Below are 144,179 nucleotides of genomic sequence, written 5' to 3'. Positions count from 1 at the left end.
CTCTACATAATGTTAATATACGTTATATATTATATGTAATATTCTTTATAAAAAGATAATAATGTGCGTGACCATTAACGATACGTTACTTCCGATAGGCTTTACCAATACCCGACCGAAATGTCATAAGCAATACAATACTTTCAGATTTGATTAAACATGACCGCATTATGTTTTAGATAAAAAAAATACTACCAAAGCGGATTGGAAAGTATGTCATGTATGTAAAGGGTGTGATAGCTTGCTTTACTGCACAGGCTAATCTGGGACGACACTTTACGCACATTCATTTAACCCCCTTTTCACAGAACAAGGCTCATATTATCCTTGAACGCATATTTTATTTCAAGACGATGTACGATAAGTTCATATAATCAATAACTTTCGAACTACGTAATACTTAATGATTGATGATAACCCATTAGCTATAACTCACGCAAAGATGCGTTAAATTAATTTGTTTGCAAACTTGTTCATTTATTTGGTGTTAAATTGAAAATACAAAACAGGTGTTCTGATCAACGGGAAAGAAGAAAAAAACACGTGTTCTGATCAACGAGAAGGAAAATCTATAAATAAAAAAACAATATCGATCCATGGAAGAATATTAAACAATCAAATATATTTCACATACGTGACAACTATTAAAGTATCGCTCTACACTCTACTACATACCTAAGCAAGCACAAACAAATTAAAATATTCACTCAAAATACAGTTTCACACTAAATATGTTAAACAAAAGTATTCATAACGTTTGAAAAAAGAGTTATACGGGTAATTCTGTGAAATATTAAAAAGAACGTCGGTGTTCTGCATTTTAGTTTACTGCGTGAATCACATCATTTCGGCAAATATCTAAAATAAACACACTTTAAGTGATATTTTACTGCACAAACTTGAGATAAACTTTATTATTCGATGCGGTCCGTCATATTTGCCAATAGATAAATTGCCAAACGTGAGACACACCGCATGAGCAGTGTTCTGAGAAAACTGGGCATAATGCATGTGCGTAAAGTGTCGTCCCAGACGCACAGGCTAATCAGGCAGGGAAGAAACTTTCCGCCTTAACTGGATTTTTGTGTAGAAGAGACTTCCTTTAAACGAAATATATCATAAAAGCGGAAAGAGTCGTCCCTGATTAGCCTGTGCGGACTGCACAGGCTAATCAGGGACGACATTTTACGTACATCCATATAACCCCCTTTTCACAGAACACGGCCCACATATGTCCTATAGAAGACGAACGCGAACTGAGGACGGTTAGTGTGAAAGCATTGGGGATTGTGTCCGCTTTTATGGATTTCCAAACCCAACACTTAACACAGAGCTAATCAATTAAATAGCACATTAACCCATTCATGCCTAGCGTCCTAAAAAAAGGACATTGCAAACAGCGTAGACCCAGATGAGACGCCGCATGATGCGGCGTCTCATCTGGGTCTGCGCTGTTTGCTTAAAGGAATTTCAGTAAGTAATATTCTAAATATAGAAAAAAAATATACTTGACATCCCTAATTTTGAAAATAAATCGATCCAATTTAGAAGGATGGGAGAGTCCACTGGGCATAAATGAGTTAACACATTTGGCATCACCAAAAAAGTAACAAGAAGCATGCATCATTCTTCAGATGAAGGACATGTGTGGTGTGTTATGTTTCGACGTTCAGTGTTATTTGGAGAAACGAACCTGTAAATTTCGTATGAAACATATACGATGAAAAGATGGTTACCGTAGCTGATTGCGTGTCCAGCACTCAGCTACCATCTTGTTACTCGACGATTTTAAGTCCAGTCAGCCCAGTTCATATTTTAACATTCAAGTTTATTACGTTTTTAAGTCCGCAATTTGTTATATTTATAAAAAGTTATCGCAATTTATCGCAAGACGATGCTTACAAATAACATCTGATTATTAAAATAGATACTTTGAGATCAATGATTTGTTATTGATATACCGGAGCACCAAACATAACATTGTCACACCGCGTCCTACTTATAACTCGATTGCTAGCCTTTTATCATTCAAATGTGGTACTTCAAATACAGCATATATTACGAAAACACTTGTAACTCGAAAAGAAACCATGTTTTTAAAGATGTTGAAACTATTATCAAACAAGTAAATACCTAAATATATTCCTTCAAATAAAATTGCAAAAGTATTGTAATGTTGAAACCATAGAAACGTTATGGCAAACATACACCTGTGAAACTTTGTGACTTTCGTAAGCCTTTGAGATCTTAAATAAACACGATCAATAATCGTGTGACGTCTTTAAAACAAAAACAAAAGAAAACACTTAGTCATATAGCCGATTAACATTAGTGTGGTATTTCTATACCACTATTAGGCGTGGTTATGCATTGTTCCATATATTTCATGTTAAGTTTTTTAATATCGTGTCCAACTTGTAATGATGCGGCATCTCATCTGGGTCTGCGCTGTTTGCTTAAAGGAATTTCAGTAAGTAATATTCTAAATATAGAAAAAAAATATACTAGACATCCCTAATTTTGAAAATAAATCGATCCAATTTAGAAGGATGGGAGAGTCCACTGGGCATAAATGAGTTAACACATTTGGCATCACCAAAAAAGTAACAAGAAGCATGCATCATTCTTCAGATGAAGGACATGTGTGGTGTGTTATGTTTCGACGTTCAGTGTTATTTGGAGAAACGAACCTGTAAATTTCGTATGAAACATATACGATGAAAAGATGGTTACCGTAGCTGATTGCGTGTCCAGCACTCAGCTACCATCTTGTTACTCGACGATTTTAAGTCCAGTCAGCCCAGTTCATATTTCAACATTCAAGTTTATTACGTTTTTAAGTCCGCAATTTGTTATATTTATAAAAAGTTATCGCAATTTATCGCAAGACGATGCTTACAAATAACATCTGATTATTAAAATAGATACTTTGAGATCAATGATTTGTTATTGATATACCGGAGCACCAAACGTAACATTGTCACACCGCGTCCTACTTATAACTCGATTGCTAGCCTTTTATCATTCAAATGTGGTACTTCAAATACAGCATATATTACGAAAACACTTGTAACTCGAAAAGAAACCATGTTTTTAAAGATGTTGAAACTATTATCAAACAAGTAAATACCTAAATATATTCCTTCAAATAAAATTGCAAAAGTATTGTAATGTTGAAACCATAGAAACGTTATGGTAAACATACACCTGTGAAACTTTGGGACTTTCGTAAGCCTTTGAGATCTTAAATAAACACGATCAATAATCGTGTGACGTCTTTAAAACAAAAACAAAAGAAAACACTTAGTCATATAGCCGATTAACATTAGTGTGGTATTTCTATACCACTATTAGGCGTGGTTATGCATTGTTCCATATATTTCATGTTAAGTTTTTTAATATCGTGTCCAACTTGTAATAAACTTGTATGTAAAAAACAGGAGCGACATCATCAGTTGAAGCTATTTAGTGTTGCATACTGTTTATAAAATAACTAAACTCCGAAAGATAAAAACAAATAATAAATCAGTAGTTTTATTACAGCATAAACCTTGACAGCCGCAGAAGATGGGCATCATCATTTCCCAATAGTGAATTTAAAAATACATAGTATAGAAATATTCAATTTCAGAGTTTTAAATATTTTGTATAATAGCTTTCCTTATACAATAAAATAAGTCTTTATCGTAATATACATTAATGAGACACTAGAAAAGGTAATACAACATTTTTTTCCATCAAGAAGTTCATTACTGTTCCTAGCAAACGTGTTTTTCACTTTTCTCGTTTACGTAAGTTTGCATTTCACTTACTTCTTATCATAAGCAAACACATTTGTATAATTTATTGTGTTTTTTAAGATATATAAAATTTGATTTTTAATTACGTTGAAGATAAAACATTAAAGTGCGCCATTTATACAATTTCTACGTCATCAGATTTCAAGCCGAGCCCGGGATTGTATTAAAACATAAATTAATAAATTTTACAGTTATATTCACATGGTAATGGGCTGGAATATTTTCGTTCTTCTTTGCAGCACTTATGGACAAGATATTTATTTTGCACAAATGGACTTTCGCAACCAAGATATGTACCTTGGCCTTTGAGAACTATTTATTGCGACTTTTTTTTCGAATTAGCTCGTAAATTTATGCTCCATATCAGACAATTCCGTTATTACGTCATTAAGGTCATACCCACCTCGTAATTCACATTCTATTTCGATATTATTCTTAGAATACTTGCGGTAAATACTTAATTTGGTATTTAACCCATTTATGCCTAGCGTCTAGAAAAAACGGCCTTGGCAAACAGCGTACACCCAGATGAGACGCCGCATGATGCGGCGTCTCATCAGGGTCTGCGCTGTTTGCTTAAAGGAATTTCTGTAAGAAATATTCTACGTATAGAAATAAATACACTAGACATCCCTAATTTTGGAAATAAATTGATCCAATTAAGAATGATGGGAGAGTCCACTAGGCTTAAATGGGTTATCAATTACTTCCAATCACTGAAATTTGTATGCTTCTTATCATGTGACCCTTTATTACCGTTCATATTTTCAAATACGTCTTCGTTATTGTGTTTCTTCTTTGATAATTTGTAACACAATAAACATATTTCAAATTGGCAATATTTGACTTTTTAGAAACAATTTCGCGCATTTTTTTTCTGTGCATATATAAGTATATACGATATAAATTCAACAAAATAACTATTGCTCATGGTCCGATCATTCGCACTGTCCAAGTAAGATGCAGCTAGGTCTGTGTAAGTGGCATCAACTCGATGTATGTGGTCCTGCTATATAAGTGATTATGATAATTAAATAATCACTCAACTTCCCAGTGAACAAACATATAAATAAGTACGGATAAAATGCACTACAAAAGAACGTCACCTTCTTGCAACTGACAGATTAATCGCAATGTCGACGTAGTATGCAGTCTTAACCGTTTTGTTTTGTTTGTTGTAAATGGAATCAGCTTGATTGATGTGGTCATTCTTTGTAAGTGATTATGATAATTAAATAATCGCTCAACTTGAAAGTGAACATTATAAATAGATCGCATTTAGCCAGTATTGTCAGTCACTGAGAATATCCCATACTGGTATGAACACTTTTGGTATTTGTTATTATTATTCAATAACAATTTGAGTCGTGTTCTGAGAAAACTGGGCTTATTGCATGTGAAGTGCTAATCTGGGAAGACACTTTACGCACATTCATTATGCCCAGTTTTCTCAGAACGCGACTCATTTGATAACAATAACATTGTGAAATGATATTATATAGATCGTATATCCGATTGAAATTATTTATAACTAACGAATTGTAGGATGTTTAAGACTGTTGAGGATTCATAGAATAGTTTGTTTAATTTGACCACGGCTTTTAGTCTTTAATTAAGTTGATCAAAGCATTTTTTTCATCCTGATGAAGTCTATATGAGTTGCGTTCTGAGAAAACAGGGCTAAATGCATGTGCGTAAAGAGTCGTCCCAGATTAGCCTGTGCAGTTCGCACAGGCTAATCAGGGACGACACTTTCCGCTTTTATGACATTTTTCGTTTCAATGAAGTCTCTTCTAAGCAAAAATCCAATTAAGGCGGAAAGTGTAGTCCCTGATTAGCCTGTGCTGACTGCACAGGCTAATCTGGGACGACACTTTGCGCACATGCATTAAGCCCAGTTTTCTCAGAATACGACTGATAAAGACAGCTTAAAATCATTCAACGCATTTAAAACAATGACTTGTTGGCTCTATTTTCATTTTTTTTTTGTTCAAAATGCTCATATGATCAAAATATAGTGTAAGGAACAGTTTGGCTGTAATGTTCCTAAATTGGTTATACATGAAGAAAGAATATTAAGTCTCAAATGTAAGGACTTTGTAATATCGGTATTTTGCTAGTGTTTTGTTTGCTCGCATATCTGCAACATTAATTCTAACTCGTATATTCTTTCAAAGCTTTTGTTGCGAACGTTTCCTATGTATTGGTCACAAGTAATGGTTCATTTTAGAAATGTTTGATGTACCTCTTGTTTTCAAGATTAGGCAATAATTTACCGACGATAGCAAACCTTTCCCCATAATATTTTTGAAAGTTTTTTGTTGTGGTAGCGAACGAATAATTTACATATGACTAAGCATAAACGTTTGTCATCAAAATGTTTAAGTTAGATTCAATTGCTGATATTTAAAATGACCAAAATATAAAACATTTTTATTATTATGTTTTATTATTCTAATAATCGTAAGATTTTATAGCATTTTTTGTAGAAAGCATAAGGAATCCTCCAGCATTTTTTGTGATAACTGTGCTAATTCTTATATATTCGACATTAGCAATACAAATGGTTATGTATTCACCAAATAAAACAGCTTAGATGTGTCTGTTTAAAACGATCGTATTGTAACGTCTTATAGAAGAGTCAATACATATTTTTGATATATTTCTAATTACATCGAAAGCAATTGGTTAATAGAGACAAGCTTAAGTCCATTTTCTTTAGTAGAAACAGTACTTGACATAAAAAATACATTACAAACGAAGGCATTGTTTGTTTAGTTTTTTTATAATACTTTTAGCAAACACAATGAAAGCTGCTATCCTCTTGGCCTTGTTCGTTGGCGTGGTCGTCGCCTATCCAGGTATGTTTCAATTATAATAAGTAAAACTAGCATGATCTTTAAAGATTTCCGTGTTGGAATGCTTACATGGAGTTAACTGTTTTAGTGTCGAATCTAATTAATCTCGGTTATGGAATAGGTAGACACGGCGGTGGATACGGTGGTGGTTTCGGTGGCGGAATGTACGGACTCGGAGGCTCTTATGGCGGTGGATTCGATGGTGGTCTAGGTGGCGGACTTTACGGAGGCTCTTATGGCGGTGGATTCGGTGGTGGTCTCGGTGGCGGACATTACGGAGGCGCTTATGGCGGTGGATTCGGTGGTGGTCTAGGTGGCGGACATTACGGTCTCGGAGGCTCTTACGGCTCTTATGGCGGTGGATACGGAATTGGTGGTCTAGGTGGCGGATATGGCAGACACTATGGTGGAGGTTATGGTGGAGGCTATGGTGGAGGCTATGGTGGAGGCTATGGCCATGGGTAAGTATTCTCCTCTCGTTCGATGAAAGTGATAGACAACCGTTCATATTAAATTAGCAATGTATTTCAATAAATAAAACACCCGACATTCGTATTTCGTACGCTTTAAAAGCTGTGGCATGAATCACACGCTGCGTTGTTTTATTTTCAAGGCACGGAGGACACTACTAAACCGCATGGCTACTAAACGTCGTCAGTTTGGTAAGTAGCTTGAATGTATTATAAGTGTACAACTGTTGCTATCTAAATTCTTATTATGACGCCTCCTGTTTGTGTGAATGCTTGTACGATTTCACCACAATTTATTATATTGCAATTTCCTGTTTCAGAAAACCGAAGACACCAAATGATTCTACTTCGTTGCAGTTAACACTGTTAAAAGAATCAAATAAATATATTGAATCCCATATTGATGTGTTCTTTTTTAATTATAGCATTATAAGTCGTTACTTTATCATTATGTATCGAATTATCGGAATGATAAATCATGCATTTATATAGGGATAATACACATTTTCGAGGGCATGATCATCTGCGGGCGCTCGAAAAATCCGTTCCTGCCCGAGTGCGCAGCACGTGGGCAGGAACGGATTTTGAGAGCGCCCGCAGATGATCATGTCCAAGAAAATGTGTATTTTTTGCTTTTATTGCATAAACAACTCACACATACCAAAAATGAATTAAAATAAGATTGAAAATAATATGTCTTGTTCATTCGACATCGACAAAATAATTCGATTATTTTATATGACGTCATACATTTCAAGGTTGTGTTTTACATGTACCTCACTCGGTCATCATCAGAAATGACGAGGCAGTTTTTGATTTAAAATGTGTTAAAACAGTGGATTAATGCAAATTTTAAAAGCAGCCGCGCAAAGTAAGAAACGAGGAATTATTTTGGAATTTAGTGGTCGTGACGGATAAATATATCGTCAGAATAAGTCATTGCTGTTTTCATAGATATTTCTTTCGTACAGGTCTATCTTATTTCGTTCCAACTAAATTTTCTAGAAATTTATACTGCCAACATATTGTCACTGAAGTATTTCAAGCATACAGCAGGAACGTTGAAGGTACATAAACACTTACATTTACAGCATAGTGTTTTGAAAGTGTTGAGTAAATAACCTTAACTTCATTGACGTTGACAATAAAATAAAGCTGTCGTCAAAGAGAGTGCAGATGGTATAATTTGAAAAATGGATTGAAATATTCATTGCCTTTATCCCTGCATGCATGAGGAAACTGGTGCTTATTCAGTTCCCCATTTATGCTTGGAAAGTCGTCGAAGGCTGGAGTTATTAACAAAGTTCATAATAACTTCATTGAATTCACTAAGAAGAACTAAAAAAAGACTAAGGAAAGTAACTGCGCGTGGACCAGTTTATGGATATGAAAAACACATAACAGGGCTTGAACGGCACGTGAATCGCCTTGTTAATGCACGATTTCTCCTGTTCAAGCCCTCCTTTTGCACCCCGCCAGAGGGCATTATATATAGAGTTTATGCAAAAATACATGGTCTGCACCAATCGTTTTAACCTATATCCGATTGGTGCGATTTATATTCAGCATTAGTATATGTATTTTTTTCAATTAACGAGAGTCATTAGAAAACAAAATGTTTTATTTAACATCCATTGATTGTTGTCCTTCTTTGTTGAAATACACAATGGAGAAAATATCACATGACAACATCATCCGCAAAGACGTCGTTGTTATATGAGTCTCGTTCTGAGAAAACTGGGCTTAATGCATGTGCGTAAAATGTCATCCGAGATTAGCCTGTGTAGTCCGCACAGGCTAATCAGCGACGACACTTTCCGCCATTACTGGATTTTCGTGTAGAATAGACTTCTTGTAAACAAAAAATACCATAAAAGCGGAAAAAGTCGTCCCTGATTAGCCTGTGCAGGCTTATCTGGGATGACACTTTACGCACATGCATTATGCCCAGTTTTCTCATAACACGACTCATATTATACCCTTCCACGACGCAAAAGCATTAGCCGCTACGACGTCGTAGCGGTAGACAGGTTGATCGGGGATTACCAAGGCGCGTATGTAACAAATACTCCTACTAAGAAATCATCTGCGTGTATTAAGGTCCGCTTTTTGGTATAATGAATAAAAAATTGAAAGGCTATACATCATTTTGTTAAAACTAAAAAATAGTTTTACCTTCGAATTCTCAATGATTGAGAGAATTTCCTCGCGTGTAAAAAATGCTTATTTTCCGCCCACCACAAAATGTGCTTTTATTGTCGGTTCATTTACTTGTCGTTGCATTGTCTCAAATGACAATTGCATGTTTACATGCTTCTCTGTGAATAACTAAATCCTTCTGAATATTACACAATAACATACAAAAACGTTCACAAAAACATTGAATCTTTGTTGCCAGTTTTTATTACCTTTAACAGGAACATTTTCTATTCTATTTGGAGTAAGTGTTACCGCTGCATACACTTATTGCATACAATCTTGGCTACAAATCCTTCTTAGACAGCTACCTCGAACCCAACAACACTTTTCTGTACGTTTTTTATATTAGAGACGGTCAAGCAGCGCAAAGGGTCTTCGATTGCCCGCAACTTACCCGTTTCCAGATTTGTACGCAAAAACGACTACGTAACAACTAAAGTATTGTTGTGACAATTCAATTAAATCAATGAAGAACAAATAACATTTGACTCGAATTGATATTCAGCTACTATAAGTAGTTGTAAAACACAACGACAAAATATGTATGCTATGACATGAAACAAAAACACGTATTATCTGATTTGATACCTACATAATATCTTTCATATTACTGACATTCAGTTTCAACGAGAAGCAAAACATTGTGCTTTATTATTGGCAAAACGTGTCTATATAACGTAAAACTCACATGAAAAGAACAACATAATTTACTAATTCTCACCAAAAATAATATACACGCCCAGTTTATGAGTAATAACATCGATAATTAAAATATGCCTATTCCTAAAAAACGTATTAGTAATCCAATCAAGAATGACTACTCGCTCAATCAAAGGACAATCTGGTGAAATAGCTTCTGCAGCGTGACGCACATATCAAATACTTAAGTTACGCCAAGGACCCATTGGTTATGACGTCAAATGAAAACCCGTAGACAGATATCATGACAATGGAATACACTATATATTATTCGTTTACTTCATGTGTGTTGCTTATTTGGATTTTTCGCCGAATTCAACAGTATTTTAGTTGCATCGCATCGGCCAGTTGAACTACTCTTATGTTTCCTAAGTAAGCTTGTTTACCAGGACTACGTGCACAAACCATTTACGGACAACTGTCCGACTTCAATCAGACAATAAACGGACAACTGCCCGACTTCAATCAGACCATAAACGGACAACTGCCCGACTTCAATCAGACCATAAACGGACAACTGCCCGACTTCAATCAGACCATAAACGGACAACTGCCCGACTTCAATCAGACCATAAACGGACAACTGCCGGACTTCAATCAGACCATAAACGGACAACTGCCCGACTTCAATCAGACCATAAACGGACAACTGCCCGACTTCTGTCAGACCATAAACGGACAACTGCCCGACTTCAATCAGACCATAAACGGACAACTGCCCGACTGCAATCAGACCATAAACGGACAACTGCCCGACTGCAATCAGACCATATACGGACAACTGCCCGACTGCAATCAGAGGTATGGGGATAATTGCGGTAAAACGAAGCCCATGACCAATCTCTACACAAATGGCGATCATTGGATGTGTTGCCCAGTGCTTTGCTTTTCAAAGATCATCCTTTACTTTATTGATTGGGTGATTGCGTGTAATCATATAACGAGTGTCTTCGGTTTAAGTGCTCTTTACATCGCGTTAAGATAATAAGATATATTAACATGAACATTAACGTGTGTAATGCCTGTTAGCATTAACCATGATATTAGCTGATTAACTACATTAAATGCATTGAACGTAAGTCAAGAAGTTGAATGTCAAATCTTGCCTAAATTAAGAATTTGTTTTATAAATTTTAATATCCGTAAATATATTTGCTGTAAATTGTTTATAGAATGTCAACCATTGTGATCTTACTCATATGTACTTAAGTGGTTGTTGTGAACATTTAAATTGCTTAGATAATGATTTTGCGAACCCATTCAAATATTTAATTTAGCATAGATGTACACTGTGCTGGCATTCACTGCGTTTGAATTTATTTCTGTATATTATATTGACCTACGATAGGGTTAAAACCTCCATGAAATATGATATCGGTAATTATTTAATTAGCTTAATTTAAATGTCTTTTTGATATTTATTTCCGATTTTAACGCTGTTGATTAACGTTGTTTGGTTAACAGTGACAGTTGTCAATTTATTCAATGATTTTAAAATTTAATAGTGATTATAAACAATTAAGGGTTAGTCAAATTTTCAAGGCACGTCAAGATGTATTCAAATTGTCATAATTAGCTTCAAATGCACCTCGAATATTATTTCTTACTCAAGCGGTATCGTTAAAGAGATTTTACCTATGAATTATTTTAATATACTCACTCACATATCAGGTCGTTAAATCATATACAATGGCGAAATAGTTCTGCAAATTTATATCAGTTTAAAAATATTTTTTTATTTCGTCGCATACACATGTAATCAATACAATGAAAACCAATACACTACTTGTGACAAAATATGCAGGAGAAATATATATATATAAATATTGCTTAACATTGAGACTGCAACGTACAATTCGGCAGAATTTTTTAAAAGCTTGAGGCTACTGCTATTTATCTCTTCTATCAGTAAGAAGTGATGCTGATATGGTGTACACAACTAAACGTGTAACTTCAATTAAAAAAATACAAACAGTATAGCACATACGAAGGTATTAGTATATAATATAGGGATGGGAAAAAAGATATAAGTTTTAATACAAAAAGCAATAGACTAGTGTAGATTGCAAGTTCACATTTGTCAGCATTAATTTAGAGTATGCGATTCTGCAAATTAGTTGATCATAAATATAAGTCGTTTCATGAAATTACAAACGATAAAACTATCCACACAATTAAACATCTCGTCACGAAACCCCTCGGATATATCATAGTGATGTTTATCTCACCTTTTCTATCCTACACGGCATATTTTGATGCTGCTATACAAGTTTGTTCAGTAAAGATTAAAGGGGCCTTTTCACAGATTTTGTTATGTATTCAAGTTTGTCATTAAATGCTTTATATTAATAAAATTCAACTTTGGAAATAAAAATCTCCAGTAAAAAAACAAACACAAGAATACAATAAAAAAAGTAACCCTCAACTGGGCTCGAACCACTGACCCCTGGAGTCTTGTGGTAAAAACTAATCCGCCCAGATCACTCGGCCATCCGTGCTCATGCTATGAGTGGCTGTATTTTTTAGTTTATATAAGCAATCCTTGTAGTTTCACAAAATATAACGAAAACAACAGAACTTTCCAAATTATTCAATCGTTTCGCGTTTCAACGCTGTATGATTTTCAGGATTTTATATCGTCAAAAGAAAATAATAATGGATATTTTAGAGCATGGTAAATGTTCAGTATTACTATTTCCTCACAAATATCAAATTAAAACCAAAAATGTGCGAATCTGAAATAACTTTTTTTTTTATTTTGTCAATTTACCAAAACGTGAAAATGCCCTTTTAATATTGCGGAAATAGTAATGATAAGACGACCGATAAATAACGCTGTAGTACTTTAGTAGTGTATTGCATTTGTCTGAGACGAATATCGTTAAGATATTTTTTTATTTATAATTTTGACGTTCCAAATAGTTCAACTCCATTGTAATAAAGGCGAAGAGATAATAGTATGAAAGTGTCTTGTGTACATATAGGATCTTGCATGAGTGGTCGTTTTGTATTGAATATATTAAACAAGTCATCTAAATAAAGATAAAAACGAGGCTTGTCGAGTTTTTATCTTTATTTATATGACGAGTTTAATGAATTTAATACAACATAACCACGAATTTAAGATTCTATTTATAACATGACCAACACATTTTCTTTTTATTTTATGCTCTTTTCACCGTTTATTCACATTGTAAAAGAGTTTAACTGAATAAATTCGCTGGAATAATGACGTCATTTCGTCAAAAAAGTGACGTCATTTCACAGTTATATAACCAGTGTAATAAATCCCGTGTAATAAACAAAATTGAGCATTACGTTATTTCACTCCTGGAGTGTAGGTCATGTTATAATCGAATTTATCCGACGTGTTCAAGAAAGGTTTACCAGTTAAAAGTGAGGCTGAGCATGATTCAGCATGTATACCCGAAAATATTATATATTTAAGTATATAAAATCTTCTTTTGACACATCTTTTACTTACTAGCTTTAAAAAGTCAAACCTGTGCTGGCGGTGGAGTCACCAAATTGTTTGTATGGATCAAAATCACCATGTTTATTTTAGATAAGTTATTTTTAAAAATCTGCGTCCATTTTCTTTCAAAAAGAAAAGAAAAGTCATTTACAGTCTTTTCCGTCTAATCCGTCAATTGTTGAACAAAATACTAAATAAAAAAGATCGCGTTATCCGAGTTCATCCCACATTTTTATGAAAACTAGAATGCATCCCCGCTGTTATCATTTGAGCCATATATTCCAACACTGTTCTAACATTTAATTATACAAAGCCATATTAAACACACATATACGCTATAATGGAAAATGAATGCGCTTCAAAATACCAAGACTTTGAATTAAAAGATGCAAGAAAATGATTACGTCAGCAGGCACGTGCGATAAGTATAGCAATTTGTTTTGCATTGCGAAACTAATGGAAACGCTGTACTGATAACATACGGCTATTATTTGTATACGGTACATTAATGTAAAATCTAAACATTCAATTCATGTATATATTTACATTTGAGAATACATGTATTAATATGTCGATACATTTGAAAGAGTTAAATCGTTTTCAAATCTCCAATCAAAATCGTCTTTATCGCACAGATCTCATTAATAATGAACAATACATGCATGACATCGCAATTAATGGCTTGAGGCACACAAGACAAGGGATTGAATTTGACAACAGATGCAAATGGAAACATACGTGACAAGGTATATAAACCGATAAGGACACAAACACACATATACAACATTGAGCTAACATGATAATATCCTTCATAGTCCCTCCCTTCTTGAAAATTTCTGCAAACATTTAAAGTTACAGTCGACCAAAATGAAAAATATTCGAGTCCCGGCTAAAAATTAAAATATATAGAGAATACAATTTTCTTTAAAAATAGAATAGGAAAATCGACTTACACGGAAAATCCCAAAGTTATTTTAAGCAAGCATTGTTTTATTATTTTAATCGTGCCGAGCTTAATAATTACAAAAAGATCAGTAACTACCCTGTTTTTCTGTTTATCATACCTCTACGTGACCGATTTTTAAGAAATAATGAAAAAAAAACGCTAAACAATTGCAGCTTTAGCGTGAAAGAACCGGGAAAGAACATGCATTGTGTCGTATGAGGTGTTAATAATGACGTCACGAGTACGCGCACTTAATATTTGTAAATAATGTTTTTTTGCTTTTTGAGTTGCTTTATTTGTTAAAAATATATTACATCTTGGTATCAAATTGTTTGTTTTGTTGAATCTGATTAGATTTTACTAAAAATGATTACTTTATAGTTGATTCCGAGTAATATGACCATTCTCCGCCGCGCGTGACAGCTATATTTCATCACTGCCGAAATAGAGGAAAATTTATTCCACAGTGGTTTATTTCGACAATGCACGTCTGATGATGGGATAAAAATTATACGCATATACACTGTGCCACTACGTCTTATAAAAAAGTAACTTATAATGCAATTTACCTCCCACTTTCCATAAGCTTAATAAATGAAAATAAAAATAATAAATTGAATACAAGAAATGTTTATTGTTCATCGACACTTTAAACATATGAACCAGATGCATGAACAAAACATTTGAAATGAACATGGTTACAATATAATATTAATGATGAATTACCAATTGAAATATTCATTTAATCGCACAGACAAGTGCAACACATTAGGGTGTCTGTTTTGATGCACTTCACATATAGAAAGATTAACATGTAGAAAGTGGGGGATGGGCCAAATATGTCGTTCCAATAGGCGAATGAAAATTTAATATTTGTAAAACATCATCATCATCATTCCCTTGACCGCTTTGGTCGTTGGGGTGGAAATACAGGACGACGATACAAAAATCCTCCTCCAGTCAGGTCTGTGTTCCGTTGAGAGAAATATATCCATGGAAATTTACCTTGCATAAGCTCATTTGCTTGTGTTTTTATTGTTCACAAGATGTATTTTATAGTTGCTCTGTTTGTAGTTCTTTTGTATGAAGAATGTATTGTGTACATTTTTGTGTATGTGTAGATATCTGTCCAGTAGGAATCACTGTACGTATTTTTATCATAATTTAAAGGCATGTGCTACTAATTTTATATTATAAAACTTTCTTAAACCAAATGGCTAGTGATCTGAACAATGTCTCTTAAAACTGCAGAGGATTAACTGGGAAATTTAAGAGGCTAAAGTTTTTTTTTTATTACTTCAAAGAATTAAATGCGAATATAAATTTCTGCAGGACACATATTTTACTCCTGATATGTACAGTACCATTCAGAATGGGAGTCTGGATGTTTTTTAAACAATTGTTCATCTTATTCTAGGGGAACACGTTTTTTCACATCTAATAGCATTGACTATAAAATACACAAGTCTGTTACTGATTCGAATGGTAATTTTATTGCCCTTGGCATTTCTGTTAATGGATATCGCTTTACAATGCTTACTTTATATGGGCCAAATACTGACTCACCTTCCTTTTTTAAAGATATCTTTGAAGTTATTGATAGACTTGAAAATGAGGCTTTTATTATATGTGGTGATTTTAACTTAGTTATAGATCATGTATTAGATTACTTTAATTATAAAAAGATAAATAAACCTAAGGCTCGAAATACAAATTTACAATTTATAAAATGCTACAATCTTGTAGACACCTTTCGACAACAAAACCAGTCAAAAAATATTTACTTGGCGTAGAACAAATCCCATACAACAGGCTATGCTGGATCTATTTTTAATCACCACAGATTTCTTGCAACACTTTAAATGAACTAAAATTGAACCAAGTCTTCAATATAATCACTCTATTATTATTTGACACTTAACCTTTGGCAATTTTTCACATAAACCAGGTCTTTGGAAACATAATAACTCTCTGCTGTCAGACATTGTTAATGTATAGGAAATCTGAAAAGAAGATGATATTTAGCTTCAATATGCTCTACCCATTTACAACTATCAAAATAAAAAGTAAAATCCTGAGAGTGAATTACAGTCTCCAATTAGTGATCAGCATTTTTTTTAGAAACTCTGCTAATGGAATTAAGGGGCAAATCTACTTCATATATGTTTTATATAACAAATATATCAAATAATAACAGCCCAAGCAGTTCTGGTTTCAATGCAGATTTTTATAGAATGTTCTGGAAAAGAATTGGTTTCTTTGTCGTCAGATCCTTAAATGAAGCTTTTAATCGTGGAAATCTATCTATTACACAAACTCAAGGTATCATAACCTGTATTCCGAAGGGTGATAAATCTAAATTGTTTATACAAAATTGGCGCCCAATTACGCTCGACTGGTCATTGTCGGCTCGGGTACTACTTGCATGTACACCGGGTACTCTTAAGTATACTTACGTGTACCCCGGGTATGGTAAATATACTAATACGTACCCGGGAATTTTAACACTAAATCGGTCGTTGTCGGCTTTTTTTTAAATTAATTATGTTCACGTTTATGTCAATTTTCTGTTAAATGTCCTCCCTATTATTGAAACTCATACTCAAAAAGCATGTTGATGCAGTTTTGTGTAAATAAAAGTTTGTTTAAGATAAACAATATCGTTTTACGGTAATCGGTAGCGCGTTTTACGACATTTAATTTTGAGCGGGAATACAACTCGGGTGCAGTCTAATATCGACCCGGTACGTTTAAGTATATTTACCGTATCCTGGGTACATGTAAGTATACTTAAGAGTACCCGGGGTACATGTAAGTAGTACCTGAGCCGACAATGACCAATCGAGCCCCAATTACTCTAGTATATACTGTTTATAAAATTGCGTCTGGAGAAATAGCTTACAGTTTTTAAGTATTTACGGAAAAGTTAATTTTTTGTGTTTAAATAATAAAATATAAATTTGTTTTGCTAAATAAATCACAGGTCTTATTATACAGAGAAAATATAATAGTAAGGAAACAATAAGTTCTGATCGCGCTATTTGGTGTAAGTACTTCAGGAACACTTCAGTAACAAGTGTATTGATTATACAAGTTGGTAATTCATTCATAAGTGTCAATTCACAATTCAATGATCTGCAGCTGACAATGTGATCCTGTTAAAGTGTTCAAAAGTGTCACAGTTCTTACCTTGCCAAACATTAATGTTTTAGAGACAATCGAATATAAATTTCCACTTTTTGTTTCGGTGTAAATTAAAAATTTTACTACAAGTTGTCAACTTCATGCATCCAATCATCGTACTATGTTGTCAGTATACCCTTGAAATTTCTTTCGGTAAAGTCACTTCAAACACAATGGCTTTTTTAAATTCACTGCATACATTTTCTGGGAAATAGTACTAAACGCCGTGGTTTATGCATGCACATGCTACCAAGCATAGTTGTTGTTGTGCACAGGGATATAGGAATCTCCAATTTATTAGGTATAATGGAAATATTTCTTAGTTTCTTAATATTTGGACACAACAAACAGAAAACAAAGATTAATTATGGTCGATGCGTTGGACAATGTCCCGATATGAATTGACCTTATCGCAAAGTCCCGATATGAATTGACCTTATCACAATGTCCCGACATGAATTGACCTTATCGCAATGTCCCGATATGAATTGACCTTATCGCAATGTCCCGATATGAATTGACCTTATCAGTGGCTTTGATGTATTAGTATGTTAATTGTTTAAGCCAATGAATTTATGGCGACACGAATAACGATTGGCATTTTGCCTCTTAAGGTTTAATGCACCAATTTATTAATTATCATTTTGCGTTTGATTGTGTTGTGTATGGTCCACAAACTTTTGCTTTAATATAAGCAAATATTGTACTTTCAAACAAGCTACCTTTCTTTTGTTAAATCCTAACAGGCATACACGACAATCTTGCGTACTTGGAAACGTAACATCAAGTGATGCACCAGAACAACAATGAAACATTTATATTGACAGCACATTATTGATGTATCATTAATATCTTACATCTGAATGACTTAAGATTAAGCCGATGAAGTAACCTACGTTCATTAAAGCTGAATTTACTTAATAAAAATATTTTGTGAAATGGCCACAATACTCTGCCAATTGTTTACAATATGTTTAACTTGTTATAAACGTATTTGACATTAGTTGCCTGCGTGTGGATGTAATTTTGGGCGAACTTGATATACTTCCAGTGCAAGTTAGGATTAACACAAACAAGCTATGGTATTCCAATAGAAATATATCTTGGAAACACAGTGTATATAACCTAGGCGTAGATGATGTCTTAATAACAACTCAATGTTTTACACAACGCTATGAACTTATGAAACGGTGTATGCGTTTATGACTTCAATGCTGCTTTCTATCTGTTCCTTTTGTGTTGTCTTAAAAATCTAATGTTATATTTGGCCAAAAAGATATTCTATAGTTATATTTAAAGTGGCCAAACACGTGCTTCTCTAAACAAACAACGATCTTCAAGGTAAAGCCGTTGCAAACAATAGCGATTCGATACGTTTTGCAGATGTGCGAAGTATATTCGGAAATGAATATTATATAAGAAGACACGATGATCCGATTTAATGCAATGTTTAATTAGATATCGTTAAAACCCGTTTTGTTTGCACAAGTATTGTCCAATGCTTCCACAACTCTTGTCTCTGTCTGAGGAAAAACTATACGCATTGTTGCCATGAATACAAAGAATATTTATTTTTACTTTAAGTCAGAAAGTATTATTGCATTTAAATATTATCCATGTTAAGACCTAGTAATTGTCAAGTTATTAGATGCTTCAATGCGGGGAATCAAACAATCTACTAGTAAGAAATGTTTTTGATGAGCCACTGTGCTCATGCCCGTTTTTAAGCATAGTTTAATACATAGAAAATAATTGTACATCCTCATTTTTTAAAGGGTTGTTCATGTATCATCAAGATAATGTTGAAATTTGTGGGGAAGGGAGGTGACCCTCAATTACCAAATGTTATTTGGATTTTACGGTTATCTCTCTTCCATCATCTGTTCTGCACTTCCAATATAGTAATGTTCGTCTAATGTCCTAAGAATGTTAATGAATATTGAGTCTCTCATATTTCTTTTAAAAGAATTTTCATGCTTGTTTTATTGAATGTATATGTAAATATTATGTAGATTCTACCATGAAGAGTGAGACTGAAATAAACTATTAAACCTCTGTATGTTTAGAAACTCCGGTTTGTAAACTGAAAACGACATGTATCCTACGCTGTACCAGTGAGTAATGCAATAGAATTCCTACTTGCGTGAAATACACATTCTGGATATTTACAGGGTTTGGATAGTCTTTGTATCTAATGTGTTTAATAAAAAAGCTTACCCTAACCGATTGTTGCCGTTTTCTGCCCCACTAAGTACATAAATTGCAATCAGCGCTCTTGCTTTGTTGATTAAAATATATAATAATTCACGTATAGAAAATAACAGAAGAACTAACATAAGGATTTTTAAATAATGCATATGTTAATGGTGGGCAGCTTAACAATTTATATTTTATACATGTGTTCGCTTTTCACCTTGCTGGTGAATTTAAACATAAATGTATGTGAAATGTTTTTGCGAGGTCAATCACAACCAAATCAACAAAGCTCGTGCTATAACTAACAAACGCATTCATGCAAAACCAGTAGTCACGTCATTGAACGGTCAATTGACGTTCATGAAGTTGATACACAATAATATATACGAGAGCTTACACATCATTTTTTGTCAAGTGAATTCGTTTACAAAAATGACTATTACGTAAAACAAGTAATCTTAAACAAATCTATGATTTATTTGCGATTACAACGAAGTTTATTAGTAAGAGTGTTACTATTGCTGAATTACCCGCAAACCGATAATATACTTAATGAGATTTTTTAATATTTTCGCCTAAGCAAGTTTGATCTCCACCTTCCCCTTTACATGATGCAGGATCACGTGACTTTGTGATGTTTCGAATTAAACGTAAATGGATGTTATCACACCGATAAGTGGTGCTGTTGTTTTTTTTCGAATAACTTTTTAAAACATAGTGAATTAAAGACCGACTTTATGCTGCTTATGGTAATGTGAAATACGTCAGAATTACTTTATTTAATAAGGCCGCGTTCTAGTTCAACAATTCCTTGTGTACTGCACGGTTATGCTTCACGCAACGTGAAATGTTGTCACCGATTCTAGACGTTTTAAAGGATTTATTATTATTACTCAAGACATCGACACAAACTGCTAGAAAAACTGTCTTTTATGCGCTAAAGAGTTTTGCAAATGTATTTCAATAACTTGAGATAACTGAAAACAAAAGTTATTAACAAAGGGTATACATTCTGTCGAGCCCGTGTGTAGACCCCTGTAAACCCCGTTGATTCTGCGCCCTGATTACTAATCATTCACGCTTATGGCAGATAATAGGTTGGGAGAGCTGCATGATTCAACATTTGTTGGAATCTCCAAACTCCTAAATGGGAGAAATATCCACAAAAGGTACGGGTATTACAAATAGTGACAGAGGAATTGTTACGCAAGGTCATCACTAAGAATAATTTTCAGACATTTGATGATCTAGCAATGTATTTTAACAGCATAGCTTGTGCCCGTCGTACGTCTAAATTGTTGGTTGATTGTTTGTTTTGGCATGATTTGTTATAATATTATATGTTCGAGCAGAACGAGGAGGTGTTTTGCCGCTGCACTTGGCATCACTTCAGTTCATGTTACCATACCTCTTACTGCTGCACACCCAAACTATTGGGAGATACGGCCTCTATTATCCAAGGTCCATGTGAAACATGCATAAAAGCGCAAAAGGCAAGTTCTTAAAGGAGCCCATACACCAAGCACGTTCTTAGACTGTTCGATCACGTTCTGAAGAAAATGCAGAACGGGATGTTAACTTGCTTGAACGTGTTGTTTTGGTCAGAAAAAAATCTACAATATGATTGAATGACGTTCATACACAGTTCGCGCTACGTGCAGCTCGCTCCTATCCCGTTGCCAGTCTGTCTTTATCCAGTTCAAATCGGGTCTATTTTCCCATTGTCCCCGTTGGTATACCGTTTCCAGTCAGACCGAGCCCGTCCTCAGCCAGTTCGATCACGTTCGTACGCAGTTCTTCTTTATTCGTTGTGCAGTTGTAACTCGTTCAAAGGCAGGTCTTACTCCGTCCTACTACGTTCTTAGTACGCAAAGGATGTAGTTGCAGCCCCGTTCTGCACGGCGATTAAAAATCGACTACGTTCCTGCCAGTTCTCATTTATGTTTCACGCTTTGAGTAGATCAGACGTACAGTTGTAATGCCTCCAACAAATAATTCCGCCAAATTGGCAGTGCGACTAAAGGCTGTCGCAATTAAAAAAATACACAAATCAATATCTCAACTGAAAAACCTCAAGAAAATGCAGAAGGTATTGAAAATCCTGAATCTGCCAAAACTAAAAATAAAAAGGAGCGCGCTGTGTCTCCGGTAGCTTCAGATAAAGGACCTACGGCTATTCTTCTCTTTGGTTTTAACCAAGTTCTCACCCAATAAGTTCTGTGTCGTCTCCGCCTTCTATCTCGGCCCAACAAAACATTATATTGCTGCTCTGCTTCTAACATAAATTGCACGAAGGCAACATTTAAAATTTGAGAAAACTATATCTCTATTTATATGCACATTGTCTGAACGTATTGTATTTACGGTTTGAACGTTGTAGCAACTGCATCGAACGAGTACAACGTACTTTGAACCTTCTGCTAACTCCTTAAAACGAGTAAAAACGCACTAAGCACTTACTGAGAACTAATAGAACGTGTTGCAAACGTTGTAAGAACTTATCTTTTAGTTTATATTTATTTACACGAAACAAGATCGTACTTGAGACGTAGTGCGGACGGGATCGGTCTGTCTGAGAACGGATTAGATGGACTAAAACGGACTCGATCGGTGTGGCATCGTACAGGTAATTTCGGTCCGATCGCACTACGTTTTTGCAGGTTCATAACCCGATGAGCTCCGTTCCCATCTTAACAATGGACAATTCCCGGGGGGTAACTTCCTATATACGGGTATAAAGAAGTGAGCCAAAAGTATGGGGTGTGTTTTTCGACTAAAATTATAGATATGGGTATGATTTTGAGCATCTAGGTATAGATATGGGTATTGAAATCAGACATTTGCTTGTATATAAATGCATATAGATTTGAAAGTATCAGTATCAAAATGGGTATGATAAATTTCATTATTGTATATAAATGGGTATCAAAAAGTAAATTTCGCCCAGCTTTATCCGCAATCACATAACCTGTAAATATACAGGTGTAACTTGGAACATTACAGGGGTGACAATAGAACCTATTGCGTCCAGTTATGGTACACGAAAGTCTGTCCGCAAGAGGAAGGGCAATATTTTACGAATCGGTGTAGCAATAATAGCCACATTATAAAAGTACAAAGCTACATGATATATTTAATGTGTTTTGAAAATCATAATATGCTAATGAGGACAGAGTTGACCTTTGAAAATTAAACAATTATTGTGTTTTATGACTACAATATACAGACATATTTTCGGCAAAGTTGTATAATACATATATAAAATTTACAAATAAACATATAATAACAAATTCAAAAAGTATACTGTATTGATATGATAGAGATTAAAATTCTAGTATGAATGTGTCCACTTTATCAAATTCTAGTATAGAAAACGGTCAAGTTTATGAAATTTGTTGTATTGAAATTGGTCCACTTTCTAAATGGTATCGTATAAAAATGGGTCTGCTTTTTCAAAAATCTTGTATCAAAATGGGTCTACTTCATCAGAGTTCCGGTATAAAAATGGGTCACATTTCGGAAGTCTTAGTGGGACACCCTTACCCTTAAATTTGGGAAGTTACCCCCCCCCCTCCCGGGGGGACAAACATGGCCGCTGTTTATTATTAGTATTGTCAGGAAAGTAACTGGTTATTTATTATAACATATACGAAGCAACTCCGTAAGATTGGCAGTTGCTCCGGAAAAAGTCGGGGTTTATGTACCCTACGAATCACTCCGAATGACGTCATCAAAGTTATGACGTGTACGGAGCTCTCTAGAATAGGAGTTTACGGTCTTAACTGAGCGACGTTTCGGCGATGTTCGTAGCGCACGGAACATGTCGAAGCGTATAGTTTGAAGTAAACATGCATATTTAAAGATAATCTATTCATAACAATTATTTATATAACAATAATAAACCAACATAAACTCCGACATCTAGCTCGTTAGAGTGAAAACAGCAGAATAAAATTTTAACATCCATTATACTCCAAAAGATTGATGGAACGCCCATGACGACAATTGACCAGTCGCCAACTCCGCCCACATTTTGTCGATCAGCCAATCAGATATCGATTTTTCACACACCCCTCAGCAACGCTTATCTGGCCGCCATTTGGTCCGACAAACAAAGCGTGTTGTACATATGGAATGGACGTAATTTTTAAGAGTTTACACAGATTTTATATCAAATGCATGATCATTACTGTTCGATCATTATTCAAAATTGTAGGTGCTATACATACTTTATAGAAGGTTATTATTTTATCTTTATTTCTTGAACATATGAACGAGTAATGAGAAAACAACACACAATAAATAGTTTAACCACACCAGGTGTGTGTTCTATAAAACGTGTTATACCGTTTGATGCACAATATTATTAAGCAGTTTGGGCAACATAATAATTGCCACACGTGCTTATTAATCTCAGCGTAATTGTCGATGATTAATAAATAACAGTATGTTGCGTGGATCTCAGAATGAAGGAACATTTAGGCACTGTTAGGTACTGTACACAAGAAAAGAAAACTATTTAATTACTTAAATGATTTCCAATTATATATTTATTTTCTGTGGATCATAAACAAGGGAAATCATTATAAATTTTTAACTTAAATATTGTTTTAACTAAAGTAAAAACAACACAAAGGTGATTTCAACGCGGCTTAAATTAGCCAGCTTAAAGCGACTTCAAGTGTAAAATGTACGGCTTATAATACAACAACAACATTTCTAATACAACATATATTGGTACGGGGAGAAATGTGAACATTGCAATTAACATATAAGGGCCATCTTGTTATAAATAAGCAAATGCATAATATGCTAAATGTATTCAATTCGAATGTTCGTGAACAGCACCGTAATACCAACATTTCATTTTTTGATAGTGAAATGTAACAGGTTCGCATTAAACATACATGAAATAAAATGCATATTAGACTATCTGTTAATGAAACCACGAAATTAGACCTGTATTAAATTATGGTTACAATCAAAATTTAATTTATATCCAAATAAAAAAATCGGTGTCTTTTTAAAAATAACACAATAAAACAAAGATCTAAACATTTTTAATAAACAAAAAACCCATCATGATATGGATATGTCATTTGCATTTAATAAAAATATTTTCAAAATTATATATGAATAGCCACCGGGTTCACTGTCAGACGGTTGAATACAAGTTCAAAATCAATATGAAATAAATGCTCATTTTTACAACGGATTTTTCATCACCTCCCTATATAATATGTATAAGAAACATTTCTGATAGTCAGTCTGCCGTTAACTCATTTATTTTGATTACGCCATTTCTCTCTGAAGTTTTTATGATTGTATTAACGTTTAACAAAGCAGTTTAGGTTAGTGTGCGGCTTTAATAATTCATTTTATAGAAAAGAGCATAATACATCATTACAAATATAGAATTTCCCTCACGTAATCCGCTATAATTGCGATCTGCTTGTCGGAGTTTTCTAATCACTAGACCACGTGACTATGTGGGCGGAGCGATCGATAATTTGGCGACTGGTCAATTCGATTCGTCTCCGAGTTAGTTACTATTTTTAGAACGAGGTAACCCTGACATGTAGGTTGTTTAGCAATTATAATGACAATTAATCATGCGTAGTAGCATTTCATGACGAAAACTTTCTAACAATATAATAAGAAATATCTTTTAATAGATATTCGGTGAACATGCTGACTTTGAAATAAAGTTTGAAATTTATGTTTCTAAATAATTAAATTGAAAAACAAAAGTTAAACAATTGTGTGTTTTTTTACTTGTTAGTCGCATATTCACCGCAAGAAATGTGTGTTACTAAAGGCAAACCACAGATTAGTGTTATTAGATACAAATTATACTACGGGAGTTCACATCATATGTGTCCTCGCATGGCTTATTATGAGTTTATTTCTCCACCATCGAAATATATCGTGGAGTAAACAAGTAACACGGATTTCCTAATATTAACCAATGGTACGATCGACTAGTCTAGATTCACACCAACTCCGCGGCATTGGCTGTATGCGGGGAAAACAAAACACCTATCAAGGGTACAAAACAAGCTGACACATTTATTTTAAATTAGGCAATACCAGATTACAACAAATGTGCAACCACGTTTTTATTCAGGTTTCCACAACGAAGAAGAATTTACCAGTTGCAATAAAGTTTATGCGCTGACTTGCATTTCAAGAGCTTAATACGTTATGAACTATTGCCACACCTTATCTACGCGAACTTGACGTTAAATATAAATGTGATGGAAAGCTTTTGGGAATTTGTACGTCAATGCATATCTCGCTCCAAAGATCTTACGCATGAATTTCAATTAATTGCATTATTCAGCGTATTTAAACACCACATCCATCATCTTACTGCATTGTTTACGCCATAACCAATGCGCAATCATCACCACTAATCAGTCACAATTATCATTTTTAAATACACGTTTGTTTTGTTTAACTTGATATATATATATATATATATATATATATATATATATATATATATATATATATATATATATATATATATATATATATATATATATATATATATATAAATATATATATATATACGTATATATAGGCTGTATAACATTTACTAGTTTGTTTCTGTCATGATAACCATGGCCAGAATATGTTATTTATGTTTTGTCTTAACTCTTGTCAACATATCAGCTAATAAAATCAACACTGTAAGACTTCACATGGACTTCACAGATTGTTCCGACTTGCTCCGACAAGGGTTTACTGCTAATGGTGTTTACACCATCTACCCATCGACTCTCTGGCGACCACTTCAAGTTTACTGCGATCAAACGACGGCTGGGGGTGGCTGGACTGTGATTCAACGGAGACAAGACGGTTCAGAAAACTTCACCAGGCCCGCGATCGATTATGCCTATGGATTCGGGACCCTGAGCGATGAATTCTGGCTGGGGAATGAGTTCATACATCGACTTACTTCAACAGTACCCAATGAGCTGAGAATAGAGTTGCAGGATTTTGAAAACGACTATCGCGAGGCTCAGTACGGACGCTTCGTTGTGGGACCAGAATCCGATCTGTATAGATCAACGATTTCATTCTTCAGAGGGAACGTAACAGATTCTTTGATTTCTGAGCTCAACAACAAGCAGTTTTCCACTGTCGATAACGGTCCATCACGAACCTGTGCAAAGGATTACAAAGGCGGTTTCTGGTACGGCACGTGTCATAATGTGAACATTAACGGGTTATATCTTAAAGGGAAACACGGAACATACGCTGACGGTGTTATCTGGAAGGATTTTAAGGGATATCATTACTCACTCAAATTCACCGAGATGAAAATCAGACCTCATTAAACTTTCTACAAGAGTTAAACACATGCCACAACCCAAGACAATGGTCTGAACATTTGTTATTAAAGTTATAAATATCTTATTAAATGTTTAATTATTCGGGAAGTGTTTTGTTTGTATGGCTTCACTGGAAAAATAATAAAATAATAAAATAATGTTAAAGAGTAGCACTGGCATAATTCGTGTTGAAAATAGCGGCATAAATCGACATATACAAATTCATATATATATTGATTAGATTAATGATGTTAATTTATTATCAGAATGTTATATTCGTTGACCTAAATGTTTTACTCATATTTGATTCATACATAAAAAGCGACACTTTCTATAAAAAGCTATTTTCATGCTGCAGTTGACCGGTTGAGGAGTAGTTAATCACGTGCGGTTTCTCTCCTTCCATGTGTTGTCATGCTGTTTATTTGTGTTTAAATAATAAAATATAAATTTGTTTTGCTAAATAAATCATAGGTCTTGTTATACAGAGAAAATATAATAGTAAGGAAACAATAAGTTCTGATCGCGCTATTTGGTGTAAGTACTTCAGGAACACTTCAGTAACAAGTGTATTGATTGTACAAGTTGGTAATTCATTCATAAGTGTCAATTCACAATTCAATGATCTGCAGCTGACTATGTGATCCTGTTAAAGTGTTCAAAAGTGTCACAGTTGTTACTCTGCCAAACATTAATGTTTCAGAGACAATCGAATATAAATTTCCACTTTTTGTTTCGGTGTAAATTAAAATTTTTACTACAAGTTGTCATTTTCATGCATCCAATCATCGTACTATGTTGTCAATGTACACCCTTGAAATTTATTTCGGTAAAGTCACTTCAAACACAATGGCTTATGTTAAATTCATTGCATTAATTTTCTGGGAAATAATTCTAAACGCTGTGGTTTATGCATGCACATGCTACTATGCATAGTTTTTGTTATGCACAGGGATATAGGAATCTCCAATTTATTAGGTATAATGGAAATAGTTCTTAGTTTCTTAATTTTTTGACACAACAAACAGAAAACTAAGATTAATTACGGTCTATGCATTTGAAAGTCCCGATATAAATTGACCTTATCGCAAAGTCCCGATATGAATTGACCTTATCGATGGCTTTGTTGACAAAGTCCCGATACGAATTGACCTTATCGATGGCTTCGTTGACAAAGTCCCGATACAAATTGACCTTATCGATGGCTTTGTTGACAATGTCCGGATATGAATTGACCTTATCGATGGCTTTGTTGACAATGTCCGGATATGAATTGACCTTATCGATGGCTTTGTTGACAATGTCCGGATATAAATTGACCTTATCGATGGCTTTGTTGACAATGTCCGGATATGAATTGACCTAATCGATGGCTTTGTTGACAATGTCCGGATATGAATTGACCTTATCGATGGCTTAGTTAACAAAGTCCCGAGTTGAATTGACCTTATCGATGGCTTTGTTGACAATGTCCCGATATGAATTGACCTTATCGATGGCTTTGATGTATTAGTATGTTAATTGTTTAAGCCAATGTGTTAATGGCGACACAATAACGAATGGCACATTGCCTCTTAAGGTTTAGTGCACCAATTTATAAGTGGTCATTTTGCGTTTTGATTGTGATGTGTATTTGTTACCCAACCAGAAATAATGAATTAGTCTATAATAAACTTTAAACTTTCAAAAATATTCACTCCATATGTCTGTCCGATGTTCATCCGTTCATCTGCCTGACCGTCGACAGAAAAAAGAAATAATTCGTGCACGAATTATTTAATTAATTAATGCACGAGTTAATTAATTAATTAATGCACGAATTATATAATTAATGAACGGATTAATTAATTAATGCACGAATTGATTAATAATTGCACGAATTAATTAATTAATTAATTAATCTTGTCTGAAAACAAATCACATTATCTTTCATTTCAAATATTTTCTTCTCTAAATATTTCATTTTTGTCGACGGTCAGACAGCTGGACGGATGAACAGCTGACAGACATATGGAGTGAATATTTTGGAATGAGTACAACAAGTTTCATGAAAACATCATGTTCACAGTCGGAGTTTTTGCAAGTTTAACTTATGCCTAATTTACTACCTATGACCTGAAAGTTTACATAATAAAATATCATCCACTTATCGTGATTTTTTTATTAATTAATAAGATTTTGTATATCATTGAACACGCAATAAACTGTCTTTCACTATATATATTTGATTTAGAGACTATGAACAGATTCACCGTGATATAAAAATCATTATTTATTTTACAAATAGATGAATGTGTATAATAATCATAAATATAAACAGTTTTTGTGATGTATTTAAATGTCATCGCAGGCTTTGGAAGTGTATTTAACAAAGGACTCATTAGACATTAACTGACAAAATTGTTACGTATCTAACGATAAGACATCAGGTTCAATATTCATAACATTATCAAACATATTTTAGCGAATTCTGTCATACCAGTTGCTGTGCATTAACACATGTTCTTTATTCATTTGCTATGTAATCGAGGCAGTGAAATCAAGTCCGTTAATGTTCGGATAGTCCCTCATATGTCTGATTCTATTCTAAGAGGTGCAACCCCGCATCTTAATTAAGCCAGTTCACTTCTTCTCACCATCGACACACTATATCATTTAAGATAGGATTCAGTCTCAAAACTAGTTTTAAATGTCTTTTAAGTTCTTAATTTATTCCGTCCGCCTATCGCGCGTTAAAGCCAACAGATTATTTGGCACAGTAAATTTAAGTATTAATATGAAGCATAATGTATCTATGCCAATGAGAATATATATGGTGGTTACGAGGTAGAACGCTGTCTTTTTGCGCTTTAAAACATAAAAAATAATAATGTTTGTCGAATTTGACGTATACGTCTAGAAATCCTACTTCCGGTTTTAAAAGCGGTACCGTTTGAAAAATAATAAACTACTTGCTAACTAGGCTATACATTAAATTTGTCTATGCCAATTAGACTATATTTGGTGGTAACAATGTAGAAATCCGTCTTTTTGCGCTTTAAAACTTAATAATCACGTTTGTCGAAATGGACGTAAACGTATAGAAATCCTACTTTCGGGTTTAAAAGCGGTTCCGTTTGAAAAATAATAAATAACTTGCTAACTATGCTATAGATTTAATGACAATTTTGCACTCTTTCAAATTGCATCTATATGTATTGATTAACATGTATTTCATTTCAAGGTCAGAGGCTTTAACGCATGTTTTCCAGTTGTTTTTATATTGTTCAAAAAGTAAAGTCACTACTTGATCGCTTATTCGTTTGCATGTAGAGTTTGGTATTACATTGTCAGTATATATTTCCTCGATGTTGTTTGATGACAATACATTGTCTATGTCTATGTATATATTTTCAAACGTTTTACGGTTACGATACGACCATATGAAAACTCGTTTGTTCAGTCGCGTGCTGTCCATGTTCACACAGCGGAAATGGTGTCCCATTATGCACTTCTACTTACGGACGATCGGAAGTTCCGAGCCCATACCGCCATTGACAGCCGCATTCGGTGTGTACCAGCCGACGCCAATGACGTATCGTCATGTGCGGTGCTGTACATCGTTGACGCAGAAGATTTGCTTGGCTCCCCATATAGCGGCGCAATAGTTGATGATCCGTCATACTTTTGAATCGTAGAGCTTGCTGGTGACATCAACCGGCATCCCTCCGAACACTTTATCTTTGGAGATGAGTAACCCCAGGGCACGTTTTGCTGAGTTAGCTACACATTTAGCTGTAATATATAAAGTATAAATGTTCTGCCAGTACGAGTCATAGACACATGTAATGGTCTGTAAATTCAATACTTGACTCACAACAAATGAAGACGGAGTTTGAGCATTCTGCGTTTGGACAGCGGAAGTGCATTATTGTAGTTTTCGCTGTATAATTGTCATGAAATTTCCCTTACACAATTTACTTTCGATGTCTAATAGTGTTTTTAAATATCTTTTTCGCTTTCAGCAATAAGAAAGAGGTCATCGGCATAGAAGAGATGGCTGATCAGGTAGTTGTCGATATCTATTCCAACGTAACTGGCGTTAAAGCTGTGACTCAAGTCATTTATGGACAAGTTAAAGGGAAGGCGTAGAGAGCAAACACCCTTGTTTCAGACCAGATTCTATACAGAAAGTGTCAATTATGTAGCGATTCACTTTAACAAAGTATTGCACATTCGAATCCAGGGAGCAATTAAAAAATCAACTTAATGATAACGGAATGTCATTTCAGCAGAAATAATCTTTGTACAAGTAACTGCTAAGGAAACACGCCCTATGGTATGCCGCTTGCTACAGCATATTTCTAGTCACGCAATCAACATATTTTAGTTTTTTGCAAACAAAGCGAGCGTAATATATCATAATATATTTCATCGACCTGATTATCAATACAATTGGGATCGCATCGGTCGTTCTTCAAATAAAAATAAAACGCCGACATAAACTAATGATATATACCCTACTTCCTTGATTGCTTTCGGGTTAATTGTGGTTTAAGGTGAGAACAATACTATATATAGGATCGCACGGGCAGTTCAAAACGCGTTGGCAAAACACGAGATGTATGTACTTTATCTTGTATAAGAAAATACATTATGAGTTGCGTTTTGAGAACACATGGCAGAATGCATGTGCGTAAAGTGTCGTCCCAGATTAGCCTCAGCAGTCCGCACAGGCTAATCAGTCCGCACAGGCTAATCAGGGACGACACTTTCCGCCTGAGTTGGATTTTTACTAAGAAGAGACTTCATTTAAACGAAAAATGTCATACAAGCGGAAAGTGTCATCCCTGATTAGCCTGTGCGGCCTGCACAGGCTTATCTGAGATGACACTTTTCGCGCATGCATTATGCCCCGTTTTCTCAGAACACGACTCCTTATATATTTTGTTTAATCACATGTTGTTAGTACTTTCTTTTTTTATAAACAGGTAAAGTCGTTTTACCTTTAGAGATGAGTATAAAATTTAGCATTTATCATTGTAATGCGTACTTTATTTATAAACTTTACATTACATGGACAATATATATGTATAATACATTATTCATAATTAACGATAAATTCGTTTATTATGTATATTGTGTTCGCTTTAAAATAAATTCTGTATTGTGTTGCATATTTAATGGTTCGGAAATCTTTTCGTTCAACAGGTTCTTGGTCAAGTATTTAAACTAGCCACTTAAACTTAAGATATTAGTATTTGTTAATGCAACATGTTACAGTTTGTTGAAAGATTGTTAATCTTACAAAAACGACTTCTTTGGCATTCTGACGTTTCAATAATAGAAAATATGTCATTCGCATTACTGATTCAAAAACCGCACAAAACATCATCAAAGAAATGGTTATTTGCCGATTGACAATGAAAAAGATGTTTAATGTTTTTTTAAGAATTTACTTTGCGATTGCAATTAAAATTACATTTTCAAAATATGTTTTAGTGATTCGTGACCTTAATAGTTGCTCCAAAATATGTTTTCTTATTTTCTGATCAATGTTGAAAACACAACTTTGTACTTTATTGACAGCAATTCAACCATGAACGCAAATCTGCTCGTATCACTGCTGATCGCAGCTGTTGAAGCTCATCCTTGTGGCGCGGGTCCCGGCTATGGATATGGAAGCAGCTATGGCGGAGATTATGGCGGTGACTATGGCGGTGACTATGGCGGGGATTATGGTGGACTAGGAAGCTGTGGCGGAGGTTGAGGTGGACTTGGAGGAGGTTATGGTGGCGGAAAATGAGGCTATGGCGGAGATTGGGGTGGACTAGGAGGAGGAGGTTATGGCGGCGGAGTTTGGGGTGGACTAGGAAACTATGGCGGACGTTGGGGTGGATATGGCGGAGGATTTGGCGGGTAAAAAGAATTTAACTGTTTTATATGTTGTTTATACTAACGCTAGATTCGTTTATTTGTGTTAATAACTTGAAATTAATTTCTTTTTAAATATAACATACGCGTTTGCAGATACATCAAATGGCGCCCGAACTACAAAAAGTGGCGCCCGAACTACAAAAAGTGGCGTCCGCAGTACAAAAAGTGGCCGCGATTCATTAAATGGCGCCCGAACTTCAAGAAATGGCGCCCACAAAAAATGTATTAACACGTATGTGCACAATGGTATGCTTCCAATACATTTTAGACTATAATTTGCTGATTATATTTAAACTTAACGCACATGCTTGCTATGTTTTTGATATATAAAACCGAATATATCATGTCCCATTCTATAAAGCGCCTGAATATAAGTATTGTGTATAACCCCGTTATTTTTATTTTTACTATTTATTTTCATAGTCAACATGTTCTGTCTGTGCTTTTCAGAATTTGAGTCATAACTAACAACGACTGCTTCAACGGACTGTGGACAACGATGCATGTACCCGTTCTTTCTGTTCTTGACTTTATACTAGATTATGAAAATAAACAAACTTTTTGTATTCTATTTTCGTGTGGCTTATACTGTACAGGCAAATGGTAAACCGGTTTTAACATCAGGCAATTTTCTAGTGTTACAAATTGAACTCTTGATTTTTTTTCGATTGTTTATATTATATCAATACATGAAACGTGCTTTACTTTACCAATACATGTATATGAGCAGTTCAATGTGAAAATAGGGTTTATTGCATGTCGGTCAAACGTCGTTCCAGATTAGCCTATACAGTCCGCAAAGGCTAATCAGGGACGACACTTTCCGCCTTAATTAGATTTTTGCAAAAAATACTTTCTGTAAAATACCATACAAGTAGAAAGTGTAGTGCCTGATTAACCTGTGCAGTCCGAACAGACTTTTCTGGGACGACACTTTACGCAAATGCATTAAACCATCTTTTCACAGAGCACGCCTAATATATATAGGATCTGGCACAAGTTATCATATCATACCATATTTTATTAAACGAGTTCAGTTATTGTGTTACTAAGCGAGCCTTTGGCGAGCTTACCAACGAATTTCCTGGACGATGCTTTTAGATGAGAAAATGAAATAAATATTTACGCAAACATAATGTTAAATCCCGAATGTTGTTTACATTTCGTGACGTCATTTGACGTTGCAACGTCATTTCAGCAAAATAACAAAATGCGATTGGTCAATAAACGAAAACTAAGCCAATGAAAACGCTTAAAATGTTGTATTACACATGTGTAATAAAAAAATATGTAATGGTTATATTACATGGGAAACAGGGTATGGCATGTGATAAATATATTCCTTATATAAAGGTGCCTGACATTATTGCTTATAACACGTCAACGTGGTTTATATCTGTCATTGGTTTTAGGCAGGTAATATAACTTTTTTTTGGTAAAATAGAATCAGATTTTACTAAGCAAGCAATTTGCTACCAATAAGTAATATATAGTGCAAGCACAAAAAGCAACACAGATATCAAACAAAAACATATTCAACAAATAGTGCTTATAACGTCATGATAAACAGGTCGAACGTAGTACAACATATTTATTCCATTATATTTCAGTATTTCTTTTAAAAATGGGAACGCAGAGGTGTGATAAATGGAACAAGACTATTGCCAAGCAATATATGCCCCTCCCGGCTCCACCATTGTCAGAAATTCCACTATTGTCAGAATTAAAATATATATATATATATTTGTTTCCATAGCAACCAGAATTTTTGACGTAGGAACAAAATGAAACGACGTGCATAATGTCCATATTGTCATCTATCCATGTTTCAAGTTTCATGAGAAAATATTAAGAAATTTCAAAGTTATGGCAGGATCAAGAAAACTACCATTTTCAGCAGTATTTCTAGTCTATTTGTTGCCATAGAAAACAAAATTTTTGACGTAGGAACAAAATGAAATAACGTGCATGATGTCCATATTACCATCGTTCCATGTTTCAAGTTTCATGAAAAAATATGTAGAACTTTAAAAGTTATCGCAGGATCCAGAAAAGTGTGACAGACAGACAGACAGACTCACAGACGCACTGAGCGAAAACCATAAGTCCATTCCGGTGAACCCGGTAGGGGACAAAAACAGATTACGGCCCTTTCGTGTTTTAATACATCATGCTCGGCTCATACAGTGAGTAGTGTATTTTAAAGTTCATAAAAGCAATCCTCGTAGTGTCACAAACTATAAGGACAACAACAGAACTCTCCAAATTATTCAACCGTCGTAATGTTGACCACACAACACTGAATGTCATGTTTTTGTCAACTCGTGTCGTGTGTTTGAAAGTTTTAATTAATTCTGCATTATTTAATTATTTTATTTCAATAAAATTATTTCAATAAAATAATGTTTCGTTTTGCGGTCCATTTAATGTAATTTTAATTCAGTTATAGAATGTGAAATGTTAAATACATTCTCTACAATTATGGGCCATGTGCAGTTTTGGCTCTTCTCGCTCAATAAAATTAATTAAAACCTACATAATTGCAATAAATCTGTTTGTGCAATATTGAGGCAACGTTCAATAAATATTGAAAAGTATGGTTGTATCTATTAAACATAAACCCAAATTGTGATTCATGTTATTTGATGAGCTTCTCTTAACACTAGCATAATCATGCGAGAATAAAATGTATCACATATCTTATGTCATTAGTGAATAGTATCACAAGTCACCGTGATTTAATTTGTCCTACTTGTGTTGTTTTATTACAAATATATATAAGTATTTAATCGAAAAATATTGTGTGACCTCATTCATTCGTCTACATAATTAATTAACTTAAATTGGGCTGTTTTCAACAAATGTTGCTTTTATTGATGTCAGATATCACTTTAAAGTTGTTAAATCAAACGTGATATATAAAGTGGTTTTGTTAGCTCTACTGGCCGAAGGCCGGAAGAGCTTGTGACATGGCGTGGTTTCCGTCGTCCGTGCGTGCGTTTGACTTTTTCTTGTTTACGCGACAAAGTCCACAGTTTTCATCCGATTCTTTTCAAACTTGTTCAGTGTCTTTATATTAATGAGGACTCGAAACCCTATTGAAAATGGGTTACATCAGAGTAAAAAGTCCAGAATTATCTCCCCTTGAATTTGAGAAAATTGTGAAATAAGGCTTGTTTACGCGATAAAGTCCACAGTTTTCATCCGATTCTTTTCAAACTTGTTCAGTGTCTTTATATTGATGAGGACTCGAACTCTATTGAAAATGGATTACATCAGAGTAAAAAGTCCAGAATTATCTTCCCTTGAATTTGAGAAAATTGTGAAATAAGGCTTGCTTACGCAAAAAGTCCACAGTTTTCATACAATTATTTCCCAACTTGCACAGTGTTTTTATCTGAATGATGACTCAAACCCTATAGAAAATGAGCAATATCGGAGTTATAAGTCCAGAATTATTCCCCTTGAATTTGAGAAAAAAATGAAAATTCACTTTTTAATGTGATAAAGTCCATAATTTTCATCCAATTCTTGGCAAACTTGCACAGTGTCTTTGTATCAATGAGGACTCAAACTCTTTTTAGAGGGGCTGTTTTCGGAGAAAACCCGAGATATTGTCATAGCCTGCTCGCCGTCCGCCGTCCGGCATCTTGCTAAAACCTTTACATTGGCTCTTAGTGCTTTCACCTACAACTTTGAAACTTCATATGTAGATGCACCTTGATGAGTTCTACACGCCACACCCATTTTGGGTCACTAGGTCAAAGGTCAAGGTCACTGTGACCTCTAAAAAAAATTCTGACAAGCTTTCGCAGCCGAGCGTGGCATCCGTTATGCGGTGCTCTTGTTTAAAAAGAGCAATATTGAAGCAATAAGTCCACAATGACTTCCCCTTGAATATGAGAAAATTTTGAATTCCCGCTTGTTTACGCAATTAATTCCACAGTTTTCATCCAATTTTTTTCCAAATTTGCACAGTATCTTTATATCAATGAGGACTTACTTAAACCCTATTGAATATGAGCAGTATCAGAGAAATAAGTACACAATAATCTCCCATTGAATTTGAGAAAATTCTCCTTGTTTGCGCGATTAAGTACACAGTTTCCATCTTATTCTTTCCAAACTTGCACAGTGTTTATGGCAGTAGAGCGATTCAGGCCCTCGTGGGCCTCTTGTTTTTTAAAGCCTCTATCAATTTTGTCTTTCTGTTTCAAACGTGTTCGCCCTTACGCTGGTGTAAAATGACGGACTTCATTACGAAGAAAATGTTGTTAATTGGAAGAACGCAATTTATTATAACGAAGCGTACTTAGTTAGCATAAAAGATTGCAGTATATCGTTCGTGTTGAGCCTTGTCAACATATTGCACCTTTTGTTACGTTATATTGCACACACACACGCACGCACGCACGCACGCACGCACGCACGCACACGCACACACACACACACGCACACACACACACACACACACACACACACCACACACACACAAATTAATAGCTCTATTTAAAGGGTCTGTCAACCACGACGACGAAGAAAGAAAAGTTCTAAAATACCGTATTTTTTACAATTTTCAGTTTATATTGATTGAAATATTACGACTGGTATATTACATTACTTGAAAAAAGTCACTATTTTCAGTATATTTGGTAATAAAATTTCGCGATGTGAAATCGAAATTACATCGCGAAAATAGGTGACATAACGCTATACACACTATAAATAACGAAATTTGATTGATCATTTTATATATAATATATAAAAAATTTACTACGCATGCACAATTTGCATTCCTGTGTCTTTCTGTTTCAAACGTGTTCGCCCTTACGCTGGTGTAAAATGACGGACTTCATTACGAAGAAAATGTTGTTAATTGGAAGAACGCAATTTATTATAACGAAGCGTACTTAGTTAGCATAAAAGATTGCAGTATATCGTTCGTGTTGAGCCTTGTCAACATATTGCACCTTTTGTTACGTTATATTGCACACACACACGCACGCACGCACGCACACACACACTCACACACACGCACACACACACACACACACACACACACACACCACACACACACAAATTAATAGCTCTATTTAAAGGGTCTGTCAACCACGACGACGAAGAAAGAAAAGTTCTAAAATACCGTATTTTTTACAATTTTCAGTTTATATTGATTGAAATATTACGACTGGTATATTACATTACTTGAAAAAAGTCACTATTTTCAGTATATTTGGTAATAAAATTTCGCGATGTGAAATCGAAATTACATCGCGAAAATAGGTGACATAACGCTATACACACTATAAATAACGAAATTTGATTGATCATTTTATATATAATATATAAACAATTCACTACTCATGCACAATTTGCATTCCTGTGTTTACCACGTGACGATGATGATCAATCTACTGGCGTTATTTATAGTTAACTCGTAGTTACCTGGTAGACATACCTTGTACAATTTATTACCGAATATACTGAAAATATGAAAACTTAACCACTTTTTTCAAGTAATGTAATATACCAGTCGTGATATTTCAATCAATATAAACTAATGATTGTAAACAAATACGGTATTTTACAACTTTTCTTTTCTTCTTCGTCGTGGTTGACAGTCCCTTTAAGTCTTCTATGTCCTTACAGCATGTCATTCCAAATAGGCATTTCTACGGCGAGTAGCGATGGGCAGATCATAAGTACTGACCTTGTATGGTCTCAATAGTCGCCTTGGTGATCGTGTAGATGTTTAAACCTATCATACCTCTGTCAAAGTTGAAATTGTTCATAAATGCTTATACGGACTTTAAATTTGTCATTTGTGTGCCCACTCCATCCTCAGACCCCCCATTTGTGTGCCCACTCCATCCTCTGAACCCCCCCATTTGTGTGCCCACTCCATCATCTGAAACTCCCCCACAGTTGTGTGCCCACTCCATCCTCTGAAACTCCCCCACAGTTGTGTGCCCACTCCATCCTCTGAACCCCCCCCCCCACATTTGTGTGCCCACTCCATCCTCTGAACCCCCCCCCCCCCATTTGTGTGCCCACTCCATCCTCTGAACCCCCCCCCCCCATTTGTGTGCCCACTCGATCCTCTGACCCCCCCATTTGTGTGCCCACTAGATCCTCTGAACCCCCCATTTGTGTGCCCACTCGATCATCTGACCCCCCATCTGTGTGCCCACTAGATCCTCTGACCCCCCCATTTGTGTGCCCACTCGATCCTCTGACCCCCCCCCCCCCATTTGTGTGCCCACTAGATCCTCTGAACCCCCCATTTGTGTGCCCACTCGATCCTCTGACCCCCCCCCCCCATTTGTGTGCCCACTCGATCCTCTGACCCCCCCCCATTTGTGTGCCCACTCGATCCTCTGACCCCCCCATTTGTGTACCCACTAGATCCTCTGAACCCCCCCCCATTTGTGTGCCCACTCCATCCTTTGACCCCCCCATTTGTGTGCCCACTCCATCCTCTGACCCCCCCCATTTGTGTGCCCACTCCATCCTCTGACCCCCCTCCCATTTGTGTGCCCACTTCATCCTCTGAACCCCCCCCCCCCACATTTGTGTGCCCGCTCCATCCTCTGACCCCCCCCCCCCCATTTGTGTGCTCACTCCATCCTCTGAACCCCCCCCCATCTGTGTGCCCACTCCACCCTCTGAACCCCCCCCCCCATTTGTGTGCCCACTCTATCCTCTGAATCCCCCCCCCATTTGTGTGCCCACCCCATCCTCTCAACCCCCCCACCCCCGATTTGTGTGCCCACTCCATCCTCTGAACCCCCCATTTGTGTACCCACTCCATCCTCTGAACCCCCCCCCCCATTTGTGTGCCCACTCCATCCTCTGAAACCCCCCCCCCCCATTTGTGTGCCCACTCCATCCTCTGAACCCCCCCCCCCCCATGTGTGTGCCCACTCCATCCTCTGAACCCCCCTCCCATTTGTATGCCCACTCCATCCTCTGAACACCCCCGCCCCATTTGTGTGCCCACTCCATCCTCTGAACCCCCCATTTGTGTGCCCACTCCATCCTCTGAACTTCCCCCCGCCCCCCCCCCACGAGAACACATAACTATGTAACAATATAACACTTTAATATATTAATTACTATAATCATCATTTTATTGTGCATAACAGAATCTCATTTTGCAATCAAAAAAACATATTTTGATATACATACATCATAAACCAAGCACATATTTTATAATTGTACATGAACGAATCACATTTTTTAACAAAAAAAGATATAAATGTTTATAACTCAAGTACATGTTCAATCAACATGACAGATGATCGAAACAATACAAACATCAAGTTTATGTTCATAACAGAATGTTTGCAGCACATAAACAGTAACATAATATACAAGGACTAACATATTCAACGTTCTGTAAGTATCCTAAACAACATACATGTACATGTTTAACAGAATTTCACCATTTGAATTGACTCCATGCCAGCCCAAATTTAGAAAGCAAACTGTTTGATTGCTGGGCTGTCAATAGGAAAAAATCATTTAATTGTCCAGGTTTTCAATTTGTGTGGAATTTATGAGAGCTCTTTTTATTAGGTTTTGCTTGCTAAATACTTCTCGCAGTCAGCTGTGGCCACACAAGCTTCCAGCAATTTTCATGCTTATTCAGAATGGCCTGTTTATGTGTCATAGTTTCTTATGGCAAAATTGCCTGTGTCATAGTTTCTTATGGCAAAATTGCCTCAGTTGTAATGTTGTTTACTGACTTATTTTCACTCAAAACACTGGCCCTGCAGAATTTTGAAAAAGGTTTTACATCCAGTTTTGATCCCTCATGACCAAAAGAGGTAAAATAATTAAAAAGTGTGTTTATTTCATGTTCAAGCTCATTTTCCTTAATTTGAGGGCTAAACAAATATGTCAAGGCAGTCAAAATGGAAGAATCATTATTTTAAGGGAATCTCTTCTTTAGACTTTTAGGCATGTCTTCAACAAATTTTACACAAATATTCCTGGCTTCCTGTCTTGAATTTGCCCCATCCTGAATTGTATGCCCTGGATATGTGAATGTGCAAATGCAGCCATCATCAATTTGTGGCTAAGATGGAATTGAGTCACATAAATTGCAATATTATCACCAGATTTGCCATCCTTAATTCTGTAAAAAAGTCAATGGTGGCTGTTAGAAGTGGGTGAATTTCTGAAAAGTTAAGATCTTGATTGTGAAAGGATTTTGAAAGTTATGCTAATTGTGCCAAATAGTCAGCAAAAAATGAGATACATAAATTAAATTGTGTGTTGTTATTCGTTTTTGAAGTGAAAGTGCTTTGCCAGCCATTTCTTTTACAAAAAAATACGTCAAACTTTTAAAGTTAGCAATAATGGCATCAACTGACACTTCAAAACTAACCACGCACAATGAAACATGATCTTGAATGTTTTTGTGCCTCTATTAAGAATCATCTGAATTTGAGAAAGTGTAGCCGTGTTCTTTTGTGAATTTTGAAAGAGTTTATAACACACATTCTGAATTTCTTGATATTTTAGCAAATATGGAATAGTATCAGCCTTCCAAGCACAACTTAAAGCCATATGAAGTGTTATGCAGAGTGTAACCAAAAACAAATGTTTCAGATGGCTGAAATAAACTGAAATTACACAAACATAAGTTACAAATAGGATATAATATTAAAAGGGAAATGACAAAACATGAAAAAAGGGGAAAATGTCACATGTTGAGTATTTAAAAAACTACAGTTTTCATCATAGCAAAATCTATTTTTGACTTGTGTTTGTGCTATTTTCAACAATAACCAAAGATAATAGGTGTGTTATTTAACTTATTTATTGCTTATTTTTGTTTTAAGTTACATTATTAGGACTTACCGTTTTTGTAACTATAACATCTCTTCTGCCAACATTTAATTTTGCAAAAAACAAATACATAGAATCGACCAAAAATATATATTTTCATATAGACTGAACTTGACATTACAATTGGGGAAAAGGTGACATGGTCCTTCAGATGGGAACATTTTAAGACAAAAGGGGCAGTACATATTTGTTGATAAGCCTCATCATATGTGCATATTATCTGTTTTTATAAAGCATTCATAAAATGATGTTCTTAACATGCTTACTAGTGTTACCCTCAAACTTGGTTAGCTGGAAAAAAACTTGGAACATACAAGTATACGAAAATGCTTCTATCTTAGTCACATTTTCCCCAAATTAAGTCAATTTTATAGAAAATTAAGCTAACTGGTATATAAAGAGAGGAATTTTAAACTCATAAATATAAACCTTTACAGCAAGGAAATTGTGCAGATTTTTTTCCGCCGTAAATAAGCTTAACAAAAATCGGTCTTCACACCGTCCTAAAAACAATTAAACAAGAGTTCCGCGGTCAGAGACATATGCCCCCAAAACAGTGCTTTGAACTAGTGACCCCAATTTCAATAGGGGTCATCTACTGTCCAAGGCCTATGCACATGTAAAGTATCAAGCCAATCGATTAAACTATTGGAAAAAAATTTCACACTTAGTGTGACAGTGACCTTGACCTTAAACATAATGACCCCTATTTCTGTAGATGTCATCTACTGTCCAAGGCCAATGCACATGTGAAGTATCAAGCCAATTTGTCAATTTGTTGATGAGTTATTGATTGGAAACAAACTGGTCTACCGACAGACAGACAAGACAGACAGACAGACAGACTGACATCCAGCAAAACAATATACACCCTCTTCTTTACAGGGGGGGGGGGGGCATTAACAAACTTTGGTAGTTGGTAATAACTCATTTACCAGTCTCAATTATTTTGAAACACAAAATGATTAGTTGCAATAAATGAATTAGGCCTGTAAAGAAGCCTTAAGTAAACTAAGCATGCTAATTAAAATGTGGTAAACCCAAACAAATTATATTGTGTAAATTTCATACTGAATTTGTGGACATTTGCCAATGTGAATGTTTGAGAAAGTTTATTGCACATGTAATTTGGAATAAATAGACTCCATCCGTCATAAATGGTCAGGCAGATGACAAATCGCAGTCATAACATCCATTGTTTGCATCACCTTTGGATTGTCTTTAGTTGATCTTGAATTTCTTCTAGACTTGACACACTGTTATTTGAAAGAAATTAAAATTCTATTCCATGATTAACTGTTAATGACTCAAAACACTACTTGTATTACAAATTTTGATTAGCATAGCATCATAAAAATATAGTAAACAGGTACTTAATTGAATCGGAAGCAAATGCATATGTTTACAATAATAATTTAGCATGTTCAACTACAGGACAACTTTTTCAACTTGAGGTCACAAAAGGATGACAAAATTGTTGAGGTATCAACGAGATGAGTAATAGAAGTTATTACTAAATGTACAAGATAATGTAAGTAGTTAAAAGACATGACTAAACAAGAAATGTGTCTACACAACATGAATACCCCCAACTCCAACTTTGTCACAAAAGCATAACCATGTTAGTGACCCTGTGACCTAGTTTTTTGCCCGGCATGGCCCATGTTCAAACTTGGCCTAGAAATCATCTAGATTCAATCTGACAAAGTTTGGTGAAGATCGGATAAAAACTGCTAGAATTGTAGAGCGGATACCATGCTCAAAATGTAAAATGCACTAAGTGACCCTGTGACCTAGTTTTTGGCCCGGCATGGCCCATGTTCGAACATGGCCTAGAGATCATCTAAATAAAACTTCTGACCAAGTTTGGTCAAGATCTGATAACAACTACTTGAATTAGAGAAAGGACACCATGCTGAATGTTTAAACCGCACTAAGTGACCCTCTGGCCTAGTTTTTGACCCGGAATGGCCCATGTTGGAACTTGGCCTGAACATCATCTAGATACAACTTTTTGTCAAGTTTGGTGAAGATTGGATGAAAACTTCTTAAATTAGAGAGCGGACACCATGCTGAATGTTTAAAACGCACTACGTGACCTCGTGAACTAGTTTTTGACCTTGCCTGACCCATCTTGAACTTGGCCTAGACATCATCTAGATACAACTTCTGACCAAGTTTGGTGAAGATCAGATGAGAAATACTTGAATTAGAGAGCGGACATAAAAAGTGTGACGGACAGACAGACAGACTGACCGATCGACGGACAGTGCAAAAACTATATGCCTCCTGTTGGGGGCATAAAAACTTTGAATGTTCTGCAATAGTGATACCTTGTTCTTAAAATAATAAACATTCAATATAGCTGTTTACTGTTTAAATTTGTATACCAAATTTTAAGATAATACATAAAATAATATTGCAGAGGATAGAAATTTTGCTATTTAAGCTAATAATAGCCTTCTAAATTACATGTGTTGAAAAAACAAACCCTCAGTCTGTTGGCATCTATGTTATGGTGCAAATGATTTTCCTGAGCAAAGCTATCACTAGAAGAATTTACGAATTTGATTTTGCTAAGACTATAAGATTTGTTTGAGTTAACAAAGGTATAGAAGATATTTGTTGGATTGGGATGAATAACGATTTTAATTCACGAGTGATCATAGAAAATTATATTTTTACGAGTGACGCAGCCAGAAGTAAAATATATTTTTTCTATGAACACGAGTGAATTAAAATCGATATTCTACTAAATCTAACATATTTTTTCTTTTTATTTTATGCTTACAAATTATTATTTTTGTATTTTTTGCCATTCCGTTCACTATAATTCCCTGTTGGGTCCATCAAAATGTTATTGCAAATATGTTCAATGGAAGCTTATCAGTATGTATTTATAAACATTAAATGCAGAGTAATCGCCCTTGAAAACATTGGGGGAGGGGGTCACAATGGGAAATAAAAGATATATAAAAATAGTTCAGGTCAAACAATGAAAATTATCAATAATTTTCACTGTAATTTTTCACTGTTTGAAACACTTTTAATTCACTGTTTATATTTCTCTATAAACCATTGGAAAGCATAAAATAAATATTAATTAATGATGCATGATTTAAAGATGTTATACTGTAAATTATTTTCAAAAAATTTAGGTACTAAGTTGTATTTTTTGCACCACAATGGTGAACTTACCTTCTTTCAATTGCTGATTGTCTGAAAAGAACAAGAACAGGTTTCATCAAGACATATACCCCATCTATAATCATTTTTTTATTTTGTTTGTATTGTCATTTATTGTTTTTGCAATTTGCTACAATCCTAAAATAATAAAAGACAATTTATCACTTGCAGGTGTTGATAAAAATTACTCCTCAGATAATGTTTTTTGGAGTTTCATTCATTGTTCCAGCTAGGCCTAAATTGAAGCGCGCCCCGCCCTGCCCTCATGAAGCTCCGCTCTGCCCTACCGAAGCCCCGCCCTGCCCTTTATTTAGAATTTTTATTTTTTATTTTTTTTGTAAAGACATATTATAATTTATAAATCTCATAACATTTTAATTAATGTATTCCTCATTGTAGACATTTTATTTGCATGGTTTAATAATAATGGAAATAATATGTTCTAACCATTATAGATAACATAAAAATAAATATTCAACAGGGAGCATTACTGATACAACCACGCGCTCGAAAGTGCCCTTTTGAAAAAATTCTGCGCATTGAAAGTGCCCTTTTTACAAAATAGCCCCCTTTTCAAATCCGAGCTGGAGCACTGTCATTATTTATAAAACATTCATCAAATAATCTGATTGATCCTTACTAATTAAAAACACATGAGGAGTATATATCAATGGACAAATATGTATAACCAGGCCTTGACATTATTTTGTTTGAACTGGTGACCTTCCTCAACAATCTTGGTGCTAGACAAAACCTGTATGAAATGGAATAACATCAAAATTGAAAGAATATAAAATACTAATTCTCAGTAGAAGAATGTTCACGATGTACATAGATCATAAATTGAAATTGTATTCAGTCAGACTGATTTTGACCTCCTCACAAAACTGAACTAACATTTGTATCTTTAATACAAAATAAGTTCTTTACAATGGATTTAGTCCAAAACGATGACCACTTATGTACCAAGTTGGAATATTCATGTCAGAAAGCATGACTTCAGCATTTTATTACTTTGGACAATTAAAATTATATATGCACAACTTTATAGCATAAGAGACTATGCATGTAAGTTTGTATGTAAACTATGAGGAAGTACATTGTTCGACATGTTTGTGTCTGCACAAACAGACATCCAAGGTGAATCCAGCACTAGCATACCCCCTCTATTGCAGGAGTTAAAGGGGTGTATATTAAACATGCAACAAATGGAAGCTTAAAATTCACTGGGATTTATTTGGACTTGATATTCATTTGTTATGAATAATACAGCATCCCTTAAATACTATTAAAATAATATAATATACAGTCATAAATCCTTCTCTTTACGTGTGTTTTATATACACATAAATCCTTGAAATTTAAATTTATTAAGCGCATACACATATAAGTCATTCATAATAATTTATAATTCAGTTTATTTATCATATACTTGCCAAAGCAAGTAAATAAAAACTTGACTGCCATTATAATTTTCTTAAATAAAACATACTACAAACAAGCAAATTCTATTATTTGAGATATGGTGCAAATCCCTTGATATACAGTATAATCATTAAGAGTAGGGTAATAATGCATAGGTAATAATTAAGTGTAGGGTAATTGTTCTCGTGAAATGCAATTCTCCTCATTGAAATCTACACACCCATGAAGTTTGATGTTCAAATCTTGTAGATATTTGTGAGATATAGCCTTACATCATACACAACAACAAAGGGCAATAGCACTAAGTTAAGAAAGTGCAGGGTTATGGTTCTTGTGCATGGCACTTCTTTCCATTGATTTCTACACATCCATGAAGTTTCATGTTGACATGTTGTAGCATATCTTGAGATATAGTCCTGAGAAATTCCATCATATAAATACAGTACATCAAAGGGATGTAACTCTTATTTAAGAAAGTGAACGTTAATGGTTATTACACATGACACTTCTCCTCATTAATATTAAGAAGAGCTGGAGGCAATCAACCAACACGCAGTGACTGATCATCACTGTGGGCCCACGGCTATCAGAATGTTCATGGAATTAAAAGGGCCGAAACATTCTAAGACGGCGGCATCCATGCTGATGATGTTTGTAGAGGAGCAGCCTACAACCAAGCACAGATTGGTTAGACTGTATTCAATCAAATACATCCATGAAGTTTCATGTTGAAATCTTGCATAGTATCTGAGATTTTACCCTGAAAAAATGCATCATATAAAAAACAAAGTGCAATAACTTTTATTAAAGAAAGTGTAGGGTTATGGTTCTTGTGCAGGGCACTTCTCATTGATATCTATACACCTATGAAGTTTCATGTTGATATCTAATACATGTATAAAGTTTCTGAGATATAGCCCAAAATGTTATGTGACAGACAGATGGACGGACTGACAGACTGACAGGGAAGCCCAATTCTATATCCCTCAACCTTTAGCGCAGGATTAAAGTCAGGGATTTTAATTGGATCAGAATCACGCCTTTTGATGCAAGCATATTGTGTTTTATATTGTTTTCTACTATAAATGTTTATAAGTCATGAGGTCAAACCTTAGAAAAAGCTTCATTCTCCTATGAAACATGATCAGAATGTACATTCACGAGATAGAATTCAGGTTCTGTGCTTCCAGAAGCTAGGTCACAATCATTTTGAAGCACTTATTGGTTTTTATAAACAGTCCCCATTATAAAACTAAAACCTTACTTTTTAATGTACCTTTGTCAGAAAAAACAAAACAGCTATCAAGCAGCTCAATACTTTGACCCTTCACATGTTTACCATCTACTGAAATCCCTACATGCTCTTTTGAAAGAAGCTTCTTAAGCAATCAGAATATCATTTTAAGTTCTAACATAACAGCCAATACATGTCCAATTTAGCAACATTCGGAAATATTGCCATTTTGTATGAAAAAGAAAAACATGCAAATTTGTAAAAATGATAAAAACATTGTTCAAGCTGTACGTGCACTTTTTTTGGTTTATTTAAACTAAAACTTAAGGTTAAAAAATTTAAAGCATGAATATTATACCTTTAAAGATACTTACTGGAACTCAAACTGTGCTTTTATCAAACCCATCTTCATAAGAGTCTGCAAAATAATAACAACAACAAAACATCATTCTCATTATAAAAAGAGGGCCATGAATGAGGTCGCCGTGGAGTAGTGGATATGGTGTCCGCCTCGGACACAGGTTCGAACCCCACTGGGAGCATTCCTTCCATCTCCCCAAAGCCACCAAGCACTGGTTGTAGCCCCAGGAAACGAACTCGAGAGTTTCAATAAGCCAATGGCTTTCTATGTACGTAATCCAGTTAAAATAAATAGATTTGAACAAAGTACTCACCCAAGATCAAATACACAAAATGTTAAAGACTTGAACTGGAAATATTAACCCTACTTGACAAAAAGCCAAACATGGCATTCAAAAGGACTGCATTATAAAGATAAACATTCTAACACATTTTGGTCAAGACTGAGTCATCAATAAGCCAAGGCCTCTAGAGTGGTAAACAAGTTCTTAAAAGAGTTGACCTGGTGATATAGCTTTTTTATGCACCTGACCCAAATTCACACTTCGCCTAGCTATTGTCACAATTAATATTCTGACCAAGTTTTTTTTTGTGAGCAAAGCTCACAAATAATGCAGACGCAATTTTGAAAAGTAGTATGGATCAGTATGTGCTTAGCTACAGCAGGAACCGTAACCCGTGACTGCCTGTGTGGATAACTCCGGTAAACTTTAGCAGACGATAATGTTAAAAGCGTCTGCTTTAATCACCGCATCTACCTGTTCTCACTGGTACAGTACATAGTGTATTTAACAACTTGTAGTAAGGCAACGTTGGCCAGTCTAGTGTTTATCATTGAAATCTGTACATATAGGCTGCTTTAAGGGAAAACGGGGCTTAATGCATGTCAAATAAGATTAGCCTGTGCACACTGATTAGCTGTATCAATGATTTGAAAAAAAAACAAAAAAACATCTCGACCTAAGTTTCAAGACACACTTTTATAAATTTGAATGGATTGTGATCATTTCAAACTTGCAATATAAAAAGCTATGACATAATTTTGAAAACTGAGTTGCGTCTAAGATTATACAACAGCGAACAAATTCAGTGCCTTCAGCACTTTGATTTATCAAGGTGAAGACAAAAAATGTTGCTACGTGACAGTGGTAAGATTTGAAAAAAAAATTGGCCTGATGACCTAGCTTCTGGGGGCACAGAAAACAAATTCTATCTTGTGTACATTCTGATCAAGTTTGATCAGAGAGAAAAGCTTTTTCTAATATTTGACCTGGTGACCTTGTTTTTGCGTATACAATACACCAGATTTTAACACGACCTAGATTTGGTTCAAATAAACATTCAAAGACAGCTTCACTAAGATTGGATTAAAAAGCTGGCCTCTAGAATTGTAACAAGCTAAAAATTTAGATGCACATCACATTCACACACGCCAGTTCACACAATGCCTCATGCCAGACTAGATGCACATCACATTCCCACACGCCAGTTCACACGATGCCTCATGCCAGACTTTGGATGATTACAATAGCTCACCTTGAGAACTTGCGATTATACAGCTAAACAAATCTATCAATCTAAATGCTCTTTTTTTAAATCGTCTTTTTAAAATGTCACTTGCACTGTAATCGTGCAGTTTGACACACAATGTTACTAACCTCAGAGGAGTTCTGTATGTAGTGTTCTTGAGAACAAAAATTCCTGGCTGCTTGGCCCAGCATCTAAAACAATTCAGATACATAATTAAAACATGACAACCATAATTACTCTATATTTTCTTACACTTAAAAACAATTAATGCTTTTCATGTCCAAAAATTTAGAATTTAGATACAAGATATATTTTAAAGAATGAAGAGACAAAAAATGCAGGTGTTTGAAAATTTAGAGACAGTATACAAAGTACTGAATTGACGATCGTACATGGGTGTGCTGTATAATGATTTTAATGTCAAATTTTTTCAACAAATAATACAAATGTATCACTTTCTTGTGAAATACTAAGTCGTATAATATAAAATACTTTTTTATATATATGTTTCACTTTAAGCTGTTGAGTGAAACCATTGGCTAAAACCTGTATACCTAGAATATCACCCAGGCTCTATCATATTAATCTGGTTGTAAAACCCTATTAACAGAGTGTCCCTAGATAAGCGCAACAGGGCAACATTCCGGTAAAATATATTTTTTTTTTTGGATCAACATTTATTTTATCTCCCATCCAGCTTTACAAGTCAGGGAATAATCTAAAATTAACTATCTATGGGTCACTGAACTTGCAGATTTTAGACCAATGAGTCCCAGGCCAAAATTAATTAGTCCACCTTGAATAAGGGTCCCAAATATCGAAAGATTCCAAGTAGTGAAGAAAATATGTCTAAATCACACTAGCTCAATAACTAAACTTGCATTAAACTTTTTATAATCTCAAAAACTTGTTGAAACCAAAAAAAACAAATTCAGGGTTATAACTATCTTGTTTGCCTTCACATAGGCTATAACATTATCTGTTACATGAATGTAACCTGTTACAACATTTCAACTTGATTCAAATCGATGATAATATTATTGTTTACATCCGAATTGCGAGCTTGATAATATTATTGTTTACGTCCGAATTGCGAGCCGTTGACCTACCGTTATTAAAGTTTAGATTTGTTTGTTTTGGATTTCGCTTCAACACCTTATTTCAGAGGCATTTTTTCTGTATTATTTATGACTAAGTTACACAAAGTTAAAGCAGCTTTTCATCCGGGGACTCTAGAAAATATCATAACACATTCTATTTAAAAGGTTGATTCTAATTGGTTCGTATTATACAGCAGCGGCTCGACTAGAGCCAATCAAAAGACTTGTTGGAGTCTTCAAGCCTCATTCGGTTAAACTCAGCGTTCATTGCTACACTTTTGACTCGTACACAAGATGGTTCGTACTAATCGGTATTCGCGTATGCATTAACGGATACAGTTCAGCAATGCGTCCGAGTGGACGCACATATTTCAAAACGATGCGTCTATTTCGATATTTGTGCATCATAGACGCGGGACGCACATGTAGATTATTCCCTGCAAGTTACACTTTATTTAATTCAATATATAAAACACTTTATTTCGCATTTTTGAAGCATTTCTTAGCAAAACAGCAACAACACTAATAACCAAATTTTGGTCAAAACACTGCAATTTTCCCAATCCAAAGGGACCCTGACCCATTTCCAAAACAGTGAAAAAAACACTGCTTTAGTTGGGTAAATAGATACATGTTACTGACAGATGATTGTAAATCTGCTCTCTAAATATTCGGCAACATCACTTTGATCTTTAAAGATACTCCTGGATACCGAGGGTGCAAATGTTCTTGCTTAAATGCTGAAAATATGTGAGATCTTTGGAAAGACAGCTTTTTTCGCGCAATTGCAGGGTCTTGAAATAGACACTGGCGTAATGACCTACTTAACATTTGGCAAAATCTTCAATTTACAAGAAACTTAAATACATGATATGGCTTATGACTAGTGATAAAATAATTTACATGGATGATTTCCCATATTGATATACACCTCTTAAAATAAGATTTCTTGTTTACCCTTCATGTTTAGTTCTGATGAGCTTCTGAATTTGCCATAAGCACAGACCGTAAGCTGATAGGTTTGGCAGTCGGACATGTTTGTTAATGCATGTTTTTAGGATTGTCTTTTCTTCTACCATCAAGTGTTTATAGCTTTTTTATTGAAAGTCTTGTGATGTTTTGTACACAATAATTTCCATATATATATTACAAAACATGGTAATAAAATATCTAAGCTTTTGCCCGTAAATTAGGTAGCACCTATTATCACATTAAAACCAATTTCATTAAAAGGAAAACTTTTTAGAGCTGTTTTCGTCTTATTATTCGACCGAAAAACGTAACAAAATATATATATTTCACTTGAATTTGATTGTGTGTAACCTACAATAAAAATTTCAAGACACAAACATTTCATGACGTATACGATTCATGTCTCAAAGTTGTTCGGTAACTTACCTCTGGCGATTTGGAAGATCTTACAACATGCCTTATAAGTGAGCCCATATCGTTTACACTGGCAGAAACCTTGTCATTTAATTTTAGTTTAGTCTCTTGATTCCAACTAGAAGAATACATGGTCGTTTTGGTTAGCTATTACCAATCTGGTTAAACCAGTTAATAGAAGTTAAAAGGCTATTTAATATTTTCTGATAAAACACATTTTAAATTAACTAACGTTTAATCAAGGTATGTGTGATTGTTTGCTTTGAAAAAGAAGCAACATTACAGTAACTGTAACATCGAAAAAGTAAATAATCGAATATTTATCGGGCACATACCGACTCCAACAACTAAAACTATTTGTGTCTTCACCGTGTAAATAAAAGATTTATCAATCGCTTGTGAAATATTGCTTAAAAGAGGTACACAAATAAAATATCAATATGTTTTACTTAAATTTCATAAAATCCGAATTTTTGCTTATCTCAAACACGATAAAAATCGTGACAATGTAGGAACGTACGTGCACATCACAAGTAATGAAGTTGGCGTACATATCGGATAATTTTACTTCGGATACTACATTCACCTTCCTGACGCGAGCTGATTGTGCTTAGGGTTGTTTAGTGATAAATGTTTCCAAACAATCGCACAACATTATTATAGTAGTTGAACACGTGGTTTACAGTATTATGTCTGAAATTGGTGTCACTCTAGTTCTATGTGATTGCTTTGAGCTTCCATGAGTACACGAGTACATCATCCAGAGAGTTCATTCCATCTTTTTGAATTGCAAAAGTTCCCACTCAAATTTGGGCCACATCAATCATGATGTCTGATACTTAAAATGAGTGAAAATTAAATGCTCAAAACAAATCGAATTTAACCTCTGAATATTGTATATTCAGAGCATTTTTAATCCGATATAAAAGCTTCTTGCGAATGTGGATTTAAACCATTGGAAAAATTGATGTTGAATCATAAACATTTATGTTGGTTTGTAGGTAAAATAATCATGTTTCAAATATATGCTCTCATATGTAATAAAGAAAATGAATGTACAAATAAGAAATATGAAACCAAAATAATACTAAGTGGTAACCTAACAGAAGATATAATTAAAAAAAAAAATTGCTGTAAAGAAACTATACTCAATTGTAGCCAACTTATTTCATAATGCAAAATATGCAAAAAGTTACCTCTGAGAAAATAATCTGTGGAGGTCTTTTATTTTGCTATGAAATGTGAATGCTAGTATTACCATAATATTACCATAATATACTTTTCATTGTGTTTACAGACAGGACTTTCAGCATTCACATTTATTTTGAACACAAACTATTTCAATAAATAACTGTACTGCACATTATTTAAAATGTGTTCACTGAGCTATATTTTGTTATTGACTAAACATATCAACTTGTACAGTGTCCGACAAATTTCTTATTTTTCAGGTAGCCCACTGGGCTACCAATAAAAATATTTGGTAGCCCATAAAATTTTCCTACAAAATGATAAGTGGCAGGTTTTCATCTTTATTTTATTTCTTCATTTACATATACTTAATATGTATACATACATATACATTAAATAGCAAGTAGTCTGATGTACACAGTCAATATCGTAAATTAATGTTACAGTACAGGCACCGTGTACTTAAATGTAAATGTACCAAAGAAAATCATATACTACATGCAGATATTACATGTATGTGCACATGTATGTGTACTTAAATTCGGACAGCACGTTAAGTCGTAAACATAAATAAAGCGTTAAGATGATCAATACGATTGACTCGTATGGTGTTAATCAATGCAATTGCCCTTTTTAACAACAAATACTGAGTTTCTAGAAATCAAGAGTATTAAATCATTTATTTACTTGTGTCCGACTTTAAGTACTGTCCGAATTTACGTATTGCATCCGTATGTTACGACACTTGTGTGCAGTCAGTATACAATACAATAATGAAGGAACTGATACAGCGTAACGGTAACGATACAGCGTGTTTACATGATATTTTATTAAGAGAAAATGTCAATGCCAAATAATTCGCAAGATACCCCGGTACTTTAGTTGAAATTCACAATGAAACTTTTAATGGAAATTAAATGATCTCAATGTTGTACCCGCTACAAAAATTTTATTTACAAATAAATACACCCACGCCAATTTTCGCGCGCTTTTTATCGGGACAAAGAAATTCATTTCTTAAATGTAGAATTTTGTAACCTAAAATAGCTGTTCATAACGCGTGCAAACCGTGGCAGGTTATTTACGCATGTTGCAATACAAAGGTCCTGATTGGGAGCTTATTTCATCATATCTTTAAATAGAACCATATGCCGAAATTCATTTGACACTATCTAATATTCATTTTCGGTTTCGTTACCGTTTTGAAGAATCCGCTATTGTTTTGATTTATTTAATGTTTGGCGTCCTTTGATATTTAACGACATCAAAAACGTTGTCGCTATTACTCATTGTTGCGGTTAACAAAGAATTCCAAACTGCGAAATGATGTTGCATCATGTGCGCCAACTATCCAACTGGCTCTCATTATATTATTAGCAGACGACAAATGTTGATTCTGATTGGATGATTAAAATACACTGTTACTGTTTAAGACATTACCGCAAGTGATCGGTGACTGATAAGATAATTGATTGCACTTTGTTATCGGATGATAAGCAATACACAGTGTACAAACACATGGTCAGCATGTTTATTCTACGTATGTCTGTCAATAAACCGGGCTACCGCTCTTATAGATTTATAGTAGCCCGGCGGGCGTCAGCTGGAAAATTTCAGTAGCCCGATGAAAAATTTTGGTAGCCCCCGGGCTCCGGGCAATGGATTTGTTGGACACTGTTGTAATACCATAATTTTTGTAGGTAAAAAGTTAGTAAGGACGGCATTATCATGGCAGAGGAACTAGATGAAACTCTCTGCAAACAGATTTCTGGACTTGTGCAGATCCTGACAACATCTGGAAAGCCAGCACTTAATCAAGAGGTCATGAAAAAGTTCAAGAAACTTTGCAGGTAGCCAAAGAAGTCAATTAGTTTTGTGTTGCTGTGTCTGTTCAATATGAAACCTTTATACTGCCTAGACCTTATGTTTACAAAAATCATGAGCTAATTATTGATCACTCCAAGCGTTTTTTGCTTGTGTCAGATATCAATATCATAATCTTTCATTCCATGAATAATTTCATACCATCTTTTATTGAACAACTTAATGAAATTTCTTGATGATTTTTTTAAAAAACATTTCCATAAAACGTCAGTTGTGTTGTTACATGCATTTATGATGGATGTCATTTCATATTGGCAACTACTTTTCAACTAAGTAATGTCATACAAATTTGTCAGTTAAAGACTTTTGGCATGTGCATGCAGCTACATGTAACAAAAACATGCAAAATGTTATATTACTTGCCTGTTATATATGCAAGATAAGCACATTTATTAATTTCAGGAATTCTGATGGCTATGTGAAATATGCATTTGACATCATGATGAAGCAACTGCATATAAAGCATTCTGAGGTTCGTCTGTCCGTCTGTCAGATGATTGATGAGCTGTTTAGCCGTTCCCACGTCTTCAGAGAGTTGTTGCTGGAAAATATTCACACTTACTTCGAATTATCCACAGGTACTTGTTAATATAGACCTTTTTATACACCCTATAAAAAAATAGGATATATGAGAACACTTTCATCACACAGGCAGGCATTCAGTTCCCAGCACAATTTTGTCAGGCATTCATATAAAAAAGTTTATATATGAGCATAATGAAATCTGATGACAATGTTTATAAACCTAATATCTCTGGCAAAGTTGAATGACCAGATTTTAAAATAAATTTCAACAAAGGACACCATTGGGAAAATAATTTGTCGTCTGTAACACCAGTCCCAAAACATCAAAGGTAAAGCACACACTTAAAGGTCAATTTTGAAATTTTTCCATTAAACTGTAACTTTGTCTTTCATGATGCCAGAGGTCAAATGTCAAATTTGAATTGGCCATAAAACAATTCCACACTCCATACTTCATCGTTCATTATGCAACTTTAAAATAATGTTCCATAATTGTTCACCATATTGAGAACGTGTAACAGACACCATTCAAACTTCCTGCATGCAGTGTTCCTGTTTATAAGAAATTTCGCATTTCCTATGTCATCATATGTGAAAAATTGCCAAGGTTATGTTACTTTTTCACCTCACAAATTGTATATCGCATGCAGCATGGAAGGATAGTGTCATTTATTAAAAAGAAAATGTTTTTAGTTTGGTTTAATGCAAATTAATTCAGTGATGATCCTTTCATATATTGATTTCAGGGCTAGACAAATCTCTGCCTCTTCCTCCACCAAAACAGGTTGCCAAGGTGATGAAAGAAAATGTTCTCAGGAACTTCTACCTATGGTTCGAGAAGTATGGGCCGGCATACAAGAAGCTTGCCCTTGGATATGATTTTATGAAAACATGCAAAAAGGTTCATTTTTTGTTTGCTTTAGTTATTTGAAAAATTTTGCTGCACTGAAAAATGCAACAGGTGGGCGTGGGGTCAAAGGTTGACATCCATTGTAAGAATTGGTTGGAAAGCAAAGTGTGTTCATTTTAAGTGACATTGTTATGCTGTTTGCTCTTAATAAACTTATATTCACTCATCCAATCAGCTTATATTCCATGTGGTACATTTATATATTGTTTTTTTAAGATAATTGTATGTTTATTATGTTCTGTCACTGTGTGTTGGTATTTAAAAAGGTATATTAATAATGAAAAAGGGAATTAAAAGGTTGGATATAAAAACAAAAAGGGGTTTGGGCACAAATTTTAAACTGATGGGGCATTAAATGGAAATTTGGCCCCAATTATATTCCGCTGTAGCTTAATCCCTTTTATTGTGTAGTTTTCTAAGTATACTGTGTATTTATCAACATTCCTACAGCAATGTTTATGTTTTATATGTATTATACGATATAAATGTTGTATAAGGAGCTAAGTTTGTGCAGCTCACCTGATAAAGCATAGGTGTATATGAATTTTTTGGGACATGCCATGGGTGCATAAATTTAACCCTTTGCATGCTGGGAAATTGTCGTCTGCTAAAATGTTGTCTGCTGAATTTCTAAAATAAGCATTTTCTTCATTTTTTTTTTCAAAGAATACTATCAGAATTGCAAACAGTTAGGATCCTGATGAGACGCCATGTTCTGTGGCGTCTCATCTGGATCCAAACTGTTTGCAAAGACCTTCAAAATTCGATTCCAGCACTGAAAGAGTTAAGATTCAAATGCAGATACTTAAACAGGATTAAAAATGAGCTGTTTTACTGCAGTTTGGATTTTAATGATAAAGTGTCATTATTCAAAGCTATTGTTTTAATGTGCTGCTACTAGATCAAATTAGATGGTAATCTTTAACAAGTCAATAACATGATTAAATTTGAGAAAAGCTCAATATTGCCCAGGATGCTTATCATCGATTGATATAAGGTTTTTCTAATACATACCTGTGATAAAATTTAGGAGCAAAACTTGGTCATTACCATGCTGTGCTTGATGTGTATGAATTAATGTTGAGTTGCTGTTTGAAATTGAGAGACACTGAATACTGCAACAGTGATTTATTAGCACAAATGATAAACAAAAATTTATTGAGAAATATGTTTGCAAAGAATTTGAAGTCACTTTAATATTTGTGTAGATAAAAACAATAATAAATAGACAGAAACAATATAAAAGTGTATTTACACTTTAAATAAAAACTAAATAAATTGCAAACTTGTTGGTTGCTAAAAAATTGAAACATGCAGTATTCATTTTACTCCTCAAAATGTCAAATTTATGAGCGTTTTGATTTTGTGAGGACATTCCTTATCAAGGCTGTCATACAGAATTTAAAATAAGCATTTTGAAATGGATAAAAGTTGCTAAAGAATGATTATTTTTTTTAATCAAACAAAGCGTTTGTCCTGCAGGTTGATTTTGATGGTATATCAGCCACTGTACAGCGAGAACGCGAACTACAGGCTGATACAGACAGGAAAATGGAGGCCATAAGATGTGAAAAACTCCAGAATGCTGCCAAACAGTGGCAGGGTATGTGGTGGGATTTGTTACATGTAGCATTGGGCTTGCATTAACACAATTTTGGGAGTCTGCTTTATTGGAGTTTTTTTCATAACAAAATCCAGGTAAGGCCAAGAGTGTTTAAGCACATGCATTAACCCTTTCAGTGCGGGAACCGAATTTTAAAGGCCTTTGCAAACAGTTTGGATCCAGATGAGACGCCACAGAATGTGGCGTCTCATCTGGATCCAAACTGTTTGCTATTCTGATAGTATTTTTTGAAAAAAATGAAGAAAATGCTTATTTTAGAAATTCAGCAGAGGACATTTTAGCAGACGACAAATTTCCCAGCATGCAAAGGGTTAAATCCAGTGTCCAAAGAGCATATTTATCCCAAACGTTGATCACAGGATTGCCAAGCTGTTGATGTTTCAGAACTTCCAAAATAATTGTCATGGGGGTTCCATGGTTTATAAATGTACACAAAGTGAAGGTTTACCTGCATCAGCAGGGGAGAAAACTTATGATAGCGTATGGTCCTTGATTAATGGAAAGGTACCAATTGTGAAAGGAGGCGCAAACAAATATAGTACAGAAGACACACCATTGCATGAGCAGGAGAGAAAACTTTTTATACCATCCTGAACTTTATTAATGACAAGAAACCAATGGCCAAACAATGAGGCACAAGGTGAATGTAGTAGACAAGACACACATGTACACAAAAAACATACAAAATCACAGAGTAAATGTAGTAGACAAGACACACATGTACACAAAAAACATACAAAATCACAGAGTAAATGTAGTAGACAAGACACACATGTACACAAAAAACATACAAAATCACAAAGTAAATGTAGTAAACGAGACACACATGTACACAAAAAACATACAAAATCACAAAGTAAATGTAGTAGACAAGACACACATGTACACAAAAACATACAAAATTACAAAGAAAATATAGTAGACAAGACACACATGTACACAAAAAACATACAAAATCACAGAGTAAATGTAGTAGACAAGACACACATGTACACAAAAACATACAAAATCACAAAGTAAATATAGTAGACAAGACACACATGTACACAAAAACATACAAATTCACAGAGTAAATGTAGAAGACGAGACACACATGTACACAAAAAACAAACAAAATCACAGAGTAAATGTAGTAGACAAGACACACATGTACACAAAAAACATACAAAATCACAGAGTAAATTTAGTAGACAAGACACACATGTACACAAAAAACATACAAAATCACAGAGTAAATGTACTAGACAAGACACACATGTACACAAAAAACAAACAAAATCTCAAAGTAAATATAGTAGACAAGACACACATGTACACAAAAACATACAAATTCACAGAGTAAATGTAGAAGACGAGACACACATGTACACAAAAAACAAACAAAATCACAGAGTAAATGTAGTAGACAAGACACACATGTACACAAAAACATACAAATTCACAGAGTAAATGTAGAAGACGAGACACACATGTACACAAAAAACAAACAAAATCACAGAGTAAATGTAGTAGACAAGACACACATGTACACAAAAACATACAAATTCACAGAGTAAATGTAGAAGACGAGACACACATGTACACAAAAAACAAACAAAATCACAGAGTAGATGTAGTAGACAAGACACACATGTACACAAAAAAATACACAAGTCCACAATACTATGGCCAGCCTCTTGGTAGGTCAGTGCAAAGCATTTGGCGTTTAAACTGTCATTTATGAGCTCAAAAACTCACACATGGCCCAGATTTGTTAATAACACATTAAAGTTTAAACCAGAAGAGTAACTTTCTGAGGCCTGATGAAATAAAACCAAAACAACTATAAATTACATTTCATAATATTACATAAAATAGCTCAGGAGACATATTATCATATAATTTTACATTCATATCATCATCATGTAATTAAGGCAGAAGCAATTATAAGGTTGTTAAAACCAGATTAACAAGCTAAGTTTTGTAATTCTTGTTACGGTTGATGGTGACTCAAACAAATTTGTCACCACTACCTACCTGACAGGAAATCCAAGGAAAATAACCACTATAGACTTAAAGGAAAAATCAAAGCACAGTTGGTTACCCTGTTACAAAATGCAAGTAAATCATCTTGTATTAACAATTTCTTTTTGATGAATTTCCCATTATTGATTGACTATAGATTTCAATTTGGCCAACACCACGGCGTAAGTGTTGAAAGCAGCATTTTCAAATTGTAGCAAGTGGCCATAAATAAAGGACATAATTCTGTAGTAAAATTTCTGCCCTGCTGGTGCATCAGAAGTTTTACTGAGCTTTTTAAGTATAGTTTTAGTTGAAGCATTTCTATTTATTAACCCTTTCCCACTTAGAAGCAAAGTAAAAATGGCTATGTGCAAACAGCATAAAAACCATAACAGCCTGCAAGTTTGCTGCTCATCAGTATCTAAGGTTTGGAGATGAAGCCTTAAATACTTGAATCTTGTAATAAAGGTCTTAAATTATTATTACTTTCTAAGGGACTACAAATGCATGAAAATACGTATTTACGTGGTAAAGGGATAAGATAAGACAGTTTGTTTCAGTCTGCAATGTATTACAAAGTTAAAACTTGTCTAGAGCCCATCATAGTGACTCTAACGTCAGACAAGCAATAAAAAGAAGCTCTTTGTTTTTTCCTTGAATGAGTGATTTAATGCAAATGTTTTGTTATCTATAAGTATAAGTAAAATGTGATTAAACTTAAACTGTTGTACCAGTAAGATATTTCCTGAGATAAGCCATTATCTGTTACTGATGTCATCTATTTAATTTGTGAATGTGGTTGCGTACCAGTACAAACAATATAATGTATTTGTATTAATATGCCATTGACAAAATTTCCATTTTGATAACACTGGTATCATTTGTTTAGCGCAGGAAGGAAAAATTAATTACCTGTTTATTTTTAAAAACGCTTACAATTTTATATTACATATTTAAGCTGAATGTGTTATAATGCTTTGTTCTATTACAGAAAGTGAAGCTGAAATTGAGATATGTGTGACTCAGGTTGAAAATGGTTTAGAGCTTCTGTTACCCAAGCCAGATGAGTTCTTCATACCTGTTGATGTGCATGAGGTGACACAATCAAAACAGGAAGTGACAACATCAGAGACTATGACATCATCAGTGGACATGACATCTCAAAACTCATCAGGATCTTCAGCTTGTATCAACAAGAAAGCTGAGCATTCAGAGGATATCAGTAAGATAAATAATTCTATGGTAGATAGTGTCAGTGGGACTGACAGTTACTGTACAAACGGTATGATCAATCGGCTGGAAAGTGACAGCCAATCCCAAACGGCTACATCTCATGATTCTAGTCCCATTTCTACTAGTGCTAAATATATTGAACCTGATTATCCTCTTGGCTCAGACAGTGAGAATGACTCTGAAGAAGGTGTAGAAGACTCAAGTCTTGGTCAGCAACACGGTGTGTTCTCTCGCCAGTTTGCACTCACAATATCCATAGGAGGTCCCGAGAACACAACAGTGCAAGAGACAGAAGATAATGCTGCTATTATAGAGGGGATACAGGGCCAGTATCGACTGATCAAGAACAAGTACCTGCCAAGAGTGAAAACATGGCTACAGGTATGTGTTCATTATCTAAGTGTAATATATAGCTTAAACACAATACAAAGTAATGTAAGGCGTCGTCTTCAGTGTTTGACTGTCTCCCATTGTATATGGGTAAAACATGCTATTGGTGTTCTTAAAGGGGCCTTTTCACAGATTTTGGCATATTTTGAAGTTTGTCATTAAATGCCTTATTTTGATAAATGTAAACATTGGATCTAAGAAGCTCCAGTAAAAAATCAAGAATAAATAAAAAAATAAATTTAAAAAAAGTAAACCTCAGCAGGGCTCAAACCAGTGACCCCTGGAGTCCTGGAGTAAAAAACCAATTAGACTGCTCGGCCATCCTGCCAAGCATGTATGACGGACGTATTTTATACTTTATATATGCAATCTTTGTAGTTTCACAAAATAAAACGACAACAACAGAACTCTCCAAATTATTCAATCGTTTCGCGTTGCAACGCTTTATAATTTTCAGGTTTTTAAATCATCAAAAGATGCATATAATGGATATATTAGAGCATGGTAAATGTTCAGTTTTACTGTTTCCTCACAAATATCATAACTAAAACGAAAATTTGCGAATCTGAAACAACTTATTTCAATTTTGTCAATTTGCCAAAATGTGAAAAGGCCTCTTTGATGGTATACTGATAAAAATGCTACTGGTGTTCTTAATGGTATACGGGTAAAACATGCTATTGGTGGTCTTTATGGTATACAGGTAAAACATGCTATTGGTGTTCTTAATGGTATACAGGTAGAACATGCTATTGGTGTTCTTAATGGTGTACAGGTAGAACATGCTATTGGTATTCTTCATAGTATATGGGTAAAACACGCTATTGGTGTTTTTCATGGTATATCAAATGGGTAAAACACGCTATTGATATTCTTAAAGGGACCGTCGACCACAAATGACGAAAAAAGAAAAGTTCTAAAATACTGTATTTTTGTATAATTATTAGTTTATATTGATTAAAATATCACAACTGGTATATTACATTACTTGAAAAAAGTTCATATTTTCAGTATATTCGGTAATTAAATTTCGCGATGTGAAATTGAAAGTACATCGCGAAAATAGGTGACATAACCATATACACACTATAAATAATGCAAGTAGATTGATCATTTTATATAAAAAATTTTATACAATTCACTACGCATGCACAATTTGCATTCCTGGCTTTACCACATGACGATGATGATCAATCTACTGGCGTTATTTATAGTTAACTGGTAGTTACCTGGTAGTGATACTCAGTAAAATTTTATACCGAATATACTGAAAATATGAAAACTTAACAACATTTTTCAAGTAATGTAATATACCAGTCGTGTTATTTTAATCCATATAAACTAATAATTGTAAAAAAATACGGTATTTTACAACTTTTCTTTTCTTCATAATCGTGGTTGACGGTACCTTTAATGGTATGTGGGTAAAAATGTTATTGGTGTTCTTCATGGTATACGGGTAAAACACTCTATTGGTTTCTTAATGGTGTACGGGTAAAACATGCTATTGGTGTTCTTAATGGTATACAGGTAAAACATGCTATTGGTGTTCTTAATGGTGTACAGGTAGAACATGCTATTGGTGTTCTTAATGGTGTACAGGTAGAACATGCTATTGGTGTTCTTAATGGTATACAGGTAAAACATGCTATTGGTGTTCTTAATGGTGTACAGGTAGAACATGCTATTGGTGTTCTTAATGGTGTACAGGTAGAACATGCTATTGGTGTTCTTAATGGTATACAGGTAGAACATGCTATTGGTGTTCTTAATGGTATACAGGTAGAACATGCTATTGGTGTTCTTAATGGTATACAGGTAGAACATGCTATTGGTGTTCTTAATGGTATACAGGTAGAACATGCTATTGGTGTTCTTAATGGTATACAGGTAGAACATGCTATTGGTGTTCTTAATGGTATACAGGTAGAACATGCTATTGGTGTTCTTAATGGTATACAGGTAGAACATGCTATTGGTGTTCTTAATGGTATACAGGTAGAACATGCTATTGGTGTTCTTAATGGTGTACAGGTAGAACATGCTATTGGTGTTCTTAATGGTATACAGGTAAAACATGCTATTGGTGTTCTTAATGGTATACAGGTAGAACATGCTATTGGTGTTCTTCATGGTATACAGGTAGAACATGCTATTGGTGTTCTTAATGGTGTACAGGTAGAACATGTTATTGGTGTTCTTAATGGTATACAGGTAGGACATGCTATTGGTGTTCTTAATGGTATACAGGTAGAACATGCTATTGGTGTTCTTAATGGTATACAGGTAGAACATGCTATTGGTGTTCTTAATGGTATACAGGTAGAACATGCTATTGGTGTTCTTAATGGTATACAGGTAGGACATGCTATTGGTGTTCTTAATGGTATACAGGTAGAACATGCTATTGGTGTTTTTCATGGTATACTGGTAAAACATGCTATTGGTGCTGGTGGTAGTGTCACTTACCAAAAAAAGTGAATTTAAAGATAACATAAACTCTTTGGTTCAATCACCAAGTCTAGCGTATTTCTACACAATTCAATTTTATAGTTCATTGTCATGAAAGTGTCTAATCCTACTTCAGACCTTGATGGACCACAAAGGTGAAGCCCCCAATATTCAGATGCTCACTGCCTGGAGGGACCGACTGGAGACTGCAGTGAGGAAGTGTGTAGAGCTGGAGATCAAGGCCTCGAGAAGGAACAGGGAGGACAGTGAAACTGGTACATCTTTGGCATTGTCCTCTACCGGAGGGGACTTATGGTTTGCGCTCTGTGCGTCTGTGAGTTTGTCTGTGAGTCTGTCTGTCACACTTTTCTGGATCCTGCGATAACTTTAAAAGTACTTCATATTTTTTCATGAAACTAATGAAACATGGTCAGTTGGCAATATGGAGATTACGCGAGTCTTTTCATTTTGTTGCTACGTCAAGAATTCTGGTTGCTATGGCAACAAATAAAAAATCTGACAATGGTGGAGCCGGTAGGGGACATATTTTCCTTGGCAATAGTCTAGTTATTATTTGTTTTGTTTTTTATATATTTCATGTAACAGACTGCGATCTGGGCAAATATATGTAAAAAAAAAAGTTGACTTGTAAAGTTTGTAAATAAAATTACTACTTGCTTTAGAGTAGGTCTGTACTACATAACACCTTGATTAATACATAGCTGTGAAATGCCTTTATTAGTATAATTATTTTTAGCTCATCTGTTTTTTGGAAAAAAAAAAGAGCTATTGTCATCACCTTGGCGTTGGAGTCGGCGTCCGGTTAAGTTTTGCGTTTAGGTCCACTTTTCTCAGAAAGTATCAATGCTATTGCATTCAAACTTTTCACACTTACATGTACTTACTATCATGAGATGACTTGCCAGGCAAAGTAAGATAACTCTGGCGTGCATTTTGACAGAACAAGGTGCCCTTTTTATACTTAGAAAATTGAAAATTTTGGTTAAGTTTTGCGTTTAGGTCCACTTTTCTCAGAAAGTATCAATGCTATTGCATTCAAACTTGGTACACTTACTTACTATCATGAGGGGACTGGGCAGGCAAAGTTAGATAACTCTGGCGTGCAGTTTGACAGAAATATGTGCCTTTTTTATACTTAGAAAATTGAAAATTTTTGTTAAGTTTTGTGTTTAGGTCCATTTTATTCCGTAAGTATCAAAGCTATTGCTTTCATACTTGCAACACTTACTAACTATCATAAGGGGACTGTGCAGGCAAAGTAATGTAACTCTGACTGGCATTTGGACAGAATAATGTGCCCTTTTTATACTTAGAAAATTGAAAATTTGGTTAAGTTTTGTGTTTAGGTCCACTTTATTCCTACAGTATCAAAGCTATTGCTTTCATACTTGCAACACTTATTAACTATCATAAGGGGACTGTGCAGGCAAAGTTATGTAACTCTGACTGGCATTTGGACGGAATTATGAGCCCTTTATACTTAGAAAATTGAAAATTTGGTTAAGTTTTGTGTTTTGGTCCACTTTACTCCTAAAGTATCATAGATATTGCTTTCATACTTGGAACACTCGCAAACTATCATAAGGGTACAGTAAAAGGACAAGTTGCATAACTCTGGTTGTCATTTTTACGGAATGATGGCCCTTTTTTGACTTAGTAACTTTGAATATATGGTTAAATTTTGTTTTTCGATCCACTTTACTTCTTAAGTATCAAGGCTATTGCTTTCAAACTTCAAATACTTTCATGCTATCATGAGGTTACTGTACCTGGCAAGTTGAATTTGACCTTGACCATTGAATGACCTTGACTCTCAAGGTCAAATTATTAAATTTTGCTAAAATTACCATAACTTCTTTATTTATGATTAGATTTGATTGATACTTTGACAAAACTACTCTTACCTGACATACCACATTAGATTCCACCCAAACCACCCCCCGTGCCCTCCCCCCCCCCCTCCCCCCTCTAATCCCCCCCCCCCCCCGAATTCCCCCCCCCCCCCCCCCCTAATTTTTTTTTTTAAGATCATCTCACAAATGACCACCACACCCTCACACTATACCCCCCCCCTAAATTATTTTTTTGAAACGGTTAAAAAACACAAATATTTATTTTTATTATTTTATGTTTGAAATACCGTCCAACCATAGCACCCAAGAATCCCCCCCCCACTCCCCCCCCCGCGATTTTTTTTTGTTTTTTTGCATTTTTGTCGCATTTTTGGAAGATAATGTAATAAATGTCCACACCCCCACACTATACACCCCTCTTCACTCCACCCCTCCCTCCTTTGTGATTGAAAATGAGAGTCCCTTCACCTTTAAAAAGAAAATAGATGAGCGGTCTGCACCTGCAAGGCGGTGCTCTTGTTTATATCAGGAATCACAAAACTAGCCAGATTCTGCGTAGGAGCAAAGTACCCTCCCTATGTTTTACAAAATCAAAACTTTAATTTAACTTACTAAAATTACAACTAAACATTGTGTGTTTTTCACATATTATTTTGATTAAATTGAGCCGTTCTCAGTTAGCTGAAGGTTTGTGTGTTATCACTCTTAAATTAAGTTTGGTAATGAACGGAAAAGTGTGAAATAATCAGCTTTGAAAATATTTTCTTATTGTCATGCTTCTTGTCATGGTTTTATTTCTTAATATAACATTTGCAACTAGATGATATTTTTTAAGCAAAGGATGATCTTTACTTTGTAAGATCAACAGCCTTTATAATTAATACTTTAAAAGTGTACTGAACAATGTTAATCTGTGTTCAATCTTATTAGAGCATGTATTATAGACATGAGAAGTATCTATGGAAGTATTATGATACTGCAGCCAATTAAGCTTCAGAAGGAATAATCAAATGTTCAAATAATAAAATCCGTTTGTAGCATTCAATATAATTGCCCTTATTGACACCACATTAGACTGGTTGACCTATTTATTGCAGTTCAAGCATACATTCATCGTTGAATAATTGATAAGCAGTCATTGTTTCGAAAAAAAGTCATACATACAGTTTTCTGTTGCAGTATTGATTCCTTTAACAAAAATTGGATTAGCATGGACAAGAAAGATCATTTAAAAAGATACATGGCGTTTAAGGGGCCTTTTCACAGATTTTGCATGTTTTGAAGTTTGTCATTAAATGCTTTATATTGATAAACGTAAACATTGGATCTAAAAAGCTTCAGTAAAATATCAAGAATAAAATTTAAAAAAGGAAAAAAAAGTAGCCCGCAGCAGGGCCCGAACCAGTGACCCCCGGAATCCTGGAGTAAAAACCAATTAGACCGCTCGGCCATCCTGCCAACTATTTATGGGCGACGTATTTTATACTTTATATAAGCAATCTTCGTAGTTTTACAAAATTAAACAACAACAACAGAACTCTCCAAATTATTCAATCGTTTCGCGTTGCAACGCTTTATAATTTTCAGGTTTTTAAATCGTCAAAAGATGCATATAATGGCTATATAAGACAATGGTAAATGTTCAGTATTACTGTTTCCTCACAAATATCATAACTAAAACGAAAATTTGCGAATCTGAAACAACTTTTTTCAATTTTGTCAATTTACCAACACCAAGTACAGGGTATTCCGTCAGTTTTAGTGACTTATATCTCATTATTAGATACTTTTGATAATGAATCAATAGGTAGAACACATAAAAACTGTGGCGCTTAAGATAAAAAGTGCATATCATGCTCGCTCTGGTTAACGTTTTACCACTTTGATATGTATTTTGATGCATTTGTAGTCCCTTAGAAAGTTAATTTAATTAAAGACCTGTCTTACTAGATTAAAGCTTTAAAGACTTTATTTTCAACCCTTAGATACTGATAAGCAGCAAACAGCATAAAACCTAAACAGACTGTGAGTAACTCGCAGACTGTTCTGGTTTTATGCTGGTTGCAAAGCCATTTTCACTTTGCTTCTTATGGGGGAAAGGGTAAAACTTGGCTTAATGCATGTGTGTAAAGTGTTGTCCCAGATAAGCCTCTGCAGTCCGCATAGGCTGATCAGGGACCACTGCAGTCTGCATAGGCTGATCAGGGACCACTGCAGTCCGCATAGGCTGATCAGGGACCACTGCAGTCCGCATAGGCTGATCAGGGACCACAGCAGTCCGCATAGGCTGATCAGGGACCACTTTTCTGCTTTAAATGGATTTTTATTAAAAAGACTTCCTTCCACAAATTCAATAAATATGGAAAGTGTTCCCCTCATTTGCCTTTGCCAACTATGCACATTCATATAGGCCCATTTTTTCCGCAGTGAGACTCATATTTTGTCTGCTCTGTTTCTTGCCAGATGATGATGACTTTGAGGAGGTGCCAGACAAGTGTGGTTATGAGGAGGACATCCCAGAACACGTGAAGCTCGAGGCAGGTCTGTGAGCACTTTCTTACCTTAGACCTTTACTGCTCAGATGCACATTCCGACACATTTGTAGTTCCTATGGAAATCAAATGAGACGCATTCTGAGAAAACAGGGCTTAATGCATGTGCTTAAAGTTTCATCACAGATTAGCCTGCACAGGCTGATCAGGGACGACACTTTCCGCTATTATGGTATTTTTCTTTTAAATGAAGTCTCTTCTACAGGAAAATCCAGTTAAGGTGGAAAGTGTCTTCCCTGAATAGCCTGTGCAGACTGCACAGGCTAATCTGGAACAACACTTTACGCTCAGGATTAGGCCCTGTTTTCTCACAACCCGACTCGAATACAATCTAAGACCTTTCTAACTAGATGCAAGTTTTAAAGACTTCCCCTCCAACCCCAAGGTAAATTACTAAAGAATGAATTATTTATTGTTTTCATGTGACACCTTAGTCCTTGCTTAGTAAATGATATTGGGGACCACTTATGTAACTCAGGTTTCCTTGTATTATTTATTTAAGTGTATTAATAAGTGATGAATATTAGCTCCACTGACTGTTTTTCAAAATGGCAATCAGCATTTGCACTGTTTGTTTTTTTCAAATTTATTTCCAAAATATTGCCATGTTTCCCATTGCAAAAAGGAAATGTTTACCCTAAATGACTGCCTTTAAATTCTCAATTGCTTTAAATAATTTGAAAGCAAAAAAACCACACACCAGAAACTTAACTTTCCAATTTTAGTCAAAGCAACATGATGGTTCACAATGCAAAGGGACCCAGGCGGCCCAAACTGTTGCAAAAGAAACAGTGGTTTAAAACCCACAATTCATGTTAAGATTGTGCTATATTTTCTTTCATATCAATGAAACAATAAATTGCAGTTGTCTTGAATGGATGTGATATTATGAATTAATTGTTTGAAAGTCAGTTATTTTCAATTTTATTAGATTTGCCTAGTGTAGTAAACACTGTCTGTTAGAAGTGTGTCATATTTCAATGTCTCAGTAGCTATACGTATGTATAAAATGTTATGAACATGTTATTTGTTCTTTTTCAAGCCATGACATCTACTGGAAAGCAGAATGGTTCTAAGAAACGGTTTAAAAGGAAGTCAGTGGCTGAGAAGAAAAAGCTGAAACAATCTGCTGTGAAAATGCTTACGCTACAACCAAGGTCATATTGAAATAAAATACTTTGTTGAGGTTAAAGTAATAGTGCACAATTATGAGTTCTTATTATGAGGCTCACTACAGATGTTAACAACTGAAAAAGGTTTATTCTTGTTTAAATTGTAAGCAAAACATACCGGTACATTTGGTTGAATGAAATTAAAACAAATGGGTCATTTCGTCCACAAAAAATTATTATCCCCACGCTTTTTGAAAACCGTGGGGATATTGTGGTTATCTCTGCCATCTGTCCTGGCCACTATCTCCTCCTACACTATTAGCACTAGAACCTTGAAACTTACACACATGGTAGCTATGAGCATATGTGCGATTATGCACTATTTGGAATTTTGATCTGACCCCTGGGTCAAAAGTTATGGGGGTTGGGGTGGGGCCGCGTCATCGATTTTTACTTTAAAAAAAATGTTATTTTACATTAACTTTTTCATTTCTACACAGATTTACTTCAAATTGATACTGAACCTCTCTTAAGACAATACGGTCAATCTCAACTATGCATGGCCCCATTACCAACCCTGGGTCAAACATGCAGCGTTGGGATACGGGTCGGCCTCTGTAGCGCCATTTCTAGTAAGATGTTTGTATTTTTATGCTCCCCCAAATTTTATTTTGGGGGGAGCATATAGTCGCCGCTTCGTCCGTCCGTGCGTGTGTCTGTCTGTCCATGCACAATTCTTGTCCGGGCTATTTCTCAGCAACTAATGACCGGAATTCATTGAAACTTTATGGGAAGCTTCACTACCAAGAGGAGATACATGTGCATATTATCAGCGGGTTCTGGTCGGATGATTTTTCATAGAGGTATGGCCTTTTTAAATTTTAAAAAAAAAAATAAAAAATTGTCCCCCCAACTACTGTGCCCTCAAGATGTTTCCTTTTATCTGAATATATAGTGCAATATTGTGACAAAAAAAAACTTTGGAGAGAATCACCCGTCTCCGACGGTTTCTTGTTTTTTATTGTGCAAAAATTGCCCTGCACCCAACTTATTTTTACCGCAGAGCTATTTTGTATTCACTTTGGTTAAGCCTACATATCTGATGACATAGACTCTTGATTTTTTTTTTAAATAGTTAATGATACAAAATTGCAGCACTTAAATGCTTGGTTGTAGGTTTAGCGACAATGTCATTTTTTTCTATTTACTCTTAATCACTTATTGTTGAACCAATATACATGTATAGTTGTTGAAACAGTATACATGTATAGTTGTTGAAACAGTATACATGTATAGTTGTTGAACCAGTATACATGTACAGTTGTTGAAACAATATACATGTATATTTGCTGAAACAATATACATGTATATTTGTTGAAACATTATACATGTATAATTGTTGAACCAATATACATGTATAGTTGTTGAAACCGTATACATCATGACATCTGTAATATACTTTTTAAGCCTTTTCGTTGGGTTAGTTTTTGTTTGATTGACCAATCGCATTTTGTTATTTTATTAAAATGACGTTGCAACGTCAAATGACGTCACGAAATGTAAACAACATTCGATATTTAACATTATGTTTGCGTAAATATTTATTTAATTTGCTCATTTAAAAGCATGTGATAAAAAGATCTGACACTCGTTGTCATATCATACCATATTTTATTAAACTCGTCCAGGTAATTCATTAGTAAGCTCGCCTAATGACAACTCGTGCCAGATCCTATATCTCTACATTTATCATTCCTAAGTGGCAAAGGAAAGTATACATAAGCACACGCCAAGGGTTGTTTTTAACAATCACTAACAAAACTTAAGGACAACCACTGGGACAGATTATACTATTGAAAGGACATATAGGCAATATACAATGTATTCAGTATTGAATGTGTTTTGCAAAAACTTTAAATTAATATGTATTTTATATTTAAGAAATAATATTTTTATATCATGGTTTGTTGTCGAATAACCAACAGTTAGGAGTATAGATGCGTAGGAATTAAATCACGAGTGTGAAGCATGAGTGATTTGATAACACGCATATATACTCATTACTGTGGGTTATTCGACAACAAACCATCATAGAAAAATATGATTTCGATTCTAACACGGGTCTGATTGATTTGATTCCGAATTCAACATTTTTGACGTGAACTATATTTTTCAATACTCTGCCCTTCTTAGTGCAAAGTTCACTATTTAGTGACGTCATTTAATTGTACAAACATATGACGTCGTTTTCATTCATAAATATTTTGAAAATGACGTAACTTTTATTGAGAACAACAATCGTAGAAATTAAATGACGTCACGTTTATAGTTTTCTTAATTACGTTTCGTAACAAATAACATTCTTTGCAGGCGTGGTTATGCCACTTATCACCAAATAAACAATTTCTTGTTTCATTACATTTATATACATGCTACATTTATTACATTTCTTTAAGATTGGGTTTTAGCACATGCATTTTACTGCAATAGTTTCTTTATTTATTCGGAACTATTTTCGAAACATTAAGCTCCGTCCATAATTATTGCAGAATAACCCACACTTGATTTCCTTCTTTGTCTATAGAAAGCAAGTCGCGTGCCAGGTTAGAATCTGTTCTTTTTGTCCAACTCTGATAATATCAAGAATGAAATTAAAATATTATTGCATGCCCATGTCTAGGTTTAGAGACCCTATACATATTTGCAAGCTTCTGACAATGTCTTTTAATTAAAATGCTCTTGAAAAATGTTGCTGTTTTTCTTTATATCAGAGGTCAAAAAGCTGGTCATGCAACTACCAATTTGTTTTGACTGTGAATACAACCTTTTTCATTTTATCATATGTGTCTTGTTCTGTGAAAATTGGACAAAATGCATGCGTAAAGTGTCGTGTCAGATAAGCCTGTGCAGTCAGCACAGGCTAATCAGAGATGACGCTTTTGGCTTTAATGGTATTTTTTGCTTAAAGGAAGACCCTTTTTTCCGAAAATCTAGTTTAAACGGAAAGTTTCATCCCTGATTAGCGTGTGCGGACTGCACAGGCTAATCTGGGACGACACTTTACGCACATGCCTTATGCCCAGTTTTCTCAGAACAAGACACATATTATTTCTCAGAAATATCTGCTTAAAAAAATAAACCTATTCATAATTTCTGTTATGCGTAGCTTTATGGCTTTAAGCACGTTTTTATTGACTATAAACAGTCAGTTTGAAGAGCATCAAGGGACTTTGATGGAATGTGGAATTTTTAAAGTGTTTACAGTGTTATGAATAGTAAATTATGAATGTTTCGAAGATAAAAATCACATTACAGTAAATCCCCTGGGAAATGTAGTGAATCAGCTGAAAATACTTGGTGATATTGGCTCTTAAATAAAGTGAATAATACACCTCTTTTGTTGATAACTGTTCACTTAATACATAGCCAGAACAGACCAAAAATATAACAAGGTTTTATAAATTTATTTTAGTTGAAACATTTTGTTTATAGGAATAATTGGACGTAACACAGAGAACACATATTTTACCAAGATACCCGCATTAAACGGTTAAATAAAAGCTTCCTAAATGAGAAAATAAAACATTGTAAATCAAAAATAAAGATGATTGGTCGATTTTTAAAATGGCTTTGTATTGTCAGCAATAAATTAAATGTTTTTTTGTCAGTAATGACAGTCAAAGAGCAAAAGTTGTTTAATACCTAGGTTTTTATTTATGTATTTTGCCCTTTAAAAATATAAGACTTTATTGTTTGGCAATAAAATATTGCAAAAAGAATATTCATTTTGATTATTCTGTCAACAGTTTTTATTGAAGTTTGACCTTAGAAGACATGTTTTAAATAATATATAGCATTTCATTAGTTTATTTTCATCCTCATGTTCTTTTGGCATGTCATCAGTTTACTAAAATGCTGTGCCTAATTTGGAGAGGACTGAAATCTTAAAGTCCCAGAAACACTGATTTTTTATGGGTTTACCTTATTTAATGAAATAGTTTACAAAATATTTGTTGATTTTGAATTTTTAATGTATATGTAGCTTAAAGGGGATTGAAGCAGTTACTTTTAAATAGTGAATTAATTATGAAATTTCCTAAATCTTTAATTTACAGAATTTCCTCTACCATCACATATGACGTTGCAAACGATAATTCAGAAGCACAAGAAAAGCCTGATGACGAAGTCCAAGAACCCTCCATCAGTCAAGCTGGTTCCCTTCAAGATGACAAACAGTCCAGTTCAAGCGCTTCAAGTCATTCAACATCACATATTGGTACCACGTCCAGCCATATGTCGGATAGAAAGCAGTCACTGTTTAAGAAAGCGCCCATCGTACCTTTTGGAATTGATATTGAACACTGGGAAAATTCTGACCAGATAAAAGCACCTTCAAAAGTCAAGTGAGTATTTTGTGTGTCTCTTTTTTGTGTGCTGAAAGTTTGATTTTGGTTATAAACACTGCTTCTGTCTTCGGAGATATAAGCCTACTTTTGCAAATACTGTTATATTACTCTCTATTTTATTTTATTTTATGCAAATGAGCATAATTATTGGAAAATGTGTGATAAATTGTTGTATTATACAGTCAAGGCAGAGAATTTGTAAAGCAATAGGCAAATATCTAGTATGATCTAATCACTACTGGTTTTAACCCATTGCATTATGTATGATTTATAGCTGTGTTTTTGTTTTATATTCGAAAACAAAAAAAGTTTTCTATGAACTCAATCATTTATTAAGCATAAAAATGATAACAACCATTGTCAAGGCGGTAAATACTATTTGTCATTGCAATTCAAGGACCTTTGGGATCAAATGCCTACTTAAATATGTCATTAAGTATGTGGTTTCTTGGTATATTGAAGCAATCAAACTACGGCCTTCCTGACAGCATTCAAGTACACTATTGTTCATCAATCCATCATTTATATTTTTCCCATTAAATTCCCGGAAGGCAGTGGCTGTGTTTTAAATCATGTACGGGTAACTGGATGGTCATAATGACTCTCAATACGTCATGGTTCATTTGAGATCTGAATCAATGACTTGATGCAAATTAGTAAAATTAATACAATCATCTATATGAATAGAATAGAAATATGTTTCTAATAAACAATAATCCCCATATATTCATTTGAACAGATGTCAGTAAGTGAAGAACTATAATGGAGTAAAGAACAAATAGGTCACTATGTTTCCTTGACTTGGTAGAATAACCTCAGGATGTCCAAGTCATTTGATTTTGGCTCGACTCTTAACCGAATGGTCAGACCTATGCTAATTACCCACATGTCATCAGCATTGTTGTCTGATTAATTCTCTGGTATACACTTATCTACTCCAGGTACTCAATTTAAACTTCACACATGTGTTGGAAGTCATTTTGTGAGATCAGGGGAGAAGTTCCATAACTCTCACCTACCGTTTGGCAAAAATATGCCCATTTTTTGTACTTAGAAATATAGTTAAGGTAAACATGGAGTATCTCTGGTTCTGTTAAACGTATTGAATTGAAATTTCACTGTTGTCTTGGTCATTGTGTGAGGTCACTGACCGATTTTCATCATTCTGACCAGAACTTAAGCAGTATTACATGTATGCCTTCTTTTCTGTGCGAAAAGGCTCTTGTTGCTGACGGAACTTTTAGAAAGCACCTGATTGGTCCATTTTTGTGCTGTGTTATTATGTGACAAATGCGGTTCAGGATGGTCCCAATTCATGACAGTCTAGTGCGTTACAAGATTGTCTGTGCAATCTGGTCTTGGCTGTCAATCTCCAGGGATGAGAAAGGCTGTTGGTTATTTATCTAAGCCTTTGTTGGTTTAGGCTGTCTTGACCAGACTCTTATCTGACATGCGCATTCAGACTATAAGGATCGCAGTGTGATTTTTTTCACCATTTGGGAATGGGCCGGGTCCCTTTTTTAGATTGGGAAATATCGCATCTTTTTAATAAAATTGGAAAATTGATGTTGTTAATTTTATGCTTACAAATATTTAAAAATTGATGATAACATTGATTTCAATATTATATTTTCTAAGATTCAACTTATAGAGATGGATATGGAGATAATGGACATGTTTAGACTTATTATTAAAAAGATCTTTTTTGGAAACTTCCAATTGTGAATGTGTAAGGTCCCATTTGGGAAAAATATATGCCTATTTCCATTGGAAATGGGTCTACATTTATACAATAAAAAACACTGGATTGGGTACTTGTTTTTGGAACACTTACATGTTCTTGAATTATAACATGGTGCAAAACCAGGTTTCAATAGTTTGAATGCTATATTTTGTAGCTGATAGTAGGCCCATTAAAAATAAAGAGAGGAGGTCCTGTATTTGTTCCCATTTTTAAGGACCTTCTGTACCTTTACTGAGAGTACAGGGTGTTTATGAATCAGAATATCTATAACATAGGATTTTGAATTGCTTATTGAAAATTTTGGTTGAAAAAACTTAATGAGAGCTAGGCAGTTATACGTTCACAGGGCTCTTTTAGGTGATTATAGTCATACATAGTCATCTAGTGATTAAGTCATTATTGATTTATATTCCCAATGGCAAAACATATCTTTTTTCTCAATACCATCCCAAATGTTCCAACATTTGATGGTTTGACTATAAGACATTTGGTTAAAAAGGTGTTAAAACATAAGTTGTTGTAACAATTTTACTGATTCATTTTTTTCAGGATTTCTATTTTATCAATAGTTCTTAAAATGTTATTTATCAAAGAATGATACATTTTCCTAATTGAATGTAAAATTACCCTATCATTCTCAAGATAACGGCTATTGGTCAAGTACCCAAAATGTTGAAAAGAAGATCTGTCCCAGGTATGAAAACGCCGGTAGATTCTGGGTGCCCGAGAGGGAGCAAGACGAGGGTCTGGAGAGTGCTGGTCCCTCGGAGGAAGTCGCTTCTCTCACCCGCAGAACGTTCACTTACGTCGGCCACCTGGAGCCAATCAAGTGGAAGTGCAGGGCGCCGCTTTCAAATGGGAAACTGTGTGAACGCATGGACAGGGAGAAGGTAGTACAGTATTCCTTGATAAGGAATGTTGTTTGTTTTTTTTTGGGGGGGGATTTCATTCATTTGGATTAAAGTTACATATATGTCATTAAAAACATGTGTATGCTACTGTTAGGAGTGTTAAAGCATTTAATTTTTTTGAAAGTTTAAGTATATGCGTTTAAAAGTTTTTTAGCTCACCTGAGCACAACGTGCTTATGGTGAGCTTTTGTGATCGCCTTTTGTCCGTCGTGCATCGTCTGTCGTCAACATTTTGCCTTGTGAACACTCTAGAGGCCACATTTATTGTCTGATCTTCATGAAAGTTGGTCAGAACATTTGTCCCATTGATACCTCGATTGAGTTCGAAACTGGGTCAAGCTGGGTCAAAAACTAGGTCACTAGGTCAAAAAAAAGAAAAACCTTATGAACACTGTAGAAGTCACATTTGATGCCCAATCTTCATGTTACTTTGTCAAAATGTTTGTCTAAATGATATGTTGGTTGAGTTCAAAAATGGTTCAGGTCCGTTGAAATACATGGCCGCCAGGGGGCGGGGCAGTATTCCTTATATGGCTATAGAAAAACCTTGTGAACACTCTAGAAGTCACAATTTTTGCCCAATCATCATGAAACTTAGTCAAAACATTGGTTTCATTGATATCTCGGACGAGTTTAAAAATGGTCCAGATAGGTGAAAAATCATGGCCGCCAGGGGGCGGGGCAGTTTTCCTTATATGGCTATAGTAAAACCTTGTTAACACTCTATAGAGGCCACATTTATTGTCCAATCTTCATGAAATTTGGTCAGAAGATTGGTCTGTATGATATCTTGGATATCTTCAAAAATGGTTATGTTTGCTTGAAAATCATGGCTGCCAAGGGGCGGGGCATTTTTCCTTATATGGCTATATATGGCTATAGTAAAACATTATGAACACTCTAGAGGCCACATTAATTGTCCAATCTTCATGAAATTTGGTCAGAAGATTGGTCTCAATGATATCAATGATGAGTTCGAAAATGATTACGTTTGCTTGAAAAATATGGCTTCCAAGGGGAGGGGCATTTTTCCTTATTTGGCTATATATGGCTATAGTAAAATCTTGTTAACACTCTAGAGGCCACATTTATTGTCCGATCTTCATGAAACTTGGTCAGAAGATTGATCCCAAAAATATCTTGGACGAGGTCAAAAATGATGCCGGTTGGTTGAAAAACATTGCCGCCAGGGGGCGGAGCATTTTTCCTTATATGGCTATAGTAAAACCTTGTTAAAACTCTAGAGGCCAGATTTAATTTCTGATCTTCATGAAACTTGGTCAGAAGATTTGTCCTAATGATATCTTTGATGAGTTTGAAAATGGTTTTGGTTGCTTAAAAAACATGGCCACCAGGGGGCGGGGCATTTTTCCTTATATGGCTATATATCATGCTTTTGTAAAACCTTGTTAACACTCTAGAGGCCAGATTTATTGTCCGATCATCATGAAACTTGGTCAGATGATTTGTCCCAATGATATCTTGGATGAGTTCGAAAATGGTTCCGGTTGGTGGAAAAACATGGCCGCCAAAGGTGCGTGGCATTTTTCCTTATATAGCTAGAGTTAAACCTTGTTAACACTCTAGAAGCTGTATTTATTGTACGATCATCATGAAACTTTGTCAGAAATGATATTTTGGACAAGTTTGAAAATGGCTTGAAAAACATGGCCACCAGTGGGCTGGGCATTTTTCCTTATATGGACTTATGAATCTTCATGAAACTTTGTCAGTATATTTGTTTAAATGATATCTTGGATGTGTATGAAAATGGTTCTGGTCTGTTGAAAAACGTGGCTGCCAGGGTGTTCACTAGTCATGAAAGTTAGTAAGAACATTTTGTTCTAATGACATCTTGGGCTGCACAGAACAGGTCAGTTCCTTTGAATCTCAGATGAGCAACTTTGGGCCTTTCAGGCCCTCTTGTTTATATTTAATCCTGCATTGTATAGGAAAAAAGGTCACCAGAATAAAATAAAACATATAATGGATGGTAAAAAAGGATTATTCTTGTGATAATGTATCTGCAGTTTCATTATTCCTATATTGTTTGTAAGGAAGTAATTTCTTGATGTAAAACAGAGCTCCTGATTGGCTGCTTAAGCCAAACCAATTTACTCATCATTCAGTGTCCATTCCATGGTCGAATCATTGGCCGTGACAAGGGAGGTCAGCCTACTGAAGCAGATGATATCGAGAGGCTTTCAAGGGAGAGAATTCTCAAACAGATAGGTACACTGTGCTATTTGTTTATAGACATATTAAATGTCAAAGATGAAACGTTTCAATATTTGCATTGACGAACAGTTGAAGTATCTAACTGAAATTTTGACTTGTTAAAATAATAAATAATATTTAATTTTCTGTTAAGTCTTTGTCTGTAAATTATAATGCCCCTCTTCAAAGAAGAGGGGGTATATTGCTCTGCTGGATGTCCGTCTGTCGGTAGACCAGTTCTTTTCCAATCAATAACTCATCAACGAATTGACTGATTGGCTTAAAACTTCACATGTGCATTGGCCTTGGACAGTAGATGACCCGTATTGAAATTTCACTGTCACAATAAGTGGGAAAATCGTTTCCGATCAATAACTCATCAATGAATTGATTGATGGGCTTAATACTTCCCATGTGAATTGGACTTGGACAGTAGTTGACCCCTATTGATATTGGGGTCACTTGGTCAAAGGTCATAGTCACTTTAAGTGGGAAAATCGTTTCTGATCAATAACTCATCAAAGAATCGACCGAGTGGCTTGATACTTCCCATGTGGATTGGCCGTGGACAGTAGATGACCCCTACTGAAATGGGGGTCACTAGGTCAAAGGTCAAGGTCACTGTAACAATAAGTATGAAAATTGTTTCCCATCAATAACTCGTCAACAAATTGAACAATTGAGTTGATACTTCACATGTGCATCAACCTTGGACAGTAGATGACCCCTATTGAAGTTGGGGTCACTAGTTCAAAGCCTTGTTTGGGGGGCATATGTCTACGAGGGAACTCTTGTTTCATTATTGTTTTGAAAAAAAAAGCTGCATAATATAATATTTATCATAACACATTTCTTTGTAAATATTTTTAGCCAGATTTATTGCCAAAAGAGAACATACAATCATACACAAATACATTTCTTTGATGGAAACCTTTATGGAAATGGTCCAGTCTGAATAAGGGCATGATCACTTCATCAGGAAATGCTAATGAAAGTTTAAAAAAAAAAACACTTATGTAAATGATTATCTTTAAGTTCTTTTTCAAGAAGCATTATCATATTTAGTTTTTGACGTAACTTACAACTTGATCAATTATTTCCTTAATTAACAATTAACAAAAGGATGTTCCTCATGCCAGAGTTTTCAAACTTACAGTATTGCATTGCAGCATTTATAATACAAAGTTTATACTCAAAATTATCAGTTAGGGTTACAAAATTATGTGTTTCAAAATGCACTTTGGAATTATGGCTACTTTCACTATCAATACCATGGAAGCAAAGCTCTGATTGGATGCCTGGAAGGTCATCTTAGAGTGACTTTCTACTGGTTCTTCCTCATTTTTGTTCATTTTATTGATTTCTATAATAAAGATGTATCTTAGAATTGAGTCTTGCTCTGGGAAAACGGGGCTTAATGAATGTGCGTAAATCAATGTCCCATCGATGTCCCAGATAAGCCTGTTGCATGCTGGGAAATTTGTCGTCTGCTAAAATGTTGTCTGCTAAATTTCTAAAATTAGCATTTTCTTCGATTTTTTTCAAAGAATACTATTAGAATAGCAAACAGTTTGGATCCTGATGAGACGCCACGTTCTGTGGCGTCTCATCTGGATCCAAACTGTTTGCACAGGCCTTCAAAATTCGGTTCCCGCACTGAAAGAGTTATGCCAAAAAAACCATAAAAGTGGAAAGTGTTGACCCTGGTTAGCCTGTACAGACTGCGTAGGCTTATCTGGGACTAAACGTTAGGCACATGCATGAAACCTCCTTGTCTCAGAGAGTGGCTAAATAATACAAATATGGCCCCTTGTTCTGATACAGAGGAGGGCTTTGAAGACAGTGACTCTGATGGGGCCCAAGGATCCAAGGGGAAGGGAAAAGGCAAGAGGACCCGTAAACGAAAGTACCCAAATCTTACCGACGTCCGAGAAAAGGAAACTAGCCGGACCCGACTGGAGGCCAAGATATTTAACAGGTTAAGTTCATAAATACATAAATAATAAATAAATAAATAAATACATAACGGGGTCTTTTATTAAAGATCTTAGGACTTTTTTGCATAGTAAATTGATGTATGTGGTCAGTTTGTTGCTGGAAATTAAGGTCATGTAAAAAATTACAAGGAAATGAATGGAACGTATAACTAATGATACATTTTGGTACTTAGACATTATGCATCTTTAAAATTTGTCATTTAAATGCACTCTAGAATTTTAAATAGAATTTGTATACAATCGTTGTGTTGAGTAACATAAACAAAATGGAGTCAATTTGTACAAACAACCTATGAAGTAAGTCTGTTTAAGCAAATTATTTGGAAAGAGTGAACACTTTTCTCTGTATTAAATTAGTATTATAAATGCCTCCTGCGCTGTATTCAGTGTACATTTGATATTAAATACACCGTATATGTGTGTTTTTTGTTGCATGTTTTTCTCATAATATATTTAAATCATCTATTTAAATAATAAATGAATATTTTCAGGGTAAATAAATACCATTTGCTATTTATTTTCATCCCTATATTTGGATTGACATTTAATACAAGATGTTTATACAAGTTTTTGTGTGTAACAGTAATAAACATTAAGTTTTCATACTGCTTCCATCATATTACACACTTGCTTGGTTTAGTATGAATATCAAAGTACATCTAATCAATAACCCTCTATTCAGTATTTTATGGTTCTACAATTGAATTGTTAACCACATTTGCATAATAATAATCACGCTGGCTAAAATAAAACCAGGAAGCAGCAAATAAAGCAACATTTAAACAGCATATGATCCCCAGATTATATTTCGTTTTTTAATTAATGCTCAATATGCCCCATCAGATAAAAGACACCGCCAGGACAGATTGTGTTTTTGCATGCTATTTTTTTTCAGAATATTGACAAGAATGTAGTTTGAAGACCGAACACAAATTGAATAGTGTTAGTATGAATAATGTACATAAAAATGAAGTTTATGGTTGTTCTGTACTGACACAACATAATTATGGCATTCAAAATATTTATGATCTGCAGAAACCATTACCAAAATGTGAAGGAAGAAGGTACTGACATATTCCAAGAAATAGTATATCATTTATTGAACGTAATGATACACAACATGTATACAGTGGAGGTTGAACATAGAATGCATGCGAGTATTACTATTTATTTGTTGCATTGAAGAGGCACTTGGTAAACATATAACCTATCAATTTTTTAAGTTCTACCAATCATAAATCAGTCAAGCAAAAATTTTATTATTGGAAATACGGTTAGAATATTTCATTGGAATATCCTTTGTTTTTAGGGCAGTGTGATTTGGCTTCTAAGAGTACATGCTAAACATCAATTTGGTGTTTCTTAAATATGATTTCTTACAAATGTCCTTGTCCGATATTTCCCCTTTATTTTTGGGGATGTTAAAAATATGTTTGAAAATGATGGTAATTGCAAACATTAACAACTTTAACTCTTTTAGTGCTGGAACCGAATTTTAAAGGCCTTTGCAAACAGTTTTGGTCCTGATCAGAAGCCACAAAACGTGGCGTCTGATCAGGATCCAAACTGTTTGCTATTCTGATAGTATTCTTTAAAAAAATTGTAGAAAATGCTTATTTTAGAAATTCAGCAGACAACATTTTAGCAGTAGACAAAATTCCCAGCATGCAAAGGGTTAAAAGGGTTTATTTCCCCTTTATTGAACATAGTAAATTAAACGCTGTTCACCATATTGATGCTCTGTTTGCAGGGCCACATTAAGGAAGGTCAGCAATGCCCTTGATGCTGATGCTTTGAAAAAAATCTCCGAGAAATTTGGAAACCAGTTTAACTATAGCCTCAAATAGCTTGTATTGGTATGCAGGGATGTGTATGCATGCAATGAGTACAGCAAACTGAGTCTGGACTGACAACATGTGAGTTTGATGTACACACAATTATTTAAAGGTGTTGATATAAATTGGGCATCAATTAACACTTAAGTAGTGTGACAATTCAATTATGAATAATTAAGGTAGAATTGGCCCTTTTAAAGCAGGGCCCCCCCCCCCCCCGGCTCAATTTTGTTTTGGACAAATTTACTATATTTCGTAAGATTTCTTCATATTTTAGTTATTTTATTAGGGTTTTAGGAAGAAAAGAAGTGGAACCCAATGGATATTTCTTTAGCCTGATACTTAATTGTAGCCAGTGGCTCAAATAGCAATTGGAAAAAACGTATTGTTTAGAATAAAAAAACACTAGCAATACCAACTTGAATTAAAATAGTTGACATGCCATATAAAGACAGTAAGATAATACGGTAAAGAGCCCATTTGCTGTGCTGCTACCATGAAACTGAAACTGGTGGCTTCCTCCATAATTTTGTTGCTTAAACAAGTTTTATACTGCTTTATTCAACCACAGTATATTCTGCAGTATTTGAATAAGGTCATTTTGATGGGAAACTTTAAAAAAATTAATGCTTGACAATAATTTAATATTATACAACTTAAAGCGGGTATATACGATTTTGTCAAATATTTATGAATTTATATTAACTGTGTAAAAAACTTATTATATATATATTTCAATATAAATTAAAATAAAAGTTAAGAAGAACATGTGTCGAAAAATGCGAAATAAGCCAGATATTTAATTCTGAAATTGAAAACGGCTGTACAGCCGAATTCGCCAGCATGTATACCATACATGTACGATGTGCATCTAAACTTAGTTAAACGGTTTATTTGAATTCCTGCAACGGTATCTATTCATACGACACACGAACACTATCTCCGATCCTAATACAAAGACGAATGCTTCGGTTATTGTAGGAAAATATGTACGTCACTATCGGCTCGGGGCGCTATTTTGTCTTTGCTGCATTTTATGAAATTCGGCTTTAATGTGTAATTTTTCTTGCCTATTTTGTGTTATTGTAACATATTTTATCAATATATTACAATTAAACACATATACAAAATCGTATATACCCGCTTTAAGAAATTGTTTGATATTTACTAAATGTGATTTTTATATAATAAGTGAAAACAATTTTTAACCTATATATGCAGATGTTGATCAGGATGTAAAAATTATTTTGCTGTTGTTATCGTCTGTCAAGATTTTATCCCACATGGTGTTAGGGACATTTTACGACAGTGGAACCATTAGTAGTACTTTATTAGATTATTTTATTTATTAGTATTGATTGGAATTGCCAAATGTGTTATTGAAGCAGATACAAGTGCTTTAAAGCAGAATGTATTGGACAGACACAGGGGAATTATTGGACAGACACAGGGGAATTATTGGACAGACACAGGGGAAGTATTGGACAGACACAGGGGAAGTATTGGACAGACACAGGGGAAGTATTGGACAGACACAGGGGAAGTATTGGACAGACACAGGGGAAGTATTGGACAGACACAGGGGAAGTATTGGACAGACACAGGGGAAGTATTGGACAGACACTGGGTAAAACTACTTACAATCTAACAATATATCAGGTTGAAAAAATAAATTATAAGTGTAATCTTATTTATTATTTATGTTGTTTATTTATTATTGTTTTATAGTCTTATGCTACCTCATATGTTGAAGTCTCGTGTCAACATTCTAGCCTTAAAAGCCCATGAACACTCAAAATCAAAAAATATTTCGTACAATATCTCAAAAAATAAAGTAAACACATTAAACTCTATGTTCCTTATAACAATAGCCAAAGTTTCAATGCTAGATGTGGTCTGGTAACATATATTTAACAAGATACAAAAAGCTCTTTTTTGTGTGGGACAATATATATTAAACACATGTTCATGTACTAAGTTAGTGTTTGTGTGTCGTATGAATAGATATTGCTGCAGGAAATTAAAATGGAATATATTGTGCAATTTTTTATTTTTTTTTAAACAAGCATTTAATATCTTGTTATGTCTATGTTACCATACCACATCTAGCGTTGAAAGTTAGGCTGTATGTATAAGGAACACTGACTTTTTATGGGTTAAATATTACAAAACATTTTGCAAAATATTTGTTGATTTTGAGTATTGATGTTACTTTAATTACTTATTGTATTTAGTGCATGCATTTACAACACTCAGGTGTATCAATTATAATTTTGAATAAATTTATAATAAATATTATAAATGAAAAACAGTGTATACATCATAAAATTGTGCTTTTGCTGTTGTTTTTTCCTTAGGAATGTTTTATGAGGCTGTCTAACTTTGGAAATTCACGCACTGTTTAAAAGGAAATATATACCTTTTTAAGTGAGGCCAAAACTTGGTTTACCATTTGATTTTGTATTAATTGAAATGGAAGTATTGACAGCTTGTGCGCATTAAAAAAATACAGAACCTGAAAATAGTGTTGATATTGCTTAAACAAATTGGCCATACATTATATGTGTATGTACTTGTATTAATAAACTGTGCCCTTAATAAGTTGTAAAATAATATAGTAGCCTTGCTGCATGGGGAGTCTAAATTAAGCTGCAAGCATGTATTTTAATGTTTAAACATGAATAATGTATGGCTATTTCAATATGTTTGATTCTACAGTATATTGTATGCAAAGCACTTAATGCATTTGGATTAAACTCTTGTTCAGACTTTAAAAGGTTAAAATTAAGTTGTTGTTTTTTATGCCACCGGATCGAAAGATCAGGGGCATATTGTTTTTGGCCTGTCTGTCTGTCATTCATTCATTGTGTGTGTCCCAAAACTTTAACCTTGGTTAAAGTTTTGCAATAACTTTTGCATTATTGAAGATAGCAACTTGATATTTGGCATGCATGTGTATCTCATAGAGCTGCACATTTTGAGTGGTGAAAGGTCAAGGTCATCCTTCAAGGTCAAAGGTCAAATATATGGCTTCAAAGCGGCGCAATAGGGGGCATTGTGTTTCTGACGAACACATCTCTTGTTATTTAAAAAAAAAAGAGATAATGTGTACTTATCACAAACCATGATATGTTGGCAATTGATTGCAAAACTTGTTTTCAGGAACAATATATGAATATATAGAAATTATGAGCCTACATAAACTATATAAGGAAATGAACTGTTGTTGATACCCATTTGACTGTTATTTTTAGCAGGTAACCAATTACCTATTAAATACATGGCGATACATACACATTTCTCATCGTATTGACTTGTATACAAAGTACTTTCTTTTATTTGCTTTGTGTGTTTTGATGTAAATGTTTTTTTTAAATATGCAATTATTCAAGTGCTAAGGGTTTATAACAGTAACATGTCGCTTGTACATTTACCTAGGGATAAGTTGAGACCCGAATTGTTTATACGAAATTGAATGCTGGTGAAAATTTTTGGCATGAATAATGAGAATTCGAAACACAACGCATTTGATGAAACAAAAAGAGATACTGTTAGAGTGTTAGTGAGCTGTTTTGCAACGTTATTTGCGTCTGATAAAAACATACAATCGGATATAGAAAACTATATCATTAAAACTATGGGTGCGTACAAACCCACGCTTACCCGGAATTCTTGTCAGGACTGCAACGTCCTTATTTTCCAACTGTTAAATAAGTTGACGTAAATGTACAGTTATCGGAGGCTGCATGCCGCTTTAAACAGTTGTCACAAATTGGCAGATCATGGTTTCAGTAAGAGGCCTGATATCAATATTGCTAATCGAGGGCTGAACGGAGAACTGTTACAACAGTCTTCCGTTCACCTATCGAATTCTGATTGTGACGGAGGCCAATTGCTTGCTACACCTGCTATCTCGGTTGAGGTAACACAGAGTTGACGTATGTCAAATATGGGCATTTTGCATATTATATTATGATTAATTTGTACTTTATACATTTTAATAAACACTTGTTTTATGTAAATGATCTTTTGTGGGCACGCAAGTGACATTTCATCTGCTATAACTATACTAAGATTATTTCAATTATGCTTAAACAATTCCCTTTGATCTTCTTAATTTTTCTTTGGAAACTTTCTTTGGGCATGCTATCCTGTTTGACAAATGCAAGTTTTCCGATCGATGTTTTAGTTATGAACACTTCAATTACTATTCACTCTGCCTCCGCTAAGCAACCAATAATAAAGCAATCTATGTTTCGTCTCTGTGATGTGTATTGTGCAGTAAATAGTTGAAGAAATCAATTTGTCGATTTACTGCAATTTTTTTTAGCAAGACTGTATCCACCGTTTGGTCTGCTCAAGCCAAGTGTAAAATTGGTACCCATGAGGATAACACGACAATGTTCAGTGGCTGCGCACTGCATTCGGTAGACGGTTTATCCTGTTACACGCATTTGACCCGTTTGAAGTTCCTTAAAGTCATATTTAATTAAAAACCTTTCTAAATGAAATCAAGTTTTAAAGGCGGCTTTATTTCCAATCCTAAATTACATAAAAACTGAACAGACTGCGAGTTATTCGCATGATGTTCTGGTTTTATGCTGGTTGCATCATGATGTTCTGGTTGTATGCTGGTTGCATCATGATGTTCTGGTTTTATGCTGGTTGCATCATGATGTTCTGGTTTTATGCTGGTTGCATCAGCTGTTTTCACTTTGCTTCTGAGCGGGACGGTTTATGCCTCAGTCAACTTGGGAGATAGAATATTTGAAAGTAGACCGAGCATGTATGTGTATGTCAATATCAAAATATTACCATGGCTTAAATGTTTTTGTTTTAGTTTAAGAAGTTACTCTGTTCGCATACCCGGTACAAATGTACCCAAGAGCTGATTGTGCATGCAGAACGTTGTAGGTTGAATAAACATGCCAAAAACCTAATATAATTTCAGATTTGCTTTATTTAACGGTAATGAAAGCGGCGTTTTAGTACGGCAGTACCAGAACCCACTTTCCGCATTTATCAAGAAGCTTATCAATGACGTCATCGACTATTCGTCAGTTTTTCTGTTCAATATGTAGAATCCATCTCTGATGGTATGAATATGGGGAAAAAACATAAACATTTAAAAGACGATGGATCAAATACTTCAAAGAAACGTTCTGGCATAGCGACATTTAGTTTAAATGAAAAGCCTTTCAACATTGTAAATCAATAACGTTGCATGAAAACTATCGATTATATTTCGCGTTGCTTAGCGTTTATTCTTTAGTTTTATTCCAAATAATCATACACACATTTTGTATATTGTATTTTTTATTTTTGACCTCACAAAATATGTATTTATTTACTTAGAAAAAAGCAATATTTAGTTATATTGCTCACGTGGATAATTATCTCAAATTATCACCTTAATATTCGATACAATAGTTGTGCATGTAATATAACAGTAATTGATTTTTCTTATAACTTAAAATTTAATATTATGATTGTATCTTTATCATTTCTGAGAACTAATTTAAAGAGAGGTCAGTGTCGGAAATGAAATGTGTTGTGTTGTTTTTCAAGTATGTGGAAAAAAATATATAAATACTGAAAATTTAAGTTAGTTCTAAAATCGTCCAAACTTTCGCGAGTCTAGTACGATTGATTTATAGCTTCTTGTGCAAAAAACACTCCATGAAAACACATAAACAATCCACAGCAGCGGAAAAACGTAGTAGACTTCGAAATACGTGCGCTCGGTATCGATCTGATGCCCGCCTGATTTGAACTTCTTTGTTTTCAAGCTGGCTTATTATGTGGAACATTTCCTAGCTTTAAAAAAGTGCAAGAAAACTCGATTTGCTAATGCCACTGACATCGATCAAGCCCGTATAAATGGTATAAACGGAATTCGTTATTATGCAATAGAGTTAGAATCAATGTTCATCTCATTTATCATCTTGATATGGCAGTGGCAGGGAAAATGGGTATTATGGTTCAAAAATCACATTTTCAGGTTTTTACATATTTTATTTCCACTATCTTTTAGAAACAAAATGCAAAAAAATAGATATTGACCTCAACGTAATACCGCTGTTTAGTGCAAAAGGAATCATATTTCCGCAAATATGCTGAAAAAAAGCATTAATATAAGACAAACACTAGCAAGTGAACAATATGCAGCAATAGTATGCCATTTTATTCCATTAAAGCATTGGATACTTATTTCGACACATACAAACATTTTATTTGTGTCATTTTACAACATTTTAAAATACGGTTTCCATGGTTACATAATTTGAAATTGGATTATTTTTTAAAAGAATTATTTTTCTGTCGTTATTTAATATTCTATACAAAAATAAAAATTGCAAATGTAAATTGTATACTTTTTTAATTTTCATTTTTCAGATGTACCTTCTGAAACTATAAGTAAAGCAATGATAATAATACTACAGCATTTTGTGTGTAGACAGTAATGCACAAACATACCATGCTCACTTAAGGTGTTCGACTTCACTTTGCAACATATGCTAATGATGTAATACACATTGGAACTGTACACAGACAAGCTGTGGTCAAGCATGTTTAAAAGACTATGTTTAATTTTGAAATGACCATGTTTTATACAAGGTCAACCATGCTGTGGCATATTGCCGGTTTGGTGATATTTTGAAGGCCGTGATTATTCTTTTAGTCTGGTCATGCAATATTTTCTATGTTAAACATTGGACATTGAACCGTGGTTTGATGCCGCCCTAATTCCATTTCCAAACAGGTTGACACGATTATAATGACCAAGAGAATTCATGGTCATAGGATTTCATAGAATCATGGTGAACCATGATTGTGATCATCATAGGGCTAATATTGATGGTGAACCATGATTCTGATCATCATAGGGCTAATATTGATGGAAAAGGGCAATTAGCCATGCATTTTTATGATGTAAATGAACAATAATAAAACACATGAAATTTAATAATTCGAAAGATTATAATACTGCTTGGACTGGATGATGATGATGATGATGATGATGATGATGATGATGATGATGATGATGTTGATGATGATGATGATGATGATGATGATTTATTTCGGTTGTTGGGAATGCACACAAATAAAAAAACATTAAGAAAATTTTAAAATGTTATTGAAACGAATATTGAAGACATAATCTTAAAATTAGTCACTACCTAAACACTCTTATTCCGACCTTGTCATTAAAACAATGGTTTAATGTTTATCATAAACCAAATATAATATTACCATGGACAGCAGTGCTTTCCAACTATTGTGATATATATTGACATGTTTTATCATTCAACAAAGCAAGGTCCACACCCTCGATTATTAATGGCTGTCTGGGCCTTCTCTTGCCTTGTTAACAATATGCATATTCAATGACGTACCATTCACTTGATTGTTCTTGTGTCATAACAACCATGCAGATTTATGCTTGAAATGCTTTTGAATGAATATGTCAAAGCAAGTGTGGAATGAGTTTAGACTTTAGTCAATTCACACAGAGTGCAAAGCTTTCATGGCGTGTTTTCTTTTCATCAATAAGCTTAAGAAACTCATAATATCAAATAAAATACATAAATACTATTTTAAACCGTTTGCATAGCCTTATTTTACATGTTTAACAATTGAATAAATATGAAGTTCCTTCCTAAATACTAAAAGGGTGGTAATGTTCAAACCAATTTTTCTGAGGTTATGCGCATTCCCCATGCTGGGACTTTTAGTATGGTATAGAAGAGGTACCTAAGAAGCAAAAAAGTATAAATGAAAAACTTTTGCAATTTTGTCTAAGTTGTTCCTTTTTTCGGCTACGCTGACTGGACTATAGACGCCTGTCGTCAACGTGTAAAGTCAGTTGTCAATAACGTCATGCATAGTGTAATTATGAGTATAGCATTGGCTTCTTAGCTGAGTAAAGGTATATTGCGCGCATTTTGTCCTCATACAAGGATGACCTTAACGATTTAGGCAGGGATGTGGTTTTCCAAAGACCTATAGATAACACAGATTGGAAACTTCGCGCCTTATCGGGCTATCTCTCGGCGGGGTCACGTGATCGAGAAACCGATAAGTACACTGAGGATCAGCAGACGATTTATTCCATGAATCAATCGGAGTAGTCCGGAGATAGCCGGTGAATCACGATTGCGATAAGATAGCGACGCGTCAGTAGCAACGGCTACGATTATCGAGCAAAGTTATGCGAAAATGTTACGGCGCTATGAAAGGCGGTTGTAACTTGGTCAATAATGATGCGATTTTTATAAAATAAAGTTTCATAGAAACATGAGTAAATATGTTTTTTTTAAATAAAATCTCGATTTTATTTACCTACAATAAGAATTTATAATGCCGCGATCGTTGAAGAAATAGCGCTAAGAACTTCCAAATCGCGGCGAGAATGCTGTTGAATAGTTTATTTGAAAGGCTTTTGCTGATGAAATATTCTTGTATAATTTGGTATTTCAAACAGTTAAAACCTTATAAAATATTATTATTTCAAAACGGATAGATATATGTGGACAAATAGATCTAGGTCTCTGATTAAAACAACATTACAGTATAATAAATGCTATGATCGTTCGATCCAAAAACGGTTTCAGTTAGACTTATTTCAATATTGATTGTGTAGATTTTTTCAATTGTTTAATTCTCTTTTTATTTAGATCTTATTCATGAGTTATAGGATATTAAAGTTTTGTTTGTAATCCAGTTTTTTTTCTTTTGGTAATTAAATTAAGCTTTCAGTATCGTGGGCTAGGATTTCGCGAAAAGAAAAAAACAACAACATTTCACGCGCGTGTTAATCGTCGAATCAATTAGCGAACTGAAGAAGATGCTTTGTGTCTTTTTTCTTTATTCTTGAGAGTTAATTAAAAGAAGGGATCCTAACTTCAATTATCAGTTTGCGTTGAATGATTGATTTTAATTGTGTGATCAGTGGCCGCGGCCGGCGAATTATAGTCATCTCACAGCTTTTGTTTGTGTTTTAATAGTAATCTCACAGCTATCTGTTAAAATATGTTTGTATATTAACTTGCATGTGTAACATTGACAGGAAAACTGGTAATACTAATAAAAGATATTAAATGAGAATTTAAACCCATACATTGTACGTTCATCTTGTTTTTTATTCATACCAAGATAAACATATTACCCAGAATAAAAATCTTATTTCTTCGATTTGAGGTGAATAATGACGAAGTTTTTCACAATGAACCAAAGCACCTTTGACGACATGTGTGTATAATAGGGTAAACGAGCTTGAAATTGTACCATTTTTGTACAAGGCCGAAATCCTTTAAAATGAACATTTTCCTCCAGTTTAGTTTATTCATACCTAGATTAACATATCACCAAGCATAAAAATCTGACTTAATCTATTTGGGATGAAAAATGAAAAAGTTTATCAAAAAGAACAAAAACACGTTTGACAGCAATCTTGTACAACAGAAGAATTAGTTAAAATAGTACCAACACTGTATAATGCCAAATACTTTAAATTGATTATTTTCTTCTGGTTTGTTATCTATAGGTCTTTGGGTTATCATAGATGATTATAGTTCGCGCTGTACAGACGATTTTAACGTTCAATCTAAACATTCAGGCTTATAAGCTCCAAGTATCAGACATATATTATTTTTTTGATAAATTTAGGGTAAAAACATCTGAAAGAGACAGGATTGTAGCCGCTGTATAATGATTTTCCTCTAACTAAAAAAATTTGTTTGTTCATGTTAAACAAATTGTATTTGTTTATGGCAAATAATTATAGTCCAAATCATAATTGTGTACATTGTATATCCATTCTTCCTGTGCAAGAGCGATTGTGATCACAGATAATTACGTCAGAATGGTTTTATTAATTGTGAAGCAGACGACATCAAATAGTGCATCGATTACATTTAAAGCTAACGTCCACTTCTTATTATACGCGCTTAATACTATATAATGCAATAATTTGCTTTAATCAGGGTTTTAAATGATTTAAAGTAAACTTTGTAAGTATCACATCTATATTTAAAATTGAATATAACGTTTAAAAAACAAACAAACACGCTTTATTTGCCAATCCAGAGGGAAAACTAAGCGGAAAAAGGATTAGCGTGCACTAGTCTTTTTCCGTTGATATTTTCTCCATGTTTAATGTTTTTGCACATACATGTATTAACCCATTTATGCATAGCTTCTAGATAAAAACCTTTGCAAACAGCGTAGACCCAGATGAGACGCCGCATGATGCGGCGTCTCATCACGGTCTGCGCTGTTTGCTTAAATACTAGTAAATTTCTGTTAGAAAAATTGTAAACATATAAACAAATGTACAAGACATCCCTAATTTTGGAAATAAATTGATCCAATTTAGAAGGATGGGAGAGTCCACTAGGCATAAATGGGTTAAGCGGTATCCATACATTTGTTCCTAAGGTCAATGGTACCTACGCTGATTGGACACAGGGGTACATACGTTAGTGTGACGATCAGGGCATGATCGAGACATTTAGACAATAAAATTGGATACTGCTGATAACTGACACGTAGTTGTTTTAGCATATTTTAAGAGGCGTAAGAATAGACGAAAACAGATGCAAAGTGTTAGCTTTTTTAACTTTTTTTGCCCAAATTAGAAAATCACCGAATTTAATATCCGACGAATATGCCATATTTAACGAATCCACGATTGATCATGTAAACGAAAATAAATGAATCTTCAGTATTAATGTGCCTTTATCACATACAGTGACAACACATGGTTAGCGAATGTTATTAACTTTTTTTAATTTAAAGAAATTAGTACAATTATTAAGTATATTAAAGAAAAACAACCATCCCTTTTCCATTAGTTTCAAACCTCTGACCCATGTCCTAAATATCCTAAATGTAAATTAACTGTTAAACATTAATTTAAATTCTATCAGTAAATAAGATTCTTATGATAATGGCTTTGGGAATTTAAATTATTGATGTTGGCAATTAGATGTAAAGGAGTCTTCGTGGGAAGGGCTAAGTCGATGACGATCATAATACAAATAATCTTTCCGGTAAATTTGCTCCTTTGTCTGTATTGATGGTTAGTAAAAATAGTGTGATCAAATTAGTCGTGTTCTGAGAAAACTGGGTATAATGCATGTGCGTAAAGTTTCGTCCCAGATTAGCCTGTGCAGTGCGCACAGGCTAATCAGGGACGACAATTTCCGCTTTTATGACCTTTTTCCGTTTAAATGAAGTCTCTTCTTAGCAAACATCCAATATAGGCGAAATGTGTTGTAATCTGGGACGACACTTTACGCACATGCATTATGCCCAGTTTTCTCAGAACGCGACTCAATTAATCTCTCTGTCAGATATTGGCTTTTGAGCTAGTAATACTAGTTGAATGCTTATTTGAAATTTCAAATACGTTCGGAATTTATTTTAAAATTGCCTCGTGAATAATGGACACTATATCATGCGAAAATATGAGATATACGTGTTTTACATTGACCTTTGAAATCAGCATACATTTATTGCGCGCTGCATGCATGTTTTCACATATCACGTGTTTAATTTAATTATGTATTGATTTAACATTAAATAACGTACCAATGGTATAATTGCTCATCATTATTTGACAAACAATGGAATTGATTATGAAATGTTCATTGTTGAGAATTTTATGGAATAATGGCTTATAACAACTACGTTTTTTGCAGGCAAATAAGATTTATTTCCTTACTAATCTAGGGCGCAATTTAGAAATAAAAGATCCATGGCATGTCCCAAGTAAATCTCGAACAAGACAGTTGTTAAGCCACGATTTAAAATTATAACAAACTTCAAGCACAATACGTAGTTTTTAACATGAAAAGCATACATGTCTGTACTATTTAAAATCGTCACTAATTGAAATCGGTACTTATGAGAAAATTACCGTCAGTAAAATGTGTCCAAAGACCCTTGGCAGATATAAAGTAATTATGTAGGAGAGATGCTATTCATTTGCTTCATTTAATTGCTGCGTTCATAAAAAAATGTCATATTAAAAGCTTGAGTAATATGCTTGGCTAATCTAACATGATACGTCTTTCCTTTCATATTTATTAAATTAACGAAATTAAATATGCTATAATAATCCTGTGTGATAAAACAGACTGTATATATTTGCAAATGTCTGTAGGGGCTGTTCATCAACAGGACATAGTACCCGCCTTCTATTTCTTTGCGGCTGCGGAACGCAAACGTGTGGTTTTTTTTCGCAATATATTACAATGCCTTCCTTGTCCAAAATGTATGCGAAGGCAATCTGATCTTTGGCAGAGTCTGTACTATGGCGAGCGGTTCGACGCATAATCCCAAGAAACTAGGTTTCTCATGAGAACCTAGGTTCTCACAATGAGAACCTAGGTTCTCAAAATGAGAACCTAGGCTCTCATGAAAACCTAGGTTTTCAAATGAGAACCTTGATTCTCATGAGAACCTAGGTTTTCAAATGAGAACCTAGGTTCTTGTGAAAACCTAGGATACCAAACGAGAACTTAAGTTCTCAGAATGTCTATGAGAACCTAGGTTCTCATGAGAAACCTGGTTTCTTGGGATTTCATAAACCTTGGTTCTCATGAGAACCTAGGTTCTCATGAGAACCTAGGTTCTCGTGAGAAACCTGGTTTCTTGGGATTTCATAAACCTAGGTTCTCATGAGAACCTAGGTTCTCATGAGAGACCTAGTTTCTTGGTATTATGCGTCGAACCGCTTGCCATAATTAACCTCCAGTTGTCTCCCATTGCTTGGTACACGCTGGCGGCATATGTGTAAAACGAATAGAAATAGGCGTGAAACCGTGAATGTTTCTCCCCAAGAGCATTTTCTGAACAATGTCAGACAATGCTCAGTAATATTCTACGAAACTTATCTGTTGAATATTTGTGACAACAGGCATTCGCCGTCGGTGACCGCTTCTTGTTCATGTTTCCGTGCATGGGTGTTCTTGAGGAATGAAATTAGTAAAGTAATCGGTCGACATTGGTCTGAACACGTTAATAAAGAATTGAACTGTTTATGAAATACATCTTTAATTGTTAATATTATTTTGAGAATAAAAATTCAGATCAATCGTTACATAATACATTGTTACAGCATTGAATGAGTTTCAAATATTCAGTTCCCTTGTTCGGGCCTCAAACGACTGTACGGTAGTTTTCTATTTTAAGTATGTCTGTGACCTACATGTAGGAAGCAATCATTATGGTATAAAGTTTTATCTCTATTGATTATGTGTAATAATGTATTATTCAATCGTAAGATATCGGCAACATTGCAAGAAAAACTTATGCGCTAAAGACTTTGCAAACATATTTCAATAACTTGAGATATCTGCAAAAATAAAGTTCTTAACGGCGTGTTTTCATTCTGTCCAGCCCGTGTGTAATTATATGTGAACCCCATTGATCCTGCGCCCTGAATAATGTGTCCCGTATTCCAAACGAGCAAGTTTACGCCGTCCGACGCGTAATTCTGAAAACCTAGGGATCTGAAAACCTAGGTTCTCAGAGAACCTAGGTTCTCAGAGAACCTAGGTTTTCAGAGAACCTAGGTTTTCAGAGAACCTAGGTTCTCAGAGAACCTAGGTTTTCAAAGAACCTAGGTTCTCATGAGAACCTAGGTTCTATGAGAACCTTGGTTCTCATAATGAGAACCTAGGTTCTCAAGAGAACCTAGGTTCTCTGAAAACCTAGGTTCTCAGAGAACCTAGGTTCTCAGAGAACCTATGGTTCCCAAATGAAAACCACGGATATGGCAAGCAGTTAGACGCATAATCCCAAGAAACTAGGTTTCTTATGAAAACCTAGGTTCTCATTCTGAGAACCTAGGTTCTCATGAAAACCTAGGTTTTCAAATGAGAACCTAGGTTCTCATGAGAACCTAGGTTTTCAAATAAGAACCGAGGTTTTCATGAAAACCTAGGTTCTCATTTGAAAACTTGGGTTCTTGACGCCATGTGCAATCTTCAAGCGAGAACCTAGGTTCTCATTTTGAGAACCTAGGTTCTCATGAGAAACCTAGTTTCTTGGGATTATGCGTCGAACCGCTTGCCATACTGTACGTGATTTATGTTATCTATAATCTCTACATTCTCAGAATTTTCGAATATGGTTTTAAAGCGAAAAAATGCAAACTTGTACTCAATATTTCCAATGTGTTGTTAATTCAACCAGGTGTATGTCTATCAGACGTGTTGTGAATTCTGTTAGAAATAACTTGACGTGAATGCAATAGTTTCTGAAGACTCATTAACCATTTCTTTTCCAAAGTTGCTTGTCACTTGACATTCAGTTAGTCAGCGTTTCACATTCGTTGAGCACATTTATGTATGAATTATATAACATATTAATTATGCTGTAAATATTTATAAACTTATACCAATACTTCACAGTTGTTGAATCTCTGATTGTGATAAGGTGAATCGTCCTGTTTTGTATTACAATGCTAACGTGGGGATTGAATGTTTGCATTGAGTGTTGATTTAAAGTAATTTCGATGTATTCGTACTGTATGTCATGCCAGTAAAAACCCTTTGTTTTAAGCAGTATGTAGGTACAGTGAAAACTAAGTCGAACGCTATTAAGTTGCACGTAATGCGTGGAAGAGCGAATATTGACCTTAACGCTTAACCGATTATGAGTACACAGTTAAAGGCATACAACTTAATTGGCATCGTAAATTTAAGTATAAATAAGAAAAAAAACATATTTTATCTATGCCAATTAGAATACATCTGTTGGTTACACGGAAGAAATCCGTCATTTTTGCGCTTTAAAACTAAAAATAATCGCGGTTGTCGAAATGGATGTATACGTCTAGAAATCCTACTTTCGGTTTTAAAAGCGGTACCGTTTGAAAAATAATAAATTACTTGCTAACTAGGCTATAAATTTAATTTTATCTACCCGGGCATGCCATTTAGAATTAATCTGGTGGTAACAAGGTAGAAATCCGTCTTTTTGCGTTTAAAAACTTAAATATAATCGCGTTTGTCCAAATGGACGTATACGTATAGAAATCATTCTTTCGGTTTTAAAAGCGGTACCGTTTGAAAAATAATAAATTACTTGATAACTAGGCTATAGATTTAATTTTATTTATGCCAATTAGAATATATATGTTGGCTACAATGTAGAAATCCGTTTTTTGCTGTTTAAAACTTAAAAATAATCATGTTCGTCGGAATGAACGTATACGTATAGAAATCCTTCTTTCGGTGTTAAAAGCGGTACCGTTTGAAAAATAAGTAATTACTTGCTAACTAGGCTATAGATTTAATGACAATTTTGCACACTTTCAAATTGCATCTATATGATTAATATGTATTTTATTTCAAGGTCAGATGCAAGTGTTTTGCTTTAAAGGACAAATATCACCATGCCCTGTCATGGATTTACGACACAAACTGGTCTTTGTCAAACAAGAGTTAATCGAATGTGACTACAAACAAAGGTGAACCACACATTCCTTCCTGTATACCAGAGCATTTTGTTTGCTCTTCATTAATTCATTTCAACTGTCGAACATCCTGTGACATATGACCACAGAGCACATTGTCTTCCTGTCTATTCTAAGCAATAAAATATTGTTTTGACAAAACGTATTGATCGTGTGTCTTGAAACTGGAAACCGAGCAATTTGTTAATGCAATAAAGAAATAAAGGAGTCACTTTCACAAAAGACAAAACTACATTGACCTTATACTTTAAAATGTTCAAATAACTGACGCCAATAATGTTATTTGCTGCAAGATGCTGGAATATGTTACCAGCTTAATGTACTTGGGAGCAACCCTGTTCAAGGATGGCACCATTATCGCTGAGGTCTGAATAAAAATTGACATGGCAATCGCAGCGATGGCCAGACTGAGCGGGTTGTGAACAAGAGGGTCCATCGGCTGTCCCACTAAGTACAGGTTCTACACATCCGTCGTAGTAGCCAACCTTATGTACGGCTACGAGACCTAGACGCTTCACTCTTCATGACTGCAACACTTCTTGGCTCACAAGAGCCCCTACTGACGACCGTCAAACGACGAAAGCTGGCTCGTTTTGGACACGTCATCAGGTAAGACTCTCTGAGAGAGACTGTGCGCAAAGAAGGACAGCTAGACAAAATTGTAAAGAGTTGACATCCTTCCACATGGATGAATTAATCTAAGCAGCCCACAGCAGACCTGATTGGACGAGGATTTCTGTATCGTCATCCATCTTTCCCCTCCTCCAAACGGTCTTGCCAGTCAAGGGAATGATGATGATGATTATAAGGACACGGACTATATCTTCCTAGCTCGTCATATAATTTTTGGGCAATTGAAATGTTGCATTATAAGTAATAGTCACCTTTTATTCGACGAGGTTTTAAATACCACGTTGAATCCAATCAATACTTAATGTACGTATTCAACAATACTTGCCAAGGCAAGACAATGAATATGAATGATTCGTTGAAGAATGTAATTCATTCACAATGTAATTCTAAACCTTGAAAAAATGCAGCGAATGTAATAATCAGATAGGCCCCATAACGCTACATGATATCAAAAATATTTGTTTTGTCATCATCATCATCATCATCATCATCATCATCATCATCATCATCATCATCATCATCATCGTCATCATCGTCATCATCATCATCATCGTCGTCGTCGTCGTCTTCATCATCATCATCATCATAATCATCATCATCATCATCATCATTATCATCACCACCACCATCATCATCATCATCACCACCACTGCAATGATTATCTTCATCATTATCACCACCAGTACCAGCCTAATCAGCCGAAGCGTGTATGTCATGATAAATTGTAAATACGACCAATAAAGAGATTGAAAACAAAAAACATATACATGTCTCAATTATATGGCTTGCTTTCTCCGTAATGGTATTTTTATAATTTAAATATTACACTAGGAAGGTGTATCACCATTACAATATTTGATTCACGGAATGCAAGAACATTTTAAACTGCTGGCGCTCGTGGACTCAATGCTGAAGCATATAAGCAACCAGTTCAATAGTAGAAGTGTTGATACACATTATTAAGGTCTCCACTGTTTGTTTGCATGTTAAGGGCCACTTAAACTAACACTGCCCGCTTTTGAATTGTGTATCAGTGTTTAAACTTGGGGTTTACACATTTTTGCTACATTATCTATTAAAAGCGTTAATGATTTTCTGTGTTTTCTATTATCAATAACAGAATATGTATTTTTAAAATGGTTCATAGTCAGTGATGTTTTGTTTTTGATATAATTCATAAATCCCTTTTCAAACTATGATAATATCTTGTGATTATGCTAGTTTATCAATGGCGCAGCACCTGTTTTAGGAAATTCACAATCACCCTCTTCGAATGCAATCATTTAAGAAAATCAGCATGCAAGTGTCAGTGAAGATATTGGCTAGTCCAAAATATCAACGATATTCAGAGTATAAGAGCCGCGCTCTGTGAGAATAGAGTTTAATGCATCTGCGTAAAGTGTCGTCCCAGATTAGCATGTATATTCTGCACAGGCTAATCAGGGACGACATTTTTCGCCTTTGCAGGAGGTTATCTAAGAAGAGACTTCCTCAAAACAGAAAATACCATAAAAGCTGAAAGTTTCGTCCCTGATCATCCTGTGCGGTCTGGGAGACACTTTGTGCACATGTTTTAGACCCCATTTTCTGAAAGCGCGGCTCAATTATTTTTGGAATTAACCCTTTGCATGCTGGGAAATTTGTCGTCTGCTAAAATGTCGTCTACTGAATTTCTAAAATTAGCATTTTCTTCGATTTTTTTCAAAGAATAATATCAGAATAGCAAACAATTTGGATGCTGATGAGACGCCACGTTCTGTGGCGTCTCATCTGGATCCGAACTGTTTGCAAAGGCCTTCAAAATTCGGTTCCCGCACTGAAAGGGTTAATGCAAGCAATATGTTCATATATCACATTTTTAATTCACTGTTAATGAATTTTACAAACATTAATTAATTATGGCTAAATTTGTAATGCGTGTTTGAATATGAATGGAAATTGATCACCGAACAGTCACTTGGTAGAATGCTTTGAAACATTACAATTGATCCATAGCACAATCCGGGCATGAAATAAAATTTCTTGTTAATCTAAGCATTAAAAGATATAAGCCAACCTTTTCTCTGTTTTAGGCATCTGTAACCTAAATATGAAAACTACACATGAACTACTTCTTCTCGATCGACATGACTTTTTAATGAGCAGTAATTTCCATGCATACACGGAGGATGTTTTGAGTCGTTTAATCGGCTTCTCCACAACGGAGCCTGAAAAAAACGGAACGAGGTGGAATCTGCTGTGGATGTGTAAGTTAAGTAAAGTGTGGCCTATTTGTAGTAGGAAGATGATCGCCTGATCTAGTCTGCAGAGGTGATCATAGCTTTAATGTGGCTGTGTAATTAAGAACAGTCCCCTGCAGATGTTGGGAATTTATTCTTAATTGACCTTGTTCTCTTCTAGGTCTTCTTCCGAGTACAGCTATGTCATTCAGTCTGTCTCATCATTTCCATGAATCCCGCAGTAAGAGAGAACCGCTTCGGGGAACACTGTTGGTGGTGTCGTTAATGTAAATAAGCAAATTTTTCCAATGATTTTAATCATAAGAGCAAATAAGATTCTCAGCAGATCTGCTTCGGGAATTTAATTTATTGATATAGGCAATTCGATTCAATCGACTTTTCGAGGGAAGGAAAACATTAATGAAAGTCATATAATGTTATTTGCTTGGTCAATATGATCCTTCGTCTCTATGGTTGGTTACAAACAAATGGTAAAGCTTGAGTATTTTTAATGAGCACACGCATAATAATCATAATTAACTTATTTTATTTACATTTTGTTAATTGTGTCGCGTTCTGAAATAACTGGGCATAATGCTTGTGTGTAAATTGTCATCCCAGATTTGCCTGTGCAGTCCGCACAAGCTAATCAGGGACGACAATGTCCGCTTTTAGAGAATTTTTCGTTTAAATGATGTCTCTTCTTAGCGAAAATCCAGTGTAGGCAGAAAATGTCGTCCCTGATTAGCCTGTGCGGACTGCACAGGCTGATCTGGGACGAGACTTTACGCACATGCATTATGCCCAGTTCTCTCAGAACACGGCTCATATGATGGGCTGGATGGGTTTTAGCTGCTAGACTATAATGATGTCCGTATAAACAGTAACATAAACTTGTATTTACTGTTGTTCGTTTTTTATACGAAATATTGGTGGTTTAAAAAACGACAATTAACTGTTAAAAACTTCGCCGTTCATAAAAATATCATTGTATTATTCAATCGTTACTTAAGATCGACAATCTACCTAAAACCAATCCACTTTTATTGCTAATATATATATTGCAGAATGTGTATTAGTCCTAAGTCAGCAATGCCACCTAAATGTCAAGGTCGGTCTTGAAGGTCGAAAAGATTACAGCAGGCCTTGTGTATATAATTATTATTGACGAAGTGGGTTAATTGCAATTTCCGTTGAGTGCACTCATTAATTGTCCACTGTTTCTCACTCTCGTGTGCTTATATTTCGTATTGGTGTAAGAATTTTCTTGTGTGTGGATTTTAAGTCGAAAATCTTATGAAAGCAGACTGGGTCCAACAAATGGTTTGATGAAAAGACCGTGGCCCGGAAGAAACTGCTATAGCAAACTGCAAACGAATAGCTGGTGCCGCATCAGAGGTGATTTGAAAACACAATACATCAGCTTGAACGATTAAGGTTTCATACACATTTCGAGGATGTTACAGCTCGTGTACATATCCAGGGCCACTTTAATTGTTAATGACATAAACAAAAAATAATTATTATTATACTAGCGTAGAAACATGCATTTATCAACATAAAACAGAAACGTATGTGTATTGTATCACGTTGTCATATTACTTTCGTGTAATGTAACCTAATCATACGCGTGTATAGAAAAAAAAAAGGTTTAGTTATTGTTAATTAAAATGAAATGATTAACAATCATTGTTATGGAATGTCTTGCTGTGCTTACAAAAAATATATTGAACGAACTTACATCCTTGCTGCTTATCTGAATTGTTAAAAAGTACTTAGACACTAACCCCTTTTTTATTTCTTCCGAAATCTAGGTACACAAAATACCCCCGAAATAAAGTGTCCGAAAATTTAGAGACAATATGACATATGTCGATTGAATTTGAATATTCTTGTGTGTAAAGTCAACTGCCTGATGATTAAAATTTAAAATACTCTATTGAAGACTTTTCTTATTGAAGTAAAATAAACGGTTTAAAATATTATTTCGATTTCGTTGAATGCCTTTGAATCGTTGTCTTTTTTATCTTCAAACCAGTCGTAATACATTTGCAGCCAATTTCTTACACATCTGTTTTGAATAATTGCCTAACTGAACTGCTAAGTGGCATTAAATATTAAAACTTTAATTTTTTAAATCAATCAGATTAAAAAAAGATTATGAAAAGCTCTCCTTTCATCACACCGAAAATGATACAAAACTAAATTTAAAATTAAATTTGCCATATTGCTTAAGAATTAACCCATTTATGCCTAGCGTCTAGAAAAAAGGCATTGGCAAACAGCGTAGACCCAGATCTCATCAGAATCTACGCTGTTTGCTTAAAGGAATTTCTGTACGAAATATTTTAAATATAGAAATAAATATACTAGACATCCCTAATTTTGGAAATAAATTGATCCAATTTACAATGACGGGAGAGTCCACTAGGCTTAAATGTGTTAAAGGGGCCTTTTTATAGATTTTGGCATATTTTTAAAGTTTGTCATTAAATGCTTTATATTGATAAATGTAAACATTGGATCTTAAAAGCTCCAGTAAAAAAATCAAGAATAAAATTAAAGAAAAGGAAAAAAAGTAGCCGGTACCAGGGTTCGAACCAGTGACCCCCGGAGTTCTGGAGTTAGTCTGAAGTAAAAACGCCTTATAAACTGTATTACAACGAATAAGTGTAAGCAATAAGGGAAAGTTTACATGTATAACGTGGAGAAAACATGTACCACACACAATGAAATAACGAAGAGGGTACTGGTAATTGTGTGAAGTCAATTTAATAAGTTTATTTGTACAAATTAACCTAGCGTTTACAGCATTTTTAACCCTTTCTTCAAGTGGATCATCCGGAGAATGATTGAACCAAACAAGTATTGAGATTAAACACAAACAAAAAAATAGTATGATATGCAAAGACAAGCGATTGAAGAATGTTAGAAATGGTTTCATTTCATTTATACTTCGCATTTGATTTTTACACAAAACAATATAAGTTTGATACCTTGAAGCTATACAATATTTTACAGGTGAATCATATTTCTTTATATATGGATAACTAATTACCATATTCCATAATCGTTTTAATAGAAGTCCAGTTCTTAACACATAAGTACACTAAAAATGTCAATTCACGCGTCACGTTTTATATTCATGTTTTAATGTTATGTCTGTCCAAGTTCATTTTATTGACATCGCTTTAGACGCGCGTTTGGACTGGGTACAATTCTTGATAAGTGTGAAATTCCGAACAAGCATTTTATTTCGGGGAGTTTTGTTTTGTATATGACAAATCACCTGTTTTACAAACAGCACATTCACCCAAGGCATTGACTTGTCTACAAACACCTACGGTACGCGCAGTTAAAAAAAACTTGTCAATTCTACATCTACATCTACATCGTTACGTTGATCTGTCAGACTTGACAATCCTTCAACGGTGCGCTAAGAAAAAGAGATTAAACAGAAAAAAGTAAAGGTAGAAGTATAGAATCGACGGAGCGACATGAAGATACAGGCAGAAATAAGGAAAGTTTTATCAGCTGCTTTCGATTCATCAAGGCTGACCTCTCCGGCTTCCGTGGCGGTTAAGGGGCACTAGGCCCCGCCGGTACAGCCCGAACCCATCATTTGAGTTTACTTGCAGCTGGAAGAGAGTCCCCGTTAGAAGGTAAGGTTCGATAGCTCCTTCTTGAAAGATGCCAATGAAGGAGCCTCAGCCACTGAAGCTGGGAGTCTATTCCAGAGAGGTATGGTGTTTGGGAAGAAGCTATGCTTGTAGCAATCTGTCTTAGTGGAGTAGGGCAGGTACTTCTGTTGGTGTGACGCTCTTGTTCTAGAGTTAGTTTTCTGTAGGTAGTCGTTGGGATTAATGTCTATGAGGTTGTTGGTGATTTTATACAGGAGGGTAAGTTGTATTTTCTTCTGGTTTCAAGGCTTTCCCAGTTGAGGTTTGTAAGCATGTCTTGTACGCTGCTTGTGTTTCTGTACCGATTAGAGACGAACCTTGCTGCCCTGCGTTGCACCATCTCGACTTGTTTGATCTGGTTTTGTTGGTGAGGGCTCCAGACTGTACAACAGTACTCAAGATGGGGCCTTACCATTGAGATGTATGCTTTCGTCTTAGTATCGCTATTTGAGTTTTATAGATTCCGTCTCAGAAAACCTAGCATATTATTTGCTTTTTTCGTCTTGATGTTGATATGGTCTTTCCATGAGATGTTTGATTGTAGTTGGACGCCTAAATATTTGGTGCTGTGTTCCTCCATTAAAGTTATTCCTTTCAGTGTGTATTTTGCTTTAAGGGGTGATCTTCCTCTTGATGCTCTGAGAACGCTGCATTTTTGTGGGTGAAAATCCATGCCCCATTTCTTTTCCCATGAAGCAAGAGTGTCCAGGTTTTTGCAGGACTTGCTGGTCGTTTGGTGACTTTATTTGGCGGTATAAGATGCAATCATCTGCGAAGAGTCGTGTTTTTGAATGCAGGTTGTCGGGGAGGTCATTAATAAATATTAGGAATAGTAGCGGTCCTAGGACTGAGCCTTGGGGCACTCCGCTGACAACTGGGACATTTTCGGACGACTTCCCCTCCACTACGACTTGTTGGCTTCTGCTATGTAGGAAGGAGGTTATCCATTGATGGGAGGAGCCTCTAATACCGTAGTGGTCAAGTTTATTCAACAATCGTTTGTGTGGCACTCGGTCGAAGGCTTTGCTGAAATCGAGTATGATCATATCAGTCTGGATTCGGTTATCAAGTGACGCTGCTAGTTCATGGGAAAGTGTGACTAACTGTGTTTCGCAGCTTCTCCTTGCTCTAAATCCATGCTGGCAGTCATTCAAGATGTTGTGTTCTTCCAGATGTTTCAGGGTATTGCTGACAATGATGTGTTCGAGCAGCTTACAGCATATACAAGTAAGAGAGACTGGTCTGTAGTTAGCAGGGTCCTGGCGTGCTCCTTTCTTATATATAGCCGACACACGTGCATGTCGCCAATCTCTAGGTGCTGTGCCTTCCTTCAGTGATTGATTAAATATCAGTGTAAGGATGGGGGCTAGGTTTTCGGCGCAGTCCTTCAGTATTCGAGCCGATATGTTGTCTGGGGCCTGATGCTTTACGTGGATTGAGATTTTGTAGAAGCTTTCTCACTCCAGCCTCCTCAATGTGTATGGTGTCCATGTCTGGGTAGGGGGTGCCTTTAGGTGAGGGTACATCATTTCCATCTTCCTGGGTAAACACCGACATGTACTGCTTGTTTAGAATATCGGCCTTGTCTTTGGGCAAGTTGAAAAGTCTGCCATTATCTTTAAGTGGCGCTATACCAGAGTTGTCTTTGCGCAGGGATTTGATGTAGTTCCAGAACCTTTTCTGCTTAAGTTGCTTGTCATCGTTTGGGTCTTGGACTTCAATCAAGTTGTTGATGTACTGGTGGTAGTTTTGTCTTTCGAGTTTCTGGACATGTGATTTACATACTTTGTATTTCCTTATATCTGCTCCCGATTTAGTTTTTTTCATTCTTCTATATAGTTTGGTTCTTCTCTTGATAGCTGATTTAACTTTGCGATCTATCCATGGTTTATTGGTCTTTTTGTTTTTGAGAAGCTTAGATGGAATGTGCTTGTCCATTAGTAGAATAAGGTTGTCTTTAAAATTTGTCCATAGTGTATCAATTGTAGAGTTAGGCATAGATTTCATTTCGGTGTGTAGTTTATGGAGGTCTTCGTTCATAGCCATATAGTTGGCTTTGTCATAGCAGTAGACTTTTCTTGAAGGTGTTGTGGTTTTGAGAGGTTTTAGGCTTGCTTCAACATAGACAGCGTGATGGTCAGAGATACCAGGGATGACTTCTGTATTGTTGATAAGTGAGCTGTTGTTTGTGAAGAAGAGATCTAATGTGTTGCTTGAGTGTTCTGTTGTTCTTGTTGGCTCTGTTACTTGTTGCTCTAGGAACCTGTCGTTGGCAATATTGATAAGCTGCCTGGATAGGGTCGGCTTAGAAGCATGTTCCTTAACGCTATTGTCCTCCCAGTTTATGTCCCCAAGGTTGAAATCCCCTCCTAGCCAAATTATCCAATCACTTTTTAAAAAAAGAACATGTTTAACTATTAATCAATTTTGCACAAAAAAGTACTTATGGTAAAATTGGTGTTGCGAGCTTTACATTTAATCTAAATTAAACATCGAACCGTCAATGGGGAGAATTTAATGAAAAAATGCCTTTGATTCTTGGGTACATTCTTTGAATTGAATTAAGTACTCGGACTGCCCAAATGTAAGCAATTTATTCATTGTTGAAGACATAGATAAGTCAACATTTTCGCTGTGTTTTAGGCATCTTAACCATACATATGGTGGAAATATAAAATGGCAAACGTCTGCTCGATCGACGTTATTCTTGGATCAATTTTATTTTTTCACTGAATGGTATGTGTCTATGCTTTCCTGGGGCGTGTTCTGTGAAAAGGGAGATTAATGAATGTGCGTCAAGTGTCGTCCCAGATTAGCCTATGTTTCATGGTTCTGTAAATTTCCCTGTTCATAGGATGTCATAGAATCATGGTGAACTATGGTTTCCCTGTTCATAGGATGTCATAGAATCATGGTGAACTATGGTTCGGACCATCATAGGGCTAATACTGTTCAGAACAGAGCACTTAGTCATGCAATTTTTATTATCGATTTTTATGTAAATCAACAAAATAGAACACATGAACTTTTTTTAATCGGAATTGGAAAAGATGATGATGATGATGATGATGATGATGATGATGATGATGATGATGATGATGATGATGACGACGACGACGACGACGACGACGACGACGACGACGAAGACGACGAAGACGACGACGACGACGACGACGATGATGATGATGATGATGATGATGATGATGATGATGATGATGATGATGATGATGATGATGATGATGATGATGATAATGCACACTAATAAAAAAAAAAATTAAAACATGTTTCGTTTAAGAAGCTATTGAAATGTTATAGAAACCATCGTATGTCTCGTCTCTGTCCTGTGCAGTGAATAATTGAAGAAATCAATGTGTAAAATACAAATTCCTTTTAGCAAGAAATGTATCCAACTCTATTCAAGCGTAAAGTTGGTACCCGTTAAGGTTATATGGCAATGTTCAGGGGTTTGCACACTGCATTGAGATATATTAATATAGAGCCAGAAGAAAATGTATTTGAATTTCAATATTGGACAATAGCCTTCATCCTTTCTTAGGTTAAGAAATTACTCGCCTACTCAGTACAAATTTACCAAAGAACAGATTTTGCATTCAGTAAATGGCGGATCGTATACATATGTCAATAAATTAATACAATTTCCGAGTATATTCATTTCACGATAATTAAAGCAGCTATCGACAGTACCATAACCCACTGAACGCATTTATTAAGCAACTTGACTCGACCGACTATTCTTTAGTGAATCTTTATGGTTAAATTTGTCGCTTACAACTCTGCTGTTTTGATATTAAAGGACCTTTTCACGTTTTGGTAAATTGACCAAATTAAAAAAATGTTTCCGATACGCACATTTTCGTTGTAGTAATGCTATTTGTGAGGAAACAGTAATACTTAACTTTTACCATGCTCTAAAATAGCCATTATATGCATCTTTTGACGATTTAAAAACCTGACACTTATAACGCGCGAAACGATTGAATAATTTGGAGAGTTCTGTTGTTGTCGTTATATTTTGTGCCACTCCGACGTTTGCTTATATAAAGTATAAAAAACAACGTTCATTGTATGAGCACGGATGGCCGAGTGGTCCAAGCGATAGACGGTTACTCCAGGGGTCAGTGGTTCGAGCTCAGTTGAGGGTTTCATTTTTTTCTTTAATTTTATTCTTATTTGTTAATGAAGCCTTTGAGATCCAATGTTTACATAAAGCATTTAATGACAAACTTCAATACATGAAAGAATCTGTGAAAAGTTCCCTTTACATTATTTAATGTTAAGTACGTTTTACGGTCTGGATGAATTTACGCAACACTGTCTATAGTAGTATTTAGATGAAAGACGATTGATTTTATACTTCAAAGAAACGTTCGTGCGTAACGACAAAAAGTTGCAGCAAAAAGCCTTCAACATTCAAAATCAATATTTCCGTTACTTGAACGTTGCACGCAAACTGATACTGAAAGAAACGTTTGATTTAAAGACATTTGTTTTTGTAAAAAAAAAGCGATTTATATTTCGTTGCTAAGCGTAAGTCGTTTTATTCTAAATGATCACACGAATTAATTATAAAAACCTTTATTTTTTTAATGCAAAAAAATCATTTTGCAAATTACAATAAAAATATTGTATTATTTTTCATATATGGATAATTATCTATAATGCTTATCTAAATAGCAGATAAAATAGTTGTTACATAGCCGTTAATTGAAGCTGTTTTTTTAAACGTAAATCTGTATTATTTTAGATTTATATTTTTATCATTGCGTATAAATTATTTAAGTGATATCAGTCTCAGAAATGAAATGGTTCTAAATTCTGTGGATTAAAAACATATTTAACTTCCTTTAATGTTATCTTTAAATCTTGTGAAGACCCATTTCAACGTTATCTCAACGTGATTGGCCGACATAATTTTATTGACCAACAAGAGCTGTATTTGTGAAACAAAATGCCCCTACTGAACTTTGAAGCCGCACGGCAGCTATTGTAGAAAAAAATTACCTTTGACCTTGAAGGATTACCTTGACCTTTCACCACTCAAAACGTGCAGCTCCATGAGATACACATTCATGTCAAATATCAAGTTTTTATCTTCATCACTGCAAAAGGTATGACCAAGGTTAAAGTTTTGAGACAGACACACACACACATACAATGACAGACAGGCAAAAAAATACCCCGATCATTCGATCCGGGGCCATAAAAAGCATTTTAAAATTTTACTCAATGTATACCATAGCTTTTGCGTAGATTATGTAAGCAATATGCCAATCGTCGAGATTTTACCACGGGGACCCCTGTTGGTATTTATAACACATGTTTCTCTAGTTATCGATTGGCGGTCCGGTAAGCAGAGTGGTTGAAACACGCCGCTTCTTAACATGTCGACACGGCGCATGTGAGTTTGGTAACTGATGTGAGTTTGGTTAGTGGTCACCATACCGAACAGATGGGGTTTCCTCCGGGTACTCTGGTTTTCTCCCACAACAAAAGGCCATGATGATGATGATGATGATGATGATGATGATGGTGATGATGCTGATGCTGCTGATGATGATGATGTTGCAGCTGCTGCTGCTGCCGATGATGATGATGATGATGATGACGACGATGATGATGATGATGATGATGATGATGATGATGATGATGATGATGATGATGATGATGATGATGATGATGATGATATTAACATGGGCATATTTTCAAAGTGGTAAGTTGTATATTTACATGATTATAATTCAACCATGACAGGTATCTCTCATCGATAGTTGCAATAATTCAACTCACAGCTATTGACCCTCCGGGATCTGAGCTGTACGTATGTACTCATTAAAGCTCAGAGCATTCAAGAAGAACTACTCTCATCGATTATTTATAGCTGTCTTTGCCCTCACTGTCGTTGTTAACAATGAATATTCAATACCATAACTTTGATTGGATTGTTTTTCTGTCAAAACAACCATGCCGTTTCAGAATTTATGTCTTGTAGATCTTTGTCAAAGTACTAAAGATATAGGAGATTGATTACAGACATTAGACGCCTCAATCGTGATACATCGACTATCTCCGGAATCCTCCGTAAGATAGGCAATGTAAGCAACAAATCGTCTGCTGATCCAGCACTCTGGACCCAACCGGCTTTTAATTGCATATCCACTCTTTACGGAGACACCGGAGATGGACGAAGTGTTACGATTGCTGATCCAGAGTGGTGACGCCTGTCGACAATGTGTTTTGTTATGACATTGACCTTTAAGCTTAGGAAACAAATATTGCGCTAACCATGTCCTCACGCCTGGGTGACGATGCGAGGAATATTGCTTGAACGAAGAAGTTGCGATCTGCAAAAGTTAATTGCCGTTGTTAGGTTTTGACTATTTTAAGGGACTTATTCGACAGAATTTCGTTCTGAAAAAAAGCATGCAATGTATTTGCAAACAAAACTATATGTTTTGTAGGTTTAAGAACTTAATGGCCTTTTAAGTCTGTTTGAGTGCTGTATGTAAATTCAAAATAATGATCAAATCGAGATATTGACATTGCCAGAAAGGACATTGATTTCTGCGTTTAACAAGACCGAGTTCATGGAAATCGCTGCATAATTGATGAAGTAATGGCTGTTCAAAGCGATGCACCATATTGCCGGATCATTTTGAGTTGAACACCTTGTTAAATATGTATTTGATAATGAAATTGTTTTTCATAGAAGTTGATTTTTCGTTATAATTTGATTTTTTTTTTCATTCAAAATGTTTTAACTATTTAATATCATAACCACAAGCTTCCCACCTGTGATTCATTGTGGAACAGACGACATAAAGTAGTGTATCGCTAACATTAAAAGCTAAATATTCACATCTTAATAATGTCAAATGCATTAATTTGGTTTAATCAAAGTATTAAAATTGTTTAGAGTAAAGTTTCTAAGCATCATCTCTATATTTGCAAATAAATATAAAGTAAACAAGATGTGTTTTGAAACACTATGTCTCCCCCCCCCCATATATTTGACCTTTGACCTTGAAGGATGACATAGACCTTTCACCACTCAAAATGTGCAGCTCCATGGGATTCACATGCATGCCAAATATTAATTGCTTTCTTCAATATTGCAAAAGTTATGGACAAAATGTTCTAGTTTGACGCAAACAAACCAACAAAAAAACATACAGGGCAAAAACAATATGTCCCCCAGTATAGATTATAGACTATAGAGTATAGTATGGACATACAAATAAATAAACATAAATTTAATTTGCCGGCCCAGAGGGATACCTGTGAAAAGACAAACGAAGGATCGTGCGGTAGTTTTGTTGTTGTTTTTTACCGTGGATAAGTCCGAACATATCGCGACATTTTTAAGACGATAAGAATAAGACACATCGGATAATTGACACGTTGTGGTTTAAGCCAATTTTAACCCATTTAAGCCTAGTGGACTCTCCCGTCCTTCTAAATTGGATCAATTTATTTTCAAAATTAGGGATGTATAGTATATTTAATTCTATATTTAGAATATTTCTTACAGAAATTCCTGTCAGCAAACAGCGCAGACCCTGATGAGACGCCGCATCATGCGGTGTCTCATCTGGGTCTACGTTGTTTGCAAAGGCCCTTTTTCTAGACGCTGGGTATAAATGGGGCATAAATGCAAAATGTATTTTCAAGCTTTTTGCAAAAAATAGGAATCACATATTTTATATCTGGCAAATATGCCATTTGTTCGAATCCAAGGTATTTCATGTCAACGGAAATGCATGAAACGCTTGTAATATGGGGCCTGCATCACATACAGTAACAACACTTGCTTAGTGTTTGGCATTGAATTTCTTAAACAAAAATTTAAGCATTATTTTTAAGTCAAATAAAACAAAAAAATCCTTAAACATTTACCCCAGTAGGTGAAGCTATTGCATATTGATCCACCGTCTTGCTATATAATTGGGCCGTGCTCTGCGAGAAGGGGGTTAAATGCATGTGCAGTCCGCACAGGCTAATCAGGGATAACACTTTCCGCCTCAACTGGATTTTTGATAAGAAGAGACTTTCTTGAAACGAGAAATATAATACAAGCGGAAAGTGTCGTCCCTGATTAGCCTGTGCAGACTGCACATGCTAATCTGGGACGACACTTTACACACATGCATTAAACCCCCTTCTCACAGAGCACGGCCCAATTAATAAAAATAATCAGTTTGTCAATCTACAATAAGATCCATATAAGAGAAACAATGTCCTAAATATCATACATGCAAATGAGATGTTTCTATAATACGTCGAATTCTGGGACCAAATACTATTCTCGTGGGATTGGCTTTGGGTCTTTAACTTATTTATATTGGCAATTAGATATAATGGATTGTTGCTGTTCTTTAATTATGTTCATGTCAATAGTAACGTACACTTTTAATAAATATTCTCCAGTGGTTTACCTGAAATATTGGTGATTTAAAAACGATTATTCACTGTTTTAATTTCCTCCACTCATGAAAGTATAATTTTTCTGATAACTCGTGGATTAAAATCGATAATATATATACACAATGTATGTCATTTAATACTGTTTAAACAGAAAAATATTGTTGTATATTCTTCGATATTTTCTATTTACCACTGAAAATAATGAAATAATCTATCCCGTCCCCTTCCCCACCCGTGTGGCGACCATGTACCACATATCAAGATCGATATCATACGTGTAGGTTAAATTACTCAATTGTTTGTGTCTGGTCATAGTATCCTATACATTTTGGATGCATTTTTAAATTAACAAGCTTGTTTGCTCATTTTGGCATGAGTTCATTTCCATGTCTGTTGAGTGCACTCATCAACTGCCGACTGTCTGTATTTCAACTTGTTGTGCTTATATTGAGCACTTGTATACACGTTTTTCATGTGCATTGATTGTACGTCATGGTCATGGCATTTGCTGGAAAAGCAGACTGGTTTCAACAAATGGTTTAAATGTAATACAGCAGCAGGAAAGATTCAACTAAAACAGTCTGCACGAATTGCTGGTCCCTCATCTGAGATGAGACTATACGGAAACACAATATGTGTGCTTTAACCCATTTATGCCTAGTGGACTCTCCCATCCTTCTAATTGGATCAATTTATTTCCAAAATTAGGGATGTATAGTATACTTATTTTTATATTTAGAATATTTCTTACAGAAATGCCTTTAAGCAAACAGCGCAGACCCTGATGAGACGCCACATCATGCGGCGTCTCATCTGGGTCTACGCTGTTAGACAAGTCCTTTTTTCTACACGCTAGACATATATGGGTTAAAGTTAAAGGATTCATACACGCTCGTGAGGTCGTTAATTCTCGTTTGAGTGTAAAGGGCATTTTTAAATGTTAAAGACAGAATACAAATATTAATACTCATTATAAAATAGTAAAAGCATAAATTTATCAACGTGAATTTGAAACGTAATTCACTGTAGTGTAACCTAATAAAAACCACACGCGAATACAAAAAAAAAAACAGTTTTGAATGAAATTTAAAATGATTGATATAGAGTGTCTGGTTGTATCTTCAAAATAAAGCTTTATTGAACGAACGTTTTTCTTTGCTGCTTACCGTAATTGCTATAAATTTTCAGACATGTTACTCTAATTAATTACTCCCGACAATTTAGATACACAAATGTACGCTCAAAACATGTGTCCGAATATTTAGAGACAATATGACAAAATATCGATTGAATTTGAATATTCTTCATGCAGGTATGTTACACAATATTATTGTTAACATTAAAGATATTATAAAAAAATACTTTATATTATTAAAACAAAATAAACTGTTGAAAAAAAAAGATTTTCGTTGACTTATATTTTCAAACGCAATCAGATTATTTAAAAAAAAGCCCTGCTTGACATAACGATTCGGACTCTGCGATATCTATGAACGTATTTAACCCTTAAAGCGCTGGAGCTGAATTTTAAAGGCCTTTGCAAACAGTTTGGATCCAGATGAGACGCCACAGAACGTGGCGTCTCATCAGGATCCAAACTGTTTGCTATTCTGATAGTATTCTTTGAAAAAAATCGAAGAAAATGCTAATTTTAGAAATTCTGCAGACGACATTTTAGCAGACGACAAATTTCCCAGCATGCAAAGGGTTAAGCTTGGTTGGTTCAACGTGGCATTTTTAAACTCTTGAAAATGGTTTAAAACAAACTAATTGATTCCTTTTTTAATCTATGACAATTTCTGCCAACTTTGAACACGCACTGGGGAAGCTAGCAAAGTACTAATAATTATATAAAATTATCAGGCAAGCGCCAAGTGAAGGTATTGACTTGTCCTCAAAAATCAACGGTACGAAAAATTCATATTAATATTGCACTTTATCCATTTATGTTTTGAAATAGAACATGTTTTATTCAAGTATTAATCAATTTAAGATAAAAGAAAGTAATTATAATGACATTTTCGATTCTAGTTTTTCAATAAATGGTAATTGATCATTCAACCGTCAAATGGGGAGAATACAATGAAAATGCCTTTTGACGCCTAGGGTATATTCTTTGAATTGAACGAAGTGCTCGGAGTGCCCAAAGGTAAGCTTGTTGATCATTGTTGAAGAAATAGATAAACCAACATTTTCTCTGTGTGTTCTGTCATCTTTCCCGTTCTTATGGAAACGCCACATGGCATACTTCTTCTCGATCGACGCTACTTTTGATCGGGACATTAACTTTCCCTTAATGGTATGTGTCCATGCATTCCTGGATTATATATTAACCCGTAAAGTCGGCTTCTCCACAAGGGTTCTTTGGAAATGGCACGAGTTGGAAACTTATATCGATATGGCACTTTAGTTTATTGGGCCCTGTTCGAAGTAGGAAGACGACCACCTTATCAAGTCTTGACAGGTGATGACAGTTGATGAGTCATACACAGGCACTTGACGATCTTGTACATTTATTCTGAATTAACTATGTTCTCATCTTAGTCTTCCTCCGCTCAAAGCATGTCATTAACTCTGCCTCATGTATTCTTCAGTGAGAGAGCATCCCTCGGAGTACCATTCGGAAGCAAAAGGTTTTGTAGTCTTTTAAAAATTCACCGACATCTGTGGATTTATGAATGAAATGTCCTGCTAGTTTGTTTATTCTTAACCAAAATACAAGTTTTTTTCGTAAGGGAATGTAAAGTCACAATTATATTTCTATCAACAAATTTGTAATATTTATTTTGGTTTTATGCATATTTTTATGCGTTTTATATTGGGTTTTTTAAATGTGCACAAGTACGCCACATTGAATCAATGCAGTTTTTGATGGTTTACAAATGAGTGAAACGCATAGTAACCAAAACTCGATACTCGATTCTGCCGTACGTTTTCCTGTGCTTTCAATTTCAAACTTTGAAATTATAGTTATTCTACACCAGGTAGTTCAATGAGATTAACCTCCACATTATTGATTTGAAAAAAAGATTTTTTGTTTATTGACATGTCTATTACTCTCTTGAGAAATGTCAAACTAATGTATTATGGACTTTTGTCTAATCATTTACACTTCTTGTTCACAATCCACATTTACTCTATCACATTATTCACTGTATTTGTTTGCCTTATTATAATTAATATTGAAAGAAGTTTTATACTTGTGTACGTCTATGCAACAAAGTCAGGAAAAGCACAAAAAATAAATAAATGTAACACCTCTTTCTGATATTGACCTTTGAGCTAGACTAGACATAAGATTTCTGCGCGTGACAAGCTTGCTCGAAATTGTAAATACGTTTGGAAAGCTACTTTGAAATTGCCTTGTGAATAATGATCAGGTAAAGCTGTTTTATATACACAAATACACAATTTTTCAAATATCACATGTTTTATCAATTTTTATCAATGTAAAAAAAGAACGAACTTAAAATAAAATTGTAAAGCCACTATTTTCCGAAGTGAACTTGATATTTCCTCTGCATTTTCCATTCAGACATGTTTATGCCTTTTAGTCACGTCGTACAGTCTGTTAGAAATAATTGATATTTATGACAGAGTTTAAGACCACCCTTACGTCGTTAATATCATGCCATTTGACATCGGTTTTTTCTGTGTTTCACATTTTGTTGATGATTTAAAAATCACTGTAAGGGAATGAAGATTAAGTCATATTTGCAGATCTCTGTCAATGTCAAATGTACATGTATGTAGCATTTTAAATATTATTAACTCTCCAACTATGTATTAAAGAGAAACAATATTTCACAATTGTTTAATCTCTGGGTATTGTGAAAGGGAATCACAATGTTTACCGTACACTTTTTACGTGTGAGTCGACATTGTTTCATTAGGTGTTTGTTTTAGGTATTTTGTTCTGTACTGACGCAATATAAATGTCAAATACTAGTGAGTCGAATGCCATTAACTGACAAGTAAGGCTTGAACGAGCGAACGTTGACTGCAATGCTTTACCGGCTTGGTGTACAATTTAGAAGACAAATATAACCATGCGCTTACATAGTTTACACACAATTAACTGTCCTTTTCCAAACAAGAGTTAATGGAAGGTGACTTCAATCAAAGGTTAACCACTCATTCCCTTCTGTATACCAGAGGATTTTATTTATTTTGTGTAACTTCGTTCAAACAGTCCTCGATCCTGTGACATATTACCTTAGAACACATTGTCTTACTTTCTATTCTAAGCAATACAATATGGTCTGACAATTCTTATTGATCGTGTGTCTTGAAACTAGATAACAAGTTATGTTTATATTGCAATAAAGAAATAAAAGACTTACTGTTAAAAAGCAGAAAATCATGTTTTCCTTTTACGTTTAAAAACGCCAATAACAACCGTAAACAAACGATTGTAATTTGAGGTTAGCCATTAAAAAAAGAAAAATAACTGTCTCGGCATGGACGTCGCCAGGGCTCGAATTTAACTTTTTTTTCTACTTGCAAAAAATTGCGAGCAGCTTTAATACCAACTCGCAAAATCAAAAACATTCTTTCAAATTTTGATGGAAACATAAAAAAGTCTGGACATTAGTTTAGTACTATTAAAACTAAATAAAAGTACTCAACAGACACATTTAATTACTGCAACCATACAACGATATCAGTTTCTAGGACAATAAGGGCCCACATCAGGTTGAATGACCATTTTTATCTACAACAAGTTTTAGTTTTATTTTAAGTTATTTTTCCCACGTTTTCACTGGTTTCGTAGAAGTATTTAATATCCTTTTTTTTTCTTACTCAACGGTTAACTTTGCTTTATCTTTTGTATTGGTATTTTATCTGTGGTCAAAAAGAAACGAGTTATTTTTCGCTTCGACACCATGTCTGTTCCAGTTCAATGAACACGTGTGAATAGTTGACTGTTTCACTTCCTTTGTACCAATACCATCCACGTATCGGTACTATATCGTCGCTGTCGTTCTCAAACCTCGTAGCTACAAAATACCAACTTTTCAGGAGAGAGAAAAAACCGACAATTCGTCCTGATAGGAAACCTCGTAGTTGCAAATAATTTTTTTTATAAAAACGTTTTTGTCAAATTTGTCCAAACGAAACTACGTACCTATAGGTGAAATGGCGTCGCTACGACTTTTCTCCGGGAAAAAAGCCAACAATCATTCTTAAACATTTCGTCACGTGGCTTTTTCAAGGGCTCTGATTGGTATAGCGTAGAGCTACGAGATATAGCACAAAACACGCGCCAGACTTCATATATTCGGAAAAGACGAAAAAAATATTTTGAAAATTTTGGGGCTTCGAGGTTTGAGAACGACAGCGACGATATATAAGTATAACAGTCTACATACAGGGCTCGAAATTAACACTCGCACACTCGCAAAATGCGAGTGAAAAATGCCAATTGCGAATTAAGTTTTAAGCCACTAGTATATTTTTGCGAGTAAATAAATAGTGAAAAGAAATGAGTAATAATGCTATGCCCTTGACGTTGTGAACGCTAAATCTTAGGTCTATTTATAGAATGCTCAAACGAATACCCTTGTGCAGAAGCGCCGCCTTGTATGTAGACTGATTACTAATAGCACAGGTTACGCATGTGCACTTAATTTCCTTCTATATTACATATAAAATAGTTAAAGTTTGATATCAATTTTTACCATGATCAAGCGCAAACCCACTATATCATCATACATCATTGGAAAGATAAATGCATAATCTTTTGAAAAAAATGCATGTAATTAAATTCTATATGCCGTAACTCAAAATATTTACCTTAGAATAGGCACACCGGTTTTGACAGAAGTGCATACGGCCATTTTGGGCTCAAATAGTATGACATACTTTCAAAGCCGGGAACCATCAACACAAAAAGAAGAGCACAAAAATGGCCTTTTTTTCTTATTGCTTACAAATATACCTTCAAGTTAATACCAAAACCAACCATTTGCAATGTATTTTACAAATCCTATGCAGCATGCACTGAACAATGTGTGCTAAGTATCAAACTGACTGCATGTAACCCTGCAAACAGCAGTTTCGGTTTGGGCCCACGGATGGAAAAAGAAACAATACAAAAGATAAAGCAAAGTTAACCGTTGAGTCAGAAACAAACGGATATTAAATCCTTCTACGAAAACAGTCAACAAGTGGGGAAAAATAACTTAATATAATACTAAAACTTGTTGTAGATGAAGATGGTCAATAAACCTGATATGGGCCCTTATGGTATAAGAAACTGATATCTTTGTATGGTTACAGAATTAAAATGTGTATGTTAAGTACCTTTATTTTGATTTAATAGACTATTAGTACTAAACTAATGTCCAAGCTTTTTTATGTTTCCATCAAAATTTGCGAGAATGTTTTTGATTTTGCGAGTTGGTATTAAAGCTGCTCACAATTTTTTGCAAGCAGAAAAAAAGATGAATTCGAGCCCTGTACATACAAGGTGCAAACTTCCCCATAAGGGTATTCGGGCGTTCTATAAATTGACCTAAGATTTAGCGTTCATGACGTCGAGCGCAATTAGCATTCTTACTCATTTCTTTTCACTACTAATTTACTAGCAAAAAAATATTAACGGCTTAAAACTTAACTCGCAATTGGTAGTTTTCACTCGCATTTTGCGAGTGTGCAAGTGTTAATTTCGAGCCCTGAATGAATTACGCGTCTTAAATAAACTAAGGCGTACCGTTTTAGTCATTGTTTTGTCAGTTTTGTTAAAGTAAAAAATACATTTGTTAACTGTTTTCGTTAGTTGTTGTATATAATAAAAGGAATATTACTCTAGTCAGTTGTTCCAAGAGTTTGTATCACTCTCGTGGCTTGTGCTATTTCGCATCACACTCGAGGCTCCGCCTCTCGTGTGATAAGTCATCACTCAAGCCACTCGAGTGATACAAACTCTTGGAACAATTGACTAGCGTAATATTCCGTATGTATTGCTTGCCTTCTCCGTAATGGTATTTTTTTAATTCAAATATTTTGCGAGAAAGGTTCGCCGCCATTACAATAACCGATTCAACTAATGCTCAGTTTCAACAGCTAGCACGCGTTTACTCTCTGCTCCTACATATGAGCAATTATTTCATGTTAAATGTTTAAAAATGTTTACTTTTCAGGATCCAATTGTACAAAACATGCAAAGACCTTTTGACAATGTTTACTTATATTCAGAAATTGGCCAAGGCACCGAATAGAAAACCGGAACTGGATAACTGACTATTGTTACTGAATAAAGAAGAATTCAATAGCATTTCAAATGCATAGTACCATTAAATGGCCTTTTCGCCGACCGATTTTTTTTTTTAATTTGTACAAACCAGGTGAAGGTTTAGACGAATCTTGTGTTTAATCAGTATGCAGCATGCAGAGTATTTGTGGTAATCAAGCCCCGCTCAAAACATCCGCATTCATTGCAATGCGTTCTCAACCAATAGTAATTACTTGCTTATAGAAAGTATCTTTTTGAAGTTTTAATTAAGACATATAAGGATAATGATAAACGCTCCAGATATATTTCAATATCGCAATTATAAAATTGATTCGACAATTGTAAATCGATAGCTATTCAATTCATGGATTGTCTGTGTTTTATTCAAACGATGAATATCGCATCAAATTAACTTAATGAGTGTTCTTGATGCAATATTGATTGGTAATATCGGGTAAACATAGCGGAACGGATAATACAATTCATATTTTGTTCAACTTCAAGGGGGAGATGATTCTGAACTTATTCTTACGTTGCTCATTTACGATAGGCGTTGAGTACTCATTGATATGAAAACACTGTACAAGTTTGAAAAAAAATTGAATGAAATCTGTTAATTGCATGAAGAAGCTTCATTTCACAATACTTTGAAATTCAGTAAAAGATCATTATCGATTTATTGCTCCGATATTCATCATTTTCAATAGGGTTCGAGTAATACTGATATAAAAACACTTTACAAGTTTGGAAAGATTCAGACGAAAGTTGTGAAATCTTTTAAACAAGTAGAAATTGTTTATTTTGTCAAATTTAATAGAAAAAAATGGACTTATTGTCCCGATGTTCCTCATTTTAAATGAGGTAAAAATGCTCATTGATATGAAGACACTGTAAGTTTGGAAGGAATCTGATGAAAATGTTGACATAATCACCTAACCAAGCAGTTTTTCACTTTTATTTTTAAATTCAAAGAGACATAATTCGGGACTTATGGTCCGATATTGCTCATATAGAGTTTGGGTTGGGTCCTCATTGATAAAAAAACCTGTGCAAGTTTGGGAACAATCGGATGAAAATTTTGGACTTCAAAAAACAATTTCAAAATTTCTCAACTTCTAAGAAAAATAACTATGAACGTAATGGTCGGATAATGCTAAAGGGCCCATACCACCAGTAATACGTGTCGCGCTTCGCGCTCTATATGTGGTTCTTAAAAAAAATCCGAGGAGTGCTTGACTCTAGGGAAACGGGTTGCTGGGACACAGCTCCTCCTTGATAATCGGCTGCTAGGGCCTATGATAGACAACCTTAAAAATACATGGATAATAGATGTGTTGTTTGCATTTATTTTTTAATATCAAAAAACATGTGTATTTTTATAACATATTTAAGTGATTTAAGAAATTTTAATTAACGTTGTCACCACGCGGCATCCATTAATTTTAATAAAAATGTCCAATTGTAGTAAAATGGATTTTAAAATGTCTACATAAAATAACCCTTTATTATATTTATTAACCTGACTGAAAAAAATTGCCGGCCGCCGAACTGTTCCGTTTGTGCCGGAACCCGGGATTGAATCGATGCCTTTAGATTATTGTTGCGTAAACAACTTCAGTCTAACGCTCTCCCAACTGAGCTTGCCGGCTGACATCGTTTGTGTATTGCTATTTGGTAAAGTTGTGTATAGCGATCGTTATTATATGTCTATTAATAAACTTATACATTGTAAGTTTTCGTATTACTACGCCTTCCAATAAACTTGCTCGCGCGATAGGTCGTCAAATATCGTACTACATTGATTCTCCACTAAATAAGCAATTTAGAAAAACCATAAAATAAATATATTTTGAATATGTTTTGTTTTTATACAAAACCAGAAAGTTTCCCGTATTTGCCCAGTCCCTTTGATCTTTCCCCTTTGATCAGTTGTGGATCAGTTATTAATTAAAACAATAAGCTTTACATTATTGGCAATAAATGTTTTAATAAATGTAATAGGCACAAATGCAGTACTTATTTGCACTAATTTACACAAAAAACACCACTATGCAAGATATTCTTAAAACAAAAATATATACATTGATCCGTAAAATAACTTCTCCTCCCATAAGCGAAAAAAAGCATTACATACTAGTTGCCGCTCTCCAGAGCGACGCCAATAATGTTTCTATCGAGAGATAGGATTAAGCTGTAACACAAATAATGTATAGTCTAAAGCGAATGCCTGTGTATAATGTCTCAACTATTAAACGCATTTACACATGCCATCGATTATCGTAATTGTAAAATTATATTTCTGTCCGATGAACCTGTCACTCTTACACAGATATCGTATTCGCTAATACATACAGCGTGACCGATCTTCACTGTAATAACAACGGTCTTCGATGATTTAAATATCTTGGTGTTTTCGCATGTACAAAGTACCACTTTAACATTATTTAGCTTAATGGGCGGACCTACAATTGTCCAAATAAGTTGAACAGTATGGGCACGAGCAAAGCTTTTGTTTACGCAATCTTAAAATAAGCTAGATTTTATCAGGGACGTGAAGCATAACAGCAGATCTCTATGTCTATCTTAATGGATGTTACATATACTACTCAACACGGTGTTCGGTGCCATGAACAAATTGATGATGGAGAGCGCTATACCCAAGAAACATGCGCAGATGTGCTTCCACTAATAGGATGTTTGGGATTTTCTCGACGTTTTCTAAAATATACTGCATTTATTTATACATGTATAACAAATATGTAAGCGCAGTTTTGTTCATTCGTAATATCAAATAAGGTGGAAATGTTTAGATCGCATGTGGAAGAAAATAAACTGCTTTATAATAAAAGCGTGCAAATACTATCGCATTTAATAATTTTTAGTTATAAATTAAGACTTGATTTGCATATAAATGTGAGTCACGCTCTGTGAAAAGGGGGTTTCATGCATAAATGTAGCGATTGTTTTCAATAATATCTAAGCCATGAGTGCTTTATCGCTTTGATATTTTTTATGGTTATGATCGTTTCCTTAATCCATGACAATTTGTTTAACTGTCGTTCCGACAACATGGTCATTTAATAATAGTATATATGTATTAACGATTATGACAACATCCTCATATGCAACTTGTCTTTACCAAGTTGCTACCATTTGATGACAACTTTTTAAAATTATCAATGGCAACATTTTAAGCAAAGTATTTACAACTGTCCAATAAATGAAGAAATTCCGGTTTCCATGGGGTCCCACTGTAAAAGTGCAAACTTTCAAAGCATTGTCCATGCCTTTTGTTTATATCAAACTTTGAAAGCCTGGTATCATTTTAAAAATAAATATGTTCTCTTTCAATAAGTGCAGTCAAAATAATACGTTTTCCAACTTGTGAGAAAGTAGAGTTCGCACAAGGGCACGCAACAACGGAAAACAGAATTATGAAAGTGAAATTTCGACGAAAGCTCCGTACTCTAATAAACGCACCTCAACAATCAGCTTGCAATGTAGTCCGCAATGAAATGCACCAAAATTAACCCATTTATGCCCAGTGGACTCTTCCATCCTTCAAAATTGGATCAATTTATTTCCAAAATTAGGGATGTCTGGTATATTTATTTCTGGTTTTAGAATATTTCTTACAGAATTTCGTTTAAGCAAACAGTGTAGACCCTGATGAGACGCCGCATTATGCGGCGTCTCATCTGGGTATACGCTGTTTGCAATGTCCTTTTTTCAGGACGCTAGGCATAAATGGGTTAAGCAGACATACATAGCTTACATGATATAATCGTAAAAAGCTAAAAACAATTCCTGATGGTTAACAGTCTTGCCTTTGACTTATTACCTCTAATTTGGACGTTGACCTTGAACTTGTTTTATGTAGGGGCATGTAAAACGCCGTATCCACGTGTTGACTTTTTGAGATAATTTAATTCACACGCATAAAGAATGAATTTAAGGTTAAGGCAAGCTGGAATAAGATAAATCAGGCATATTTACAATCAACCTTTATAACAATCAAATATGGCATTTTGCCAGTGCGTTCGACAGAAAATAATACTTTTCCTTGTACTCATGCATTAATAAGCAATACATAATTATCGTCGTCATGTTTCAAACAAAATACAACGAACATGTCATTGGTATATGAAAATGCTGATTCATGGCAATGGCATTTAAACAAAGCACGTGATGAAAAACATCACAGGGATCAGCTTCATGAATATCATTGTCTTTTGATAACTGGCGTCCTTACTGCGTCCTTACCGCGACCCAGGTCGCAGTTAGGACGCCATAGACGCCGGAGAGACGCAGTAAGAACGCAAGAGAACGCAGTGAAGACGCCGAAAATTGCTCAGGACGCGAGCTCACGGCGACCACTTTGAACATGTTTAAAGTGGTCGTCGAAGTCCGGCGTTTTTACGGCGTGCTGCCAAGGACGCAATAGTCGTAGTAGGGACGTGGTAGGGTCGCTGTAAGGTCGCCATGGACGTCGTGTGGTCGCCGCTCAAACCCACAGAGAATGATAATTGACTGCAAGGCGACCGTACGGCGACCTTATTGCGACTTTAGTACGTCCTTTGTACGTCTATTGCGTCCTCAGAACGACTATGGCGTCCTTACTGCGACTGCATTGCGTCCTTACGGCGTCTAGTGCGACCCTACTACGACTATGGCGTTCCTACTGCGACCCCAGTGCCTCTTTATGGACGTATTAAGGACGCCGTGAGGACGCGCTGAATGCCATAAACCAGGACGCTGGTGTGACGGGAAGGCGAAAAACAGCATTTTTACCGAAAAAGTCATTGGCGTCTTTACTACGACAACCAGAAATTTCCAGAAACACAGTCTTAGGTCGCTGTAAGGACGCCAGTCCGGTGTGACGGAGCTACTATAGAGGCTTTAAAATGTAATGTGTTTAAGTGAATTCTATTATAAGGATTAGATAGGAATATTTCAGTTTAAAGATGAGATAAATGTATTCCAGTATAATTGATTGATAAGTTTGTTCCAGTATAAGTTTACAATCAAGATTAGAACTAGGATCAGTTCAATAACAGGACGCTTTATTGGACTCGACTAAGCGATTTATGATATTATGCACACACACACCCAAATGATAAAAGTATAATCCTGGTGTGGGAATTGATGTTGAGAAAGATTTTAATCGTAATCGAGGAAAACAATTTTATTTTCACTTTGGCCCTGTCACAAACTTACACAATTCACAGACTGCATGGGCATCGCTCTGTGAAAAGGGGTTTTAATGCATGTGTGTAAAGTGTTGTCCATATTAGCCTGTGCAGTTCGCACAGGCTCATCATGGACGACACTTTCCGCATAAACTGGATTTTTGCTAAGAAAATACTTTCTTAAACGAAACATACCATAAAGGCGGAAAGTGTCGTGCCTGATTATCCTGTGCCGACTGCATATGCTAATCTGTGACGACACTTTACGCACATGCATTAAACCCCCATTCCACAGAGCACGGCTCATATATTGGAAGTAACAGGAGAATATTGAAATAAAACACTGCATTCTTTAAGCAAATCTTCCGTCATTTCAGAACTAAAAGTTATTATATACGAAACCATTGTAGCATGCATACAAACAAGTTTTGATGAGAGAGCATAGCAAAAAATGGTTGCTCAAGAAAGGTTTCAAATGTCAGGTGTACGTTTTCATGTTGATTAAAAAAATATCATCAAAACTACTTAAATGATAGGATAACCAATACATCAACATTTTGGAGAAAAAATCTGTTATACTTCCATAAGCAAAATAACTGTTTTAGAAACTTTTTTTATTTCTTTGTTTAACCACTTGTTTAAATCACTTACTAATCCACCACATTCTTTTATTAACCTCTTATATATCATGTCGACTAACTACGTATTGAATGTACAGAGTAGAATCAAAGTATACGTTTTCACCAACGATCGCTGTAATTATGGCCTAACAATGGTGAACACGTTTACTCAGTCTAATACATGTTCAAGAGCAATTGCTTTAAAATGAGAAATAAATGTCGCACCAGTCACTGTTTTATAATGCAAGCCTTTCCATGGGAGACATAGAGGATATTTGTTGGATGTGGTCGATTTTAATTCACGAGTGATCTTAGAAAAATAAATTCACGAGTGACGCAGCGTCCTTTGATCACGAGTGAGTTAAAATCATATTCCAACAGATCTAAAACAAAATTGTATTTTATGCTAACACTGAATATTTTTGTATTTATACTGGAGAATAACGCTAAAACTGTTGTGAGCAGTGTAATACCATCGGAGCAGCGATCGTTATTTTAGCATGAACTAACAATGGGTAAGTAAATTGGAAAAAATGAAATTTTCTAAGTCTAATTTGAAACAACTGTGTATTAACATTGATAACAACATTATTGGCCTACATGTAGAAAAAATCCTGACAAATTTTCTTTAAAAAATAGCTAAATGTGGCTACCTGGAGTAGAAGATCGGGCAAAATGGGCCATGTTCAGGTATTTAGGGGAGAAACACTGCTTTAATTTGCAAGCCACTACGATAAATAAAGGATTTATACCAACTTACACATGTCTGCCATAACCTCTCAGATAATATCCATGTGTTTCCAACATGGTCATTTAAAACGCAAATTTCTCAACAAAGAATAGTTTTTTGGAGAAACCCTGCTGATATTTCTCTATACACGGTTGGTTGCATTAAAGACATTTATGCACATGAAACTTGGCATAAAATCATCGCCTACAGCATCACTATGCATCTTTGTTTTTGAGAAGACACGTCTATTTTTATATAATCGATAAGTAAGGTATAAAGGTGTTCAATTAAATATTTTGAAAAAGAGCATGTTCAAAATATTTTGAATCGTTTCCTCACTGCTTTTTAAAATATCCACTCGGAAGAATCTGTAAGATATATATATCAAAGTAAACGAAAACATCTATAGCACAGGTGGTTGGCTTGTGGCTATGATAATAATTAGTAATAACATCATTTTGAATGAAAAATTAATAAATTATGACGAAAAATCAACTTCTCTGAACAAAATGCACTCCTAAAGAACAAGGTATTTAACTCAAAAAGACCCGAAAACAGGGTCAATCGCTTTAAGCAGCCATAACTTAATTAATTGTTCAGCGATTTCCATGAACTCGGTCTTATTCAAATCTTAGCCTGCAGATGAATTACCCAATACCAATATGTTTTGTTTCATTGATAGACCGCAGAGCTATGTTTTAGTTAAGGAATATATATTTGTTTATTTTATTTGTTCGTTGCTAACTATAACGTCTACGAAGGTACTGAACTTTCAAGTTATTTAAGTGTAAGTCTCAGATCTAATACTGATGAATACCAATGAAAGATGGTAAATGAGGAGGAGAGACAAAGCTCGGTTACATCGCACTGATTGGTTGAGAGCGCATCACAATATTCAGCCAGCAGCTGTCACATGGCTTGGACGATTTGCCAATATCAGACAGTCATGAACAGAGGTCCGGATAACAATCTCCAGTTATATAAGCTAAAGGCCAATATTGCTTAGAAGTAGGGAACAACATTTGTGCATAGTTATCATAATTTGAGTTTAAGCAGTTAAACAGTAGATTTTACCACACGCGCAAGCGCAATTGATATTATCGGTGAATCTCTTCTGGCACTAATATAACATGTCTCTTTCACGTGGATGTTGCATACATGGAATAGAAAAGGACGTGAAATTTAAGACTTAGTTGTTGAATACTCTGTGACAAATACTGTTGTGTATTCGGGAACGTTTGATCATAGTCAACAAGAATTGCTAGTGTTGCTGTGTTTACACATTTTACGGCAAATTCTGAAAGGTTCTACGAAATACTGTTAGTTTATTTTAAAATAAGTTTAAACTAACGAAAGTGTTATTGATCTTAATAGATATTTATTGATAATATTGTAATGTTTTATTATAATTAGAAAAGTCCACAAGCTTCTCAGTGTGTGACAATTTCGATCAGTTATTCACAAGAAACTTGGATACATACGAAGTAAGCAAAACATACTTTGATATAAATTTTCTAGCTACAGAATCTATGAATCATTTATGAACTATTTTGAGAAATTTTAAACGGGATTACTTTTCATGGTTTTAATAACAAGTTGTCATAACTATATTCAAATCATAAGAAAAGATGAATACCAAGAAAGATTTCAACCAATTTGCAGCAAGTGTATTTGGTGATACATTTGGACAGGATGGCAAAGGACTGGATTTCCATCCGCAACCAAACGAGCTTAGCACCGTCTCTGATGGTCAAGTTAAACAAAAGTGTAGATCTAGTAATCGCTTTGAAAAACAAAAACAATCTCAAGAACTATCGTCAAAACGAAAACACGCGCAACCAATTGATGTTGTGGCAATTGAAAAGGACAAAACCGTAAAAGACTTAAGAAGCCACAAAGACTATGCACATGGTTGGTCGAAAGAAAAGAAGGCTTTTTTAAAATCTTACCATGATAATAACGGGAACATACGTCACGTCTCGCCAGTATTAGATTGTATAATTGAAGACGAAAGATCAAGAACAATCAAAGCGCCTAAAAGTAATAAACATAAAGCTTTCCAAACTCGGACAGACTCTGGCATCAGCATGGGGACCGAAAGCATCGAAAGCTCAATTACGGAACATATTGACATTGATCTTGTATCAATTTCATCGCAAAAACAAAAAAAGCATTACCTCGAACATGGCATTGCATATCTTGCGGATGACTCCGATTCTGAAGTAGATATTAAATATTTTTGTGTTGATCATATGAAGATGTGTGATTCCAAAGCAGAACAATACAGACACAGCAAATGTCATAGAGAAGTGGCCACGCCGCCGAGAATGTCAGCCTCCCCATGTTTATCCCGAAATGCGTCGTCAAATAGTCCAACGAAGCAAGTATGTTTGACAAGCAACATTTGCATGCCAGAGTACCGTCATGTCGACATTCATAAAGTCAGAGAAGCCCGTCCTGATTCGGGATGTGAGTATATAAATTAGGATATACATGTACTTTATATTCAATTTAAATACAGTAGTGATTTAGATTATTTATTAAGAAACAGTCGTTGATGCGTATTGCACTACCGACGTATATATTGTGAATGAATTCCGAACATTGACATAAAGGGTTTGTCGATAATAAAACCTGTTTGTTGGCAAAATGTTGGATTACAAATATTTCCCCCCTATATCACTAGCACGCACTGGGGCGCAACATGTATGGTAACATAATTTGTGGCATAATTTGGCATAAACAGCAAATGACGAGGCAAACTAAATGAATTCAGATGCTATCTACCACAAGCTAATTATTATTTTTTCACTTTTCCTATATGCAATATCGCACTATTTACATCAAATAATTAACCCATTTATGCCTAGCGTCTAGAAAAAAGGCATTGGCAAACAGCGTAGACTTGCCTTGTGGACTCTCCCGTCCTTCTTAATTGGCTCAATTTATTTCCAAAATTAGAGATGTCTAGTATATTTATTTCTATATTTAGAATATTTCTTACAGAAATTCCTTTCAGCAAACAGCGCAGACCCTGATGAGACGCCGCTTCATGTGGCGTCTCATCTGGGTCTACGCTGTTTGCCAAGGCCTTTTTTCTAGACGCTAGGCATAAATGGGTTAAAGAAATATCGATGACGTTATGGGGCCCTTGAACACATTTTCCTTTATCTCACATATCGCGTGTTAAGTTTCTCTTTTATTTATACAATACAAGGAACCTAGCATGGTTGACGTCATTGCTGTCATGTTGACCCCTTGTTTGTTTTGTAGTATTTTTATTTTTCATTTATACTTCTTCAGCGCCATTTGGCGAGACGTCTTTGGCGTCAAGGGCAATGCACAGCATTTACAATGAGATGTTGGTGAAATTGAACGACTACTCTGGGGTGATGGTAAAGGATCGTGAGGACCTGAAGAGAGATCTGGCGACACGCAAACTGCAAATGGAGGCACACATGCAAGCTGACATGGACCTCATGATAGCAAAGATACTTGAGGTGAGACATCCGTTATGCACATATCTAGTTGCTGTAATACAACACACGCAAAGGACGATTCCTCTTTGTATATATTCAGCTGAATATGCATGTAAGACAACATGGATAAATGACCTAAATATTGAATAATACATTTATTTTTGAGGATTATTCCTGACAGAATAAGTACTTTGTTTGTTGAACGGTTAAGCAAAGCGCGTTTTGTTGAGAGCTAAAGTCAACAATGGGAACACAAGCTGCATTGCTTGTAAAGCATTTAAACAGGAGAAGTGAACTGATGCCCATAACAACATACCCTTCTTTATCTATTTAATATGCTTCGAAGAAATACATGGACTTTATGTAATTTGAAATATTTTTATCTAGAAAATACTTTTATTTATATTAATTTATTAATTATTAATTTAAGCGAGTTTATACGATTTTGTCAAATATTTATTTATTTATATAAAATGTGTAAAAAACTTATTAAACATTTATTTTAATATAAATTAAAATAAACGTTAAGAAGAACATGTGTCGAAAATGCGAAATAAGCTATATATTTAATTCTGAAATCGAAAAAGGCTGTACAGTCGAATTCGTCAGCATGTATATCATGCATGTAACGATGTGAATCTAAATTTAGTTTAAAGCCACAAACCTTGAAATAAAATACGTGTTAATCAATGCATATAGATGCAATTTGAAAATGTGCAAAATTGTCGTTAAATCTAAAGCCTAGTAAGCAAGTAATTTTTTTTTAATTTTAAAACCGAAAGTAGGATTTCTATACGTTTACGTCTATTTCGACAAACGCAATTGTTTTTAAGTTTTAAAGCGCAAAAAAGACAGATTACTACCTTGTTACCACCAGATATAATCTAATTGGCATACATAAAGGTAAATCTTAAGCCTAGTTAGCAAGTAATTTATTATTTAACAAACGGTACCGCTTTTAAAACATTAATAGGATTTCTAGACGTTTACATCCGTTTCGACGAACGCGATTATTGTTAAGTTTTAAAGCGTTAAAGAGACGGATTTCTACATTGTAACCACCAGATATATTCTAATTGGAATAGATAAAATATGTTTCTTATTTATACTTAAATTTACTACGCCATGTATTTCATTTCAAGGTGTGTGGCTTTAACGGTCATTTTAAATTTCTTCAACGATATCTATTCATACGACACACGAACACTAACTATAAAGACGAATGCTTCGGTTAATTTGTCTTTGCTGAATTTTATGAAATTCGTCTTCAATGTATAATTTTTCTTGTCTATTTTGTGATTTTGTTACATATTTTATCAATATATTAGAATTTAACACATATATTAAATCGTATAATCTCGCTTTAATACAAAAAACGCTGATAGTGTACAATATATTTCACAAGACCGGGCTATCAAACAATCAGTTCGTGAATCTTAAACTGGTCAAAACAGTGTCACAAAATCCTGTCGTGACGTCAGTTGCCCTTGTAAGACTATAAACGGATACTTGCAAAAAGGTCACTTTCGATTCTGGATTTTTAATTTTTCTTATTAAAACACGCATATTGAATGGCCACGATAGTTGCCTGTGTAAATTGAACTGTATCTGTTGTAGTTGAAAGACGCATTTTTGAAACATTTTGAAGAATCCCACCGGTCAAACCTCGATCGCGTGGAGCGCTGGATATCTAGACTGAACAGAATCCGCATTGAGTCCCGAGAAGCTATTAACTCTCTGCAGGTAAGCATTTACGACATCAGCAAAAATCCAAACATGCAAGTACATTTTTAACTAAAGAGGTATTAATTCAAGGTAAAGCTGTCATAACTGAAACCAAGCGATAATTCTCAAAGATCAACAGCGATTTATATGCTAAATATTCGATAAATATTTAAATAATTATATGTTATGGCTTAAGCATTGTGTACCAAAATGAAACATCGTGCAGGCGTCAGTACTAGTTTAAGTTGTCATTAAGCTTAATGCCAGTTCAGTATTCAGAATGACTCGCTTGATTATATAATGTCGTTTTATGTGTTAATTGAAGATAATTTCCGATTGTTTTAAAGAAATTGCCATTAAATTTCCTTTTCGATAACAAACCTTCTCACTAAATACTATATGAGTTCTTTAGAAAACTGGGTTTAATGCATGTGCGTAAAGTGTCATCCCAGATTAGCCTGTGCAGTCCGCACAGGCTACTCAGGGACAACACTTTCCGCTTTAACTGGATTTTCGTGTCGGAGGGACTTTCTTTAAACAAAAAATGCAATAAGAGCGGAAAGTGTCGTCCCTGATTAGCCTGTGCGAACTTCACAGGCTAATCTGGGATGACACTTTACGCACATACATTAAGCCCAGTTTTCTCAGAACACGACTCATATTGTTTAAGGTACCGATGGACTTTGATAACTTCAACGAATACAAGCGCATCGTAAGCCGCGCTGAAGCGAAGACTGACGTCTTGAAAAAGAACCTCAAGAAATATTACGATGCGAGTTCAAACTATAACTACGATTTCGAAAACTCGCCAAGTGTTGACGCCATTTATAAATTAGACACACTTGCTTCTATCGAACCAACCGTTACTACACCTAGTCTTCCGCCCTTTTTATCAAGTACAGAAACGTCGGATAATTATGGATCAGACGTCATTTCTAAGCAAAGTTGTTTGAAGGGGAGCGAGTTTCTCGCGTTAGTCAGTGACACGGAATGTTTGAAAAAAGCACGCAGTTTCACGGGCTGTGCCTATGTCGGAAGCGATGCCATTTTACTCGCAGATTGGATGAATGGTGAGTTATGTCAGATAAACAAATTCGGAATAGTTGCCGATATTTTAAAATTCGATCAATGTCCTTGGGACGTAGCGTATGTATGCGCAGACAAAGCGGCGGTGACAGTTCCCAAGTTGCACAAAGTGTTCTTTGTTGAAACGAAACCACTCAGAATCGTAGGGAAATTTGATACTGGTTGTGACTGTTTCGGGATTTGCAAAGTAGGCGACAAATTTGCGGTGATATGTGCGCCGTGGAGTAAGTCGCCATCGCTCCGAATGTTCTCAAACGACGGACACTTTCTATCTGTGATTTGGCATGACGACGTTGGGCATCCGTTTTTCAAATGCCCTTTGTATGTGTGTGCTGATATGTTCGACACAACTTTATATGTAAGCGACTCAGGTGCAAATTGCATTCTCGGCATTTCCATGTCCGGTGAACGCCTGTTCTGCTACGAGAATAATCAACTACAGTATCCTGCAGGCATGGCTTCAGACAGGAATAATCGACTCTACGTTTGCTCAAAGGCAACCGGAATACACGTACTTTCAAATAAAGGGGTTTTGCAAGAAATATTATACCCGGAAGAAACAGGTCAGTCGAGTCCAGGCGCCCTTTGTTTCCATCCCAACGGGGATCACGCTGCCGTTACTGATATGTCATCAACATATGCCGATGGATTTTGGAAAATGGCTATGTTATAAACAACTTTGACAGCGATAAAATGGCAAATACTGATGATAAATCAAAATCTTCAATTTTGTTATGGAATTGTGCTTTTAGTTTCAATTGTAAGCTGTTTTTATCGATCTGTGTATGACATATGACCCGCATCTAGTGAACATGGGCGTTGAGACATATGCGGCCAGCGTAACTCGAGATCACGATGCACATTTGCGCCGTCAGTTCAAACGTTTTTCCGTCCGCAACTAAAACACGAAACCTTGTTTAGCCCATTTATGCCTGGCGTCTAGAAAAAAGGCATTGGCAAACAGCGTAGACCCAGATGAGACGCCGCATCATGCGGCGTCTCATCTGGGTCTTCGCTGTTTGCTTTAATGAATTTCTGTAAGATATATTCTAAATATAGAAATACAATTTTGGAAATAAATTGATCCAATTTAGAAGGATGGGAGAGTCATCTAAGCATAAATGGGTTGATTTTATAGCGGACAGCGTACCCCCTGACCAGACTGCGCGATTTCGCTGGCATACGATCCATTTTCGCATGGCGCGGGTCGTATGTTTATTGCTATGATAACGGGTTTTATTATTAACCCATTTAAGCCTAGTGGACTCTCCCATCCTTCTAAATTGGATCAATTTATTTCCAAAATTAGAGATGTCTAGTATATTTATTTCTATATTTAGAATATTTATTACAGAAAGTCATTTTAGCAAACAGCGCAGACCCTGATGAGACGCCGTATGATGCGGCGTCTCATCTGGGTCTACGCTGTTTGCCAAGTCTTTTTTGTAGACGCTAGGCATAAATGAGTTAAATATGTTTATTTTTGTTTTATGGTTGTTTATTGTTGATTTTTATATCAAAATGATCTTTCTAGTATTTCTCTGATATAAAATATTTTGACCATTCCAGAATGTTTCTGGGACATAATGCCCCAGGTATATGTTTTTTACTTACTGTTACACTGTGTGACATAATCTTTGACACACATAATCATAAACATACACAAGTCCTTTTCAATGTTCATAAAGATTTATTTCTATTGATTTAACTTCAACACAACGTTTCCAATGTTCGTAAAATAATCTAAATTGTAAATTAAATGTAATGGCCTATTGGCCCCATGACAATAACAAATCTTGTGACCGTTACGTCCGGCCGAATCTCCTACTCTAATTACCCTCTACTGACGAACAGTGTATTAATATAGATTGGAACACCCAATGCTGACGTGTCAATTTCCGACGGGATCTCGTGCAAAACCACGTGCCCAAAGCTAGCGAAGTAACTTAACATGCGACAGTCAAATAAGGATGCTAAGCCCGCCATTTATATTCCTTGCATACCCCACATCATGTCATATTAGTGAGATAAGCAGTGATAATTAACTTTGTGTGTTCTTCTATATTATCATCTGGCATCGCTCTCCAACATGTATCATCAATTAGCTTAGCCATTTCATAATTAGATCGGTATTTATTCAATATTGACACTGCTCCAAAGCATATGTAGGAATATTTGTCAATTGAATTTCGGTTGTTTATAATTTTCCAATGCGTATAATATTTTGTATACTAATATTTAATATAATATTTAACTTGTTACGTCGCATTACTTATCATCATCATTCCTAGCAACGAACAATGAAATAAATGAAATAGATATATACTGTGTCTCTTTATATATACAATAATATTTTATTATTAAACTTCCTAAAACAGTCTGGCACTTGAGTTATGTGAGCGTTATAAAATATTTGAAATATGGCATATTACGCCATCGAAAAAAGGTTTTAGAAAGTACACCAAAATGTTTTGAGTGTAATTTAGAGAAAGACTTTCTACCAATACACAATCAGCCGATACTCGTACGGTATTATTTTATTAATAAATATATTATACGTCATAAAAGTATAAAAACATTGTAAATTGTAAATCTTTCTAAATTTAATGTGTGTATTTTTTATCGAAACCGCGAAGAGGCCTCAATATTTCTGTTTTGTGAAATATAAGTGTATTTGTTTGTCTGCATTTTGCTGAAAACGTAAGTGTGAATACCATCAGGCCGAATATAGTATGCAATTTTGTAATTTTAAGGTTTAAAGTTGTTTCCTGAAAATAATATACAATAACACTTAGGATTTATATGTCACCCTTAAATACTGCTATTAACCCATTTTAGCCTAGTGGACTCTCCCATCCTTCTAAATTGAATCAATTTATTTCCAAAATTAGGGATGTCTAGTATATATATTTCTATATTTAAAATATTTCTTGCAGAAATTCCTGTAAGCAAACAGCACACACCCTGATGAGGCGTCTCATCTGGGTCTACGCAGTTTGCCTAGGCCTTTTTTCCAGACGCTAGGCATAAATGGGTTAAACTATGTTGATAAATACAATACAATTATATTGCTCATGTATAACAAGTGCAATTGCAACGGCTCAAATCACAAGTATGTGGTTTAAATGTGTACTTAAACTAAAATTGTACTTGTTATGATAATCAAATATAACTGTGAATAAGTCTCCACAATAACTTTTCAGAATCAAATATTAAATACATTGAAGTCCATTCCGACCTGTAGGCAAAAGTCAGAAACCCTTCTGCATGGCTGCTTTACCACTGATCTAGTTACATTACAACCATAGATCCGTCGAAGATATGCTAACATTTACTTATACAAAATCCAGAAAATAATGCAAATGGTACATTTGTCTTAAATTGTGACCAATAAAGTATTAACACGTCTGCATACATGGTTAAAGCTCAATTCGTTTAATCAAATGTACATTCAAGCATTATAGAACAAACAAACTGTTTTAATTTAACAACACTACACAAATCATAGCTTGCTATGAATATGCATATTTGTTAACATTTGGTTGAATTTAGAAATTTACACCATACTTATGAGTAATTGTTAACCTAAATTGGACTTATAATATTCAATTGAATATATGAGTCGTGTTCTGACAAAACTGGGTATAATGCATGTATGTAAAGTGTCGTCCCTGATTAGCCTGTGCAGTCCGCACAGGCTAATCAGGGACGACACTTTCCGCCTAAATTGGATTTTTTGTTAAGAAGAGAATTCATTTAAATGTAAATATAAAAGCGGAAAGTATCGTCCCTGATTAGCCTGTGCGAACTGCACAGGCTAATCTGGGACAACACTTTACGCACATGCATTATGCCCAGTTTTCTCAGAACACGACTCATATATATCAAATATCTCGACCTAGTTTGATAGCAAGCATTTCTATACGCAGTAAAATGACTCCGATATTGATGCATGGCTGTACAACTTTGAAAAAAAAACACTATTTAATCAATATAAGTCCGTACGCAAAAGTCAATGGAATCGATAAACCATCTTCATTTACTCGCTGTTAGAAAGACACGTATTAAACATGTTTACAAACAACATCATGTGAATCAATATCGGACGTTTTTCCAGTGTATGTATGCGCTAAATCATATAAGTGTCAGTATGTTCTATTGGCCATGTAAGTAAAAAGTCCATTGTAGACACGAGGTCATACATATATAATGACGCGAAATAATAAAGGAAAACTGATGTTAACAATGCAGGAAAATAATAGCCATCAAAGGTTTATCCTAAAAGTGTGTCGTTTTTATCAGTCGGATGAGGGATTATATTACAAGAAAAGCAATGAACTGAAATAATGCGATAAAGCTCTTTGACATGTTATACCTGCGTTTTACACGTGCATGCTTCCTATTTATTTTCAAAACATCCGATAGTTTCTATTGGTTTGCTTTATCACTAAAATGATTAATTAGAGCTCAAACAGGTGTTGTAATCGATTTGTACAAGAATTTAAACGATATGTTTTATTTCTTACCAAAACTTCAATTATAACGATACGATTATTTCAAAAAGCAGTCACTTTTTTCTATCTCGACCCTTTTATTGTTCCACTCGCAAATCACATTCGAACAATATTTATGTAATGTTTAACCCATTCATGCCTAGCGTCCTGAAAAAAGGACATTGCAAACAGCGTAGACCCAGATGAGACGCCGCATGATGCGGCGTCTCAACCTGGTCTGCGCTGTTTGCTTAAAGGAATTTCAGTAAGTAATATTCTAAATATAGAAATAAATATACTAGACATCCCTAATTTTGGAAATAAATTGATCCAATTTAGAAGAATGGGAGAGTCCACTAGTCATAAATGGGTAAATTATAATATATACCTGTTGCACATGCATGAATCACTTTGAAACATGTATAGAGGAATATTCAGACGCCTACATGAATGAAACAGCTGGGTGAATATATAAACATATTGCCTTGTTCTGAGAAAACTGGGCTTAATGCATGTGCGTAAATTGTCATCCCAGATTAGCCTGTGCAGTCCGCACAGGCTAATAAAGGACGACACTTTCCGCCTAAGCTTGATTTTCGGAACTTCCTTGAATTTAAAGATACCATAAAAGCGAAAAGTGTCGTCCCTGATTAGCCTGTGCGGACCACACAGGCTAATCTGGGACGACACTTTACGCACATGTATTAAGCCCAGTTTTCTCAGAACGCGGCTCATATGAAGAACTGTCGAACTGTTGCTCTATAGTTACAGGATAAGTAATTGTGTTATTGTTAAAAAAACATGCGCATCACGAGATATATGACGAGTTTAAACATACATAGATATTAACAGCTACACTAACAAAAAGATATTCATGGCAATTCTTAGTAAAGATTTAAAAATAAAAACAAAATGATATTTTAAACAACATAAAAGTTAACTTTTTTCAGGAAAAGAAAATGTAAGTTCATAAAATATTTTAAATATAACTTTGTTTTGCAACAGCACAGATCCAATAATTATTTGTTATCAAATGCATTAGTGTTTGTTTTAGCTCATATATGGGCCGCGCTCTGTAAAAAGGGGTTTAATGCATGTGCGCAAAGTTTCGTCCCAGATTAGCCTGTGCAGTCCGCACAGGCTTATCAGGGAAGACGCTTTTCGCCTAAACTGGATTTTTGCTAAGATGTGACTATCTGTAAACGAAAAAATACCATAAAAGTGTCGTCCCTGACTAGCCTGTGCGGACAGCACAGGCTAATATCACATTGTCGCCCTCTGTATTTTAATGTGTAACCACGATGGCACTAACGGTATTCCATAGATAAGTGCCAAGTAATTTCGAAATTCTTTTACACATATGAAATCAAGTCCGAAAAATGTTTTTTTACATACCGAAAGACGGACTTAAAACTACTAAAAAGTACTGAGTTACTCCAATACCCCCCCCCCCCCACATAATAACCGGAAGTTATGGTATAATAACACATTGTTTCACTGCCTGTCATATTAAATTGTAATTCTATTGCCCATATGCGTATGTTTTTATGCTTAAATGATTGTCCTGATCTGTGCACCTAACATGGTGATATTTAAAGCATGTAAAATAAAGCATGCACTGTTAATATTGAGGGATGGACATGCTGATGTGCAATATAAATCTAGGACTCCATGACGCACTGAACTAGTTGAACCCATTTGTATAACCCGGTCAAGGATTGTTTTCCATGGAAACAGACCTACATGCTTAAAATGCCTGACACCTGCCAAGTTGCAACTATAGAAACTTTATCTACGAGTAATCTCCAAACGGAAATGGAATGAGAAAGGTTTCGAAAAGCAAACAGTTCGTGTTAAAAAAAAAAGTTGAAAACTAATGAAACCATTCATAAAAGCTCATAGCCGTACATGTGTTTGTTGATAGACTGGATTTACAGGCGTATTTACAAATACAAATTGACGCCACGATGTATTTTGAAAAAATCTCGGGTTAAATCAATTATTTCACACCTGCCAAATTGATATGTTGTAATCACATGCCAGTTTTTACGACCTTTGAATAATCAAACAGTTCGATTATGTGAAGATACATATTACATTAGTTACTACAATAATGCGCTACGTAAAATTAGAACACGTTGAAACGAATTTTACGTGATAATTTATAATATGATGGAACAGTAATTCCTGTATTAATCAAATAATCAAATAATAATCAACTAATTACGATATCCACCTGATATAGAAACACTTTTGTCGCTGTTAGGCTTGTGTCTTGATATGTGGTTTGTATAAATAATCGACTTGCGAATGATAAAATGAGCCGTGCTCTATGGATGCATGTGCGTAAAGTGTCGTCCCAGATTAGCCTTGCAGTCCGCACAAGCCAATCAGGGACGACACTTTCCGCTTTTATGAAAGTTTTCGTTTAAAGAAAGTCGCTTCTTAGCAAAAATCCAATTTAGGCGGAAAGTGTCGTCCCTGATTAGCCTGTGTGGACTGCCCAAGCTAATATGGAATGACAATTCGCACATGCATTAAACCCCTTTTCAAAGAGCACGACTCAAATATTTTCCCTCCTGATAATATTTTCGGGGTATTATGGTTGCTTTATTCTACAATAAAACACACCTTATGAGTAATAAAACGGAAATGGTCAGTTGACTTAAAAACGTTTATTTTATCCGAAATATTTCAATTGATTTTTATTTTTCATCTTTCAGACACAAAAGCCCAAAGTTATTAGCATTTGACTTAAATTATAAAAATTCCATGAAATATTTTCTGCTTTTATTCATAAACAAACCCAATTTTTTTTATATTTTGTTGATGTTTTATATGCATGAAAATTTTGTTTTATCCCATTCGTACCGTTGCAAGACAGTCATAATCAGTTTTACTTAATTCCTCCATTACTCGTACATAGTTTTTTTTCGGTTTTAACCCGAGTTATAACATTATAAAAAAGGGTGATAAATTATAGTGGTATAGCATCATTGTAAAGGGCGACACAAAATTGTACTACAGCATCATGGTAAATATAGAAATGATCGTTTTATAGGATCATTGTAAAAGGCGTCACATCATCGAATTTTATAACCATGTGAAAGAAATTATCGTGTCACATAACAATATCAAAGTGACACATATTCGTGTTATATCATGATTGCTAAGGGCGATAAAAGATAATGTTATATCATTACAGGAGATGGTAACATACAAAAGTACCATAGCATTATTAGGATAACAAAGGATAACGCAAAAACGAATGAAAAAAGTGTCTTTTTCCGAATATAATATTAAGAGCGATCACACTCAGCATATCAAATTCGTTAATATTATTTTTAATTTAAACGATGCCAATTCTGCGAGATATATACTATAACCATGCATCTCTCTGGGCAATACTCTCATTTGTTCTCATTTGTTCTATAAATATTTGGATCGATACGGATGGTTTACTTCGATTACTGTTGTGTGACATATATCGGATCCTACATACAATAAGCAATATACCAGTAACCAACAGTGGATCTGTTACTTCCTTCGCGTTTAGTAGCAGCATATCTGATTAAGTTATTTCCAAATTAAAATAATAAGTATATAATGTTCATATTCATCAATCGGGTTTCAAAAAAGGTACTGGTGTAGCCATTTTCTAATTGAATTATAATAATTACATGTAAGTGTGAGATAAATTGAAAAGCGCTAAGGCCAGAGTTTTAATATTTTCTGTTTAACGGGATTTGTTTTGAAAGTTTGAGTGGGGGGAGGAAAAAAAATCAAAAAAGTTCCGTAGGAAAATAAAAATAAAAAAAATAAATATAATAAAAAACAAAATATTTTATTTTTGAGAGTTACTAAAAAACAGTTAAAAAAACTACCTGTAAACTTGCCTGGTAATGCCAGACGGTCCCCAGTCAGTATAAAGTGTGAGGGGTCTCAATAAAGTTCAAAAACATGAAAAGAAGTTAAATGTTTATAGTAGCAACCCCCTATATAAATTTCAACTCACAAACATCTTTAATGTTTTGATACTAACTAACTTAAAGATTTCATTAAATCCTGCTCAGAATCAGATGGAATTATTAATTTATCTCAACTACTTTAAAAGTTACATGTATGGCAATTTGAAACTTAGGAAATATAGCCATTTTGGTGATTTTTTTCCTTATATTAAGCTTTTAAGTTGTTAGTCGATTCGCGGATCCGCGTTTTATAACTTTAGGTTTCTTTTTTCTGTATTTTTTATACATGGTACACATTTGAAATTTGGCATACTGATGGCATTTTTTCTTTAGATTACAATAAAACTAAAAGCATTATTTTCTTGATCAGAAATGGGTATAGTTCCCGAATTTTCATTGAGTGACCATTTGGGTGTTTTTTCCATACATATATTGTCGAAAAGCATTACATGATAACATGTGCTTTTAAATGGTGAAAATCTGTAATAAGTCAATACCACATTACACAAATAAACTGCAATAATTTCAAGTGCTTACATATGTATGTCACGATTCAATAAAACATCTCAATATTTAATACTAAAACATTCAAGGACAATTTAGAGAAGAATTTTTTTAGTTCCTTTAATTAGAAATAACCCTTCCTCGTTCGTAACGGCATATATTTGCTCAGAGCCAATAGCAGTTTGCACTGAGTCGACTGACTCACCAATTGTTTAAACAGTTTTCATTTTTACACACACATAAAAGTCTATTCTCAGTAATTGTTCAACAGTTTGAAAACTTGGAGCTTTCTTCTTGCTACTAACTTCTTTTAACACTCAAGAACACTGTTTTCTTTTGAAGTCAGAGTTGATGGGAACACATTCTTACAGTCATTATTTAACATACAGAGCAATTCTTCAAAATGTCTTAAGGTTTAACCATTCTTCTTCGTGCAGTTGAATATTTCAACAACGATTCCATTTGTCAATAAACTGAGTTTTTTAACTTGCTTGGTTCTGGATGGGTACTTTGCCGGGACCTTCGGCATCGGCACAACGGTAGAGAGGCTGGTCAGGTTAGTCCCACTGTAGGACAGTTGACCTGAATCTGCAAACTGTGTCTGCGCCTAATTAACTTTCGTCTAGATTATTCCATTCTATTAATGTCTTAGGGAAAAAATAGTTTTTATATAGTAGGGTTTAACACTTGATTTGTATGAAACACTTATAGTTTTTGCTAGAGTTCTGAGTAATTTTCAACAATGTTATCTGCTTTTAAATCTGAGAAAGTCTTAGGGGTAACTCTGCGTTTAGATTGCTGGACTGGGGTAAAGAAGTCTTGGCTAGGCATGGCTGGTACCTGCCCTCAACCACCTTATAGAAGAAGATAAGTCTGTTGGCCTTTCTTCTCTCCTGGAGGGGTTATGATGGAGTTGCAGCAGAGTCCCACTTCCTGCAGAAGGGACCTGGATACTCCATCGTTACTGTGTGCAGTCTTTCACCTTTGAAACAGCCGGACAATAACACAACATATCAAATATTTATTAAATAATAAAATGCATATAAAAATCGTTTTGATGTAGTTTTCCTCCATTATCTTGCAGCTTTGTAGAATCGCGAAAAAAAATGGTACGAACAAGTGAATAAAATGTTAAGTTCGAAGTACTTCGTACCCGATTCAAACAATCCATTTATTTACGTAAATACGAATAGAAAAACGTATTCATTTATTGTTTGATTTGTTTTTATATAAACAGCCATTTCAATGCGATGATTTGAAGCATACATAACACGATACTGAAATATTCATTCAGATAATGGTTATACGATTTGCGTGTCAAATTGACAAATATCGAACATTGCCATCGATCCAAAAAGCTGGTTTTAATATTTATATAATGATTTTTTAATACTACCCCATAATTAATCAGAAAATGATCATAACAAACCTTTTCTGGTGTTTTCTGTATAGTTAACGCGAGTATGGTTTAATTAATATTCACTATTATGAACGATACCGATTAGCGAAGCAAAAAAAAAATGGCGCCTCCCTCTTGCAGGTAAATCGAGGTCGAATGGTATAAATGCGTCTTTGTTTAAAGATGCGGATACCTAATTCTCATTTGCGGACAATAATTTTGGTAATTTAAGTTAGACTTTCTAGTTTTTAGATCTACTTTCGAAA

At 34.9% G+C, this 144,179-nt stretch overlaps 4 protein-coding genes across 5 annotated transcripts; 3 read left to right on the top strand and 1 right to left on the bottom strand.

Annotated features, from left to right (window-relative positions):
• The first annotated feature begins 5,099 nt into the window (after positions 1-5,099).
• On the top strand, positions 5,100-7,526 carry LOC127840818 (ctenidin-1-like). Its single transcript, XM_052369235.1, has 5 exons — positions 5,100-5,117; positions 6,599-6,661; positions 6,780-7,119; positions 7,272-7,320; positions 7,449-7,526. The coding sequence occupies exons 2-4, from the start codon at positions 6,607-6,609 to the stop codon at positions 7,288-7,290; spliced, it is 414 nt and encodes a 137-aa protein (XP_052225195.1). The 5' UTR covers positions 5,100-5,117; positions 6,599-6,606; the 3' UTR covers positions 7,291-7,320; positions 7,449-7,526.
• Positions 7,296-27,172, top strand: LOC127840530 (microfibril-associated glycoprotein 4-like). The gene is made up of 3 exons (XM_052368945.1): positions 7,296-7,320; positions 10,416-10,844; positions 26,547-27,172. The coding sequence occupies exons 1-3, from the start codon at positions 7,296-7,298 to the stop codon at positions 27,170-27,172; spliced, it is 1,080 nt and encodes a 359-aa protein (XP_052224905.1).
• A 12,995-nt stretch (positions 27,173-40,167) lies between these two features.
• LOC127840820 (BLOC-1-related complex subunit 7-like) lies at positions 40,168-52,465 on the bottom strand. 2 transcript variants are annotated; one of them, XM_052369236.1, is made up of 5 exons: positions 52,172-52,448; positions 49,802-49,864; positions 48,158-48,201; positions 45,137-45,157; positions 40,168-43,194 (listed from the first exon to the last, which is right to left on the bottom strand). In XM_052369236.1, exons 1-5 carry the CDS (start codon positions 52,289-52,291, stop codon positions 43,143-43,145), a joined length of 300 nt encoding a protein of 99 aa, XP_052225196.1. In that variant the 5' UTR covers positions 52,292-52,448; the 3' UTR covers positions 40,168-43,142. The 2 variants fall into 2 exon arrangements, with proteins under 2 accessions (XP_052225196.1, XP_052225197.1); XM_052369237.1 differs by lacking the exons at positions 40,168-43,194; positions 45,137-45,157 and adding an exon at positions 46,227-47,216 and having other exon boundaries at positions 52,172-52,465.
• Positions 52,466-52,493: 28 nt separating this feature from the next.
• Positions 52,494-87,317, top strand: LOC127840815 (UV-stimulated scaffold protein A-like). The gene is made up of 14 exons (XM_052369232.1): positions 52,494-52,578; positions 55,051-55,200; positions 55,637-55,812; positions 56,506-56,660; positions 58,152-58,272; positions 61,289-61,911; positions 64,508-64,646; positions 68,709-68,786; positions 69,840-69,954; positions 74,025-74,312; positions 76,754-76,949; positions 79,100-79,202; positions 81,012-81,165; positions 82,935-87,317. Exons 2-14 carry the CDS (start codon positions 55,079-55,081, stop codon positions 83,029-83,031), a joined length of 2,367 nt encoding a protein of 788 aa, XP_052225192.1. The 5' UTR covers positions 52,494-52,578; positions 55,051-55,078; the 3' UTR covers positions 83,032-87,317.
• The last annotated feature ends 56,862 nt before the right edge of the window (positions 87,318-144,179 follow it).

The sequence above is a fragment of the Dreissena polymorpha genome, chromosome 8 (genome assembly GCF_020536995.1).
Source record: "Dreissena polymorpha isolate Duluth1 chromosome 8, UMN_Dpol_1.0, whole genome shotgun sequence".
NCBI lineage: Eukaryota > Metazoa > Mollusca > Bivalvia > Myida > Dreissenidae > Dreissena > Dreissena polymorpha.
Note: the sequence above shows the minus strand (reverse complement) of the source record. Positions and strands in the feature narration are given on the sequence as shown.

Bases quoted from the DNA above. Each gene is read 5' to 3' on its own strand.
- LOC127840818 (XM_052369235.1), top strand. From the start codon at position 6,607: ATGAAAGCTGCTATCCTCTTGGCCTTGTTCGTTGGCGTGGTCGTCGCC. The intron at 6,662-6,779 runs GTATGTTTCAAT...GTTATGGAATAG, and splicing joins CGTGGTCGTCGCCTATCCAG to GTAGACACGGCGGTGGATAC.
- LOC127840530 (XM_052368945.1), top strand. From the start codon at position 7,296: ATGGCTACTAAACGTCGTCAGTTTG. The intron at 7,321-10,415 runs GTAAGTAGCTTG...CTTGTTTACCAG, and splicing joins TACTAAACGTCGTCAGTTTG to GACTACGTGCACAAACCATT. The intron at 10,845-26,546 runs GTAAAACGAAGC...TGGACTTCACAG, and splicing joins GAGGTATGGGGATAATTGCG to ATTGTTCCGACTTGCTCCGA.
- LOC127840820 (XM_052369236.1), bottom strand. From the start codon at position 52,291: ATGTATTCTTCTAGTTGGAATCAAGAGACTAAACTAAAATTAAATGAC. The intron at 49,865-52,171 runs GTAAGTTACCGA...GAATTGTTTTAG, and splicing joins GATCTTCCAAATCGCCAGAG to ATGCTGGGCCAAGCAGCCAG. The intron at 43,195-45,136 runs GTAAGTTCACCA...TTCAAATAACAG, and splicing joins CAATCAGCAATTGAAAGAAG to TGTGTCAAGTCTAGAAGAAA.
- LOC127840815 (XM_052369232.1), top strand. From the start codon at position 55,079: ATGGCAGAGGAACTAGATGAAACTCTCTGCAAACAGATTTCTGGACTT. The intron at 79,203-81,011 runs GTACACTGTGCT...GTTCTGATACAG, and splicing joins GAGAATTCTCAAACAGATAG to AGGAGGGCTTTGAAGACAGT. The intron at 81,166-82,934 runs GTTAAGTTCATA...CTCTGTTTGCAG, and splicing joins GAGGCCAAGATATTTAACAG to GGCCACATTAAGGAAGGTCA.